This window comes from Callionymus lyra, chromosome 1 (genome assembly GCF_982586985.1).
Source record: "Callionymus lyra chromosome 1, fCalLyr1.hap1.1, whole genome shotgun sequence".
Taxonomy (NCBI): Eukaryota; Metazoa; Chordata; class Actinopteri; order Syngnathiformes; family Callionymidae; genus Callionymus; species Callionymus lyra.
The window spans coordinates 46,277,410-46,401,657 of record NC_141818.1 but is presented as its reverse complement, the minus strand read 5'-3'; the positions used below and the strand labels follow the sequence as shown (position 1 = coordinate 46,401,657).

General features: G+C 39.2%; 1 protein-coding gene across 5 annotated transcripts; it reads left to right on the top strand.

Annotated features, from left to right (window-relative positions):
- Window positions 1-2,606: 2,606 nt before the first annotated feature.
- cacna1ab (calcium channel, voltage-dependent, P/Q type, alpha 1A subunit, b) lies at window positions 2,607-117,569 on the top strand. Of its 5 annotated transcripts, XM_087810163.1 has the most exons (49): window positions 2,607-3,603; window positions 27,864-27,975; window positions 28,053-28,192; window positions 46,693-46,784; window positions 46,846-46,998; window positions 47,605-47,792; window positions 48,572-48,675; window positions 49,391-49,506; window positions 49,702-49,743; window positions 50,158-50,250; window positions 50,380-50,577; window positions 50,936-51,048; window positions 52,170-52,282; window positions 53,235-53,366; window positions 54,025-54,097; window positions 54,253-54,373; window positions 54,496-54,563; window positions 55,443-55,549; window positions 57,062-57,215; window positions 59,737-60,317; window positions 60,375-60,664; window positions 62,161-62,293; window positions 62,367-62,496; window positions 63,484-63,543; window positions 63,645-63,751; window positions 70,307-70,406; window positions 71,278-71,438; window positions 72,455-72,592; window positions 72,661-72,862; window positions 72,928-73,092; window positions 73,152-73,262; window positions 73,533-73,616; window positions 77,354-77,470; window positions 78,068-78,133; window positions 78,342-78,439; window positions 78,547-78,697; window positions 79,114-79,241; window positions 83,668-83,764; window positions 88,766-88,871; window positions 90,515-90,622; window positions 93,876-93,979; window positions 94,244-94,285; window positions 96,975-97,093; window positions 98,308-98,443; window positions 100,310-100,423; window positions 104,180-104,215; window positions 108,082-108,283; window positions 108,429-108,667; window positions 109,010-117,569. In XM_087810163.1, exons 1-49 carry the CDS (start codon window positions 3,308-3,310, stop codon window positions 109,733-109,735), a joined length of 7,266 nt encoding a protein of 2,421 aa, XP_087666289.1. In that variant the 5' UTR covers window positions 2,607-3,307; the 3' UTR covers window positions 109,736-117,569. The 5 variants fall into 5 exon arrangements, with proteins under 5 accessions (XP_087666289.1, XP_087666314.1, XP_087666323.1 ...); XM_087810188.1 differs by lacking the exons at window positions 83,668-83,764; window positions 94,244-94,285 and adding an exon at window positions 79,591-79,687 and having other exon boundaries at window positions 2,608-3,603; window positions 96,999-97,093; XM_087810197.1 differs by lacking the exons at window positions 83,668-83,764; window positions 94,244-94,285 and adding an exon at window positions 79,591-79,687 and having other exon boundaries at window positions 2,609-3,603; window positions 93,879-93,979; window positions 96,999-97,093.
- Window positions 117,570-124,248: the final 6,679 nt, after the last annotated feature.

Genomic DNA, 124,248 nt, shown 5'->3' with positions numbered 1-124,248 from the left:
TAAAATGTCCTCAGAAAACAACCAGAGCAAACTTAGCAAACTCTCCTGGTTTGAATCTGATACAAATATAGACACGTTTTCTTCACGGCTTACATAATAGATGGTAAGAAAGATGATACATTCATGGAAATAAAGATATTATTCTATAAAATGTTCAACGCTTATAACTAAGTCTCTAAATGCCTCCCATCTTCTCTGTCTTTCTCTCTCCTTTTTTAACTCCTTCCTTATTTTTAATTATAGAATATATATATTTTTTATTTTATATATTTAACTGTATATTTCGGAGGATTATGACCAACAAGCCCTTCTGAGTTTTTCTTGCTCTAGAGAGGTCGGAGTAGTTGTTTTTTTTGTTGTTTTATTTTCTCGTCCTTCATGAAAAAGCTGCTCATTCATCCGTGAGATATTTGAAGTAGCGTTGAGCTCCAGCCAAGTGTCACGTATCTGTTAAGACAAACGTTTTGAGTATTAGAAAGTTCAATTGATTGATGATTTTCTTAACTTATGTTTAAGTCTCACTTAAACAGAAAAGGTTGATGAATGTCAAAACCAATGATTCATCTAACGTCATAACTGTTTCTACGGCGATTTAATATACGGTAAAACTAAAATTACAGAAGCTTTGGTTATTTATTTAACAGACAGAAAAGAAAACATGGAACGTTTTTACAAATTTGATTCAAGAACTTTAGTGGTTAATATTATGTCTACATATTAGCTCTTAGATTAAACTCTTGTGGGCTATTTTTCTACTTATTTACACAAAGAAATTCACCAGGGTGTCCAAACTTTTTTTCTGAGGGCCACATTTGATGAATTGAAAACAAGCGGGGGCCAAATATGAACATCTAACGCTATTGTTATTTCAAAATAAAAGCTCCTTTGAACTTCACGGACAAAAATAAGTATCTAGGGATCAGCATTGACAGTCAGCATTGCTTTACTTTGCTTTTTTCCCCATTAGACTTGTGTTTATTACATTTTTAAAATGACTTATACAGTTTGTAACGCTAGTTGAACCAGGCATTCAAATCCTCCATAGATAACATTAAAATGTATAGTCCAAAGTAAGGAATGCTATTATTGAAAAAGAGATGGATAATAAGACGCAGAAGAAATGAAGCGGTAGAGATACAAAAAGAGCAATAGATGCAGATAAATGGTAATTAAAGGGATAGATCAAGATAAAATGCTGTTTTATTTGATCAATGTTTTAATCCTTTTATTTTGGTACTTTTAACGTGTGGTAAAATAGCAAACGAGGGTCTCCTTTGATCAAGTGATATCTAGATATGGTTAAGTTAAGTTAAGGACGAGTTCTAACCTCAATAGCTGTTTGTTTGTACGGCCAATAAAAGCACTTTAAGATATTCCATGTTTTATTTTATATCACGATACAACTTGAGATAGAGGTGATGGATCGTGATGATACATGTAGAGATGGAGAACCAAGAGAGATGGCTGGAGATACAGATGGACAATGATCGTGTTCACAAGAGATGGAGAAGATAAAGATGTAATATTGTTATGAATAGAAGGAGGAATTCAAGATTGAAGATCAGCACTATAATCTACAGTAATCTGTGATGTAGTCAAAGATAAAGTCCTGAACACGATAATAAAAAATAAGATGTTTAAAGTGTTCACTAGAGAAAAGGAAATCTTTTTAAAATAAAAGAAGATGGAGAAGATAAAGATGCAGGAGGTAATATTGTTATGAATAGAAGGAGGAATTCAAGATTGAAGATCAGCAGAATGATGATGATCTGGAATAATGTGTGATGTAGTCAAAGATAAAGTCCTGAACACGATAAAAATAAGAAGATGGAGAAAGTTAAGTGTTTTTTTTCTTCCTTCTACTTTCCAAGTCGCTCATAAATCTCGCGGTGCGGGGAGAGGGTGAGAGGGTGAGGAGTGGGGGAGGCGCCGTGCGTCGTGCGCTGCAAGGCTTGGCCACGGATTTGTGCGTCAAATTAGAAACCATTCGAACGCGGACTCGAACCCAAATACTGACTCGGGTCGGATTTGTTTCCTCGCGGATCTCTGTGGGAATACAGAACCAACGTTTGCGCTCGAGACCCCCCCCCCCCCCCCCGACCACCTCCTCCTCCCTCTTGGGGTCCACAGGAAAAAAAAAAAAAAAAAACTGAGGGAGGGATTGGAAGCGACGGAGGACTTTCTGAGGTTCTGCGGGTTTCTCTCTGGTTCCGGGAGCCTTCGGGGGGGTGATGCTGCTGGGTGGGGACAGTGTTCGGTTCGACCCCCGCGGCAGAGAAGACGATGCGAGCCGTCGCTCCATCGAAGCCTCGTTTTTTCCGAGCCAGAATTGATGATGATGATGGTGGTGATGATGCTGGTCTTCTTCTGCTCCTCCGGATCCTACACGTCCGGGATTCTTCTCCACACCTTGGATTATAGATGATTGTTGTGGACACATTTTATTTTATTTTGCTTTTTCATCCCATCAACTTTCAAGGGGGAGATTTAAATCCGTCTATTTCTGTGCGTTAGTGCGCGCGCTCACGCCCCAAAAAAATCCACCGAGCGACGCCTTGTTGAGGAGGAGGAGAGCAGAGGAGGAGGCAGGAGGAGGCAGGAGGAGGCAGGAGGAGGCAGGAGGAGGATGCCGCACCGTCCATCATCAAATATCAACAAATCACACCAGGCGCGGATTCTTTTGGGGGAACCCCCCCTCATCTGGCGGGGGCTCACCCAGTGATTGGTGGCTGTGGACACATCCAACTCCGCCAATATATGGCACACAAATAGATGAATTATTAAAGATTCACTCTTATCTTCCTTCTATTTTTAACTCGCTGGGAAAAAAATGGGTCTCTAGGAAGGAGAGAAGACAACTGCAGATGCTGTCAAGATGCTGTGTGGAGTGTTGAGAGGAGGAGGAAAGACGCAGTCTCCTTGTTTATTTATCTCTGGAAATTGATCGATCTGAAATCACTCCAGGAGAGCTTCTCCTTTTTCTTTTTTTTTCCTTTTTTCTTTTTTTTTTTTAACTTGACTCAGATGCTTCACCTTCTGTGGAGGCGACTGGAGAGGAGGCCTAGACAAACATCATTTGCCATTCCAAACATCAGATACACTGTGATCTCCCCCCTCCCTCCCTCCCTCTCTCTCGCGCCCCCTCCAAATGGAGGCATCCTCTAGTCGCTGAAGATCTGACAAGGAGGCTGTGAAGAAACCAGAGCCAGAGCCGGTCTGCATGTTGAGCCCGATGCTGATGGGCTGGTGGCATGTGGAGGTCCCGTTCTGAGCTCCCTCCTAACCTCTGGTGTTTGGTGTCTGCAGAATGGCGCGCTTTGGAGACGAGTTACCCAACAGGTACGGTGGAGGAGGAGGTGGCGGCGGCGGCGGCGGCGGTGGCGGGGGTGCCGGAGGACAGGGGGGGCCCGGACGCGGCGGAAGCCGGCAAGGGGGGCCCCCCGGGGCTCAGCGGATGTACAAGCAGTCGATGGCCCAGAGAGCCCGGACAATGGCCCTGTACAACCCCATCCCCGTCCGGCAGAGCTGCCTCACGGTCAACCGCTCCCTCTTCCTCTTCAGCGAGGACAACATCGTGAGAAAGTACGCCAAAAAGATCACAGAGTGGCCATATCCTTTCAACTTGGCGGTCAAGGTACTGGTGTGTGTGTGTGTGCTGAGGTGTGGTCGGTGTGTAAAGCATGACATTTGAATCACAAGTTTGAACTTTGACTGAGCAAAAGATTGACACGTTCAAAATGGTTGGAATCTTCATCATGTGACCGAGCGCGGACTTTTAAAAAACATATTTCATTCTTTAAGATGATTAAGGCATCACTTAATCATTAAGTCATTTTTTTTCCTTGTCCAAAGTACCTTACTACTGACTTGAATGTAGTATTAATATTTGTTTCATGGCTTGTGTCATTAAGCTTAATGACTCATTTTGATGTATAACTTCATTTATTTATCTTGACTATGATCCTTAGAGTTTCTTAAATGGTTATAAAGAGCATGTCCATCGTAAGTCAGTCATTATTTGTAAAGCGCTTTTATAGACCAGGGTCACAAAGCGCTCTAACAATCAAAAACTATACACAGTTAAATGACATACAGATTTAAAAACTCTTAATGGTCAAGGGAAAAGCACAAATAAAAAAGGTCTACAGATGTTTCTTGAAGGAGTCAGTAGATCTTCAAACACAGATGTTTCTTGAAGGAGTCAGTAGATCATCAAACACAGATGTTTCTTGAAGGAGTCAGTAGATCATCAAACACAGATGTTTCTTGAAGGAGTCAGTAGATCATCAAACACAGAGATGGTTCCAAAGCTTAGGAGCAACAGTCTGGAAGGATTTCTCTCCTCTGGTCCTGAACCGTGTTCAGGAACCATCAGTAGATTATGATCCACAGACCTCAGAGCCCGAGCTGGGGTGTAAGTCTGGATCAGATCACTGATGGAAGGTCTGACCATGAATAGATCTGAAAGAACCAGAATTTTAAAGTTGATCCTGAAAGAAACTGGCAGCCAGTGAAGCGTTTTAAGGATGGAGGAAATGTGAGTTCTTCTACTAGAGCGGCTCAGAATTCTCTCTTTTGTATTAACTGCAGGCGCGCCAGCTTACACTGTCGTTTTATCGTCCATTTTACATGTTTGTCTCTATTTGTGTTTAGTGCATTTGTGTGGGTTTTTGGATGTTAACGTGTAGTTACTAGAGAAGAAAAATGGATCCCATTTAAAGCAGGTAGTCTTAAGTTTTAAGTTTCTTTTGAGTATCGACTCAATCAACTATCATGACCCTATTGTGAATTTGTCACAAGTTAGATCAGTTAGATGAGGCCACATTCCAAACTAGAGGTATGTTCATATATAGACTTGAAACACCAGCCAAAGTTGCGAAACGAAAGCTTTAATTCACACGTCAGCACCGGCAGCCAATGATGACGCGAGTCGACGGGACGATGATGCCGCTGCAGATCTGATCGCCGTGGCAGCAGCATGACATCACGATGTCGCCGCTGAAGAACACCCGTGTCTAGCACGGTGACCCCCGGTTTGAGTCGGTGCGTGTTTTAAGCGGGGCCCGAGTTGTAGTCAAGGCTGAGTGCTGATGTCAGCATTTATACAAGCTTAAGCACCATCGTCCAGAGGGAGAGGAAATGACTCTCGTCCCGCGCTCGTTACTACTGACCATTTATGGCTCGTCCGGAGAGATGGCGGTGGGAAAACCTCTTGGTTTATTTCTTTATTTTTCCGTCGACGTCTCGCTCTATAATTAGGAAATGAGCGCAAACTGACACCCACACGTCTCGTACCTACGTGGACACGGACGTGAGTTTTTATGAAGCAGTTGTTGAAGAAGAGTCTGGTGTCATAAGGCGTCTTGTTGCAAAGTTTGTCCCTTAAAGTTAAAAAACTAAATTCTGCCGTGGCTGTACTTTTCCTGCCTGTCCTATATTTCTTCCTCTGTTTCCACTTGAGAATGAATGCTGACGTTAACTCCCGGAGATAAGTGAATCTTTATGCTAAAAACTTTAGGAAGAGTGATTTATAGCAGCGTCTTATGTGCTAACTCCTGGAATAGATTTAATTTTAGATTGGTGACAGGCTGCTGGTGGAGGAGGGAAGGAGAAGAAGAAGAAGAAGAAGAGATAGATGGACAATTACATGCTTAAATAAGTTCCTACAAGTCCAGGATTGTTGTGTTGTGTGATAAGAGTTAGTTACAGTTATCGTAAACATTCACTTGACTGTATTAGATAGTTCTTCCATGACTCTATATAATCTGTAATATTAACACTTTTGTTTTACTTTTAAATCTGTTGCTTTTAAATCGTTGTAACCGTATTAGCATAGAATTCCTTTTTTTCTAACCAATAAAATCATGACTTTGAAAACGTGCTGCATAATCCACATGATTTGATTCTTTTAAAAAGTGATGAATGTTTGGGTGGAGATAAATTGCCAGTGACTCAGCTTGGGTTTTTGGCAAGGACAAAGTAAAGGTCGTCCACACTCCCGCCAAAAGTCATCAAGCTTTTCTGCGGGCGTTTGAAAACATATTTTCAGAATTGCTTGATGAGCCGGCGATATAGTTTAAAGTGATTTGTTAACACGTGGGTTTGTTAGAAATACAGAAAAAAAACGATCTTTAATTTAAGAAAATGCTAAGCTTTTTGCTATTTTAAAGTTAATGTCTAATGGGAGTAAATCCTGTTTTTAAATGCAGGTTAAAATTCGATTGTAAAACTATTTTCCAGAAAGTAAAATCTTATTTTAATATAATGATACCATTTTACAAAATGGATTTAATGTATTTTAGAAAATCTCATTGCAGCCAAAAATAAGTGACCATGTTGTTTGAACAACGTGTTAACAAAATCAGTTTACAATTAAAAAATCCTGGCTTTTGTAGTCTACGTTTGATTTGTTCAACTACAACCAAATAAATACACCTTAATTCATAGTCTTAGAATGTTTTTTTCCCCACCATTTTTTCCCTGCTACCTTAATGTATGTAGCAGTACGTTAAACGGCCACTTGGGGAATTTAATTTCCCGCCCCTTCTCAATTTTTATACTTTTCATTTTCAGTATCACTAAAGTTTTAGGATCCATAGTCTAGACGTGATTTGTGAATGTTTGCTCTGACAACTCACAGGTATCATCAATATATAACACAAAGTTTTTAAGAAGAGCTGAATAAAAAATAGGCCGTTTGAAGGGAAAAGAGGTCAAATTTAAATCATAACGTTTCATGTCCACAACCAATAGCTGGTCACGACAAACAGACTCATTTTGAGAAGTTTTGTGTTTAAAGAAGTTCCTCTTTTTGCCTTTTTGAAAGCAAATCGAGCAGATCGCAGCGTCTCTCCATCTGGACCGAGCCAGGCGGCGCCGGTTGGCACTGACTGTAGCTCCGTCCACCAGAAACCCAGAGGACTTCATTATACCTCCCTCTCCAGCTCTCTCCTCGCCGTCCTTTCATCTTCTCCTCTTCTCCCTCTGTTCCGCTCTGTCCTTTTGCTTTTCCTTCTTCTACATGTTTAGAAATATCTTCACAGCTTCATCTTTGAGACATTTATTTGTGGAGAGAAATCCAATTCACTGTGGAAATATGTTTGTTTAATGGTCTTCATGTGCATTTTGAATCTAAAACATCCATTTCCTGCTGACGTTCTTCAAACCAAATCATCATCCTTTTAAATAGAACCTCTAAAATAAAAGTCTAATAGAGATTATATGCATCTTCGGTGTCGATGTCAGGCTGAAATGTTCTGTATTGCCCTGTAACGAGATCTTTATCCAGAATGTGGAGTATCTTTGGGTTTTGCTCATAGGTGAAGGGAGTGTGAGTGATCTGTGATACTCTGTGTAGTTACTCTACAAACTAAATGTTTCGGTTTGTTTATCTGATAACACGATAAAACTAAAACACAAGATCGAACTTCTAAAAAACACTTTAAAGTGATAAACACATACATGAATAGATAGATGAATCTACGGATGAATAAATGCAAGAATAGATAGATGAATAGATGGATATATAGATAGATGGATGAATAGATGGATAAATAGATGAATACATATGGATGAATAGATGGATGAATAGATAGATGAATAGATGGATTAACAGATGGATGAATAGGTGAATACATAGATGGATGAATAGATGGATGAACAGATGGATAAATAGATGAATACATAGATGGATGAATAGAAGGATGAATAGATGGATGAATAGATGGGTATATAGATATATAGATGGATGAATAGATGGATGAATAGATGGGTATATAGATATATAGATGGATGAATAGATGGATGAATAGATGGATGTATAGATGGATGAAGAGATGGAAGAATCGATGGATGAATAGATAGATATATAGATGATTACATAGATGGATGAATAGATGGATGAACAGATGGATGGATGAATAGATGGATGAATAGATAGATATATAGATGATTACATAGATGGATGAATAGATGGATGAACAGATGGATGGATGAATAGATGGATGAATAGATTAATACAGAGATGGATGAATAGATGGATGAATAGATAGATGAATAGATAGATGAATAGATGGATGAATAGATAGATGGATGGATGAATAGTGGATGGATGAAAACTAGTGCAAGTATTTTGAGACAATAAACTTTCGTTCGATCCTCAACCATGAGTCTTTTTCAACTGTGTGGCATCACAAACTGTAACCTATTGATTGGATCTAATGCTGATTTTTACACTGAAAATCATTGAAATTAGATCCTTGGGGGAGGTATGTGCTCTCTCAGTGTTTTCCTTGCCTAATAACTGTGTTTATATTTCCTAAACTGAAATGTAAACAAACAAAAGATGGTAGATTTATATCATTAAACATAGAAAACATGACAAAAATAAAAGAAAAACTACAATTAAATAATAATGAGTGTCGATCACTTAATAAGAGTAAAGCAAAGTGAAGATAACCATGTTTTATTTTAATTACACTCATTTAAGGAGGAGGCTGAGAATAAATATAATAATTTTAATGGTTATAAATATATTTACTGTAACATAGAGAAGGATATTCATGCACAAGCCTACGAGGAAAGGTCAGTCGGTGGCCTGGCTTCAGTAGTGTGTCATGGAAGCAGCCAAATCCGTTCATACTAGTCACGGCTCACACACTCTGTGTGAGTTGTGTGTGCGTGGGTGTGTGTTGGAGGCAGGTTATTCTCCAACACCTGTTCACCAGGATCCCTTACCTAAGGTTCCAAGTGTCCACACACACACACCCTCTCACACACAAACGGTCGTCGGCAGGAAGACCAAAAAAAAAAGTTCAACATTCAATATCTCTCCTTCTACATCCCGCCCTCGCTCGCGCATTAATCCAATTTGGTGACATAATGACACGTTTGATCGTGGCGTCGCTAAAGATACCACGTAATCATGCTAGTTTCAGATTCCCGCCCTTTTCTTAATTAATCTTCTAGTTCATGATTTGATTTCAATCCTAAATGACTGCGAATACAAACGCTTGGTTTTCAGTTTCAAGTCAAGGTTCTAACCCGCGATATATCCCCGTGTATGGTCTCAATGCATGTTGTTAAAAAATGAATAATACACCTGATTAAACATAGTCAGATCAGGAAAATGTTTTTAATGTAAATCCTTCATGGAGCGTGTATTTTTAAAAAACCCTTTGTAATCAGCATTTAGACTGGGGTTGTGTTCCAGTTCCAGTTTCTAGTATTTTGAGTACACAAGTGCGTCCTAATTAGCAGTGTACGAAAAAATGTAGTGTGTAATGAGCACTTAAATGGCCCCGAAAATTGAGTGTTGATCGATGGCGACTTTACCCCCATTTCATCTTAGTGACGTAGATGACGATTAACGGAAGCGTCTTCGGAGAAGATACCGACGTGAATGTCTCGAGAAAACACTCGTTATACCACAAAACAATGAAACACAACTTAAGAACTTGTTTTAATTGGCGAAAAGTACTAGTCAAGTGTCTATGATAGTGTTACAACTTCTGGTTGCAATCAGTGTTGCAAAAAGTAGTAGAAGAAGAAGCTGTCGGGTCATTTCCTGTAAGAATGTAGCGGCAGTGTTTGATTTGAGACAGTACTACATGTTGAAAATCTGCGTACTGGACAAGTACTCGCACTTCATCTAATGGCTGTTCATTTTTAAGTTTTGAAAAGTCAGATATAAACTTCTTAATTCAGGAGAGACTCAAAACAACAGCTACTCTTCTACATGGAGTGAGGCCAGTGGAGTGTCGCTGAGAACCATGGCCATAGACTTGGCTCATACGATGAGGTTCGGTTCCAGCTGACATGCATGTAAAAACAACCACATGTGTGGGTGATTTTCCCATCAATACTGTTGTAAACATGTAGCTCACGTTACTCTGAGCCAAACATGCTGATACATAAATGAGCAGTTGTTTTGACAGTTCACTACAGTTACATGATCCTGTGTGTGTGTGTGTGTGTGTGTGTGTGTGTGTGTATGTGTGTGTGTGTGTGCGTGTGTGTGTGCGTGTGCGCGTCATTATCTCACTGTAGTGTAATACGATGCCCTGTTGTCCTCCTCTCAACTCTCCGTTAGCATCTATCGCTTATCATGTATGCTGCGTCTCACGAGTAAATACAGTCAAACTTTTTCTTGTTACTCTCTATTATTGGATAATAATAATAAAAAAACGAATCTAAAACAACAAACCAACCGTTTTTTGCCAGTAAACACATTTTTAATTTCCATAAAACCAACAAATCAAAAGAATATGACAGCAGATTAGCTTTATTGGCTAGCTTGCTAAGCGCTACAGCTTATTGGCGTTTATGGACGTGTTTGTTGGTTGAAATTAGTTTTACTTTTTTAATTAAACACAGGGTTTAATTGCCAGAGTGACAACAATCCTGTTATTATTTCCTCGTGGGTTCTTCCAAATCACATGAAAAGCATGACTATCAATGTTTCTGCTGTTGACAAACTATTCATATTTTTCCGTGTTGAAAATCATTTAAAAAAAATCTAAAGTATGAGTCGCTCCCCGATGATTTTCTAAAGACTTTCCATAAACCGAATAAAACACAAGCAAAGATAATCCTGTTAATTTTCCTACGTGGATTTTGAATTTGATTTACATTCGTCTCGGGACTCAAACGCTTTTATATATAGTTTCAGGTAGAGAAGTTGCCCAGCAGTGCTATTGTGTAATCTCTTTTTTGTTGTCTTTTGTGCTTTGGGTGCTTGTCTTATTTTATCTTCGGCAGTTGAACAACTGGAGTATTTTTTAGTTTTTTCAAATAGACACATTTATTCATACGTGTCCATAATGTTTGACTGTAAATCTTCCTTAACTCTTCTGATTATTTATATAAACAACTCCAATACAATAGTGTTATTCGTTCAACATGAGCTTTAGGGATTTATACCTTGAGTGGGGAAATATTTAGAGCGATGCAAAATTGTTTTATAGAAGGATCCTTCTATGTTTTATTTCCCATTTCTGTAGTACTAATGGAAGTACATGCGCTGTCCCTTGGACAGTGTATCGTGGCTTGACGCAGGTAAATGATGGAATGAATGAATGAGAAGAGGAAAAGGGCAAAGCGAGTGAGGGGAACAACTCCAGTGTTTCCTCTCTGTGTTGAGTCATTGACCTGTGTATTGGATCGGCTCTATGTGACTCTATGTGAATTATTGATTGGCCTTTACTCGGCCCACGTGTGTCGCTTCTCAGATGCTTCTGATAAAGGCTCAGCGGTGGGTTTACCTCAGCGTTTGTTCCGTTCTATTGAGGTAGACGGAGGGGGGTGTCAGAGGAACTCGCCCTCAACTGAGTTCAACCCATGAGACTTCATTCATTGTGAAACTAAACAGTGTCATCTAAGAGGGGGTTTAGTGCCGGAATCTTTTTCATGTATCGACCCCAGATACAAATGTTTATAATAATGAGTTTATTTTAATAATTTTCACTAGTTTGTAATTGTATTTTTAGAGTAAACTTGACTGAAGAAAGCAACCTGACATGTCAAGAGTCACAGGCTCATGTAAAACTACCATCTTTTTTCCAAATAAAATAGCATCCAGACTGTAATACCCAATAGAACCGTAATTATATTCAATTTTTTTTTCTTTGCGGCCCAGTACAAATGCCTCACAATCCGTTATAAGTCCTGGAATTTCGGGATCTAAGGCACACTTTAAAAACTCTATACATGTATTTTTTATAGGTTAGCCATTGACATTCACATCTGATCTGATTTTCAAAAGCTTGTTCTTGGATTATTTCCCACCAAAGTAGAATTGTTGGGTAAATTTCACAACGTAATGAAAAATGTACAGATAATACAGTTAGGAATTGTTGCCGACACTCTGTACCGTAATGGCAACGGTTTTGTTGCAAACTGTAGTAACCAGACAAAAAAAAAAGAATCTTCTTTCCGTATCATATTCCAGTAGCTCATATTGGTTTTGATGCAATTTTAGCTGCTAAAGATTTTTTGTAAACTAAAAAACCTTCAATTAAAAGCCCCAAAATTCTACTGACAGAACGCAAGTCAGTCTTTTACAATTGACAAAATGATACTGACAAAATAAATCTCAGAAATTATGTATTAATAAGGAAAAACATCAAACATTTTTCTTCATTATTTAAAGTTTCAGACTGGTTACTTTTATACCTTTTTACCTTGTGCTCATTCATTAAGTACGGTTTAAGCACCGCCACCATTTCAAAAGTACCATTTTGGCGCTGGTATTCATTAATAAGTAAGCAAGTAAGTAAGTAATTTGTATTTATAGAGCACTTTTCCAGACCAGGGTCACAAAGCGCTTAAACAATCAAAACAAAATTCAATAAAGTATATACTTTAAAGGTCAAGATAAAACTGATAACAACACAGGAAATCAAGGAAAAGCTTCTAAGAAGACAATCTGGGCTGAAAACAGATTGAAAACATAATTTGAATCATTGGTAAGTAATACTAGAGTTGCTGTAGAAGTTAAACCTGGTCGAAAATCTGAGCAGTTCTTAACTCAGCCATAAGTAAGGGTGTCAGTTCCAGTCGTGCGACTCATACCTTCTCAAGGACTTCGATGATGCTTGTCACGTCCTGTAGAACACGACGAGTGCCTGAACGCTGACCCTGCCTCTTTGAAGTCCTCCGAGTTCACGGACACCTTTCCGTGGAATATACTGTAGGAGCTAATAAGACGAAATGAAGATGAACAGTGACATTCCTTCCACTTGGCTGCTTATTGTCGAAACATATCAGGAGATTAATCATAGTAATCATCTTAATTGTTGCCATTGAGGCACAATAGGATCTGGAACAAGAGTCTGGTGATCTAACAGGATGAGGGTGTTGTGTGAGCGACGTATGAACGGGTTATTTGAGGAGAGGGGTTGAAGATTTTTTTTTTCTCTCACTCCTCGCCTCCTTCATGTTCTTTTTAGAGCGTCCTTCTCTTCTTCAGCCCTCCTTCTCGCTCCTCCATTTTACTCTGTGGATGCCGTCGACGGCTGTGTGGAGTCGGAGCGAGGGAAGAGAAGAGATGTGCATAGAGAGAAAGAGGGAAGGAAGGGTTTGGATGAAGGAGAAGAAACAGGTTCCCGCCTCTTTTGCAGCCTGGAGGATACATCTGTGTGTACGCCGTGTGTGGGCAAGTGGAAGACGACGGCTTGTGTTTTCTGGGAATGTTCAGCTCCACATGTGTGATGTTTGTGCGAAGCTAAGTTGAAGTGGTATATCTGCAGTGAGCTGCCCCATGCTGCTGTTCCCCTCATTACCCATCATTCTTTGCTGTGGCTAAGTGGTATTGAGAAAGCTCCCATCTCAGCACATGCATCTCCCCTTCAAATCTTTTACGTGAATATATTCGACGTCTCTCAGCTCGATCATTCGCGGCGAGAAGAGTCTGGAAACTGTAGACAAAATAATCTCTTGTATCTGCAAACCAGACGTCTCCATTTAATTTAGACTTCGATACAATCATGGTATATTTTTCTATTTATTCGTCTGCTGCTCAATTTTGCAGACATGGTCTGTTTGTGACGTTACAGACAACTACGTAAAGGATTTAATCAGAAATACTCCTATCATGATTTAAAAGTATTTTTTTAAATAACAGTAATGTTAACCTTATCTGCTGGTATTAACATTATTACAAAATAATATTTTTTTGTAGCTGGAACCAGCGTTTGAAAGTTAAAACTTAGTTGGAGACTGAAAATATGAATATGATTCAATTCTTATGAAGTACTACGTGTATTAAAGGCAATGGATAGATGGATGGATGGATAGCTGGGTGGATGTATAAATAGATAAATGGTTGGATAGATAAATAGAAGGTTGGATGTATAGATGGATGAATGGTTGGATAGATAAATAGAAGGTTGGATGTATAGATGGATGGATAGCTGGGTGGATGTATAAATAGATAAATGGTTGGATAGATAAATAGAAGGTTGGATGTATAGATGGATGGATAGCTTGGTGGATGTATAGATAGATAAATGGTTGGATAGATAAATAGAAGGTTGGATGTATATATGGATGGATAGCTGGGTGGATGTATAGATACATAGAAGGTCGGATAGATAATTAGAAGGTTGGATGTATAGATGGATGAATGGTTGGATAGATAAATAGAAGGTCGGATGTTTAGATGGATGGATAGCTGGTTGGATGGATAGATGGATTGATGGATGAAGAGAAAGATGGATAAATGGATGGGTTGATGAATAGATGGATGTATAGATGGATAAATGTTTGGATAGATAAATAGAAGGTTGGATGTATAGATGGATAAATAGATGGATGGATGAATGAAACAATAGATGGAAGAGTAGATGGCTGAATAGATGGATGGAAAGATGAATAAATGAATTCATAGATGGATAAATAGATGAATATATGGATGGGTGGATAGATGGGTGAATCAATGGATAGATGGATGGGTTGATGAATAGATGGATGAATAGATGGATGGGTGTATGGATGGATAAATGGATGGATAGATGAATAGATTGGCGGATGTATAGATGGATGGATGAATGGAACAATAGATAGATAGATAGATGGATAGATGGATAGATGGATAGATGGATAGACGGATAGACAGATAGATAGATAGATAGATAGATAGATAGATAGATAGATAGATAGATAGATAGATAGATAGATAGATAGATAGATAGATAGATAGATAGATAGATAGATAGATAGATAGATAGATAGATAGATAGATAGATAGATAGATAGATAGATAGATAGATAGATAGATAGATAGATAGATAGATAGATAGATAGATAGATAGATAGATAGATAGATAGATAGATAGATAGATAGATAGATAGATAGATAGATAGATAGATAGATAGATAGATAGATAGATAGATAGATAGATAGATAGATAGATAGATAGATAGATAGATAGATAGATAGATAGATAGATAGATAGATAGATAGATAGATAGATAGATAGATAGATAGATAGATAGATAGATAGATAGATAGATAGATAGATAGATAGATAGATAGATAGATAGATAGATAGATAGATAGATAGATAGATAGATAGATAGATAGATAGATAGATAGATAGATAGATAGATAGATAGATAGATAAATGGATGGATAGAAAGATGGATAAATGGAAGGATAGATGAATAGATAGATGGATGTATAGATGAAAGATGGATAAATGTAACAAAAGATGGATGAGTTGATATAAGGATAGATAGATGATTAAATGGATAAATAAATGGATGGATGGATGGATGGATCGATAGATGGATAGATGGATGGATAGATGGATAGATGGATAGATGGATAGATGGATAGATAGATAGATGGATAGACATATAGATGGATAGATGGATAGATGGATAAATGGATGGATAGAAAGATAGATAAATAGATGGATAGATGGATGTATAGATGGATGTATAGATGGATGAATAGAAAGATGGATAAATGTAACAAAAGATGGATGAGTTGATATTAGGATAGATAGATGATTAAATGGATAAAAAAATGGATGGATGGATGGATAGATGGATAGATGGATGGAACTTTATTGATTCCTTAAGGGAAATTCCTTTGGGAAATCATGTTTCTGACAGTGATTTTGGGCGTAACAGGTGATGCGACTGGTATGTTAAACTAAGGCTGCAAACCATTTAGGTTTGATCCAATAAAGTTTAAAACGTGTGCTTTTTGAACTGCTGCTAGTGATTTAATGGAGCCTGAGACGTTTCTTAAGTAATCAAAGATATATGAGCCCGAAAACATTTAAACATTTATGTCTTATTAGTGTCTTTCATCGTGACAAAACTTGAACCATAAACACAGTCACTTCTACTGTCTCCGTCAAAACTTTTTTGTTCTCATAAAACTTTTAAATACTCGGTCAAAAAAATTCCTCTCTCTCTAAATCCCCCAACTGTGGAAGCGAGAGCACGTGAACCTCGTCTTCTCATTAACCTTTAATCCCCTCAACTTTGGCTTTTTTAGTCTGAAGCGGCTTTTTCATTAACGCTTCGAACACTAAGTCCTCGCTCGCCGCTACATCAGCAGACCCGACAAATCTGCAACCGCCGTGCCAGTGTGTCAGTCGGCCAAGTCCAGGATTGGTTCTGTCACTCCGAGAGGGTGGTCGTTCAGGTCAGTACAGCTGTCACTCAGAGGCCTGGGGGGCCCAGATGCAGGGGAGGATGAGTGGATAAGTGAGAGGAGGCGAGTGGAGCCGTCACAGAGGAGGATGAGTGACACGGCACTTTAATTAGTGGAAGGGTTTTGCGAGCGCCTTTTTTTTTTTTTTTTAACCGGCTACATTTTACGGTCAGACCGATACGAAGATTGCCTATGTTGCTGGGCAATTGAAGCTTTTAGTTAAATACAGGAATTGTTCAATGGTTAACAAAGTCATAAAATCTTTAATGGATTTTCGGCACAGAGATGAGGTCTGAGGATGAAACCAGCGAACCTCTGACACTGTTGTGCAAAAACATTATCCAAAAAAAACCCTTTGTTTGGCACTTCCTGTTTGAACAGTAAATTGATGACTTGATGTGAATAAAGGGAGTAAGCTGCAGGGATCTGAGTCTATCAAGCTGTCCAGCTCCATTAGCCGGTGTCATGGCATCGATACGGACCTCTGATCTCAGGGTCAGAGTTCGTCTGTGAGAAGCACAGCGAGTTAGATCCTGCTGTAGTCTTGTCGTACCCCTCTTCTTCAAGCTGGCATGGATTTTAAATCAGTGTTGGGCCATTTAACATCCCCAAAAAAAGTATTTTTATATACTTAAAATATTGAGAGGAGCCACAAGAAAACTTCTGTAACCTTTGTGTCATCTCTGGGTCAAGGGTACCCATTTGCTGAAAACAAATGTGTTTGTGGTATCCCCTGTGTTGTCTCCGGGTCAAGTTGAAATGATCCGCCACTGCATCTGTAGTTATGGAAGCCACGCCTCTCACCTTGATCCAGAGACAACACAAGGGATACCTCGAACACGTTTGTTTTAGGGCCTTCGGGTCACCTTGACCCCGAGATAACACAAGGTTTGAGATACATTTGATTGAATGTACTTACGGTAAACTTTTGTGAGCCAGGTTAAGAATCTGACTTAAAGCTGAGAACTTCACAAATAGACAAAATAAATCAGAATTGGTTTAAAGTAATAGTTCACCCAAAATTCAAAATTCACCCATTTTCTACTGACTATCATGTCGACTGAAGGTTGGGATTATTTTCAGAGTAATCTGTTTCTTTTTAGAGTTATAGACAAAAACGTTTGTTCATTTTAATGTAGCGACAGGAGCCCGGTTGTCTTCATCCTTCATCATCGTCCAAAAATCTTTATACTGCCCGTATATACTAGAAGTACTCGCATACAGTCTATTGTCTACACTGGAATTTCCGAGATATTACCTGTAGTACTTCCAGTTTATATTTCTTGCTACTGTTTAAACATCTGCCACAAACAAGCGTAAAATATAGACTTATTTATTTTTTTCCCTCAACTATCTTCTCGTCGAGGCTTCAATACGAGAGGGACGTTATAGACGTATGGAGGTATTTGGATGTTTTTAAGTGTCTTCTTCTATTAAGATGAAGACGAAGACAACGGAGCTCCAGTTGCTACATTAAAATGAACAAACATTTTTGTCTACAACTCTGTAAAGGGAACAGATTACTCTGAAGATAATCCCAAACCGTGGTCGTCATGAGGGTGAGAAGAAAATGAGGTTTGAATTTTCGGTGAACTATCACTTTAAAGTCTCAAACATTTTACTTGCAAAGAGAAATTAATACAGAACCTTCTCGTACAATGTCCGTTTTCACTCTGGAGCAAAAACTGTTCTGGTTGCATCTTTATACTCCATCGTAAGTTATGTATTATGCGAGAGACAAGAACCTAAATAGCAGAGTAGAATAAATTGCAGCTGGTCTTAAATAAAGCAAACAAATGCATTTTTAGACGTTCCCACACATTCTCAACGCAAACCAAGCATGGCTTCAAAACACAAGCAATGGTGAACATTAATACCTGTGGTTAAGCCAATTTGACAACACACTCAACACACTAGTTCAGTCATTTTCCATCAGTGTGGGTTTTAGGGAAGAGAAACGGAATCAGGTCAATGCAAGAATTTCACCTCCTTTCGCCAACTGTAAAGGGGCGCAAAAGCAGGCCAGACCAGATGTCCGCTTTCAATTAAATCTATATTTAATACACGATTTACATTTATTGACTTTCGTTGACTGTAAGGCCCATAATCAGTTCTCTTCTTTTTTTTGTTTCTATTAAAGTAAGATCTATTTTTTGCTAGTAAGATTTAAAAGTACTTTTACCCACTAAATGTATGATGAATTCATTTTTACAGGAAAATAAATGTGGGAGAAATGAAGATAAGGGGAACTAGGAATTAAAATGGTAGCTAATAATAATAATAATAATAATAATAATAATAAATAGTTTTTCAATGTGCTCAGTTTTACTCAGGCGACCATTTATGGTCAAAAGTGTCACGTCGGTCATGCATGATCTTCACAGGCGTCAAACTGGTCCAGAAAAGGGCCGAGACGGTGCACGTTTTTGTTCCAACCAGTCGAGCACAAATAAGTTAACGAATCAGGTGTCAGCTTAAACAAGCAACATCAACTGATTACTGTCTTCAGACGCCTGATTGGTTCAACTATATGTGCTTGACTGGCTGGATCCAAAACCTGCACCGTCTCGGCCCTTTCCTGGACCAGTTTGACACCTGTGGTTCTATATGATGGTAATCTTGACATTGCTGTTAGGAACCTTTCATTGTTTTATTATTCAATTGGCCTAAAAAACACGCATGAGTCCACATTAGCGCCATAGTCAGAAAGAAATCTGTGAGAGAATGCATTAAAAAGGTGGCAAAAGAAGTGGAAAGCCGAGGACACAGACATAATTACAGTCTTTAATCCCCAAAACGCATTTGTACACACAAGGCGTGAGATTTTAATTAACTTTTTTTTCTTCTTTTTTTTTGGCGACCAGGGACGCTGGTACTGTGCTAATTATGTAGAGCCTTCATCTTCCGTTGTGAGATGTTTCCAGAGACACGGTCCTTCCACTTTCAACTCACCTGCTAATTGAAAGAGAGATCAGCGTTTGAAGCGCAGTCGGAATAATCAGCCGGAGCGATGGAAGCCGAGCTCCTTTTTCTGCCGTCAACTTATCCACGCTAATGTGGATTTAGTCTTGAAGCCAAATAAGTAGGCGGAAATAACCAGCTGACAGCTTCTCTTTAAAGGTTTTTTTTCCCAAGATTTATTATTTTTGAAATCCTTGCAGCGGCTTTGTGTGCAGACGGTTCTTCCCTCGCTCTGGTCTTCTTATGCATCTGAGCCATTGTCAAGGAATCACTCAAGCGACTCGGGCTAATGAGTGGTCTGTGCAAGTTGACATGAGGATGATGGTATTCCGAGATAAGCACTCAAACACAGCATATGTCAGCCAAGGAGCTCATTTTAAATTGTTGGATTTTATGGATGTATTTGTTTGTTTTTTCGTCTTCATGGACGAAGAAGAAAACAACTGAGCTCCAGTCGCTGCATTAAAATGAACAAACATTTCTGCTAGTTTGAAATAATACATGGCGTGTAAGAAGTGGTTTGAAGATGATTCCATAGAAAATAACAAAATTGATTCTTATTAAAAAATTTCAAATACAATACATATTGTATTGTGCAAGGTAATTATAGATATCTTAGAGTAAATACATCCTCAGGTAACTCTTCCTAGTGGCAAATATAACTGAACCGAAAGTGTGTCTTAAATAGATGTTGGACTCATCAGTGTCTGTTTGTACAAAACTCTCTTTTCATTTAAATATTATCATCAGAAAATGATCTTAAGCCCCGCCCACTGAAAACACTTTGTTGTTCTGGAGATGAAAATCTTGCTAACCATAACCACACCCACTCTTCTGTCATTGGTCAAGCATCAATGTTTGTCACCGTACGTCATTAATCCCGGAAGTCTCCGAGGAACGCGTTGTATAAACAAAGCGGGGCGTGATTACAGTAGTGAAGCCAATATTACGTCATGATGGACTCAGCTCTCGTAACCTTTCGTTCGCCCAGATTTCAGACGAACTTTCAAAACATGGTCATGACGAGGGACTTACATGCATCTTGGGGAGGAAGACTTCAAGATTTGAAACATGTGAGTGAGTCAGGAGAGTTGGGTCCAACCATTAGTCTACCTTTAAATAGCCGGCTGATTAAGAAGCGTTCTCAAGGTCAATCCTTCATCCTTCAAATCCAGGTCCTCATAATGCGACTTCACCATTTTCTTTTTTTAAACAGCAACGATCCGCCTCAGTCATGCACTAGTGTGGGTGTCTTTTTTCACACGCTGGAAGTGTGTGTGCGTGTTTCCAGTAAAAGCATCAGTCAGGTCTTTTCTCTCTGCTTCTAAATCAGAAGTGTGTGATTCACCCGCTTGATGAGTCACGCAGCAACACGAAGCACAAACATCCTTCGGACGCACACATCCAAAGACAGTATCAATAATCACATCCAGTGACACCGCCACCTGCTTTATACGCTCCATGATGTGGTTTTTCGCTCCTTTTTCGCACAGTTGTTGACCACGAAGAAGCTGCTGACGTCACAAGCATTCACAGGCAGATTGGTATTTCTTAAAGAGCCGGTTGCTCCGGAGACAAAAACGATAACGCGAGAGGTGAAATACACACAATAAAAACTGAGCCGATGGAATAAAGACGCTGATTTAGAAGATGGTTTATAAGTGTTGAATTCCTTGAATTTATCACCGATATTGCTTTATTTATGGTTCACCGTAGATAACAGTAAACTCCTGATGTCACAGGATCTTTTCCGGTGTATCAGTGTTTGATTTTAGTGGATTTAAGAATATTATAAAGCATTAGAGCTTCAGAAACACTTCATAACAGAAGAAAACGCTTTGGTCTGAATAGCCAACATGGTGAGCAGATGCAAGTAAAACTCAACCTTTAGCTGGATTTTCTTGACACATTATCATTTGTACATCAGAAATGAGTGTATACTTCCTCGTAGGAACCTTTAGGATGTTTTTTTTTGTTCCAATTTCTAGCGTATTTGGTGTCAGTGAGGGATTTGTGGCTAAGGTTACTGTGTGTGTGTGTGTGTGTGTGTGTGTGTGTGTGTGTGTGTGTGTGTGTGTGTGTGTGTGTGTGTGCATGTGTGTGACTAGTTGTTCATCTGTTCTCTTGGCAGCTTTACGGCTGCTGAGCTAGCAGTGTCAGTTGCGACGCTGGTGAGCTCACCCACAAACCTGTGTTTGTTTGTGTGTGGTGAGGTGAGATAGAAAATCACTGTGACCCAGTTGTAGTTCTACTGTTCGGAATACATGATCCAGGGTGCCTGTGACTTTGAAATTTAAACAAATGACTTTCAATGTTTTGCTAATACTGTATGTTTATACGCCCATCAGGTGGGTAAACAAGTCGTTTCAAATGAGTATTAAATGGTGACTTTTAAGGTTTTATAGGTTGGAAAAGACCTGATTTAAAGTAAGTTTGGAGCTTGTACCAACCCAAGTTTGTAGAAGTTGTATATTCCTAGCTCAAAATCTGAGTTTATGTTAGCAGATGAAACTATCTTCCGACCACAAAATACTATAATCTGACTGTATTTTATCAGATAATACTATTGTCAGACCACAAAATACTATCATATAACCACAAAATACTATCATCTGACCACAGAATAATATCCTCTGACCTTATGTTAGCAGATAATACTATTGTCCGACCACAAAATACTATCATCTGACCACAAAATACTATCATCTGACCACAAAATACTATCATCTGACCACAGAATACTATCATCTGAGCTTACGTTAGCAGATAATACTATTGTCCGACCCCAAAATACTATCATCTGACCACAAAATACTATTATCTGATAACAGAATAATATCATCTGATCTTATGTTAGCAGATAATACTATTGTCTGACCCCAAAATACTATCATCTGACCCCAAAATACTATCATCTAACCACAAAATACTATCATCTGATCACAGAATAATATCCTCTGAGCTTATGTTAGCAGATAATACTATTGTCCTTCCCCAAAATACTATCATCTGATCACAGAATACTATCATCTGACCACAAAATACTATCATCTGACCACAGAATACTATCATCTGAGCTTACGTTAGCAGATAATACTATTGTCCGACCCCAAAATACTATCATCTGACCACAAAATACTATTATCTGATAACAGAATAATATCATCTGATCTTATGTTAGCAGATAATACTATTGTCTGACCCCAAAATACTATCATCTGACCCCAAAATACTATCATCTAACCACAAAATACTATCATCTGATCACAGAATAATATCCTCTGAGCTTATGTTAGCAGATAATACTATTGTCCGACCACAAAATACTATCATCTGACCACAAAATACTATCATCTGATCACAGAATAATATCATCTGAGTTTATGTTATCAGATAATTCTATTGATTGACCACTAAATACTGTAATCTGAGTTTATGTTAGCAGATAATACTATTGTCTGACCACAAAATACTATCTATTATATAATAAATAATAAAGTAATAAATACTTTAAATGTATCAAAGCTAAAAAAGAAGTTGCTTGCGTCAAAATGCGATAGAAATCCGATTCATCCACTACAGATTAGTTTTTGGCTCTGAGTGCTAGCATGCATTGAACTAATCATTGGGGTGAGTCATCATATGCTTTGCAATGGCAGGACGTCCAACTTGGCTTTCAGGAGCAAAACATTATTCAGAATGTTTCCATTCTAAAGCACAGACTTGTTTGAAGCCTCAGTTCACTGCTTTCCCTGCTCCTGTCACTCAAAAATCAAATCAGGACGAGCGTAACGTTGCACACAAGAGGCAGTGAAGGTGATGCTGGGCCATGAGACTTTTATGAAGGCAGAGCCTTAACAAGTTAGTCTGACAATCTAATAGACACTAGTTGTGTTCAGACGATAGTATTTTGTACTTGGGTAATGATAGTATTTCAGCTCAAATGACAGTATTTAAGTATTTTGGGTTCAGACAATAGTATTCTCTGCTCGAATGAGCTAAGATGATAGTATTTGTTGCTCAGATAATAGTAATTTGTGTTCAGACGATAGTATTTTCTGATCACATTTGCTCATATGATAGTATTTTCTATTTGGGTAATGATAGTATTTTGTGCTCAGATAATAGTAAATTGTGTTCAGACTATAGTATTTTATGCTCAGATGACAGTATTTAAGTATTTTGGGTTCAGACGATAGAATTCTCTGCTCGAATGAGTTCAGATGATAGTATTTGTTGCTCGGATAATAGTCATTTATGTTCAGATGATAATATATTCTGCTTAGACGATAGTATCTTGGGCTCAAATATATTTTTTAGACGATAGTATTTTGTCAGATGATTGTATATATAGGCTCATGTGATACTATTTTTTGCTGAGATGATATTAAGTGTACGCTCAGATTTTATTATCTTGTGCTCAAATAATAATTTTGTGCTCAAACAATAGTTTTTTTTTGTTCTCATATCTTATTATATTGTGCTCAGATAATTCAATTTTGTACTCGGATAATAATTTCTCTTCAGACGATAGAATTTTGTTCTGAAATAATATTTTTTTCTGCTCAGATAATAGTATTTTGTTTTCAGATGAGATTATTTTGTGGTCAGATGATGGTTTATTTTGCTCAGATTATATTATGTGCATGAGATGATATTATGTGTGGGCTCAGATAATAGTATTTTTTGATCACATCATAGTATTTTTTACTCATTTATTAGTATATTATGCTTAGATAATAGTATTTTGTGCTCATTTTATAGTATATTGTGCTCAGAGGATAGTATTTGGTCATCAGGCACTAGTATCTTTTCCTCATTTCATAGTATTTTTTTTGCTCGTTTATTAGTAAATTGTGCTCAGTTGATAGTTTTTTGTGGTCATATCTTAATATATTGTCTTCAGATGATAGTATTTTTGCCTATATCATAGCATATTGTGCAAATATATTAGTATTTTTTTGCTGATATGGTACTATCTTGTGCTCTTATATAGTATTTTGCGCTCTAATAATAGTATTTTTTCCTCATGTCATGGTATATTGTGCTCAGAGGACAGTATTATAAAACTGGCTAAAATTGAACATTTAATAGTTTAAATTGAACATTTGACTGACTTGTATTGGCTTTATTTCGTCTCTTATAAAGACTCACGGACAAGTGTAGCACTTTTGATGTTATTGTTTCAAAAGCAGCTCTGAACGAAACCTGTTTTCTGTCATTTTCGCTGAATGAATCTTCAGCGTTTGCAGAATAAGCAGCAACTTCTTTGCCGGCTGCTTCGTTTCTGATCAGCTTTTAAACCCGTCGAAGAGGAAAGTATGGTGTGTGTGTGACCTTGAGGCGTCCCCTAGTAAAGACAGGTTATAGTGATAGTTCACCCAAAATTAAAATTTCAATCATTTACTTCTCGCCCTCATGTCGACTACGAGTTGAGATTATTATAATAATCTGTTCCTTTTTAGACAAAAATGTTTGTCTATTTTAATGTAGCGTCTGGAGCTCAGTTGTCTTCGTCTTCATCAACGACAAAAATACATCCATACTTGTCGCAATTTTTCGGGGTAAATTATACATTTCTAGCCTCATTTTTGTCCATTATTGACAAAGTTAATTTTCTCGCAGAAGATAATAAATGTAATTTCCTTTATTAATTCCACATTACTTAATAATTATACCCTTGTATTTATAATCTGAGCTGACGAAGCAAAGGAACATATACGATATTTAGAAAATATTTGGCACAAGAAAAAACACACTCGTCAAAAAGAAAAGTGTAAAGCATCAAGAGAAGGGGTGAAATGAGGAAAGGGGAGGAAAGTGGAGCGAGAGAAATGGAGAGTGAAGGAGATCTCACATAAAGGAGGTCTTACCTCGTGCTTTCAGCAGGTTCTCTGGCCGTCAGAGTGTGTGTCTGCTAAATAATAGATGGAGTTGCAGGCTAGCATGTAGTCCACACACACACACACACACACACACACACACAACGCTCACACACTGCATCAGTGGTGTGAGAAAACATTTCTGGAAATTGGGTAAAAAAAAGAAAAATAAAGAACTTTGCTTTGTGACCCTGGTCTGGAAAAGCGCTATACAAATAAAAATGACTTACTTACAAATAGATTGAAAATACAGGATATTATTAAAATATATATGATTAAAATTAAATACAATAAATGTATTTCTTTATGATAGTCTTTAACTTTATAATTAGAAATCAGACTATTTTTGAGAAACGCAAATGTTAAATGGCATTTAAATATTTTCTTTAAATGGAACACGTGTTGTTTTAACTTTTTTTTTTCTTATTACTCTGCTGTTATAATCTATTGTTTGCTTTTATGTAAAGCACTTTGTAACCACTTTTTTTTTAAGTGCTATATAAAATAATAATAATAATAATCATTGTCATTATTATTATTATTATTATGAGTATTGTTATTATTATTATTATTATTATTATTATTATTATTATAAAAGCAAAATAACAAACCGAAGTATGTTCATAGTGACATCTTTAGCCGACTAGTCACAGCAGAGCTCGGCAGCAGAGTAACAACGGCAAGTATTGTGGATCAAAAAAACTTTTTAAGGCTTCACATTGAAATACACAGTTTGTATTTACTTTTAAAAGATCTTTGAAATACTACATTTTCATTGTGTTACCGAGTTAGCCAGAGCGCTAGCGACTATCATGCTAATTTAGCATTGATGCTAACGTTGCTACAGTAAATTACAAACAATGTAAGTAGATTTGTTGTTTTAACTCTCTGTGTAAATCCAACTTATTTCAGTGGCTCTTCGTGCATTTTTCATGGCAACAAACATCATATTTTAAAATTACTTTTAAACTTTATTTTATCTCTGAGTCAAGGTCGCCTGAAAAAAAAGAAGGTTTTTTTTGGTATCCCTTGTGTTGTTCAACTTGACCCAGAAATATAGTTTTCTGGCCTTTGGGTCAGTTTGACCCAGAGACAACACAAGGCAGAACACAAACAGTTTGTATTTATTTTTAAAATATCTTTTAAATACTAAAATGTCATTGTGTTATCGAGTTAGCCAGAGCGCTAGCGACTAGCATGCTAACGTTGCTAATAAGCTAAACGATTGTTGTTGACTCAGGGTTGTACGTGAAGCAAATATAGCTAATATTTAACTCTTTTTGTATTGTTTAAATGTAATGTACTGTCCTTTAAAGATGTTTTTCGCCACATTTTTGAATGAAACTATACTCATAATCTTTTTTTTTTTTTAAACGTGGCTCTCGGTGTTAGCGAGTGTGTAGCAGACATTGTTTGTGTGTGTGTGTGCATTATTTGTGGCAGAGTAGTCCGGCGCTGTCTTGTTAGTGTGTACCTGTCCGATCCTCTCACGTCAGATTCTAACCTCTCTCCGCCGGCGACACACGGACGCAGACCGAGCCCTCGAACCAGCGGCCATCGTCTCGATGTCGACTCGACATCTGGCAAAACACGACAACTCCCGCACACACACTCGCGCTCACACACACACACTCGCGCTCACGCACATGCCACGTTAACAGGATAACTACTGGCCAATTAGACACAGACTTGAACTGTCTGGACGTATCCAGTCATCGCACACCCTGCGGCAGTCGCGGACTCACACACAGACACACACACACAAACAGCAGGATTGAGGGATGCTGGCTGACATATCAGCCTTTTGTGTGACGAGGAATTTTAGTCTTGTGTCTTTTGTTGTATGTTGTCATGCTCTGTGATATACGTGTTAATTGATGCCAAGAATAATGGAATGAAGACAAAAACACCCTTTAAATGATGAGAGAAAATATATGTTTTTTGGATGTATATACAAAAGGACACTATAATAATAATCAAAAGTTGTAATGTAGGAAAATCTTACTTATTAAGCAAAAAAAAAAGACCAATAAATATAATGTACTGTTAATACGGTGGCTGAGAAGTGCAAAACATATAAAATAAATACAATTAAACAAATGACAAATTCACAAAACAACACAAAATAGCAGAAACAATTTAACCGATTCACAAAACAAAACACACAATCACTTAAACTAATTAAAAACAATCGATAAAACAAATACACCAACTTGCAAAAAAACAAACCCAAAACAATCAATACAACTAATTACCATTCCACAAAACACAACACAGGATCAATACAATTAAAAAAAAAAGAAAAAAAGACAAAATCCGAAACAAAACACACACTCGCTTAGAGTAATTACAAATTCACAGAACACACCATTATAAAAACAAAAACACAAATTCACAAAAACAGAAAACAATCAATACCACAAAATATAAAACAAAAAAAAACACAAAAAAAACAATCCCTGAAACAGATTATAAATCCACACAACCAATAAAACTAATTTCAAATTCACTAAACAAACCAACTTTGTATATAAAATCTTTCAAATATCTTTTATTTAATTTTTATAAAAAGATGACTAATACAATACAACGCAAAGAGGGTTAACAACTTACATTTCAAATTAGCAATTAATGTTTATAATATATATTTATTTGTCCGCTGTCAGAAACATATCTTCATTATTAATTTTATTGTTTTGCCTTATAAGCAAACACCTGAAGGGCCAACATGTGGCCCCCGGGCTGAACTTTTACATCTCATTACATAGTCAATTGTTGAAGGTCTTCCTTTTTTTTTTAATAAACACAACTGTCATGCTACAAATCAAGCCAATGTTGAGCCTTAACTCCAGCTGCACTCCATTCGAATGGATGATCCTCACCACCATCATTGCTAACTGCATAGTTCTGGCCCTGGAGCAGCATCTTCCCGATGGAGACAAGACCCCTCTGTCGGAACGACTGGTAACACTGCCGTCTGCAACAAGTCAAACGCTGTGTTCTACTTGGATTGTAACGCGTTCTTTTCCCCCGTCCTGCAGGAGGAAACAGAATCCTACTTCATAGCCATCTTCTGTTTTGAGTCTGGAATAAAGATCCTGGCTCTGGGTTTTGCATTACACAAAGGTTCCTATCTGAGGAACGGCTGGAACGTCATGGACTTCGTGGTCGTCCTCACCGGGTGAGTCAGGCATTTTTTAAAAATTCTAATCTGAGTGTATTACTTTTGACGCACGACGTGATTTTGTTTCCTGAAAGATTTTGGGAAAACACAGTATTGGTCATTCGTGCTTCCAGCCAAAAACTTTATTTTTAGTTTAATAATATTACCGCTTCACTGAAAAGGACAAATAACGATATTTAGGTGTCGGTAAATGATCTAAGAAATCAGCGATACTTTTGCAACTTGTGTGTTTCATTCAAAATCACAACTTTATACAGTATATTAAGCTGAGAATCTGTCTTCTAGTCTCTAAGCATAAGATGGAAACAAATGTAATTAGGAATATCAGGACGTTTGGTCTTCTGGTAATGTGTAGATATTTCTGAAGAAAACCTTTTTGTTCTTTGGCATTGGACCTTCATTTTCTTTTTGTTTCTGTAAGAAAACAGCTTGGATTTAAGATAAAACAAATCAGAGTGTATGGTATCGTATTGCATCACAGCGTATTGCTTCGTACTGTATTGCATCGCAAAGCTGTGTATCGTATCACATCGGAGTGTATCGTATCACATCGGAGTGTATCGTATCACATCGCTGTGTATCTTGCACATCGGAATGTATCGTATCACATCGGAGTGTATCGTATCACATCGGAGTGTATCGTATCACATCGGAGTGTATCGTATCACATCGGAGTGTATCGTATCACATCGCTGTGTATCGTATCACATCGGAGTGTATCGTATCACATCGCTGTGTATCTTGCACATCGGAATGTATCGTATCACATCGGAGTGTATCGTATCACATCGCTGTGTATCTTGCACATCGGAATGTATCGTATCAAATCGGAGTGTATCGTATCACATCGGAGTGTATCGTATCACATCGGAGTGTATCGTATCACATCGGAGTGTATCGTATCACATCGGAGTGTATCGTATCACATCGCTGTGTATCGTATCACATCGGAGTGTATCGTACCACATCGGAGTGTATCGTATTACATCGGAGTGTATCGTATCACATCGGAGTGTATCGTACCACATCGGAGTGTATCGTATCACATCGGATTGTATCGTATCACATCGGAGTGTATCGTATCACATCGGAGTGTATCGTATCACATCGGAGTGTATCGTACCACATCGGAGTGTATCGTATCACATCGGAGTGTATCGTATCACATCGGAGTGTATCGTATCACATTGGAGTGTACCGTATCACATCGCTGTGTATCGTATCACATCGGAGTGTATCGTACCACATCGGAGTGTATCGTATCACATCGGAGTGTATCGTATCACATTGGAGTGTATCGTATCACATCGGAGTGTATCGTACCACATTGGAGTGTATCGTATCACATCGGAGTGTATCGTACCACAGCGGAGTGTATCGTACCACATCGGAGTGTATCGTATCACATCGGAGTGTATCGTATCACATTGGAGTGTATCGTATCACATCGCTGTGTATCGTACCACATTGGAGTGTATCGTATCACATCGGAGTGTATCGTACCACAGCGGAGTGTATCGTACCACATCGGAGTGTATCGTACCACATTGGAGTGTATCGTATCACATCGGAGTGTATCGTACCACAGCGGAGTGTATCGTACCACATCGGAGTGTATCGTATCACATCGGAGTGTATCGTATCACATCGGAGTGTATCGTATCACATCGGAGTGTATCGTACCACATCGGAGTGTATCGTATCACATCGGAGTGTATCGTACCACATCGGAGTGTATCGTATCACATCGGAGTGTATCGTATCACATCGGAGTGTATCGTATCACATCGGAGTGTATCGTATCACATCGGAGTGTATCGTATCACATCACAGCAAATTGTTTCGTATTTTCATCGCAGCGTACCACATTGCACAAATGGCATTGGACCTTCATTTTCTTTTTGTTTCTGTAAGAGAACAGCTTGGAGTGAAAATTAAACAAAGCTAAACTTAAGATCTGTACCATGTCTCATGTAATTGTCTTTTGGTAAGAATTGATCTCATGAAATTGGTATCGTAAAAGTATCGTTCAGGAACTGGTATCCAAGGTATCGTATTGGCATGGAAAGTATAGTAATTGGTATTGTTATGGTATCGCATCGCAATGTATCGTATCGTATCGTATCGTATCGTATCGTATCGTATCGTATCGTATCGTATCGTATCGTATCGTATCGTATCGTATCGTATCGTATCGTATCGTATCGTATCGTATCGCAACGTATCGTATCGTAGTGTACTGTATCGCATCGGAGTGTATTGTATCGTATTGCATCACAGCGTATTGTTTCGTACTGTATCGCATCGCAGTGTATTGCAGCATATCGTTTCGCATTGCATCGCAGTATCGCTTTGTATCGTATCGCATCTGGGTGTATCGTATCATATTGTATCGTATCACATCACAGCATATTGTTTCGTATTTTCATCGCAGCGTATCATATTGCATCACAATGCAATGCATTGCGTCGTAGCGTATTGTATCGTATGGTATCGTGTCTTATTGTTATATTATACTTCTTCAATCACTACCCAGCCCTAGTCTTGATTAGGCATGTTTTTATGGCATCTTTAATCACGACTTTTAATCTTTTATTATGTAGAATTACTTTAATCATGACTCACTTATTTGCCATGTTATATATTTGGAGTTATACACAAGAACCACCATTTTTGTATTACTTAACAATAATGCCAGTATTTGTTTTCCGGCCACTGGGTCACCACAAGGGTAATCGCGAAAACTTGGCAACCAATCTTAAAAAAAATAAAAATAAATGATTAAATTAAAAAAAACAAATGTACTTACTTATATACGTTAAGATGATGTTTACCTAAGATCTAAAAAACATACTGTTTCAAACAGTTTCTGCTCCGACAGATGCATACATCGTATCACTGGTGCAAGAGTCGTTGCAGTCGCTTCATGCCAGGGTTGCGGTAGAAATATTGAGATTTATGGAACATCATTGCTTGTGGCCAAGTGGCGTCATGCGGCTTGTAAAGAGTTAACAGTACGCACACACTCTCCGCTGACCCCGAGTCCTATAAATTAAAAGAAGCTGACGACAAGCATGTAAATATCTAATGTCTTTTTCCGCCGATGCTACCGGAGAACCCTCCTCCTTCCTGCAGCCTCTCCCTCCATCACCCACAGCTCGACACAGCGGAGGTCTTGTCTTACACTGTGTACCCAGGTGATAAGGGCGGCTCCCACTCACTCACTGTTCCTCCTTTAATGAGGAGGCGCTCGCACGGGCGTGCACGCTCACACATGCAGAGGCTGGATGGGAGCAGCTCCGTAGGGAGCAGCAACCAGGGCAAAGGAAAATGTCACTTCTCTCAGAGAAAAAAGAAGGAGGGAGGGTCTGTTGTTATGGCGATTGTCGGAAGTGAAACGAAGCTCTTTCAAAACACTCAAAATGCCGTTCGTGCGAATCCTACTGCAACACAAATGACGATTTGAATGTGTTTTGGAACTTGAGACGTCAATTGCGCCCAATTAAAGATTGGGTTAAACCGATGGTAAAATGCTTTTATTTTTTTAGCCCTAAAAAAATACCATTTGGATAGTTTTTCTTATGAAAAATGTATTAAAATAACCCCGGTGTTGGCCAGTTATAAAATATTTTCAGGAGATGAAGAGAAAGTTTCGATAAATTGTGGGCTTTACAATAAAATCATGGGAATAATCATTATTTAATCTGTATTCATGAAATATGACTTGAGCTATGCACTATTTTTAATATTATGTATTTATCCTATTTATAACATATTAGCACTATTTTTTAACTTTTATATACATTAATTATAATTATTATATGCAATATTTAAAACTTTATTTATTTATTCTGTTATACTATATTGCACTGTTTTTAACTTAATATTTATATTTATACTTTTCATATATACATTCATTCTGCTGTGTTTTTAACGGTTGCCAAGCAACGACATTTCGTTGCCAGTTTCATTGCTGTGTTTTCTGTGCAATGACAATAAAATCAAGTCTAAAGTCTATTTAATAATTAATTGAAATTGGATTTATTTGAATTTGTACAACCCTTGATAATAGGAGAAGAAATTCTGCAAATATTTCTTATATATTATGTGTTAAACAATAAACATTTTCTATTCTATTCTATTATTTATGGTTAATACTTACAATTAAAATATAAAATAAAAATTTCATCAGGTACTTTTTTTAGATGGTCTTTAGATGATATTGTCCAGGTCGAAGTTTCCATGTTGCCTTGGACAGTCAATTATAGGGAATGTAAATAGGTTTGTTGTTTTAACTTTTTTTCGGCCCTGAAAAAAAAGGGGGTTGTGGTATCCCTTGTGTTGTTGAACTTGATCAACAAAACAAGACATAACACAAAGATGTTTGTTTTCTGGCCCCCGGGTCAGCTTGTCCTAGAGATAACACAAGGTAAAACACAAACATGTTTGTTTTCTGGCCTCCGGGTCAGCTTGACCCAGAGATAACACAAGGTAAAACACAAACACTTTTGTTTTCTGGCCTCCGGGTCAGCTTGACCCAGAGATAACACAAGGTAAAACACAAACATGTTTGTTTTCTGGTCTCCGGGTCAGCTTGACCCAGAGATTACACAAGGTAAAACACAAACACGTTTGTTTTCTGGTATCCGGGTCAGTTTGACCCAGAGATAACACAAGGTGTAACACAAACATGTTTGTTTTCTGGCCTCCGGGTCAGCTTGACCCAGAGATAACACAAGGTAAAACACAAACACTTTTGTTTTCTGCCCCACGGGTCAGCTTGACCCAGAGATAACACAAGGGTTAAGAGGTGAAAGCCTCCGATCGGGTACCAGTGCAGCTTCTTAACAGTACATCGGGGACAGAGGAGCATAAATAACGCGATGATTTTGGTCCCTGAGGTTCTAAATAACAGCAGAAGGGATAGTGAGCGTAACGAGGGAGCGGAGCGAGGGAGAAAGAGGAATGAGATGCGTATGTGAAGAAATACGGTGGAGCTTGGAGGAAGAGGATGCTGAGGAGCAACGACCACAGGAGGAAGGAGTGAAGAGGGATTGGTGAGCGAACAGGGGAGGTGAGAGTGATGTATGGGGGAGTCGAGCGAGAGAAGACATGAGGACGGATGGGAGGAGCGGTGGAAAGGGGGAGCTGAGGCAGAAAGAAGAGAGAAATGAGAAAGAGCACACGTCGAGCGTACTGTGTGTGTGTGTGTGTGTGTGCGTGTGTGTGCGTGTGTGTGTGTCAGTACTGCAGTAGCTTTCCCCTGCTACTCATGTCCAATCACTCAGCAGAGTTTATGTCACACTCTGCTAGCATCTACACATACACACACAAACTATGTTTCTGCATTTACATACTTCAAAGGTACAAACACAATTACTATGCATGCCCTATATTACCAATTTATAGCTGTTCGATTTGAAGTGCTTGTATTATTCATGCAAACACTTTCAAATGAAACACAAACTCCCGCACAAGCTGACTGTAGCTTTTTTTTTTCCCTTCAAGTCTTCATATAGATATATTCGTATAGAACCCTGTGAGGTTGTTGTGCTTTAAAAGTGTGTTCAGTATTTTTAAAGCAATTCTATGCAATTTTCAATACACCTCATTATTATTTAGGGAAACTATAATAAAAAAACTGAACGAAAACTATTGGTAAAAAATAGTTTTGAGAAGATTCTTATTTAAGGAATTAAGTCAATTAAAAAAGTAAAAGTTACTGGTTATATTGATTGGTTATTATTAGTTTCCAGGCCAGGAGGGAGCCAACTTGTGACCTTCCTGTGTGGAGTTTGTATTTTCTTCCAGTTTTGCGTGGATCCCAAAGTAAAAAAACATACAGAGGTCCATTGGGAACTTGGTATGAGAGTGTGTGTTTGGTTGTCTGTCTTTGTGTGCCCTGCGACAGGCTGGCATCCTGTCCAGGGTGTCCCCCGCCTCTCGCCTGAAGACACTGGGGTAGCCCCCCCCCCCGACTCCCATAGGGGAATAAGCGCGACAGAAAATGAATGAATAAATAACGCGATGGCAATTTATACGTATTACCCAGTTTTTGCTGAGCTAACGACAGGTTTTAGTTAGTGATAATCTGATGAAGCTTCATGAAGCAGTGTCATTATCTTTAGGGTCCACTAGATGGCAGTCTCTGAAATATTTTCGTTTGTTTTGAACAAATTTTCTAATGCAATTCATAATTTTTAAACTGATTGCGCCACCTACTGATCTCTGAACAACATGACACTGTTTCCTGAAGCGTCATCAGCACATCAATCACTACATCTTGTGGCCAATTTGCGATCGTATCAAAGTGAGATTTTTAAGCATAAATCTACCTTTACTAAATTTATACTTGACCTCATGTTGAAGTTATTCCGGAAAAATTCCTTGTGTCGAGGTGTCTCAACATGACGAATATTACAGAGGAGCAATAAGAAAAGTATTTGTATAGTTTATCACTGAGCATGATTTCACTACATTTATATGGATTTGAACAGATTTACATGTTAAATAATCCCAGCCCTTGGTCGACATAAGGCTGAGTAAAAAATAAGTGAAGTTTGAATTTTGAACTTTGAAATACACATTATATGTCGACAAATGGGTTCATTTTTTTAGACAGAAACCAAATATGAAACACTGACAGTGTTAACACATAAAGTGTTTTTTTATGAAAGGATGTGGCTCTGTCAACCCTCATAGTATGTGGAAAAAGGAAACGTGCCTGTGACAGGTGGCTACAGCATGATGTCCTGGCCCTCCTGTAGGGATGGGATATGAAGCTGGATCATGCATAAATAGTGAAAGTACAGTATTTTCTGCACTACACAGCTCACTGAATTATAAATTGCACTGTCAATGATTGAGAAAAGTAAGTTACAGTATTTTCCACACTACCGGATTATAAGGCGCACCTTCAATGAATGGCCTATTTTATAACTGTTTTCATAAATAGTTTGCACCGGATTACAAGGCGCATAGAATAAAAGATACAGTCAAATGTTTGACTGGGGTTGTGTTATGAATCCACTAGATAAAGCTGTGCTAAAGGGAATGTGAACAAAACAGTCAGATAAAGTCAAACTTTATTAAGCGTTCTGACAACTCCGTTCACTCCCATAGTAACGATGTTCAAATGATGTTTAAAAGGCTTCAAGCAGCAGCGCGCGAGACTGGTGTTGTGAGCAGACAAATGTTGCGCCAGCAGCAGTGAAGTTGAGCACGTGTATGACGGCTAGAGCGTATGACATGTTGAACGCACGTGTATAACTGGTTGAGCGCGCAGCAGAGTGATTCTGAGTGTACAACAACCAAGACGCACTCGCCCAAAACAGTGGCAGTAATCTTACTCCATAGATGTCCGCCATGATGTAACGTGCATCGTTAATCCCACCACGTGATGACGCAATGATGTAATCCCACCCATGGCGTGTCAGTCGGGGCAGAGTCATGAAAGTGTTTGTAAAAAAGTCACCCACCAGGTAATGTTTATACATAAGGCGCTCCAGATTATAAGGCGTTTTTTGAGAAATTTAAAGGCTTTTAAGTGCGCCTTATAGTGCGGAAAATACGGTAGTCAAACTAGTTACGGTTAAAACTCTTGGTAAGTAAATGAAACACGAATGAATGCATATATAAAGTGCTCCGGATTATCAGGCACACTGCTTTAGAAAGTTAAATATCTTAACTGCACCTTATAGTCCGGAAAATACGGTACCGACATAGTAGTGGTTTTCACAGTTGCTTCTTGGCTTTGGGATGTTGGTGTTCTCCAAAGGAGAGCTTTCACAACTTGATCTCAGGTGAACAAGGTAAATTGAAGTGACTCCGCCACCTGAAAAAAAAAATGACATTAGTGAACAAGTCCTAAGGAAATGAGTGGCTCCGCTGTAAACTAACTGATCATCTCTGAAAGCGTTAGCAGAGTTCAGGCCGAGGGAAGGTACCTGGCAAGAACTTGTCACGACGCCAACACTTCAATAATCATAATAGCTTAGCAGTCATTTACGGAATCATCAATCTCTCATACACTTTGCTTTACCCTTCAACCCTGAGCTGCTGTGCAACAACGCTCACAGACGAGGTGGTTGGGTTTTCTTTGCAGATCGATCATCGCTAGCAAATGCAAGACGCTTTATATACACAACGTCATAAGGTTAATAACTAACAATACACACGGGAAAAGACATGAACATATTTACTAGGATAGTTAACTTGCATTGAAAGTTATTTTGACATTATATAAGAATAAGAACAGACCCTGAGAAGGACACTTTAAGTGTCATAGTAGAATGTCATAGTATTTGTTTATGCCTGCTTAAAGAATTGGCTCAATATTGCTTTATATATTTTAAAAGGTTTTATTATTATTTATTATTATTATACAGTGATATATTGGCATCATTCGACACTACTGTATTGGAAATCAAAGAATACAAGTATATCGTTCTATACTTTTAGTTTTTCAATACATTTTCAATAAAATGTGTTTAAATCGAAATACTGCATCTTTTTTTTAATTTTTTTTTATGAAAAATGAGCATGCAAATTCACGGCGTTTCTTCATTTTTTGTGTCGCAATTACACTTCGGGGCGCTAGATGGCAGTAGTCAGCTGCCAAAAGAACAATTAAATGCTGCGAGATTCCGGCGATGACTGAGGACGAGAGGATACAGTGACTCTTAAAGCTGATGTTTGGACATGTTTTGGTTTTAAAAAACAATTAAAAGCAGTTACGACTTTGTCAAGAGTCATGTGGTCTGTAAATTCTGCAACACCAGAATCAAGTACTCGACAATACTATATCCTGTCACCTGTATCGGTATCGTGATATGTATTGGATATTCCTACCAATACACACCCCAATTGATTATTGTTATTTAATAAGGAACAATGAGGTTGAGTAAAAGAGGAGTCCATATATATTTATATATATATATATATATATACACACACACATCGAATAAATCATCAATAAGTCCCACTCGACGGTGAGAAAAAGTGAAATGAAGGACACGACAGGGTGTTGGTCGGAGGTTGAGTAAAAGAGGGAGTCCATCAGCTGAGTGTTGCCAATCTGCTGAGATCAGCAATAATGTAGAGTGAGAAAATGAAGAGAGTGGTAGAGGAAAGGAAGGAGGGATGAGGATAGAGCGAATGTGGTGAGAAAGAGAGTGCTCACATTCAGCCCTCGCTACTGGAAGCGTCATCCGAGGGAAGATGATGAACACAGATGTTCGGACAAATAAGAGAGGAAAAATTGTAATGAGAGGTGAGCGCCAGAGAGTTGGCTGAAAGCAAACGACTTTACTTCATCCTTGTAGCGTGGACCTGACCTCCTCTCTCCAGCCAATAATGGTACTTTTGCGATAGAGGATAGTGATCAGTGTGTTCAACCCCTGAGCCAGAGGTTAGGAGGTTTGAGGTCGTAAAGTGCTGCTTAATGTCCAGCTGTCGGCAGGACGCTGAGGAGCAGGGGCTGCTCAGGGGCTGCTCTTGTTTCGGCATTTAAGAATCCTGTATTTACTCTTTTGAACTGGGAGTTTAACGTTTGTTTTTGTAATGGACAGCACGATTAAAAAATAAATAATTAATTTGTTATTGTCTATATATAATAAAATTAATAACAGACCAAGAATATTTCCAAATACTCTTGACATGACTTGATTTTAAATTTTCATTTCGCAAAGGAAATATGAAATACCTCACGAATACTTTCCTTTGTCTTTGTTATTTTTCTTTGATCTATGTTCTTTATCTTTAGACTCAGATTGTATCATCTTGTTCTTTCTCTTTGTTTTTGTTCTTATTTTATTTTGATTTTTTAAATTTTTTTATGAAAAAACTGCTGTATTTGCTTTGGATAATTGGAAAAAACAATTTATCAATAAAGTTCTACCTTACCTTAATAACGAAGTAGAGTTGATAAACCCTTTAAAGGAAGACTAAATATAAATGACTTCAAGAATCGATAACAGACAGCGGTTCTATGCTATGTTCAAGTTCAAATTAGTTTTAAACAATATTTTAAGTCAGTACTACAATTTGTCAATTAATCTCCATCACAGTAGATTTACTTAATTGCATTAAAACATCCCAGAGTTCCGTGGACTCGCTCAGTATGGGTTCAACATGCATATGTGAAGACCATGTGGAAGAGCCAGAAATAGACAGGAGCAGCTATATTATATATATATTTTCCTGCTGCTGGTTAATCTCCTCGCCTGTGTTCAAGTCCTTGAGTGTGTGCGGCGTCACATTGTAAAGTTGTCCATCACGTGCGGCTCAGTGGGAGACGCTACAGGGACAGTAGCTCATGCTGGGATGACACATGGCCCTCCCACATTATTTCCAGACAACACACAAATCAACCCTGGGTACCGCCTCGCCTTCACACTGAGACACACTGGTTGGACGCTTTCCCAGTCTTTTCTACGTTCTTTGCAGTAAAACAAAAAACCCTGAATGACCCAGGGTTGAAGATGAAACCCCTCCCACATGTTTTTCCTTCTTAGCATAGTTCCTAAAATATATAATAAAATGTAATTGACTTGGACCTGGGACTATTGTACTCATAAGTATGTGTCTGTTTGCACAACTGTCTTTTATTTGAAATATTAACATTTTAAAATGATCTTAAGCCCCGCCCACCAAAATCTCCTAGTTTTTCTGGAGATTAAATCTTGTTTTCCTTAACCACACCCACTCTTCTGTGATTAGTCATGCATCTTGGTTTGTCACTGCACGTCACCAATCTGGGGAAGTCTCCACCTCCAAAGAAACCCGTTGTATAAACAAAGCGGGGTGTGATTACAGCTGGCTGGAGGAGGAGTGAAGCCATTATTACGTCATAATGGAATCCGCTCTCGTAACCTCTCGTTTGCCCCGATTTTAGACGGGGTAGAACTTTATAAAGTAATAAGTTAAAAAAATGGTCATGATGAGGGACCTACTGCATACCGTTTTTTATGTAATGACAATAGCTAAAACAAATTAACTTTTGTTTTCTGCCTGATGCATTTTTAAGTGTGCAACATATTTATTTGCCTGTCATCTACAAATACCTTTTTGTGATCGGAAGCCGCTGTAATGAAAATCAAATCCTTTTGAATCCATATTTCTCAGTTGGAAAGGTTTGGACTGTCTCGTCCTGGTTGGAGGAAAGATGCTTTCCTAAGGCGTGGTGTGATACAGTATCTTTGGGTCTCGGGTGAGGGAAGGATGAAGTGCGAGATCGACAGACGGATCAGTGCGTCCTCAGTCATCGGTTCTCTGCATTGATGTGTTGTTGTGTAGAAAGAGTTGAGCCAAAAGTAAGTAAATAATGGTTATTTCTAAAGTGCCTTTCTAGACCAGGGTCACAAAGCACTTTAAAAATGAAAAACAATACACTGTTAAAATACATACTTAAAAGACAAACGCAGGAGTTCCAGAAAATCAGGGAAAAGCACAAAAAAAAATCTTCAGATGTTTCTTGAAGGAGTCAGTAGATCATCAAACACAGATGTTTCTTGAAGGAGTCAGTAGATCATCAAACACAGATGTTTCTTGAAGGAGTCAGTAGATCATCAAACACAGAGATGTTTCTTGAAGGAGTCAGTAGATCATCAAACACAGATGTTTCTTGAAGGAGTCAGTAGATCATCAAACACACAGATGTTTCTTGAAGGAGTCAGTAGATCATCAAACACAGAGATGTTTCTTGAAGGAGTCAGTAGATCATCAAACACAGAGATGGTTCCAAAGCTTAGGAGCAACAGTCTGGAAGGATTTCTCTCCTCTGGTCCTGAAGCGTGTTCAGGAACCATCAGTAGATTCTGATCCAAAAGACCTCAGAGCCCGAGCTGGGGTGTAAGTCTGGATCAGATCACTGATGGAAGGTCTGACCATGAATAGCTCTGAAAGTAAGAACCAGAATTTTGTTTTGACATCCTTTTCCTAAGTTTAGAGATTTTTCCGAGTTGAAGGAAACAGTTTCAGGTCAGTTTTCTGCAGTGTTGAACTAGAGACATGTCTCTGTCAAATACAACACCCAGGTTTCTCAGGCTCCGTTTGACAGACTGGCCTAAGACACCCAAGTACTGACTCAACTCTTGAACCTTATCATCAGGCGCAATAACCAGAATTTCAGTTTTGTTCATATTTAGCAAAAACAAAAGCTCATGCTTTAATGCTCCGTCTATATTCCCACTTTTATTTATAGTCACCTAATCCGTGACCAAAAGATTGTGCAGACAATTGGCTAAAAAGAACTTTAGTCTGTCTTGAGTTGGAGACGAGGGGAGGAGTCATTCAGGAGAGACTCAAAAGTAGAACCTCTGCTCCTCTGAGGAGAGAAGCTAGTTGAGGTCGCAGACAGAGAGGAGACCTCGGGGCAGACCCAGGAAACGTGTTCTACTGAAAGAGGCTGAGCCCATTGCTTGGCTGCTTCCCCGACAACCAAACCTCAGATCATTTGTAGAAGATGGATGGATGGATGGATGGATGGATGGATGGATGGATGGATGGATGGATGGATGGATGGATGGATGGATGGATGGATGGATGGATGGATGGATGGATGGATGGATGGATGGATGGATGGATGGATGGATGATGGATGGATGGATGGATGGATGGATGGATGGATGGATGGATGGATGGATGGATCCATGGATGGATGGATGGATGGATGGATGGATGGATGGATGGATGGATGGATGGATGGATGGATGGATGGATGGATATTCTCCCCACCTCTGTGTGTTGATCAATGCCACTCATCTCTTTCCACGCGTCTGATTCGACGTGTGCATCAGGAATACGTTTGCTCTTCACTGCTGCAGCAGACAAACTGGGTCGTCCATACTACCTGCACCGCATTCATCACTGTCACGTATACGCTGATGCACGCTCGTGCTACACACACATTTGCACATCACTGATGACTCTATGTGACTAGATCACGTGGTTTGTGTTGTAGCAGTGAAAAATAATTGGCTCCGGAGCCGTTTCAGGGTCAGGGTGCGAGGGGGTGGGAAAGGATAGCGTCTGGCGGGTGATTGAGTGAACGACGAGGGAACGTTGGGGGTTAAAAATCAATAGCCAGGAGACCCACTCCCAGTTACTGCAGCAATACAGGGATTCCATCAATGAACAGGAGCTGCGTTGCCCCGGCAACGCTTACTGTATGAATGAGAGCATGTAACCGTGGAGACTCTGCAAAGAGAGGAACTGCTGGTTGCCGTGGCAATGTTATGTGAACGGACTAAGCAAGATGAAGATTGACCTCTTTGATCTTCATTGTCGAGGTTGTTGTCTTCACTTTGATGCCGGGTAAAAGCGAAGTACTTTACGTCCTCCGCTCCTCGAGTGTCCTTCCAAACATGCTCTCCAAACATCAAAATAGAGAAGAACAGCATGTTCAGGAACACCAGTATCAAGGCTGCCAATACATTTGGCAAAATGTATGTTTTGCGATTAAAAAAAAGTATAAATAAAATGTCACACTCTGTCTTTAACTGCAAATGTACACAACATAATGTGTAATTGTATCTAAGAGTTTCAAGCACTGATATCAGTGTAGCCGCGTAAAATAACTCCTGGCCTTTTCAAGTCATTTTACGTGGCCAACTGAATAATGAGCTGGAAATCAAATTAGCATATTTATTGGAGTACGTGGAGGAAATCTTCTGTTTATTAATTCTGTTTGTGCTTAAACCAATTTTACGTGGTACATGGCGAACAAAATTATGGAAGGAAAATGTTTGAGTACGATTTTAGTAAACTTCAAATCTGCCACACAAGGCTCACTAGTATTACTTTGTGAGGCTCCTTAGTACTACTTCAAGAGTCTCTGTAGTATTACTCTGTAAGCCACTTTTGTATTAATCTGCGAGGCTTTGTAGTATTACTCTGTAAGTCTTTGTTGCATTACGCTGTGAGGCTCTGCACGATTCTGGACAAAATGAGAATCACGTATTTTTTTGGTTTTCGAATTGAGATCACGATTGTCTCACGATTTCTTTTCAGCAATATAAATATTTATTGCACTTTATTGTTTAAAAAACAATGAATTCTCTTGTCTTTTCTACACAACCTTTGAATAATTTTAACAATAATAATTAACATAATAAATGTCTGGATGGTTGACCAGGAGAGATTTTCTCCCGACATTATCCTGGCTTTTACAGCTTCATCATATTGCACTTTATGTTGACGTTTAAGGTGGTTGTACAAGTTTGTGGTGTTACCCTGTGGTGCTGCTACTGAAGAATAACTCTGCTGCAAGTTACGTCTTTTTTGTTTTCATCGTCTCTTTCGAAACCAAAAAACTTTCGCACCGCTGAATGAGAATCTTTTTTTGGTAGTAATGTTACAGTGACTTTGTCCTCCTCACCGGCGACTGGGTTTTCCTCTGAGCTCATTTTCTTCTTTTCTCTCAACTCTTCACTAGGGCTGAACGATTATTGAAAAAATATATAATTGTGATTATTTTACGAAAGACTGGGATTGTATACGTGATCATTTTTTTAATGTCCTCTTTTTTATGCATTTTTTTTATCCAAAACAATAAATGATTCACTTAACAGTAAAATGTTTTTCTTTGTGATTGTTAAGATTTAGTTACCATTTTTAAGATAAAGGCAAATTAATCATAAATTGAAATAAAGGGAGAAGGTTAATTTAGTTACTTTAAATTTAAAGTTCTAAACAGACATACTATATTAAGTATATATCAGCAGAATTACTCCACGAGGCTCTGAAGTAACACTGTAGTATAAAGTAACTCTGCGAGGCTCAGTAGTATTACTCCACAAGGCTCTGAAGTAACACTCCGCAAGGCTCTGTAGTATACAGTAACTCTGTGAGGCTCAGGACGATTACTCTGCGAGGCTCTGTAGTATTACTCTGCGAGGCTCAGTAGTATTACTCCACAAGGCTCTGAAGTAACACTCCGCAAGGCTCTGTAGTATAAAGTAACTCTGTGAGGCTCAGGACGATTACTCTGCGAGGCTCAGTAGTATTACTCCACAAGGCTCTGAAGTAACACTCCGCAAGGCTCTGTAGTATAAAGTAACTCTGTGAGGCTCAGGAGGATTACTCCATGAGGCTCTGTAGTATACTATACATTAACTCTGTGAGGCTCAGTAGTATTACTCCACAAGGCTCTGAAGTAACACTCCGCAAGGCTCTGTAGTATAAAGTAACTCTGTGAGGCTCAGGACGATTACTCTGCGAGGCTCTGTAGTATTACTCTGCAAGGCTCAGTAGTATTACTCCACAAGGCTCAGTAGTATTACTCCACCAGGCTTAATAGTATTAACCCACAAGGCTCAGTTGTATTACTCTTCTGACTACTAGGCCGTACCGTCCTTACTGTGCCATATAATCCGGTGCACCTTATAGTAAAAAAAACAAATACGGTACATAAATGTAGTAACTAATGAAAAAATATTGGTGTTTAACTTAAACTAAGTAACAGATTAACAGTGTCAATATTTGTGAAGCAGGACACACACAAAGATCTCCAAGGTTGAAAATACAACACCACGATATATCTCAATAGATGAATATTGACTACACATTTGACTTTCGTGATTGACGTTAAGAGCGTCACTTTGTCAATAAGCTGCTTTTTATTCACCCGCTAATTCATCCCTCGATTAAAGTGTTGACAAGCCCATCTCGTGACCTAATGTGCTGCACATATTCTGGCGTAGCCGAAACTTGTGCGAGTGTCGAAAAGGTATATTGCGAGGTGTTTGGCTGTGGTGACAAACTGTCATCAGGGTCCAAACACTGTCCCTCTGGAGATAAAAATCCCCGCCTGTCGCTCCCCACTGACGTTTATAATTGAATCTCACACTTTTGACACATGCGACTATCAATCTCTTTCAATTGGCTCACACTTTTCCCACACTTTCCGTCTCCGGAGAGAAGTGTTTTTTCTTCTGCCTCCCACAGGTACCTCATGAGGGACTTCTTATCTTTGTTCGTTATCTATGAAGCAAGACGAGGCAGCTTTGTTTGTATAGCACATTCTCTTACATCATTAACACCTTCAGCTGTGCTAGAATGATCCGTGAGTGGATGATGTATAACAGTCTTGAGTTGTTGACTACGTTTTTCATTTGAAGTGGGAATTATCTATACTCTCAACGGCAACTCTCTGAATTAGAAACGCCTGGTGGAGAAATTATCTTTAATTGTTGTAATCAGTGTAATGAATGATTACAATTAATGTATTGCGAAAATATGTAGGACTGAAATAAAGTTAAATAAGTAAAGTAAAGTTTATTTGTAAAGCGCCTTTCTAGACCAGGGTCACAAAGTGCTTTAACAATCAAAAACAATACACAGTTAAAATATAGTATTAAAAAGGCCAAGACACATAAGACAGAGAAAATTTGGAAAATGCACAAATTAAAAAAGTTTTAAGATGTTTCTTGAAGGAGTCAGTAGATCATCAAACACAGAGATCGTTCCAAAGTTTAGGAACAACGCGTGTTCAGGAACCATCAGTAGATTCTGATCCACAGACCTCGAGCCCGAGCTGGGGTGTAAGTCTGGATCAGATCACTGATGGAAGGTCTGACCATGAATAAATCTGAAAGTAAGAACCAGAATTTAAAAATTGATCTTGAAAGAAACTAGCAGCCATTGAAGAGTTTTAAGGTTTGGATAAATGTGAGTTCTTCTACTAGAGCGGCTCAGAATTCTCGCTGCAGAGTTTTGTGTTTATTGCAGGCAACACAGCTCCTTCTTGTTTTTTCTTCTTTTGTTTAATGTTGTTCATCTGGTCATCGTTCTTCTTATTCATTCCACTTTTTCTGATACATTTTTTTTTATCTATTCTTATCTTTAATCTAGTGTTTTACTTGTAAACTTGTTGAAAAAAAACCCCACAGAACTACTAACACACCTGTCCGAAAAATTTCTGAAGCACGGAGCTTCATTGTCCCCTTTTCTGAAAACCTTCTAAGATTAGCAGCATGAGGTTGTGTGTCGTCAGTTACGACTGATCTTTACAATCGTTTGGTTGGATAAAATATTAAAGCATGTGGCCAAAACCCAAGAAATACTTTTATCTAGCTGATCCTGGGCTTAATTTTTAAGACTTCATTTTCTGGTTATTGCCCATTAAACTTCTGCCTTCAAATCAGAGTTAAGCTAAAATATGAAATAAGACAAAATAATCCGGCTGTTATTCATCGTAATCCATCGTATGTTCCAGTCTGTTAAATTCTAAATAACTTATCTTTATTATTAACTAAAATTTAACATTTGTGTTTACCCAAAATTCATTTTTCAACAAGCTTAGAATATAGACTTGTCTAATCTAATTAACAAATCTTATTGTCAAGGTTTCAATAAACGACAGACGTTTCATACGAGCAGGCTTGATTGAATTTGGATGCTTTTAACTCTTGTGTTAGCTCAGGGTCAAGGTGACCCGAAGGCCCGAAAACAACAACCTTCCACCACTGCATATGTATTTCTGGAAACCAGGGAGTTCGTTCATCTTGACCTAGAGACAACAAAAGTGATAACAAAAACGCATTTATTTTTTCGGTTCTTTGGGTCACCTTGACCCGGAAAAATAACTAAAGGGTTAAATATGTCTTTTTGGACGAAGAAAATAGAGCAGCACTGCGACCGTCAAAGTGAGTGAAGTTTGCACAGGTGACTTAAAGACCATCAGAAACGTACCACAGCGGCACGTCGACTGGACCTCGGTCCGCCCGCTTATTTTGCTGATGCCCGGTGTTTTCAAATTCGCAGTAGCACAGCCTTTAGCTGTGGCAGTTAAAAAGCCATTGAGGGAATGAGAGGCTTGGCTGCTGATACTGTCTGTTAATAAATGACCTCTTACTGGAATTAGCAACCGACCTAGAGGGATAGTGAAGGCATGGAGGGCTGAACAAATAGAACCTGTGAAAAAAGGAAGACGTAGGCAGGACATGTCTCATGTTGTCAGTACACAGTGGGTCCGAGTGCGCTTTCATCATCAACAGATACATGACAGCAAGGAATATGATGTAGAAGTGTCAGGTTTAGGATCTGACTTTTACCTAAACAAAGAGTAGAAGTCAGATCTGGATTTAAGTTGCACGTTTTACATGTGAGGAAGAAAGAAAACACAGAATTACTTACAGGCCTGTCCGAAATATGTCTGAAGCACAGAGCGGTTTCTGTTATATCTACATTTCAGTTTCAGAAGCATATACAAAGTGTACAGTCACCTCTAACGCAACAATTCTTTACTACATATTATATGTGGATACATTCATTTGAAGAACATACTTTAGCTCAGGACTTTCCCAACACGCCGACTCCAAAGAAGTGCTTGTGGTGGATCAGTCTGTGGCTCCAACGTTACACTTTGAGTCAAACCCTAAACTTCCAAATACAGTGTTGTCGTCGTTTATAGACTCTCGTTTAAGGCTGGTTTGTCCAGTTCTTAACTTAATGTGTCGCAGCTCCTCTTAACACCGACTGTCTCCATGTCTCTGCAGTATTCTGTCAGCACACGCGACTCAGTTTGACTTGAGGACACTGCGAGCGGTGCGAGTGCTTCGACCTCTGAAGTTGGTGTCCGGGATCCCCAGTAAGTAGATACATTCGATCTGTTGTGGGTAATAGTTACTAAAATGCTCTAATACCTCCAGGCCTGCAGGTGGTGCTCAAGTCCATCATGAAGGCGATGATCCCCTTGTTGCAAATCGGCCTTTTGTTGTTCGTGGCCATCCTCATGTTCGCCATCATCGGCCTGGAGTTCTACATGGGAAAGTTCCACACCACTTGCTATAACGACATCACAGGTGACAGTCCAGCATGTTTCCATGACGACCAATGTCCGCGTGGCCTCGCAAACCGAAGTCAACTGAGGCAATTGAAATGACATGCTTTAAAATCAGAACATCTGTAGTCAAAGTTTAGTTCTCAACAATGGCCAATCAGAGCCTTGATTTCATGGTGATATACTCTGCAAAGGAAAATTGAAATTGAAGGTTCATACAACCTCATAAGATAATGATATAAAAATGACTCTACAGTGACATTAGACGAGAACTAGGCAAAGATAATGTAGAAACTAACAATTCTGTTCTATTAATTTCATTACTAGTCTCTAAATATCACTATAGGTTTTCGTTTTAGGACATATTTATTTCAGATGCAAATGGATTCAAGTGAATATTGAAAAAAAAAAAAAAAAGTTTTTTTAAGTACAAAGTTGTCCGAAATTCAATAGTTTTCAAGCATATTTATCTTGACTTTAAACTCCTTGCTACTATATTTTTGCGCCTCAAAACACCCACTGTATATAATGTGGGCCCTCAGGAAACGTAACAGCTTCATTAGAGCTCTCCCAACAGATTGACCCACTTTTCTAACTAGTCTCCTTCTCTGCTTCCATATGTGATCAGGGGAGATCAACGACAAGGAGCCATGTGGTCACGCTTTGCCTTCAAGGTTATGTCCCAATGGCACGACTTGTAAAACAGGTTGGCTCGGACCCAATTATGGCATCACACAGTTCGACAACATCCTATTCGCTGTGCTCACCGTCTTTCAATGCATCACCATGGAGGGCTGGACGGACATGCTCTACTACGTAAGACCTTTGACCCTTCACACGACAACACGGACCAGGAATTCAAAAGTATTTGTGGAAGTCACATAAAATACCAACCAAGAAGTGGCTTTTTTAAAAACTCTTTTTTTCTTGGTTAAAATACTTTTTGTCTTAAGTGGATCTTTGCATTTCTGTGACTCTAGTTACACTTTAATGGAACTAGCAGCTGATGATTCTTTGCAGTGCTGCGTGCGTTCTTTCGTGCCGCAGCTCGTTCTCTATTAAACTTTCATTGGTTTGCTCCTGACTGCCTGCGTGAGCGTGGAAGTCATCAGCTTCCATCCATCAGACACTATGTTAAATATAGACAAGGCAGACCAGAATAGAGGGACGCAGAGCACAGGAGGATAACTATTTTAAAAAGAAATGCAGCTGTTTAGCTAAATCACAGTTCAGTGTTGGTGATAATGATAATTTCCTTCAGCTGATAGAGCTAGACTTACTTTAATCAAATGATTACATTACAGTATATCACTTAAAAAAGATAGATAGATAGATAGATAGATAGATAGATAGATAGATAGATAGATAGATAGATAGATAGATAGACAGACAGACAGACAGACAGACAGACAGACAGACAGATATGCTGATTTATTGTTTTTATTTAATCAAATTATTTATTTTACATTACATTACATAAAGCACATGTGAAAAGGAACCTCATCTAAAAGCTCATCTTTATTTATTATATTAAAGAAAACAAAAAATGATTGCTTCAAAATAAAAAAATAATATATTTGTCTTTATGTTTCCAGAGTAATGATGTGGAGGGAAGTGCCTGGAACTGGATGTACTACATCCCGCTCATCATCATCGGCTCCTTCTTCATGCTCAACCTGGTGCTGGGTGTCCTCTCAGGGTAAGAGCCCTCTGTCCACTTTTGTTTTTTTCATATTCAAGTCAATATTGTCTTTTGATTATACTCAATATATCAATGATTCTCATGTGTAAGACGACATTTTCTTTTTATTCTGAACCTATACCTTGATATTAATCATTGTTTCCCATGTTTAAGTCAACATTTTATTTTTATTCTCAACCTATACCTTGATATTAATCATTGTTTCTCATGTTAAGGTCAACATTTTATTTTTATTTTTAACCTATACCTTGATATTAATCATTGTTTCTCATGTTTAGGTCAACATTTTCTTTTTATTCTGAACCTATACCTTGATATTAATCATTGTTTGTTATGTTTAAGTCGACATTTTCTTTTTATTCTGAACCTATACCTTGATATTAATCATTATTTGTTATGTTTAAGTCGACATTTTCTTTTTATTCTGAACCTATACCTTGATGTTAATCATTGTTTCCAATGTTCAAGTCAACATTTTCTTATTATTCTGAACCTATACCTTGATTTTAATCATTGTTTCCAATGTTTAAGTCGATATTTTCTTATTATTCTGAACCTATACCTTGATATTAATCATTGTTTCCCATGTTTAAGTCGACATTTTCTTATTATTCTGAACCTATACCTTGATATTATTTATTGTTTCCATGTTTAATTCAATATTGTCTTTTTATTGTTGAGCAAAACCTCACTGATTCTCATTTCTCCGCAGGGAATTTGCTAAAGAGAGAGAACGAGTGGAAAACAGGAGCGAGTTCCTCAAACTGAGACGACAGCAGCAGATAGAGAGAGAACTCAATGGGTACTTGGAGTGGATCTGCAAAGCGGGTCAGTACCAGGCAACTCTTAAAAACGTAAAGCTATTATCTGGGACTGAATAACAGAACTCGAGTGGTGATAGCATCGACAAAACAAACATGCTCACATACTAGCACAGACGATTCTCTCGCCTGTTTCCATGGTTACTCAGCGAAAAGCACCAGCTCATACTATGTCAACTTGATAATGTTGATTTTTTTACAGAAGAAGTCATTCTGGCCGAGGACGGCACCGGGAACTTTGACGGTAAGGATTTATTTCATAGAGAAAATGATGATGTTACTTATGAGACGTTTATTTTATTACTTGCTCACCATGAAGTTTGTTTTCTAAATGTTACCATTTGCCTCAAAATATGTTTTATTAAATTATAATTCTTACTAATTTCTGCTATGTCCTATGTAATTCTATTTAAAAACTAATAATACAATACCCCTCCTTTAATGTAAAATTTACAAACACATTTAGTATATAAGTAGTAGTGTTTAGTATATACATTTTGTATATAATACCTAAATAAATATATATATATATAACTATAAGGCTCATTGTACATTTTCTTTCCAGCTACTAACAAACACATTAAAAATAAGTTAGACATTCTTTCTCTCTATATATATATTTCTGTTATTAATTTAATGTTTTTTAATAATCTATTAGGTACAAGAAGAAGGCCAACTATGAAGACAAAGAATAACAAAACAGAACTACTGAACACGGAGGACGGAGAAGACAACATGGGAGATGGAGTTGGTAAGTTAAAAAAAACGACACACGTGCTTTTAGGAATCATTGGATATGGGAACTGAGACCAGGAAGTGGAGTAAACATATACAAGTTCAACCCTCAATGTTTAACCTGAATGTTCTTGATTTTCCCCAGGCTTCGCTCGCTCAAGTATAAAAGGTGGTAAAGATAATGGCAACTACAACAAAAACGAGAGACGGATGCGATTCTTCATCCGAAAGATTGTCAAGACTCAGGCTTTCTACTGGACGGTGCTTTGCCTGGTCGGGCTCAACACCATGTGCGTGGCCGTGGTTCACTACGACCAGCCGGAGCTGCTCTCCGACTTCCTTTGTGAGTTCAAACTCTCTCACTGGCTTCTCAGCTGGTCTTTTATACCATTAAGTTTGGGATATGTTAGTTGAAGGAGATGTTATGTGTTACTTAAACTGAACACTCCGGTTCTCTGGCCAGAGTCCAGCTACATTAGCATATCAAGCTATAGCTGAGGAAGTCCATTCATCACAAGACCGTCACAGTCTGCTCCCCTCACCCTGCTGTTGACTCGTCTCAGTCTCTTTCTTTTCTTTCAACTCTAACCCTCCCGTTCGTTCCTTCTCTATGGATCTTCTCTGACATCCTTCGGATCCCTGTCTCCTTTCCAGCCTTTTTTTCTCCTCCTTCATCCTCTGCTTTTTTTTTTCTCCTCCAGTTTATGCCGAGTTCATCTTCTTGGGTTTGTTCATGTCGGAAATGCTGATCAAGATGTACGGTCTGGGCATCCAGCCCTACTTCCACTCCTCATTTAACTGCTTCGACTGTGTGGTGAGTGCACACAACAACACACATTCAGACGCACACACACACACACTGAAGTCACCTACTGTATTTTTCGGACTATATAGGCAAAATCCTTTCATTTTCTCAAGACTTTACAGTGCGCCTTATAATACGTGGTAACATTTACTGTATTAATTCTGATTGTGTTTACTGAACTCAAACAGACTTTATGCTACAAAGCTAGATCCATAGTAAGTAAGTAAGTAATTTATATTTATAGAGCGCTTTTCCAGACCAGGGTCACAAAGCACTTAAACAATCAAAACAAAACTCAATAAAATATATACTTAAAAGATCAAGATAACACAGAGAATAACACAGGTGTTCCAGAAAATCCAGGAAAAGCCTGCACGAATAAAAATACTCTTTAGTATTACTACACAAGGCTTTGTTGAACAAATCTGTGAGGCTTTGTCGTACGATTACACCAGAAACCAAAGTGTTACTCCACTGCCATAGAATTACTTTGCAAGTCGTAGTATTACTCCGTGAGGCTTTGTAGAATTACTGTTGGAGGCTCCGTAGAAGTACTTGCGAGGCTTCGTAGAATAAGTTTGCATGGCTTTGTAAATTAACTCTGCGAGTCTTTGTAATATTATTTTACGATAATCTGAAGTTTCACTCAGCGTGGTTTTAAGGACTTAGGTTTTGTTGAACTAATCTGTGAGGCTTTGTCCTATTATTACACCAGAAACCGAAGTGTTACTCCACTGCCATAGAATTACTTTGCAAGTCCTAGTATTACTCCGCGAGGCTCCGTAGAATTACTGTTGGAGGCTCCGTAGAAATACTATGCGGGTCTTCGTAGAATTATTCTGCAGGGCTTCATAGAATAACCCTGCAAGGAACCGAGAGGCTTCGTAGTCAGGAGTATTCCAGAGTAATACTACGATGCCCTATCATGGCTATCAGTCAAGGATGTCACGTCAGTCATGGTTACACACAAAAGTATTCAAACAACACACATTAGTTACACATAAACACAGTTTATACTTTTATGTAACACACTCATGAACTTCTGCAAACACAAACACAGAACAATACCAAACCTTATAATTACCAAGCTGACAAAATGGCAATGAATGAAAGTGTGTTTTCTTCTGCAGGTCATTGTCGGCAGTATCTTTGAGGTCGTGTGGGCCACCATCAAACCCGGCACCTCCTTTGGCATCAGCGTCCTTCGAGCGCTGCGTCTGCTCCGCATCTTTAAAGTCACCAAGTACGTGTCACTCACCGATCACGTGTTCTATTTAAAAAACAATCGTGACCAAAAGCAGCGCCGATATCTTCCGCCGCTGAAAGAACAAATGCGGTTTCTATGTGGCAACGCTTGTCCGACACTGGCTTCGGGAGAGATTTTTTAATTGGTCTCGGCTTCCTTTCATCGTTCTTGAATGAGATGCCTGCTGGTCACGACGCAGCTAGTTTGGACAGTCATTTTCCCCAGCGGGCTTACCTGATGTAGTCACGTGACCGATTTGAGCTGCTGCCAGTGTAAAGACTTCATAGAAAAAGGGACGAAGGGAAAAACTTAAATATCTTCAGGGTTGTGTTATTAACTATCTTCAAGACATGACTAGAGTAAGTTAGTAAGTAAGTAATTTATATTTGTAGAGCGCTTTTCCAGACCAGGGTCACAAAGCGCTTAAACAGTCAAACAATACTCAGTAAAATATATACTTTAAAGGTCAAGATAAAACTGAGAACAACACAGGAGTTCCAGAAAATCAAGGAAAAGCCTGAACAAAAAAAATGTATTAAGATGTTTCTTGAAGGAGTCCTTTGATGGCCATCTCCGTAAGCCTTTGTTATATACAATAAGTGGATTCACACACAAAAACAAAATCAAATAAGAAATGCGTTTTTTTGTTTGCCTTTAAGGTCTCCAGGTTCTGTTGGACAGAAATATTTAATATTTTGTCGTCAACTATATTTAAAATATATTTATTGTTCATTATCTATTCATTTTAATGAAGCCAAGAAACCTCCTTGTGTCTCTGTGTTCTTTATTACTTTATTCCCCTTTACCTCATTTTCCACATTTTTTAATCTTTAAGTTATAAAAAATACAAAATTTAAACGTTTTTTTTTCCCCAGAAAAGAATCTTTTTGTCATTGAAATGACATGTCAATATGAAACCAAAGCTCTGAGCTTCTCGTCTTGTGTGCAGATACTGGGCTCCTCTTCGGAACCTGGTGGTGTCTCTCCTCAACTCCATGAAGTCCATCGTCAGTTTGCTCTTCCTCCTCTTCCTCTTCATTGTAGTCTTCGCACTGCTGGGGATGCAGCTGTTTGGTGGACAGTGAGTATTGTTACGCTGCGTGAGATGTTTAAGTTCTACCTCTCCAGGCAACTCAGGCTCTGTTTGTACATGAGCATAAATATATGAACAACCTTTTAAAAGGGGAAAAAAAATTCAAACCCCCCCAAAAAAAGATTCTTACAAACTCAAAAACACTTTGTTTTTTTATTAATTGTTCATTATCGTTAATTAAACATGCTTATTTCTTTCTTTCCATTCATATAATAGACCACGTTTAGGCATCGTTTTTATTCATTACCACCATTTTGTCAACAGAAAGTTTTCTTTCTAGGTTTCTTTGACAACCAACATAGTTAAGAGAATTAGAATAAAGTGGGCCACAATGTACTCATCAATGTACACAAGACTTTTCAAAACTGCAGCCAAAGGGGCCTTTTGCTGCCCACAGTCTTTTTTAATAAAAAAACAAAAAAAATGAAATGTATAAATTAAGTTTGAATCTGATTAAAGATATAGGAGCTTTTATTTGGAAGTTCTTAATTTATAGTCGAGCATTAAATCATCCATTCAGAATAATTCATAGTACTTTGTATCTTGAGTTCCTTTCCAAACTCTCCATAAACCAGATCATAACCGCCATTTTAGAGAGATTTCACGTGTCTTCTGTGATTGACACGTTTCTTTTTCTGTATTCCAGATTTAACTTTGAAGAAGGAACACCGCCAACCAATTTCGACACGTTCGCAGCAGCGATCATGACGGTGTTCCAGGTGACGACTGTTGCAGAAAGACTCTCACACTGAAAGACGCCAAAAACATTCACGACTTAGATCTAAAGTTTAGGATATTATACAGATATTCTTTATCTTGGTGATCATCGTACTTTAACTTCCTAGACAATGACGTGTGGTCTCTCCATGTGTAGATCCTCACGGGAGAGGACTGGAACGCGGTGATGTACGACGGCATTAAATCTCAGGGAGGAGTCAACGACAAAGGAATGATCTTCTCCATTTTCTTCATAGTCCTCACCCTCTTTGGCAACTGTATCCTAACAGACGTGATGTCACAAGTGATATGATAGACTTCGGTCAATTTCAATCCTCGGTTTTGAGTCGCCCACTTGTTTTTAAGTCCAGATTTTTTTCGTTAACCGCCGTCATCTCAGACACCCTGCTGAACGTCTTCTTGGCCATCGCTGTCGACAATCTCGCAAACGCACAGGAGCTAACAAAGGTATACATTTGTTGTTGAAGCTTTAAGATATCTAGTCATGTAATGGATGGTCCGACTTTGGTGGTATCAGGAACGTATATTAACGATTAATAAGATGCTCATATCTGCGTATTAACCATCGTAAAGTACTAACTCCGACCTTGTTTACTGTGACTATATTCTACCTTTAATAGAATGTTATTAAGGAGTTCACACAGAACTGCACCTCATTTAATGATTAATCACAGGAAAATCTATAGATGTAAACCATATTGGGTGAAAGTAATTCAGTATTCATAATACTTGATTATGTCAAAGTGAAAAAAACACAAATCTACAAGTATTAACATCATCCTTATTAGTAATTAGGATGATATTAATACTTGTAGTTTTGTGTTTTCCACAAGAAGAAAGACTGTAAAGTGTGAATGTTTTTGAGAAATAACAGCTAAATACTGCTTGTAATAAGTTATAACTCAAAGTATTTATCAGTTATTTCTCGAAAACATTCACACTTTACACTCTTTCTTCCTGTGGAAAACACAAAACTACAAGTATTAACAGCATCCTCATTACCTGACATATTCACAATGAAAAATACTTGTTCTTTAAGTAATTAAAATTATAATAATAATGAATTACTTTTCCCAAAGTTAATCTTTAATTACTTATGTATTTCCTGTTATTAATTAAGGTTTTGTTCACTTTGAACACCTTATTATTATGTTATTAAGGGTAGAATATAGTCACAATAAACAAGATATAAGTAAGTGTAATGCTGAATAAGTGGCGTATTATTTGTAAATTACCAATAAATGAGTAGCTTATTAATAGTTTGTGTTCAAAGAAAAGCTTCTATTACTAACTGAAAAACTGGAACTACTTGTATTTCCTCTGCAGGACGAGGAGGAACAAGAGGAAGCGGCCAATCAAAAGACGGCTCTGCAGAAAGCTAAGGAGGTTGCTGATGTCAGCCCAATCTCCGCTGCCAACCTTTCTATTGCTGCGTGAGTACAAGCGCATACTTTCACAATCTATAAACTTTCAACATCTTAACATCCAATCGAGAAAAAGGCTGATACAAAAAGGAGCCGTAAACGATTGTGCCTCTTGATCAGAGAACATCAAATAACTCCAAATATTTCTTCAATGCTCAATGGCTGCCGTTGTCATTGTCAAACACAATGCGCCATCACGCTCGCTGTCACACTTTTCCACTCGTCCTCTGATTAAGCGATTGTTCCGAGATTGAAAAGAACAGATTCTGGGCTTTTTGGAAGTGGAGGCGAGTTAGAGGGGCGAGCGAGTGAAGATTCTGCTGCTGGCAACAAGAAACACGAACAATGGAACAGATCTAAAATGACTTTCCAAAATGCCTCCTGTCATTTCTGGCTTATCGGACGGTAACAGTTACTGTTGAGTCACTGAAAGTCAGTTATTAAAAAATGTGTTCTTAAAAAATGTTCTTGTGATCTATAGACAAACCGCTCAGTCTGATATCGTATGTTCATGCAAGTCTTTGATTGTTACAATTTAATTATTTCTACTTACTCTGAATGCAATGCCCTGAGAAAGAGTTTGTAACATGAATTAGAAATGACGCCAAGGAACGCAAAATGATTGGCGATTTGAATTACCGTATTTTCCGGACTATAAGTCGCTCCAGCCATAAAATGCATAATAAAGAAGGAAAAAACATATATAAGTCGCACTGGAGTATAAGTCGCATTTTTGGGGGAAATTTATTTGATAAAATCCAACACCAAGAACAGACATGTCATCTTGAAAGGCAATTTAAAATAAAAATAGAATAGAGGCAACAACAGGCTGAATAATTGTACGTTACGTTACATGAACTGAGAACCTGGTATGTTAACATATTAAGAGTTATTCAGAGAACTATAGCATAAATAACTAACAAGTTTACCAAACCATCCGTGTAACTCCAAATAACTCAAATGAAATCTTCATCCTCGTGTCACTTTTAAACAACTAACTAACTCCGGAGGTAGAAGATGCTTCCTCTTCTACGTCGAAATTATCAACACAGGCCTAGAGCGCCCTCTTGCGGTTTAGTGTGAAAATAACATGTGAAATGATAAACCGGTAATACCACCCCCGGCCAAACTATATAAGAAAAAAACTGCGACTTATAGGCCGGAAAATACGGAAAACATAATCACGACTCAAATGTACCTTTCTTGCTTTTATTGAAAAAATAAACGTGGTCTGGTGTGAGGAAGATTTTGTTCCATATCAAAAGATGAATGATTAAACAAAAGGGTTTAAAGAGATAGTGATGTGCTGGTGAAGCTTCGTGAAACCGTGTCATGTTGTTTAGAGGTCAGTAGGTGGCGCCATCAGTTTAAAAATGATTTTTCATTAGAACAGTTGTTCAAAACAATGGTCAATAGTGCCGCCATCTAGTGGAATCTGAACATAATAACGCTGCTTCATGAAGCTTCATCGGACCATTACTACTCTAACGTTCCTTCTACATCACTTCTTTCTCTTAACAGGAAAGAGCAGCAGAAGAACCATGTGAAAGGCAACAAATCTGTCTGGGAGCAAAGAACCAACGAGATCCGCCGACAGAACCTGATGACCAGTCGAGAAGCTCTCTACAATGAGATGGAGCAGGAGGACTGGAAGGTGGGAGAAGAGGGCGAGGAGGTGAGGATCCCCACCCGCTGATAAGTCACACATATACACATATATATGCAGTCTACTCCTGATATATATGAAACCTTTTGCTGTGAGTAGTTTCTTTAAAAGTGTCATTATCGCATCCATCATCAGATGTCTTACTGCCAAGGACATTGTTTGGTTGTCAAGCATTTGTCTGTGTCTACTTATCCATTTGCAAAATGACTTTAAAGCATATTTTTTAAAAAACAACAAGTTTTCTGGATTACCATCTGGATCCTAAACCTGAAAGATACGTCAATCTATAAAGAGAGCTGCAGCACAACGTTTAGTTTGATGAGTGAAAACCACAAAATAAAATAAAGTAATTGATACAGTTAGATGGATTTATTTCTTCAAAAAATAAACCTGTAAACTAGTGGAAAAATATTTTTATATGAAGGTCAGTCCGTGACTATAATGCCTACATTGAACCAGTTCGTGGTCCGAACAAGCCTTGGGACTCCTGCTCTCAAGGATCTCAAGAACAATCATTTTTAAATTGGACAGAATGTGAAATCACAGCTTACTACACTGACACCACATCTTGTCATAGGGATTCCCATCTTTACCGACCACCCTGCATGACTCTCTAATCATGTTTTATGTTCAATGTTTTGTTTACGTCGACTCTATGTTTACTTCTGTGTCTGCACCTCGCATTATGAAATCCATAGTGTTCTGTAAAGAAAAGTGTATTTCAAACATGCTCGCTGCTGTTAGGTGGGACTGCTTCGTGCTGCATGGCCTGCTGCGATGCATTATTAAAGTGGGGCGTCTGGTTTAAATCAAGAGCTGAACCCAAAGAGAAAACTGGAGTGGGGACAGTGTCCTAGAGAGGATCAGGAGTCGACTGCATAAGGCTCGGCAAACTGCGTTTTCTTAAGGGTTTTTGGCCTTAAAACAGTCGCTTTGCCGAACTGTGTATATCTGTGGCTCGGGGGGGAAAGGGAGGGATGTAGAATTGACTTCTTTGGTCACTCTTTTATCTGCTTCGCTTAAGCTTAGCAAAGCATTTAGCTTTGCTTGTTTTGATTCTGTTTTTTTGTTTTAGTCGTCATAGTTGATTCCAGGTTGTCCTTAATTCCATGAAAGGGAAATTGTTGACCGTCCAAGACTCTATGATCCCCCCTCAACATTTTTATTTGAATTAATATTTGGAAAATACACTTAACCCTTCTATAATCTCAGGGTCAAGGTGACCTCCACCACTGCATATACGTACTTCTGGAAGCCAGGGAGGTCGTTTATCTTAAACCAAAAGCAACACAAGGGATAAAACAATTACCATTGTTTTTGGTAATGATGGGCTGATGAAGCTTCATGAAGCAGTGTCATGTTGTTCAGAGGTCAGTAGGTGGCCATCAGTTTAAAAATTATTTTTCATTAGAATAGTTGATAAAAAAAAGGAAAATAGTGCAGAGAACGCCATCTAGTGGACTCTGAAAATAATGACACTGCTTCACGAAGCTTTATCAGACCATCACTAGTTTTCCGGGCCTTTGGGTCACCTTGACCCTGAGGCACTTGGGTGGGTTCAGACTTGCATATAAGGGGTTAAGTATTTTAAAGTATTTATTAAATACTTGGTATCATTCATTAGAACAGAAATATAAAATTCAGTTTCTGATTTCGATTTGAAATACACAAATTATTAAATAACACACCGGCAGCAACTTTCGTGAGCAAATAATATGGTGGGAGTAAAGTAAACTTCTTTTCAGAAACAGAAACAGTGACTTTTGGTGAATTTACTTATAGAAAAAAGAATCAATTTCAAATGCAAACGTGACCAAATCATCTGATGTTAACTGACTTTTTTGACACACAACATTATCGGTACCAAGACTTAGACTCAGGTCAGTGCCACAAAAGAACCCAAAAAGGTTTGATCCCCAGCTCTAGATATTAGAAATACAAACTAACCTTCTACCTTAAAACCAACTATCACTTTCTGACTCACTTTCTAAGTTAACCCTTGCATAATCTCAGGGTCAAGGTGACCCGAACGCCCGGAAAATGGGATATGTCTTTTCTGGAAGCCAGGGTGGTCGTTCACCCTGACCTTTTAGATGACACAAGGCTTAATAAAGCCTCACAATTTACGCTCCTGTACAACTTTTTGTCTCACTCCCTCTCAGTGAACGCATAGCTGCAGCTGTGTGCATTAACGTGCCTGATAGGCTCTTTTATTTAAAAAAAAGGCTCTTATTAGTTTAATACCATTCGATTGTTAAGAATTTAATTTACAGCAAAACCTATTTCACTCTGGATGTGAAAGAATCTGGTTATTTTTTGTGTTAATTGCTAAAGTACTCACTGCTTTTAAATGTAGTGAAAGTCATTTAAAATTCTCTCGACAATCCTGTTGCACAATCACAACATCGTAAAGTAAAGAAGAACTTTGGTTAGTGCACTTTAATTTTTGTTGTACTCTTCTTAGGGAAAGGCGCTCACTATGGCAACAGGTGTTCATGGTTCTAAGTCCTTCTTTATTTCTGTGACTCAGGTGTCGTACCCGAGGAAACCTCGTGGCGATACAAAAACACATCTAGATCGACCCCTGGTGGTCAACCCACAGGACAACCGTAACAACAATACCAACAAAACCCACCCGGGGGAACTCCCGCTCGACCAAGAGTACAGGCGTCAGGACCTGGACCATGTCCGCCGTGCTGCCCACTCCCACCACCACTGCCACCACCACCACCATCAGAAAACCGTCGCTCCCGACGGCCAGCAGGGGGCCACGCAGCTGGAGCGCGGCTTAAGCTGCACGTCCCTGGGAAACCTGGAGTCGCAGCATGGCGAGGAGAGACCCGGCCACAGGAGCCACAGGGGCCACCGACATAGGAACAGGGAAGGAAGAGCTGCTCGGAGCATGTCCCCTCGACAGACTGGAGCAGGAGACAATGAACACAGAAGGTCCAAACAGCGCCGCAAAGCTGCGAGGGAGGGCGAGCAGGGCAGCAGGCACAGGTCCAAGGGAGCGGAGGGTGAGGGCGAGAAGACGGAAGACGGCGAGGGACGGAAGGCGAGGCGACATTGTCATGGCAACAAAGAAAGAAGCAGAGGGCATCGCTCGAGAAGGTACCGGGTATTTTCGATAGTTTGAAAGTCCATTACATAAACTCCTCCTCTGCACAGGGAGCACCACGCCGCCGTTCCCAGTCTGTCCACCACGCGGCCGGTTCTGCAGTACAACGAGGACCTGGACAACATCCGTAACAACAGCAAGCTGGCGAGCGCTCACGAGCGCCCGTACGCCTTCCCGCCCGACCACGTCAACAACCTGCTGAACTACTGCGACGCGGACACACACACTCTGCTCCACAGCATGGACAGCCTTATATTCAGCAGCATGGCCAAGCCCGACTACACCAGCATAGACATGCCGCCCATCTACCCGTACCCCTCCACCAACGCCATCCTGCAGGGTGAGTGTGAGACCCTGCATGACTGATGTGTTCAGATTTGACGCAAACTCCATAATTAGTCTAGGATCTCGACTCTGTGTGCCGCTAAACATAACTTAACTCCCCAAAATACAAAGATAGATGATAAAAGAAACACTCTTTTACACAGTAATGTACCAAACTTCGTCTAAAAAACAGTTGTTGCGATCGCAAATATTGAGATTTTAAGATGTCACACACTTTTCAGGAAGGATTTGATGGAATCATCATTTGCTTCTTTTCATAGATGCTCACACCTTCTGTTAGTTTAAAGGTTCCCACAGATTTAAAACAAAGTTTAAGTCTATAAACAAGGGGCCTCACGTACTAAGAGGTATGTACAAAAAAATGTGTTGACCTCCAAATGTATCAATGAGTAACAAGCATTAGAAAGTTTAAAGGTGGAGTACATCCTTATTTACTGCTCAGATGCATGTCAGCCTCACTAGTCGTGTTGACATCCGAGTTACATTAACGATCAATATTGATCATAAATAAACACACACACAAGTGTTTGTAGTTACACGAGTGGATATTAAATTATTCACAAACTTATAAATAGGTTCTCATTCACCGAACTGATGATCTGTATTTATTGAGACAACATTGATCGTTTTATACTGAATATTTTAATCTGCTATTTCAAGCAATTTCAGAAAAAATGTTAAAGAAATGATGTGCTTTTTTTTTTATTATAAAAAAGGAAGAAAAAGTGATCAGCGTCTGAATCTAGAAGATAGTAGAACGTGTTTGTACATGAGGCCCCAAGTATATACTTTAAAGATCAAGATAACTCTGACAACAACACAGGAGTTCCAGCAAATCAAGGAAAAGCCTGAACAAATAAAAACATATAAAAGTGTCTCTTAAATAGATATAGGACTCCATGTTTACCGTAACCACGCCCACTCTGCTGTGATTCATGGTCAAACATCGATGATCGTTACTCAGCTTCATCAATCTCAGAAGTCTCCAGCTCCAAGGGACTCGTTGTATAAACAAAGCGGGGTGTGATTACAGCTGGTTGGAGGAGGAGTGAAGCAATTATTACGTCATTATGCTCTCGTAGGGCCCATGTTATAGTAGAGTAGAATATATATTTATTATCAGACAAAAACACTGTACACTAAAATAACACCAGGCTGTTAAATTGAAGTTTTGCTCTGTTACTCTTAATTGGACGTCATTTTCTGGTGTCATTTGTTGCCTGTTTTTTTTTCCAAATCGTACTATTTAATCAGCTATGACTTTACCAAACAGTAATACGGCCGTTGAGTCAGTACTGGCAACAGCCAGAGAAACGATTGGTCCATATTCACCGCTTTCCTCCGTGAGATGTGATTCAAACTTCGGGCACTTCCAGGATGTTTGCGTCACACTATCTTGTCAAACATGCCGGTGGATGTTTGTGTGTTGAGCCACGCTTGAATGAGTCTGACCTATTTCTGTCTACCTGCCTCTCTCCTCGACTCATTCAGTGAACAAGAACGCCAACACCGACCAGAAAAAGAGCGAGGAAAAGAAGGAGGAGGACGACGACGGAGGAGACGAGGACGGCCCCAAACCCATGCCTCCGTTCAGTTCCTGTTTCATCATGTCGACCACCAACCCGTGAGGATACGTCGTTTGAGTTCTCTGGTGGAATTCTCGACGGCCGCTTTAATCGCCCGCCACCTGTCACCAGGTTTCGAAAGTGCTGTCACTACATCCTGACTCTGAAGTATTTCGAGTTCAGCATCCTGTCCATCATCGCCATGAGCAGCATCGCGCTCGCGGCGGAGGACCCGGTCTGGCCCGATTCCCCCCGGAACAATGTGAGATATGTCCCCGGATCAGAGGATCTTGATGTTTTCAAGCTAGTCTGGTCACGCTGGTACATTCGGTTCTCGTCATTTTTTAACACCATATTCAAGGTTAATAACAGCCTTTGCTTACTTTCCAGTGAGAAATTATCCTCTTAGCTTACTAAGACCCTTTTATTAAGATTTCAGATTTTAATTTAGACTAGTTTTTTAGTCATTACTGTTTTCTGAGGTTTTCTTTTCCATGTTTATTTGCCTTTCTTTACAACTAAACATGGAAATTGTGTAGTATTTTCGTAAAATAAGAGTAAAAATAACGCTGCTTAAAAAATATGTATTAGATTAAATAAAAATAAATATAATTCTACTAATAAAAGTAATGAACAAATATATGTTTTAATGTTATTATTATTTTAGTTATAGTGATGGTTTGATGAAGCTTCATGAAGCAGTGTCATTATTGTCAGAGTCCACTAGATGGCGGTCTCTGCACTATATTCCTTTGTTTTGAACTGTTCTGATAAAAAACATCATTTTTAAGCTCATGGCGCCACCTACCGACTCCTAAACAACATGACACTGTTTCATGAAGCCTCATTAGCCTGTCACTATTCCAAGTTTTTTTTTTTAACATTTCACAATCCTTGTATTGTATTATAAAAAAAATAATTTAACAAGCAATTCTCTCTTGATTTAGGTGTTAAATGTAAACGCTACAAAAAAACAGTGTCAGGACGTTCAGAATAATGATACTTTAGACAAACTTTTTCCCGACAAAACACATTTCAGTCAGTTATATTAAATACAACAGAAATATATTCATGACATAATTATTTCTGTTTGTGCAACAAAATGCCTCAGTGTGACTTTATATAGTTCAATCGTCGGTTATCGATCGGAAACATCTGTCATCTTCACTTTAGTTCACTCCATTCTTCTTTTCTGCCTGAATTGCAAAAATTTTGTTAAACTGACCCGTTTCTGCGTGTCCCTCCGCAGGTGCTGCGTTATTTCGACTACGTTTTCACAGGCGTCTTCACTTTTGAAATGTTGATCAAGGTAACGAGTATCACTGCGTGTGTGGTGGCGTTTCCCTCGTCCTTGTGTGGCTCGTTTATCGACGTTTAATGTGAGTACTGAGCACCCTTGCTTTCTTTCAGATGGTCGTGCTGGGATTGTTTCTCCACCAGGGCTCCTACTTTCGCGACCTGTGGAATATTCTGGACTTTATAGTGGTTAGTGGTGCTCTGGTGGCCTTCGCCTTCACGTAAGTCTGCCCTACCCCTTCACCTTATCACCCTCCTTTACATCATATCACCACAGAGAGACCGTGGTCAGTGTCCACTATGCCATGTAGTTTCCCCTTTTCAATGCACTCCACCACCACTCCACCGTCTGTTCCCCTGTTCGTTTCCATCACACTCGGGTCCTTCTGTGGCGCCGCCATACACGGGTTCATAGACCGGCTCCTGGCGACTCGGAAGATTTCGCAGGGCACTCACCATTCAATTGCTTCCCTCTTGATTGATGCTCATTGGAATTGATATCCTGACAACAAATGTTTCTAATCAGGGCAAAGCACAGCTCGGTTGGTTGAGTGGTTATTATCAGAAGCACTCGGATGGACTACGATTTTTGATTGTGTATCCGATAGTTCCCTGAGTGGAGCTTTAAATTCTAGGGGGTTTTTTTAAGCTTAACATACAAGATACCAAATCTGAGCAGAGACAATGTTTGCATTGTTTTCAAGGTGCGTCTTTTAATGTGTGGTTGATAAAAAAAAACAATTTAGAATCAGTTGAAGTCATATGGTGTGTCCCAAATCACACACTTCTGCACTTACACTTAATATTTTTGAGTACACAAGTGCGTTCACACTGAGCAGTGTGCGAAAATGTAGTGCGCTATGAGCACTCGAACGGCTAGAGAATTGAGTGTGGATCGGTGGACACTTTCCACCCTTAACGGCCGCCATCTTAGTGACGCAGATGAAGCCGCGCCGCTAAACGAAAGATACCGGCGTAGATTACTCGAGAAAACACTGATTTTATAACGAAAAACAATAATAACACAATGAAACATAACTTAATAACTTGTTTTAATTGGCGAAAAGTGCTAATCAAGTGTCGGTGATAGTGTTTCAACGACTGGTTGCAATCAGTGTTAAAAAGTAGTAGAAGAAGAAGCTGTCGAGTCATTTCCTGTAAGTTTGTAGCGACAGTGTTTGACTTGAGACAGTTCTAAGCTGTCGAGATTTGTGTACTGAGCAAGTATGTGAACTGTCTGACAGTGTACTGTTAAGCAGTGCACTTAGCGTCGAGACAAATTCAATCCTGTGTCACTCATGTAGGTCATGAACGTTGATCTTCTTTGATTTGGGGTCAACCAGCCGGCGGACCACTTTAAATGGCTCGGTTTCCAGATTCAGTCCCCGGGCCTTGAGTTTTTTGTGCCAGGAGCAGTTTTCCCTGTGGACCTGCTCACAGTGGTCGATGTGTGCGTCGAACAGACTGAAGGTGGAGAAATTTAGTGGCAGTTTTATTCCACGAGACTCATCAGAGAAAAAGTTCATCTCTGTCCATCCATTCACCTTCCACACGCCTCCCAGATCATTTCTTTTAAATGTTTAACCTCTCAAGTCATCACTTGTTTGTTCTCAATTTTGCGTCCCCCCCCCCCCCACCGACCCCCTCTTCTGCGGCCACTGACGATATATTCCAGGCCGTGAGTCATCCCTCCCTCTGTACTTGCATCAGACGTCCATCCTGTCGTAACCCCTCAGCTTCCAACACCATTCAACTCATCCCGTCCTCCGGTCCTAACCTGCAGCAAACACCTGGTTATCAACGCTACGGTTACAAGTTGCTGCAGGTTAGGATCGACCAACAACCACTCACCGTCCCCATCTGTGGGGGTGCGGGCACCCCAGGCACCTTTAACCTTTTAAATGACCCAGCCAGAGGTTCACCACGAGAAAGAGCACCTACAGGAGGCTTCTTTTTTTCTTTGAGTTTCACACACACACACACACACACACACACAATCTCACTCAGTTGACCAACAAGAAGACGCAGGTATTTCACTCTTGCTTCTCTGCACGAGCCTGAGGTACCGCGTTGGGGGGGCGGTCGGGGCATGCCGGAGCAGGATTTTAAAGGTTGAGTCTGCATGAGGGCGTCAACAAATCGTGATTTTGCCCTCTGTACGGTTTACTGGATGCTTATTGGTCAGTTCTACCAAAACCAGGAAGACACAGAAATACATTTTTTATAGTTACCCAGGTGTCATTTTTTTTGTAGACACCCTGAGAAAATACATATATTTGTTTGAAAAAAACTTGTATAAGGAGTTTGTTGTGATGCCGTTACATAATAAATAATGAGATTAATTAAATAAAATACAATAAATTCAAATAAACATTATAAAATGGCATATGACACACAAAAGAACAATATTCATAATGTTTCCTGTAATAAAATAGTCCTGATATTGATATTGGTAATCGATTATTTAATGGGACAATTATATTATTTATGATTCATTATTTTAAAGATTCTGATCTTTAAAATCATTTAAAAAAAAATCAAATGATTGATATTCATTGTCGTCGAAAATAAAATAAATCTGAAACTGCTTTTTTAAATGTCACTTAAAGAAAACAATGTCTAAGTAATGTCCGAAATAAGTACTTTTATTATGAAAAAACATACTTTTATTGATGAAATCAGTTAAATATTAGTTTATAAATTAGATATTGACAATTCCTTTGAATAACTTTAACCCCTAAAACCAAGGGTTCCCTAATGTTTTTTGTACCACAGACCAGTATTACGTCGGCATTATATTCACGGCCAGACCTTCAGATAAAAACAGTAAAAATAACTTGTATAGAGTTTGTGTTTTACTCATTTTCACTAGTTTACAGGTTAATTTTTAAAATAAACTTCACTTAAACAAGCGTGACCAGTACTTTAAAGTGTAGTTTTATTATGAGAGTTTCCACATTTTCTTTCACATCACAGAATGTTACGACCGTTAATACATTTGTGTTACATTGAAAATCAGTTTTAAACTGACTTCCACAGAAATAATTTGGATTTATTCAATTGTTTAATGTTTCTTTCTTCCCTGCTCCATCTCTCTTTTTTTCAAATGATGGTTTATTCCACTCCTGTCCTCAGTGTGTAGTCGTGTCTCCTCCAGTGACCTCCCAAAAATCCCCCTTTCAAGTTGGCGACCCCCCCCCCCTAAATACTCCCCCCTTCTATTTACATTCCACTTCCATCGCAGTTCTTGTAGTGCTCAAAGTGCTGACGTGCGACGTGGTTTTAAACTGACACCTGTCACATTGGAGTGTTTGTACCAGCATGCTCAGTAGGCGGGTACATCCCTGAAACCATTGTGGAGAACCAGCATGGTCAACCGCACAATGGCTTCAATCTCTGGGTTTAAAACATCTTCCAGCAGAGAGAGAGAAAATGCTACTGTGACGACTTGTGCATGCAGTTGCAGGTGAATGCCTTGAAGGTATTTGTGTTGGACACGGCACACAAATTCTGGTTTCTTGATTCCACCGTCATGATAGTGACTTTCAAGAGAACCTGAAGCGAGCGATGCGAGCTGCAGACGAGCATGTTATCTTTAACTATCATCCCTTTACAAACACTTTAGTTCGGAAGCTTTTCACTCACGAGAAACTAACAACAAATAGAACAAATTGAAGTGAAACAGCAAACGGTTAAATTATTCTTTAATCCCCTGAATAAAAGAAAACTTTAAAATATACTAAGAAACATGTAGTTTAGCAAATAACATACACTTCTACCTCTTTAAATAAAGATATCAAACTAACTGAACCATGATGAACAAAGGTTTGTTCATGGAATGTCATCATGGTTTTTTTATTAAGAAAATAGAATATAGAATATATAAATATATTTACATAATCTCTCTGTCAAACCTAGGAACCAATGTTTCCGATGGTTATCTTTTTTACTTGCTCTACATGTAAATTGTTAAAATCGTAGTGATTAATTTTCTATTCTTTTTATTTGGTAATGTTTTTAATTTTCAGAAGATAAAGAGTTTTTCTATCACATTTATATTATATTAAATATTACAAAACTTATTAATGGCAAAATGTGGTTGATATACTTTATCTTTTATTATTTTTAAATAATCAAATGTAATGTTGTATTAGTATTAATCCTTAAATACAATTCATATTAAAATTAAATGATATACATTAAGATGCATATCGATGAGCTCATTTAATAATTATTTATTCTTTTTTTCTTTCTTTTCTTTTTGCTTGACGGCTCCTTATAACAGTCACAGTATGCGACGTGACGCCTGAGGACATTTATTTGCTCGCCACTCGACTATTGAAAAAAATCTAACTTAAAAAACTCAAACGCAAAAAAACAAATATGTTTTGGAAGAAAAAACAACTGTGTCAAACTTAATGCTTATTCAATGTTCGATGTTTGGCTGGTAATAAATGTATATTAATGAAGAAATAAAGAAAAGAAATCAGACTTCCAGTTCAGAATGCTTTTAGAAAAGATGATGGAATCTTCAAACGCCAGTATTTGGAAGATTCTCAGCTGCTGATGATCATCTTACTGTCCTTCCTTCTTTGTCTGTCATTCATATAGATGTAATTTTCTTGTTTCTGCCTACCCCCTCTCTCGTCCTGTGTCTTGTCTTTGTGCTTGTCTTTCTGTCAATGTGTGTCCGTTTATCTGTGTTTTCCCTCCTCCTCCTCCTTCTTCTCCTCTGTCTTCTCTCTTTGTCGCATTCACTGACTTTCGCTGTCCACCCTTCGGTGAATCTCAACAGGAGCAGCACCCGGTAAAGTTCTCAATCTGTCCACTGCTCTCTTCACCCGGATTTTTTTTTTTTTTTTTTTTTTTAAAAGGCTTTTCGCTCTTTCTTTCTTTGTTCCTGATTGTTTCATTCGTTGGCATCTTTGACTCATTCATTCAAGAGAAGTGCTTTTGTTTGTACACTTGCATTCCTGGTCCGACTGGACAGCGGCGAGTTGTGAGTGTATTTATGTTGGATGCTAATTTAAAGCACCTTTGGCCTCGCTGGCTTTTCTCTAATGCCATCAAAGCGCAGAGATCAAGCGACTCCGTCCTCACGTTGTCTCTCGATGATAGAAGCTCTTATTGATTAACACCTACTAATATACAGTAAGAACCAATGAGGCCACTTAGCTAGATTGATTCTTCTACCTGCAGTACCTCATCTTACAAAAAGATAGTAAGATAGTACTACTTAAACTTCTGAATAGAGGCCGTTAACAATATATCTAATTCTTGATTAAAACTGTAATGCTTTAATTTGGTTTTACCCTTATGAGGAAAAAAAAACTAGTGTTGAAGCTTCATGAAGCAGTGTCATTATTTTCAGAGTCCACTAGATGGCGGTCTCTGCACTATTTAACATTGTTTTGAACTATTTTAATGAAACATCATTTTTAAACTGATGGCGCCACCTACTGACTTCTAAATAACATGACACTGTTTCATGAAGCTTCATCAGAGCATCAGTAAAAAAAAACTGTCATTATTGATTCCGGAAATAAGTTTCCTATTATGATTACGGCTATCAGTAGTGATGGTCTGATGAAGCTTCATGAAGCAGTGTCATTATTTTTCAAAGTCCACTAGATGGCAGTCTCTGCACTATTTCCCCTTGTTTTGAACAACTGTTCTAATGAAACATCTTTTTTTTTTAACTGACGGCGCCACCTACTGACCTCTAAACAACATGACACTGTGTCATGAAGCTTCATCAAGTCCAGCCACTAGCTATCAGGGTGAGAAGCGTAGTCATCATTTATAGACTCAGAGTAATGTTTCTACAACCAATGAGATTCATGGACACGAGACGTAAAGATAGGTTGATAATGGCGGATCATTATAAAAGTAAATGTGAAGTTGTAATTCAGGTTATTGAAGAAAGTGTGTGGTCCGTAGGTTAAGGTGTATAGTATGCTAAAATGTTACTTGTTCCACGTAGTATTACACACCTAAATCAAAACACAATGCTGTGTCGTTCTAGTAGCAGAGTAACACAACTCCAGTCAACCGCTGGCGCAACTCGTTTGTCGTGTTCTGACCTGTGACTTCCCATAACGGGGTCACATGACTTGAGAGTCTCACATAGCCTCATTGACGTCTAAGGTTCGGTCTCTGATTGAAGCTTAAGATCGTTCCGTTGTCCCGGGTGCAGATCCAAGGGGAGCCATGTGAGACGGAGTCATGTCTGTGAATAATTCCGAGGGTTCCTCGTAAGGTTCTTGAGTTTCTGTAAAAGGTTATGTCAGTTCTGAATAACTGGTGGACATTTAATACTCGTAACAACAATGGCTTTTATTGGAAATAAAACGACAAAATTGTAATGTTTTTAGCGATAGACATGTCCCCTGTTGTTCTGAACTGGCCATGTTTTATTTGTGGAGTTGGAAACTCTTAGTTTCAAGTCCAGGCGCGTTCACTCAACCCTCAAAACCAACTCATGTTTCTCCAGAAAAAGAAAGAAAGAGGTTTGGCCGGGCACTCTACCGGCAGATGCCTGATGACTGCTTTAACGTGTGAATGGTGTTTCAATGAAGGAGACTATCTCACAGTCCATGAAACCAATCATTTCTCTCACACTGGTTTCATGTCAGACACTTTCAAAAATGTCGTATTTGGTTTTAATCCTCTAGATAAATACTCTCGGTGGCGTGTCCGGTTTCTCATATTCCTACAATTAACTTGCCCGTTCTGTTTCTCCCCCGTGATGCCGCCGTTTCCCGGGCGACCACCAGAGGAAGCAGCAAAGGCAAAGACATCAGTACCATCAAGTCTCTCCGAGTGCTGAGGGTTTTGCGTCCTCTCAAGACCATCAAGCGTCTCCCAAAGCTCAAGGTAGGACTTCAAATCTGCATCATTCAGACATCGAGGGAGTTCAACTCAATCACAGAAGGGGGCAAAATATTCAAGCCCCAACAAAATGTATATTTACAGGCAGAACAAGACTTATATTTATATCTATCTTTATTATGTCTGTGTTTGTTTTATTTCACCACAAACAACAAAGTCATTTTCTCAAACATTACTTTAACCCTTTAAAAGTCTCTGTGTAATCGATCATCTCCCTCCCTGATCTTATATTATAACTTATTTAACAATAATATTTGATTTGATTTGACACAAATTGACTTGGCCTCAAGTTTAACACTTGTGATCTACTTTGTATTAAAACCATGGGTTGATTCATGACTATAAATAAACTCAGTTTAAGATCGACTTAAGAGGAATGTTGGTGGCACTCAGTATAACCTTCAACCTCCTACAGGGCCGGGTCTAGGCAGGGGCAAGAGGGGGCTTGGCCCCCTCAAATAAATGTTGTGCCCCCTCAAACTTACATGTAAGTAAGTAAGTAACAGCACAATGCCCCCTCAAGATTTGTGGCTGCCCCCTCATACATGCCTGTCTAGACCCGGCCCTGACCTCCTATAGTCGCTCCTCGATTAATAGGAAAAAACAAACTTTTTTTTCTCTTATTCTTTTGTTATATTTTGTACTTACTCACTTATAATGTTCTGCGTAAAGTTTCTTCTTCATAAATCTCAAGTTAATGTTTAAAAAAAACCTTGTCACATAATCATCATTTCCTTTGAATCTTAATTTGACTAATTTTGTCTTAATTTTTTTATATACCTGTATGTGACAGTAAACAAGACATATAATAACTCGCCGTCCAGTCGTCCCTCTAAAGATCTTCTCGTCCCTGCAGGCCGTGTTCGACTGCGTGGTCAACTCGCTGAAGAACGTGCTGAACATCCTGATCGTCTACATGCTCTTCATGTTCATCTTCGCCGTGGTGGCTGTTCAGCTCTTCAAGGGACGATTTTTTTACTGCACCGACGAATCCAAAGAATTTGAGCGCGACTGCAGGTTTGACGGATGATTAAATATTCTTTTTTTTTTTGGTTTTAACAAATATCTTTTTCACTGGCTTTTCTCTAATACAATAGCATCTTCCTCCTCACGTTCGCTCGATGATAGAAGCTCCTATTGATTGACACGCCCCTGAAAACAAATACTGTAGATGCATATACTATATGTTAGAACAAGAATGATCATGTATAAATGGTTCTTATGCATTAACAAATGTATTTTGTATTTATTATTAATTTACATTTTCACATAACACTTCCCTCCTTTTTGTGTGTAATTTTGTGTGTATATATTAATCCCTCAAAACATTTTTTTTAAGTAAATTGAATAAATGTTTTGAAAATCTACACAATCTATACAAGAATAAAATTGCAGCTTATTTAGCTTAATAAATGTCACGGCCTAATGACGCATGTCCTTTTTTTTTTTTAAGGGATTTTAAGGTCTTTCCTTTTGCTTGACGGCCCCTAACTACATTCACAGAATTTAATGTGGCCCTTGAATAATGTTAATGGGCCACCCCTGTGTTAGAACCAATGAGGCCACATAGCTAGATTGATTCGTCTACCTGCAGTACCTCATCTTCCCAAAAGGTGTTCTCCCTTTACGATAGAACTACTTAATCTTCTGACTGGAGGCCATTTACAATCTTTCTAATGTTTGATTCAAACTGTAATGCTTTGATTTGGTTTTACCTTTATGATAAAAACAAAAATGAAGCTCCATGAAGCAGTGTCATTATATTCAGAGTCCACTAGATGGCGGTCCCTGCACTATTTTCCAACTGTTCTAATGAAACATAATTTTTAAACTGATGGCGCCACCTACTGACCTCTGAACAACATGACAGTTCTTCACGAAGCTTCACCGGCCCGTCGCTAAGTGCGGACTGAATTGCCAGAAGACTTTGTGTGGATCTAGACTTGTATTTGTATCAATTGCAACTGAAATTCTTCTTCTAGGAATGCTTCGTCAATGCTTAACCGTTTCTTCTCATCTCCTCCTGTTCTTAGGGGCGAGTTTTTAGATTATGATAGGGATGAAGTTAAGGCGCAAAAGAGGGAGTGGAAGAAGTACGATTTCCACTACGACAATGTGGCTTGGGCCCTGCTTACGCTTTTCACTGTCTCCACTGGCGAGGGGTGGCCACTGTGAGTGCGACACATGCTCTCTTTTCATCCTCCTGTGCTTTACACTCCTTCTTTTCGTCTCTCCGCAGGGTGCTCAAGCACTCGGTGGACTCCACCTACGAAAACCAGGGTCCCAGCCCAGGATACAGGATGGAAATGTCCATCTTTTACGTGGTGTATTTCATTGTCTTCCCCTTCTTCTTTGTCAACATATTCGTGGCTCTCATCATCATCACCTTCCAGGAACAGGGAGATAAGATGATGGAGGATTACAGCTTAGAAAAGAACGAGGTAATTATCGTGTTATTGTGTCAAACGTACCAGTACGTGACTGGTCTCTCTCTCTCTGTGCGCAGAGAGCCTGTATAGATTTTGCCATTAACGCGAGGCCTCTGACGCGCCACATGCCCAAGAACAAACTCAGCTTCCAGTATCGCATGTGGCAGTTTGTGGTCTCGCCGCCGTTTGAGTACAGCATCATGGCTCTGATCGCACTCAACACCATCGTGCTCATGATGAAGGTATGGAGTCTGGGATGTTTCTGTCATGGAGGCTCTGCTCACTCCTCTCCGCTCTGCAGTTCGACGGCGCATCGAAAACGTACGACGACGTCCTGAAGAATCTCAACATCGTGTTCACAACTTTTTTCTTCCTGGAGTCGATTCTGAAGATCATCGCATTCGGCCCTCTGGTGAGACACGCCGGATCTCGGTCCGCCCGGTGCTTTCGTTTTCAATTCTATTATTCATTCATGGAGCAGGTTATTTTGGTAGACAGATCTAGAGCAAGGTTGTTTTGTTTTTTTTCTCTCCTCCTTGTCCTATCATCACGTTAGCAGAACTCCTTCCTCTCTGTTTCCACGGTAACAGGCCTGACATTGGCTTGGAGAGCTTGTCCACAAGCACACGTTGCCTATTTTTATTTATTATTAACGCCTCTTTTCCTTCTTTTTACTCATCAGAACTACTTCAGAGATGCCTGGAATATATTCGATTTCGTCTCCGTCCTTGGAAGCATCACAGATATTCTATTCACAGAACTTGGGGTACGTACTTTGAAAGATAGTTCATTCACTTTGAGGACGGATGCCTTTATTCAAATTTGCTAATGAATTTTAAATATATATTTGCTCCTAAGGTTTTTAAAATTACTTTAATAGGTGCAAAAACAGGTATCAAATTATTAAATGGCATTTTAAAAACAGCCATAATTTTTCAATTTTAATTTAGACAACCTTATTTTAATTTTCACTTATAATAGTAACTTGCAGACTTGAAAATACATCAAAAAGTTAAATATACAAGGTGGTAAGAAGTGTAAAAACCTCATATAACAACAGAACTGAGCAGATAAATCACACAAATTGTGTGCTCAGCTCTTTTGGAAAAAAAATGTTTTTAAATCTTCTTAATGGGCATCTTTATAAAAAAATACTACTTTTATGAATGGGCTTTAAAATAAAATATTTTTTTAAATATAACGTTATTTGTGGAGAACTTCATCTAAAACTTAGTAATGGTCTGAAGAAGCTTCATGAAGCAGTGTCATTATTTTCAGAGTCCACTAGATGGTGGTTTCTCATAATGTATAAACTGATGGCGCCACCTACTGACCTCTAAACAACATGACACTGTTTCATGAAGCTTCATCTGCACATCTATACTAAAAATGCCTAAAAAAATGTACACTTACAATGACGCACTAAGACAAGCATCTACTCTCATTGTTTTTCTCAGTCTGTGTGTCTTTTTATGTGTGTCAGTGTTTTATTGAACTGTGCATTTCTATATACTTGTGAAACGGATGCTGGTAGAGTTCAGTCCCTCTTTGGTATACTTATCTTTGCACCATAAACCAACCTTTGATTTGAATTACATTTTTATTAAAAGAAAGTTGCTTAACTCTTAAAGTCAACTCTCTTTTTAAATCTGATGAACCTCAATTGATGTTGTGTTACTCTGTTTGAAACCAGCTTTAGAAAAACTGCAGGTGCTGGTTATTCTCAAAATGTGTTTCTTCTTCGCCACCAAGCAGTAGTATTAGGAAGTAGCACATGATTCAAAGTAACAAGATGGTAGGAGGAGAGTGTGAGTAGATTTGGCTCCTCCTACTTTTTAAATGTCATATCCTGGACTAGTGGTTAAGAAAGGTTATGTTGCTAGCTAAGATTGATGTGATGTAAATGCTTCTTAAACGTTCCTCAGTCCACATGTATCATTTCAAACCCGACATCCTCTTGTTGTGTTTGAATAAAAATGTGGGCGACTCTAAAATGGACGCTTTATTCTACAAAAGTACACATTCATTAACTTTTTAAATACTAAAGAGGGACTGAATGAAATCACAAACTGTAATAAACCTGTAATGATTTTGTCTTCCTCTTCTATCTCTTTACATGCTTTCTTTAAAAAAAAAAAAAAAAACTCTCTACGTTGTTGGCTCCCTAAACCCCCCCCCCCTCCTCCCCTTCCTCTTTCTTAAAATGAAATCCATCCAATCAAAATGCACTATGAAATCCTTCATCGTGTTTTCCATCCGTGCTGCGCCATGACATGTGGTGTTGGTGCTTAAATCATAATAATGATGATGATGATGATGGTGTGTTCCGCCCTCCCCATGACTCCCCCCCCGACCCCCCGATAAAACACACCGACACCTACTCACAATATTCTACGACAAACCTCAAATATAATGAATAACACCTTCCCTTCCTACTCATCCTTCTACATCCTCGCACATGTAGAATCTGGTTGGTTTGTAATTTATCTCCTCGAGCTTTCTACTGCATCCTCCATCTGCCATGCTCCAGTTCATCCCAGTGTTCCCTCTTCGAGCCTTGACCGGTGCATGATGACCTCCCCGTCCAACCATTGAGGAGATTTTACACTTTCACATTAGTTTGCTTCGAGAAATCCTCGTCCAAATATTCAGAGGAATAATTTACTGTATACTGTATACTGATATATCATACATACATTTGTCGAAAATTCTACTTTGGGGAAAAAACATTAAAATATAATGGTAAAATTGCAATAATAAATAATAAAATAATGATATTAAATGGGAAAATAAAGAGAAATCATCTTTTAAGTAAAGTATACTGAAGGTTTATACGTTTTATACTTATAATAATTGCTTGAAGCGTCTTATAGAAATATAAAATATAAATCATTATTATTATCAAATGATAAATGAATGTTAAAGGTGATAAAAGAGAAGTCTTGTTATCGTCAAACAACAATTATTAATAGATAATAACTACTGTACGTATCATGTGAGTAACGGACCAAAGAAATCATCACATTTTTAAAAGCTCTGTTTTTTCTCAGTACAATTTCAGAGCAATTGATGTGAGGACTTAAGTTGTTATTATCAAGAAAACATGTCTATATATATGAGCTCCTGGAACTTTTAGTTTTGCTGGACTTTAAAATCACGAGAAATGTACGAAAACATAATGCTTTTGTACAGAATTAGTAGATTTTTAGAAACATTTGTACCTTCTTTAAATGAGTGAAAGCTGTTTATTTTGTTTGCATGTTGGCAAAAGTTTGTTGCCAAAACCATGCCTGTTTTGAGGATGCTTGACGTCTGCCCCCCAATATCCCTTGGCTTTTTCTTGAAGCTCTGATTTGCCTGTATACCACAGTAGCCCCATTATATTTGTCAAAATATAATGAAGCAGAATAAATTGTTGATTTTTCATCATTCATGTCAAACACAATGAGGTTATAGCTCAACATGTTTTTACGACAGCGTGCAGGTTAATGGAGTATTTTCATGGAGTATTTTGTGAGCACCATAATGAAGTTAAATTATCCAGCCTACAAAAATGACTTGGTTTAGACAAAGAGAGTCTAGAACCGCGGCCTCAAACTTTCTGCCCCTTGGGCCATTTGCGGCCTTTAAGATAGTATTCCTGTGGCCCTCAAGTATAGGATGTAAAATGTTGGATGGTAAAGGAATAAATCAAATGTTATCATTCCTATAGTCTTGGTTCTATGGTTAAGAATGTACATCTAGTACATGCCCCCCAGTAAGGATGAGACCCCTGGTGTTGAATTAATTGTGAAAAGGCATTAATAATAATCCTTTAATTTTCAGACGTTTTATTAGACAGAATTATACATTTGTTACTGATTATATATATTTATATATATATATATAATATATATATTATGTTATAGATATATATACATATATCTATATATAAATGAACAAAATTAAAACACCATTAAAAGGGCTTTAACCAGCATAATAAATACATTAAAAAAATGTTTTAAAGACAGAAAAATGTAATCGAGCACACTTAAGGGAATGTACATGTTTTATATGTTAAGAGGAGAGCCTATAGATTCATACTCTACAGTGTGAAATGTTCCTGTATGTCACCCATGTGTGCAGTGATATTCAAAGCCATCTTGAGCACAAGAATCACCCTCCATGCTCTTGTGTTCACGTGTGTGTGGTAGACAGGCAAAGTCCACTGTGCTCCATTTTGTGTGGCCTGCATGCTCCTCAGAAATCAGTGCATTTGGTTCTCCTCGACACGAAGTGTTCCGCTGTACCAGATTGGATGACGTACCCTCTGAACTATGATTTACCCCCTTCTCCTCTTTCTACTTTTTTTTCCTCCTTCTCATGAATCCTTTGTGTTCTTGCGTGTGTTAGAGTTGAGATCCCTTTCTTTTCCTTCAGTTTTGCAGTCTCATGATCATGAAGGCATTTGTAAAAAAAAAAAAAAAAAAAAAAAAACCTGTCATGTTTTTTCCGGCGCTATAGAATAATATCATCAATTTGAGCTTCCTGAGGCTGTTCAGAGCTGCTCGCCTCATCAAACTGCTGAGACAAGGAGGAACCATCCGGATCCTGCTCTGGACCTTCGTCCAGTCCTTCAAGGTAAAGATGGAGAACATCTGAAAAAATCTAGTCGTTTACATGTTATGTGCCGGAGAGAGTTGTGTCCAGATCCAAGTAGATTGCTGATGAAAAACTTGATGTTGTTGATGTTGATATGGAGATAATACGTTGAAGTAAAGGAATTTATTTGGTGAAGGAAAAACAAACTCAGATATAATTAAGACAAATTGAGCCTCAAAGAAAAATAAAAGAAAACATGACTAATTTTTCCTGTTAAGTAAGATAGACTTGATAGAGTCTATCAAACTCATCTGGAGATCTCCTTGAACCCTTGTACTCCTTCTTTGGATAACAAAGATTTTTCTTAGGCGTTCTTCTCTTCAGTTTATCCCCCAATAATAGGCGTCACCCCTTGAAGTAAAAACATTTGATTTATATGTATTTATGGTCCAAATAGTCCACATTATTAACAAAATAACCTGGATAAACATAAATACAACCCCTGGTTCTATGAGTTGGAGCTCTGCACTATAACAGGTTTTGCTATTTGAAATAGTCAAAAATATGCCACTGGAATAATATAATCATCAAAGTATTATTATGTGTGATTAATGTGTTTGTTGTTTTTGAACGCAGGCTCTGCCGTACGTGTGCCTGCTCATCGCGATGCTCTTCTTTATCTACGCCATCATCGGCATGCAGGTGAGTAAGAAACCTCAGCTGGACAGAGTATTTCATCATTTGGTAGCCTAAAAAATTCAACTTTAAATTTGACTTACATTTCATTTTAAGAATTTAAGATGAACTTTAAGATGAACTTAAAGATTGGATGTTCAAATCATTTTTTACATACCTTTCAGTTCAAAGCTATGCCTCTGTGTGTGCGTTAACTCGTGTGTTTTGTCTGTAGCTGTTCGGTAACCTGGCGCTGGACGAGGAAGGCGACAGCTCCATCAACGAACACAACAACTTCAGAACCTTCATCATGGCCTTAATGCTGCTGTTCAGGCGAGTCCTCCGTCCTTCCCGATCCACTCTCTCGCGGCGCCCCGATGTTTGTCGATGGACCGGCGGGTTTGGTTCTTTCGATTTTGACGCCGTCGTCGTGTCTGCAGGAGCGCGACGGGCGAGGCGTGGCACGACATCATGCTGTCTTGTCTGGGTGGTAAAGAATGTGATCCGGACTCAGGGAACACGGAGCCCGAGTGTGGCAGCACCTTCGCCTACACCTACTTCGTGTCCTTCATCTTCCTCTGTTCATTCTTGGTGAGCATGAAATATCTTGTTTGTGACCAGCAGTGTTTTCTATATGAGATACTTAGACTCTATATGAGTTTGCGGAAAATAAATCCAGAAACTGACAGTTTGTAAAAAAAAGGTCACTCTGTGTTTGGCAATGGAGGTTCCACGACATTGCAGTTACGCTGACCTGACACTAAGGGGAGCCAGAAACTATATTTTGAATCTTACGTACTGCCGTGACTGTTAGTGATGGTCTGATGAAGCTTGAGCAAGCGGTGTTATTATTTTCAGAGTCCACTAGGTGGCGATCTCTGCACTATTTTCCTTTTTTCCTAACGAAACATCATTTTTAAACTGATGGCGCCACCTACTGACCTCTAAACAACATGACACGGCTTCACGAAGCTTCTTCACTGGTGACTGTCGCTCTCTCGTTGCAGATGTTGAATCTGTTCGTGGCCGTCATCATGGACAACTTTGAGTACCTGACCAGGGACTCGTCTATCCTGGGACCGCATCACCTGGACGAGTATGTAAGGATATGGGCCGAGTATGACCCGGCAGCATGGTGAGTCCGACATCCCTCTGACGAGATGAAGATTGTTTTTTAAAAACCCATGAGGTTTGTTTGTCACTCTTTCTGACGCGCTGAATGTAAAATAACACTTTGAAGTGTCCCTCCGGGTCGGACCACGATGTGGGACGGTTTATAAAAGCAGATGCGTGTTAGCTGAATGTAACTCCTGCTCCTCTTCGTCCTCCTCGTACCTGTGAGCATGCGAGGAAGGCATCTTAAACTCCTTCTTTAAATGCTTCTTCTTCTCCCTGATCTAGCCTGTGTTCTGCCACTACTGACTCTCTTCTCTCCTGCTGTGCGTTTCTTCACCTAACCTTCCTTCCTTGTATTTTTCTTGCAGCGGGCGCATACATTATAAGGATATGTACAGTTTATTGCGAGTTATCTCCCCTCCTCTGGGTCTTGGCAAGAAATGCCCTCATAGGGTGGCCTGCAAGGTTTGGACTAACCCCCTATAGCACAAACTCAAACGCAACCTGCTCGCCTTTAAGAGACTGGAATGAATGTCGCTCTCTGAGCACGTTTTTTTTAAGAAACAACTTATTCCTTCATTTCTGGTTGCATTTTATTTCTTTTACAAAACTTCATTTCATCATTGAATCATATTTTTTTTTTTTATCCATAGGGTTTTTTCCGTTGTATTTGCATTCTGACAATGACAATGAGAATGTTTGGGACAATGCGGAAATGCGCTTACACACACACACACACACACACTCACTTATACTCACACTGGTGTGTGAAGCATGAGATGGTGCACTGCACTCGCTGTTGTCTTCTGACTGAACGTTGGGGAAGATACACTGGTGTATGTTTTTATTGTACTAGTAGCATCTAGAGCGTCTTGTCAGTCTTTATTTTAGTTCTGCTTTGGTGTTTACTTTTGTGTGGGCAGAAACTGAATGAGCAATGTGGTGGAGATGGGGTTGCAAGTCTGCGGGGTGGACGGCGGGGATCGGTACACAACGGGTTTGGTCCGGTTATTAACGTTACACACACTTTTCTTGTTACAATTGAAACCATTTCACTTAGAAAAGCAAACCATTGACTGTAGCAGATTTTTTTGTAGTTCTTTAAAGGTCAACTAAAGTGAAACTCTCTTGACTCACTCACATGTTTCAAATGCTGAAGTCTTCCTCTCCAAGATGCAGTAAGTCTCTCATCTTGACTATGTTTTCAACATATTAGTATTCGTAGTATTTGTAAAGTTCTCCCCTGTCTAAAATCTCGGAGACGATAGGATACAAGAGCAAAGTCCATTATGACATAATGACGGCTTAACTCCTCCTTCAACCAGCTGTAATCACGCCCGCTTTGATTATACAACGAGTCCCTCAAAGGTGGAGACTTCCAGGATTGATGACACACGGTGACAAACCTTACAAACCAATCACAGCCGAGTGGGCGTAGCTTTGGTAAACAAGATCTTATCTCCAGAAAAGTGTTTTCAGTGGGCGGGGCTTAATATAGTTTTCAAATGTCAATATTTCAATGAAAAGAGAGTTTTCTACAAACAGACACTGATTATACAATTGAGTCCAAGATCTATTTAAGACGCACTTAAATCCGCATTAGTTTCCCTTTAAATAAACAAATTGAATGTCTGAGTAAAGGGACACAGCGGTCGATTGAAATGCTTAAGGTTTTGACTATTTCAAAAGAAAAAAAACGAATGAAAAGCAGCAATTTTGAGCAACCCACTCAAAGCTTTCTTACCCAGCAGAGGAAGTCAAGATCAGCTACTGAACTATTATCATGCGCATGTTTTACCACTTAAGATTTTTTATTCCAAGATGGATTCAGCGAGTGAGACTCAGGGAATACTTTTATTTGTGTAATGAGGTCACAAGTAGCTGGCTTGAGGTGTTGACACATCCTGAAATGAAAACTTTTAGTAAGTAAGTAAGTAATTTATATTTATAGAGCGCTTTTCCAGACCAGGGTCACAAAGCGCTTAAACAATCAAAACATTACTCAATAAAATATATACTTTAAAGATCAAGATAACACCGAGAACAACACAGGAGTTCCAGAAAATCAAGGAAATGGAACTGGATTGATATTATTTGCCACTGAGAACATGGTGGATATGCAAGTTTGATTCCAGGAAACATCTCAGGCTAACATGCTTTTCCCTTTGAATAAAATACTCATAAAGTCCATACGATAGTTTTACAATAGTTTACCTCTATATCCTTTCTTACAGTAAGAGTGACCTATAGGTGATCAATTGTTAAGAGGCTTCCTCGAGAAGCCGTTGAATCGTAGCCAAACCCGGTGTGTGCTGAGCTCCAGCTGATCCGAGGGGTTCAAACAGAAGTAGCGGGGGGTGTTTTCAGATCATCGGGCACGGGATTATCAAAGTGTCCGACATGCGTCTCCACAAACCTCGAACCTGTGCCAGTCAGACGTGAGTTGTTAAAGGACTCATGTTCAAGCGATCAACTCAACGACAGGTTGTTTTTAAGAAGTGCAGGATGTGATCTCCAGCCCTCGCTTCCGGAGACTTTATATCAAGCCTAGTTTCAGAACCGTTTCTTCGTGAACCCTTGGTCTGCATGTAGCGTACAAGCTACCTTAGCAAATGTTGATCTGTCGCACTTGTGTACCAGGATGTGATTTGCGTGAAGTCACATTTTTTACTCCTTTCCCCCGGAGAGTCTGGCAGTGCAGGACTCGGTGAGGACCACTGGTGGACACACAGCCCTGACTTACACACTGCATTGACTCGTGACTCACTGGAGTCTCTGCAGCCGTGCTTTTGTCGGCCTGTTGGAAACACAAGTAGCTCCATCACTGGCTTCTCACCTCGCATACAAGGGTTTTCTAACACTCGGTACATGATCCAGGAACACATGCGCAGTGCTATATTTCGATCCTTCAAAGTTTTTACGGCGACAGGATTCAGAAAGAAATATAGCGTGGAACACCAAAATGGGAAATCGGAGATCCATGTGCACATGTGCGTTCAAAATATACAACTTTATTTATATAGTCGGTGACATAATGTCTGTTCGAGTCTCAAAACATCGATTTTATGAAAGATAAGAGAAAAAAGAATTCCTTGTGTCCATAACTTCTTCTATCTAAAATCAAGAGACGTTCCAGGGAAAGTTTTTGTTGGCCAACATGTCCGTGTAAGTTTAGACTTTAGACTTTCTTTTATTGTCATTGCACAGAAAGCACAGCAGTGAAACTGGCAATGACATTTTTGTTGCTTTGCAAATTTAGAGGACAACATGACGTGAGCTCCGCAGTTGTTTGTTTGAGTCGATGATGGTATTAAAAAAAAGTTTGTCCTGCAAAACGGTGGTTAATTTTGGAAACTCCCAGTTTATCACAGGCTTAATAATTGTGTCATGTTTCAACTGATTGTACACGTCGTATGAAACGTCCGGATGTTTTAAAGTAAATGTAAAAAACAATAAAAACTTAATTTTATTAATACAGCCAAGAAAGTATTGTCCCGTTGAGTCTCAAAACATCGAATTTATGAAAGATTAGTAGGAAAACAAATAATGGAGTCTGTTTACTCTCAGACATCAGGACCTCATGCACTATTTGCACTACTTGAACTTTTGTTGCTCTGCTTTTTTTTTAGATTTTTTATTCTTTCAAACGTATATATAGTTATTTATATATGTATATGTATATAGTTACATATATATATAGATATATATATGTTTATTTTTACTGTGCTCTTTTGTTGGGGGTACAAAATAAGAATTTCATGGTACATAATACCTATGACAATAAACGCTTTGAATCTTGAAGATTGTTTTCTACGACGTGTACAATCAGTTAAAACATGACACGATTATTTAGCCTGTGATTAATAGTTATCTTCATTTGAACCAGTAGAACGTAAAGACAAAATTAATTATTTTCCTTTATCTTTCATAAAATAGGTGCTTTGACACTCGAAAAGACGCTTCGTCACCGACTACATGAATAAAGTCGTGCGCACAAGGATCGCTGATTTCGTCCGAATCTAGTTGCCGTAAAAAAAAACATGGAGGATCGAAACGTGTCACTGTTCATGCGTCCTCGGATCACGCAGATTTCCCCGGATCGTGTACATGACACTAACCCACCGACTAAACCGATTCCTCTACATCTCTCCTCGTAAGTCAGGGAACGACACCAAACCTTCTCTCATCCTTCTCTCACCACAGCAACCACATGTCCACGGCGATCCAACAAAGTAACCTCTGTGTATTTGTTTCCCCCTCCCTTCCTTTTCCTTTTGTTGTTTTTTCTTTAACTCCCCATGTCATCACCTCCCGACTCACCTCCTCCTTGCGTCCTCGTCCTCCCTCCTCCTCCCGTGTCCCGTTTCCTCACCCTCTCCCTCCCATCACGTTGTCTGTTTCTTGTCCGTCGGGCGACTGTGTTTGTGTTTTTGTGGCCACGCCAGCGGCCGGATCAGTTACACAGACATGTATCAGATGCTAAGACACATGTGTCCGCCGCTAGGCCTTGGGAAGAGGTGTCCCGCCCGGGTCGCCTATAAGGTAGACCCCGACCCCCCCACCTTACCGCTCCACCCTCTCAACCACCAACCGCCCACCCACCCCTCCGACCCCTCTCTCTCTCGCTCTCTCTCTCACTTTCTCTCTCGCTCAACTCCGACCTCACGCCTCCCCATCGCCGGGGAGCGACCCCCCCACGACCTCCCTCACCCCCTACCTCCTACCTCCTCCTCTACTCCCCCCTCCCAGCGGTGTGTTCTCCTCATTGTCTGTTAGTGGTGGTTGTGGTGGTGGTCAGCGCTGGTGTCCTCTCTTCTCTCTCGACCGCAAGGGATGGAGGGATGGGCTTTTGTCGTACAGTGAAGTGAAGTGATAGTGGATCCCTTTATTTTATTTCCTTGGTCACGCCACAGGAGTCAAAGAACAGAGCTTTGCCTGTCCCTCTGCAACCTGCACGGACGCACAACTCACTGACACACACTCTCGTGCAGCGACACACATTAGGTCCCAGTGCAGCGTGCATCATCTGAATATGAAGAAATCTGAAGCACATATTTGAAAAAATATATATATATTTTTGTCTTAATTTGTCCAAAGCCATGTTCATTGAGACGTCACGACACACAATTGCTTACGATGCGGGTACAGAAGGACCGGCAAGGACGTCTGTCTTCAGTCCTCTGCGTCTCTTATTCCTGTGGATGACTTCAGTTGCTTTTGCAAATGCTACACACACACACACACACACACACACACACGTATACTCCATGTGGGTCCTGATGTAAGATCTTAGAGAGAGTCCGTGGTTCTCTCCCGTGTCCCGGGTCACCTCACTTCAGATCGGACTCGAGCATTTCAGCAGTCGTTGTCTCTGTCATGTTGTCAACTGTCTCCCACTCTTTCTCTCCTCATTGCTGATCTAACAGTTCACACAAAGGGGTTTTGCACACTGTGATTATATATATAAATATATACACATATATACTGTATATATACATAATCATTTTTTTAAAGGACATAAAGTGTAAAAGGGACAGATATTGGGGAAATATAAATAAATATTCAGATTAAAATGATGCTAATATAAGTTTCATTTGTGACATTGATGATCATTTAGCGAAACTGTAACAGGTCACAAATACTGAAAATAAAAAAAAAATAAAAGAAAATAAATTAAATTAAAATAAACAAAATGCATCTGGATTATAACACAAAATTAGATTTTTCTGGAGGATTTTTCTTTCTATCTTCCGGACTCAAATATAAGTAAGTAAGTAAGTAATAAAGTAAAGGTTATTTGTAAAGCATCTTTCTAGACCAGGGTCACAAAGCGCTTTAACAAAACAATACACAGTTCAAATATATACTTTAAAAGGCCAAGACACTTAAGACAAACACAGGAGTCCCAGAAAATCAGGGAAAAGCCAGCTCGAGAAATAATGTCTTGAGATGTTTCTTGAAGGAGTCAGTAGATCATCAAACACAGATGTTTCTTGAAGGAGTCAGTAGATCATCAAACACAGATGTTTCTTGAAGGAGTCAGTAGATCATCAAACACAGATGTTTCTTGAAGGAGTCAGTAGATCATCAAACACACAGATGTTTCTTGAAGGAGTCAGTAGATCATCAAACACACAGATGTTTCTTGAAGGAGTCAGTAGATCATCAAACACAGATGTTTCTTGAAGGAGTCAGTAGATCATCAAACACAGATGTTTCTTGAAGGAGTCAGTAGATCATCAAACACAGTCAGATGTTTCCTGAAGGAGTCAGTAGATCATCAAACACTGATGTTTCTTGAAGGAGTCAGTAGATCATCAAACACAGATGTTTCCTGAATGAGTCAGTAGATCATCAAACACAGATGTTTCTTGAAGGAGTCAGTAGATCATCAAACACAGATGTTTCTTGAAGGAGTCAGTAGATCATCAAACACAGATGTTTCTTGAAGGAGTCAGTAGATCATCAAACACAGATGTTTCTTGAAGGAGTCAGTAGATCATCAAACACAGATGTTTCTTGAAGGAGTCAGTAGATCATCAAACACAGAGATGGTTCCAAAGCTTAGGAGCAACAGTCTGGAAGGATTTCTCTCCTCTGGTCCTGGAGTTCAGGAACCATCATTAGATTCTGATCCACAGACCTCAGAGCCCGAGCTGGGGTGTAAGTCTGGATCAGATCACTGATGGAAGGTCTGACCATGAATAGATCTGAAAGTAAGAACCAGAATTTTAAAGTTGATCCTGAAAGAAACTGGCAGCCAGTGAAGAGTTTTAAGGATCGGAGAAATGTGAGTTCTTCTACTAGAGCGGCTCAGAATACTTGTTCAGACAAGTTTCAACAATAGCTATCCTGCAAATGTAGCACAATGGCCTAAAACATGATGTTATGAGATGACGATTTGTTATGTACTTTACTACGAAAATACACTGCAAATATTGAACATTTGATATACTGTAGGTTTTTAAAATTTATTGTGTACCGAATGATGATCAGGATAGCAAGTCAAGTCCAAAAGTAAGTGAAAGCAGTGAGACACTGAATGGGAAATTGATGCTAATTTTCAAACGAAAAAGGCAGACGGAATAAGATGGGACGCGCCAAAGCAAATGCCTGGAAGCTCTGAAAGATGAATCAAAAAGACACATGGGGATGAAAACATTTAGCTACAAGTATAGATGAAAAAGTTCCACAGTGCCTGATGTTTAAAGCAGAGTCCACAAATAATAAATGTTGTGAAATAATTAATAATAAATCGTTTATTTTGACTTAATAACTTACATTTAAAGATAATATTAATAAGTGAGCAATCTTTCCATCACCTATTTTGCTTAAGCATTTACAGTTGTTTCAAAAATAGCCTTTAGCTTCATATAGTGTTTACACTTAAATAAGTCCCTAATACGTCTCAAACTCAGTAAATCACTTTTGTAAAGTTACTTATTTTAAAGTCTTTCTGCTGCGTCTTGTTAAAAAGAAAAGTGACACGTACTTCCAAACCACCTCACATCTGAATCTTCATTCCAGCCTCCATCCTTTCTTTGTCTGGGTGAAGGTCCTTCATCTTACATACCTCCAATAATCCTCAGTATAGTAACAACCCTGGATCTTATTGTTTCTTCAACAGTAGAAAACCTCTCTCTTCTCCACACACAGCTCCTCCCGCCTCTCTCTAAACTTCTCTAACCATATCTGTGTTTGCCATCCCTCTCGTAGCCCATCCTCACGCTTCCCTTTTTATCTGTAACTTCAACTCATGACCAGATAGTTCCAGTGAGATACTGCTGTCCACGCCACGCCGTCCCTTTTCCCTATTAATCCACACAGAGAAAACACACAGGAAACATCTCATTCTGCGCCTCCAAAGCTTTTTTTTTTTCTTTTTTTTTTTAATCTTCTTTCAGGGAATAACAAACTTCTAATCCTCTAACTCTGACACCCGCTCAAGACACTGCAGCTGTTAAGCACTGAGAGAGATCTTTATTTGACGTTAATTTGGCTTTAATTAAAGGCTTAAAAAATCTTTATCGATAAAGGATACTCTCTTGGGGCGGATGCTGCCTGTACTGTGAAAGTGGGTTTTTCTTTTTTTTGTTATTTACGGCGGGGTGGGCGGGTGGGTTCTTAAAATAAGTTAAGTGGAATGCTGCATGCTTTGTGTGTCCAGTGTTGATGGATGCCCTCGTGTTACGTCGCATGTCGCCCTCGCATGGCCACGTGCTTCGGAAGTTCGGCTCTATTGACGGCGCATGCCGTTACACGCTCACGCATGAACCCACCGAGATTGATCTTCTGCCATGCCTGCCATCGTGAGTGCCCAACGCTCATGTTCTGGGGTAAATCTGATGGACTTCCAACTGGATATGAATCTGTGGGATTCTATCCGTCGGGTTCCTTCCATCGGCTTTACTTGGACCTGGTATAGACATGTGAAGACAGGGACCCTCCCTAAATGGTAGGGGAAGCTCTTTAGACGATGCCTATAGTTGGGTTAAGAAACAGCTTTTTCCTGAAAATAGCAGGATTACACCAGTGATACTGTTATTATTCTCCAGTCGCCCCTACTTTGTCTTATCAGGACTTCAATTAAGATCATTTAATTGCAGTCTGTTCCAATAATTGTGTGCAGGCGGCGGGTGGGGGTGGGTTGATCAACTGATGGGAGAGGGCTTTTGTGTATTCGTACCTCTATATGTGTGTAACCACAGAGATGTGTGAATGTGGCAGTGCATTCACACATTTAGGGAACATGGGCACAGGTTGGGTCGGAGGTCGTCACTGACTCCGATGGTTCCTCCGTGTCGTTCTCGGCTTAGCGTCAGTTTGCCCCCTTTTTTTGGAAAGCTGTGCTGTTTCGAAGAGTATCACTGGGACTCTAGTTCAAATGTCCTTGTGACCCTAAATCTAAATGAGATGATCAACATGACATTGTTTTCTTCCACACTTCAGTCTAATATAACTTCAGGATTCAGGTCATAGTCATCGAGATAAAACCAAAATCTAGAGAATCTGAATTAGTTACTATTCAGTACTTTTATCAATAAGTGTAAACAGATTAATAATAATATTTAATTGGCACATATGCATTCTTTTGTCTTATAATTATTAATATTGTTCCAGTATAGAAAGCAATAAAGTAACAGACTCACTATCTTTTTTGATCGTACTAGTTAAGGTGACTTGCTAACAAGCTATCATTGTGAAGTTACTCTTGTGTCTTGGCTCCCGAACCATCTTTATTTTTCACTTAACAACAAAATAATCCTGGCATTGCATTGATTTTGCTGCAGTACACTAAAAAGCATAGAGAAGAGGATAAAATATTATTCAATAAATGTGCGGAAGAAAACGTTCTAATTCAAAGTTCACAATTCAACACGGTTGTTAAACACCACGATTGCTAATACTTACGTGGCTGATATCTATGGAGCTTTTTCTACCCAGTCCCAGACCCTTTACCCTCTTCCCTCTCCCAGAGACTCAGGTTTACAAAACTTCAACGACCTTTTTTCTCAACTTCTCATCCCGGCTGGTTCTTCACAGAGGCTGCTGCGCATGGATCTGCCTGTTGCTGACAACAACACGGTGCATTTCAACTCCACTCTGATGGCCTTGATCAGGACGGCGTTAGACATAAAGATCGCCAAGGGTATGACTGGATTCTTTTTTGTTTTTTAAACTTCTAATTCGGATCCATCCGATTTGACTGTCATCCTGCCGGTCAGCAAAGAAAGTATCTGAGGGTATTTTAACGGCTTTAAGAATTGGATTATTTCTCATAATTATTATTTATCACACAATTTAACACACTTTAGTAAAGACACTATGTTTAACACATAATCATAATCTTGAAGAATCGACACAAAAGGGCGACATCAGATTGAAAAAGCGAAGCCAATGTGAAAGTTACGAAAGCAGAAATTCATCCAGTGTCCAGTTAGGTCTGGTTGCAGAAAGACCAAGAGTATTGCACAAGAGGAATTGCACAATCATAATCCATCCGACCCGAACTCTGCCGAGTCTGGATAACCCAAAAGACTCATTCTCGAGACGGTCGCGACCAAAGATAAGCTTAAAAAACCCACGTCAGTCTATTGTTGACATGTATTCATAGTATTCAACAAAGTTACATCCAGAAATCTACAAATTTGATTGTCAAACTGGCCACTTAACGTTGATATTGTGAGTCAGATGGAATCCAAGATAATGGCATCACAAATGCTAAGAGATATTCTTACAACAATAATTCAATTATATAATCTTAACTTTTCTTCTGTTTTTTACCACTATTTTTTCTCCAATTACTTTTTCTCCCCAAACTATTTAAACATTTTCCATGTTATGAAATCAATTACTTCAGCTCTAGGCTGTGTCTCAAATCACACACTTCTCCAAGTGCACTGGTTTACAGTACACTTTAAGACACTTTAACACACAAACACTGTTGCTACACAGTTACCGGAAATGACTCGACAGCTTCTTCTTCTACTACTTTTTAACTCAAGACGCAACCAGCTATTAAATCGCCGTTGTGTTTCAACGTGTTACTACTGTTGTTGTGTTGTTTTGGGGTACAATTTGTGTTTTCTTGAGACATTTAGGCCGGTATCTGCTCCGAAGTTAGCCGTCAGGTGACGTAGCTTCTGTTTAAAGTCCTCTACATCACTAAGATGGCGGCCGTTAAGGGTGGAAAGTGTGCATCGATCCACACTCAATTTTCTGGGCATTTGAGTGCTCATTGCGCACTAGATTTTCGCACACTGCTGATTGGGATGTACTTCTGTTTTTCAAAATATTAAGTGCAGAATTGCGCGATTTGGGACACAGGCCTAGTTTAAGTAAAATATTCTGATAATATTAAAGATTTAAAATCTAAAACAAATGTTATATTTGTTGCCTTTTTGGGCCACATTTATCCTGATACTCTCTAAGTGGGAAACAAACCAAATAAGTACTGTGGTCGGCCATTTGTTATTGGATGTATCTTAGATAAACCATGTGTGTATGTATTGTTATTATTATGCACATAAACAGTAAAAATAACATTGTGAATATCATTGTACTTAAACCGCTGATGGGTTTTATCTCTTGTCCTGCGACTATAGTTGGTTCCTCCAGTGTTTGTCTACTAACGATTGTTTTTGTCTTTTGTGTGAATGTGCGAATGGCTGTGTGTTTTTTTTAAAAACCTGTACCGTTCGTGCCTATATGTGTTTTTTTCTGTTATTTTTCTTCATGGATGATGTTATGTTTGGATCTTTGTGGATGTGTGGACGATCCGGCACCGCCCAGGTGGTGCAGACAAGCACCAGATGGATGCGGAGCTGAGGAAAGAGATGATGGCAATTTGGCCAAATTTGTCTCAAAAGACTCTCGATCTGCTGGTCACTCCTCACAAGGGTGAGTTACAGGTCAAGGCGGTGTAGCGTCGCGTGTCCAATCACCAACTCACCAAGGGGACGGCTTCTACCAGTCAGTGTCATTCACTGCTATGCACCTCCTGAACAGGCTGGTTTCACATCAAACATCTCACACCAATATTGTTCATGATCCAATAAACGCAATTTCAACTTGTATTGCTTAGATGATATTAAACCAAATAAAACAGTTTTCTTATTTAGTAATGTATTTTACCTTTTGCCAAAATTTAGTTGGAGCATGTCCCAGCTACTTAGGGACATGGACAAATTAGAGTATTCAATTAAACCCTGTTTTGCTTTATTCACTGTGGGAGGAAACCAGAGTTCCTGGATTCAATCCATCGGAGAAGCAAACCTGCGACCTCTTATTCTGTGGCAGTTGTGCTAACCTTTACTACACTTTTCGTCATTTTGTCGTAATTCTGTTTTACGCATTACATTGATGTCATTAAATATAGAAAGTACAAAAATACACCTGAAGAAGAACATTTAGTCAGTTTTGTCTATATTTCACAACAACAACATCAAATTCAATTCATCACCATGTTCCAGTCCGTATATCAGGGGGTGCCCACTATAGAAGATCCTCTATAGAAGTCTTTTCACTACAGGAACGATTTCTATCCATTAGACAAATGTGATGTGAATGGGAATCAAAAGTAAATTGTCCAAATTTAGAAGTCGAGAACCGTAGCATGTAGAGGCACTTTAGCATGTTGAGTAATGACCACTTGGCTGTTTAATGCATGGCAAGAATGCCCTTACACAAGTTATACCACTTGTTAGATAATGCTAAAGTTAGGTAATGCTAAACAAGTACACAGTGTGAAAAAGATCATACTTTTTAATCCCCCCCATAGGATTTGTTGCACGTAGCCATGTCACTCTGAGAAAGGCATCAGATATTATGTCAGAAAACAAAGCTCAATGTTTTTTTCTGATTATAAATGTGTTCATCCAAACTCTAGGGATACCTGTCTGGAGTTTTTAGAAAAAGATTTGAGCTCCTGTTTCACGTAGATTATCAATCGAGAGCTGATGCCCCTTTCATTGTGACCTTGCTATCATGTTTTCAAGAGTGAAGAAAAGGCATTAAGTGGTAGATTATGTTTTTTTTAAATCAGTTAAATAAAGTCTGCTACGTCACGAGTACAGCATCTGCCTGTGAAAAGACTATTTGCCTTGTTGTTCGATGATTGTACAGTTCTTGTTGCACCAGAAAATTGAGGCAACTTTTACCAATAGTAAACATGGGTCATGACCCAAAGGTTAAGTCAGTACAAGGCTCATGTATCAACACTTACTTCACTATATGGGCCATAATGCAACATTTATTTAAATGTTGTACATGGTTCAGGACAACATTTATGTCAATACTTGGCTCTTAATGCAACACTTACCTCGATACATTGGTCATGATACAACACTTACCTTAAAAATAAGGTCATGATATAACACTTATCTTGATACTTGGGTCATGATATAACACTTATCTTGATACTTGGGTCATGATACAACACTTACCTTAAAAATAAGGTCATGATATAACACTTATCTTGATACTTGGGTCATGATATAACACTTATCTTGATACTTGGGTCATGATACAACACTTACCTTAACAATAAGGTCATGATATAACACTTATCTTGATACTTGGGTCATGATACAACACTTACCTTGATACATGGATCATGATACAACACTTACCATGATACTTGGGTCATGATACAACACTTACCTCGATACATGGATAATGATACAACACTTACCTTGATACTTGGGTCATGATACAACACTTACCTCGATACATGGATCATGATACAACACTTACCTTGATACATGGATCATGATACAACACTTACCTTGATACATGGATCATGATACAACACTTACCTTTATACATGGATCATGATACAACACTTACCTTGATACATGGATCATGATACAACACTTACCTTGATACATGGATCATGATATAACAATTACCTTTATACATGGATCATGATACAACACTTACCTTGATACATGGATCATGATACAACACTTACCTTGATACATGGATCATGATACAACACTTACCTCGATACATGGATCATGATACAACACTTACCTCGATACATGGATCATGATACAACACTTACCTTGATACATGGATCATGATACAACACTTATCTTGATACATGGATCATGATACAACACTTACCTTGATACATGGGTCATGATACAACACTTACCTTGATACATGGATCATGATACAACACTTACCTTGATACATGGATCATGATACAACACTTACCTCGATACATGGATCATGATACAACACTTACCTCGATACATGGGTCATGATACAACACTTACCTCGATACATGGATCATGATACAACACTTACCTTGATACATGGATCATGATACAACACTTACCTCGATACATGGATCATGATACAACACTTACCTCGATACATGGATCATGATACAACACTTACCTTGATACATGGATCATGATACAACACTTACCTTGATACATATATCATGATACAACACTTACCTTGATACATGGATCATGATACAACACTTACCTCGATACATGGATCATGATACAACGCTTACATCGATACATGGATCATGATACAAAACTTACTTCGATACATGGATCATGATACAAAACTTACTTCGATACATGGATCATGATACAACACTTACCTCGATACATGGATCATGATACAACAGTTACCTCGATACATGGATCATGATACAACACTTACCTCGATACATGGATCATGATACAACACTTACCTCGATACATGGATCATGATACAACACTTACCTCGATACATGGATCATGATACAACACTTACCTCGATACATGGATCATGATACAACACTTACCTCGATACATGGATCATGATACAACACTTACCTCGATACATGGATCATGATACAACACTTACCTCGATACATGGATCATGATACAACACTTACCTCGATACATGGATCATGATACAACACTTACCTCGATACATGGATCATGATACAACACTTACCTCGATACGTAAGTCATACTTTATTAACGATGCAGAAACAAATTTGATCAATTTTCTGGTGTAATCTGCACGTTCTTGTGAATATGTGGTGGTTGTGTCCGTCTCGTCTCCCACTCCCATGTTCCCTTCGCGGCTCAGGGTCCCATCACGCTCGGGTCTAATCTTGCAGGGTAACTTGTCATTTTTTCAGCAGCCACAGACTTGACAGTGGGAAAAATCTACGCCGCCATGATGATCATGGAATACTACCGGCAGAGCAAGACCAAAAAGATGCAGGCTTTAAGAGAAGAGCAGGTAGAGATGATTCCAAAGACTTTTGTCAAAAGTTCTGACCTCTTTTGGTTCCTCTCTCTTTTCCGAGAAACCACTCCATGCAATGTTTTGGGTTTTTTTCTGAGGATGTAATGCATGATAACATGTTAAATGCACCAGCATGAGTTTTCGTGACTACAACTTTCTTCCAGCACCATTTCTTTTCACAATGCACTGATGACATGTTCAAGTTTTTAATGAGTTTACCAAATCCAGGCTGTTCTGTTTGTTAATGATGTTCTGAAGAATGCTGCTGATGATACAACATGGCCTCACCTTAAACTCCCTGTCAGTTCCCTTTATTTGGTGAATGCCTTTGAGATGCACTCGCTCAGTTTTTTTTTGTATTTGCAGCCCACGTTCTCTCTGATAAAAGCCTCTCAGTTTACGACAAAATTCATTTTTCCATATCATTAAAACTGCAATTTGGAGACTTATTTGTTCTACTTCAGTATTAAGCGTCACTGACTGCACTAGTTCTTACCTGGAGGTGAAGGATTGGAAAGAATGCTGGTCTGCGTTGTCAACTTTTTCAAAAGGCATTGTGTTGTCGTACATTTCCAACCGCAGGTGTGAACCAAAGCATATACTTAAAATAATATAAATTATAAATAAACTCACTCATCATGAACCTTTCATTTAAGGGATAGGAAAGCCAGTGGCGGCTGGTCAAAAATATTCTGATCTTTTTAAGGACATTTTCCTGATATAATCAGATGAAAATAGTCTTATATTAAACTTGGACAATATTAATAAGATGTGGAAATCAACAATTTGAAAACTAATGATGAATAAAACATGTATATTATGCTCCTTGTTCAGAAACAAATGACAACAAATTTTAATTATACAATAACAAAAATCATACAGAATAAACCAAATGATTAAATAATCAAAGTAAAACTATTATCAACTTTTCCTCGGCACCTGGACCTCAGAGATATTTTCCACACACTCATCACAAACAGACACTGAAAATAAATAATATTTATCTTCAAAAAACGAATCTCCGCATCCTCGAACTTCAAAAAACGGTGCACGTTACCAAGTGAACCAACCAAGTTAGTAACACAGTATGAACCGTTATGTATTGCAACTATCAGGGTCGCTTTTTCCGGCGCCCCGAAATAATATTCAGAGACGACGCTTCTCTGTTACTACTGCGGCGTGTTTGATTCTCTGAGTTACAGAAACGTGACGATACTCTAGGGCTCTAGATATACAGGATATGAAGAATGACACAAACTTTAAGACTTTAATCAGAACATCGATGCTAATTTCATCAGTGGCAAGAATTCGACACAATACATACAAAAAACCATTACTGTTGATGATTATTTTTAAACAAAAAAATAATAAATAATAATGTAAAAAGTGAAATAATAGAAGGTGAAGAAACAAAAAGATACAGACCAAAATCGGTGGGAGGCCGGCGCCCCAGCGCCCTCTACGGGCGAGCTGCCACTGAGAAAAGCACTCCAAGAGTGCATACCTCCGGCATTTGACGTGAGGTACAGCATGCAATGGAACCAGTGAACTCCTTAATGATTCTGAAGATTCAGAAATTGATGTAAACCAGGTTAATGAGCACTAGAGCATTTGCTGGCACTGCCTTTACCTCACGACAGCATGACGTACTCACCATAAATCACTATATTAACAGCCGTTATTAATCAATCAATTAAGTTGTTAGTGTAGTTTCACTCTCTGCCTTTATACTTCTCTCCTCTTTAAATATTCATGGTTGTAATTGTTCTAGTCACCTGCTCGATCTGTCTTGTTGTGTAATGTCTTTGTCACCTCTGTTTTATCTTGTTTCCTTCTTTTTATAGAGCGTCTGTGTCGTCCATGTTGTCTTTGTCTGGTGTTCTGCCGCTCAGGAAGTAAAGGGATCTTGATCTTGTCAAGATCTCCCAAACTGGTCAATCCCGGTTGACCACGACTACTTTATGACGCTGTGTATTTGTCCAAATTGTCGAGTAAAAATGTAGTTTCACAAGGGTTTTTATTTGGGTCTTAGTGTTTCTGACACAAGTTTATATTAATAAAAGGATATTTAAATTGATAAGAGCATTTCTTATCAAGAACCTTTGATGTTTATAAGATAATCAATCTGCTCTTGTCGTCTCTTGACATCAGACTTATTTGTATCATTAAATAACGAGATCTTGTGGGAAAAAAAGTAGAATCTGGGACATGTTTAAGGCATAAATTCAACATTTTTCATAGAGCAGTAAATTTATACTTTACCGTCCCAAAAACTGCACTCAATTGGAGACAAAATGAGTCAATTAATTTTTTTAAATTCCATGTTATTCTTTCATGAAAATCTCCTAAATTTGTTATTATAAATCATAGGTTTGGTCTTTATTTGGAGATTCACAAACATGTTACGGGTAAATTTAATATTTATTTATTTTATTTTACATAATAATTCATCAGAAGGCTTAAGTTAAATCATTTCACTAACTAGTATTAATATGTTACAAGGTGGTAAAATGAAGTTTATAAGAAAAAGGAAAATTGTCTTTGTTATAAAAACGATGACAACATTTTTATTTCGTTCATTTACATGTATTAATTTATATTACGTGTATTTATTTTAAATACTTTTAACATGAAAGACACACGTTTCTTAGAATTGCCCAAAAAGTTACAGCTGCAAATGCGAAATAGAAACATTTTTCTGAAGGTTTTGTGGTTGTTGTAATGTGTTTTTTAAGACTTGTGGTTTTATGACTACTTCTTTATAAGCCAAGGTAGACGTTCCAGACATAGATCTGAGATCAGTTCTCCCGGTGAAGGTGGGATTCAGCAGATCTCAGATCTGTCGTCTGACGACTTGGCGAGAGCCACAGCCATGTGCTTGCTGTTGGCGCCCCCAGGCGGGTGCATGCCGCGAGTGCATCCTGTGTGGGTGTGTTCTCCCCCCTGAGTGTGCCTGATGCCTGTAGGCCATGTCATGTATCTCACACAGAACCGAACGCCATTAATGTTTCAGCGCATGGAGCCAGCCCCGGAGGAAGGGGGCACGGATGAGCAGGGGGGTCAGGGACCCAACGGCCTCCCCAACACCCCCGCCAACATCAACAGCATGTGAGTACACTCGGGGGTTCTTTTTATTTATTTTATATATATATATATAAGGTCATAGAGGCTGCTGCCCAGAATCCTCATCCATCATGAGAAACATCTTTTAACAGCCACTTGTTTTATTCCCAGAGGTCATGACCCCTAAACTTTACCTGATGTGAAAACTCTCCTGAATTATTGTTTTAAATGTTGAAGTCTTCAAAATGCAGGAGTTCATTCATCGTGACGTTGCTCCGTTTTGAAATTATTACTTAATAAAGTTCTCGTCTGAAATCTCGACAAACGATACTACGGTTTAAATTATACATTCTGACATCACTCTGGTGCAGGTGTCCTCCCCTAGAAGATCTAAATCAGTTAATAAACAAAATAAATATTTATTTAAACATGGTGAGAGTTACTTCTGCCTATAAGTGTTTTTGTAATGTGTACATTAAGCAGCAAACCTTATTTTTATTATTCGTTTTTATTGTACAAAACGGGAGTTTTAGGGGTGAGTTTGAAATTTACGTGAGTCCTTGAATGCAACTCAGAGCAGAGTGGGCGTGGCTGCTTGGACGAGACTTCTTTTCAGCCTAAACAGCGCATTTTAAGTGGGCGGGGCTAAAGCGTATTTTCTAATGTAAATATCTTTATTAAATGAGAGTTTTGTGCAAAAAGAAACTGATGAGTATAATAGAGTATAATAAACTTAAATACACTTAAATCAGCACATTAGGTGCCCTTTTAATAAAACCTACTTCATATTCCAACAGTACAAAAGACAATTGAGAACTTTTTCACACGAAAACATTTTCTATATTTAGGACTTTATCTCAGCCTCTCAATCGAAGTCCTAGAACAATTTAAGACACACTTAAATCATTAGGTGTACTTTAAATTCAAATCTCATTTTCTACCCATGTCAACTGAAGGTTGGGATTTTTTTTCAGAGCAATCTCTTCCTTTTTTAGAGTTATAGGCAAAAATGTTTGTTCATTTTAATGTAGCGACTGGACTTTGTCCGAAAAGACACTTAAAAACCTCCAAAAACCTCCGTACTGCTCGTCTATAACATCCCTCTTATAATGAAGCCTCGACATTAGGAATTGTCCAGATTTACTCTGAAAACAATCCCAACTTTTAGAAAACGAGTACAATTTTGGGTGAACTTTAAGGGAAACACTCACTGAAACTATGGGTATAAATCTGTTTGTGTCCGGCTCCATGACTTTCAGACCCCAGGACGGCAGCATGACTGAAAGTCAGTCGTGGGTGACGGCAAAAGCGCAGGAAATGTTTCAAAAAAAGGGGAACTGGAGCCCCGACAGGCCGTACCCCGACGACCAGCAGGAGAACCGGCACAACCCGCAGGTACGACGAGCGACAAAGAGTGGTTGATTCTCGATTTATGTCAGGATTTTCTTTTAGTGTCGTTAGTTCCTTAGTATCAATCTGACGATGACGTCAACGGCAGGTTCGTTTTCGGAACTAGCTTTTACAGATAGTTACATTTAATATTTCAAATGTTGTAACATTGAATTAATTCTTAAATATATATATATATATATATATATATATATATATATATATATATATATATATATATAATTGAATTTAAACGTTTGAATATTGAAAGGTTGAAAAGATAGATGAACTGTGTAGAATATAGGATATGATATAATCTATAATAATACAGATAAAATATGTGTTTATTGAATAATTAAATTAAAAAATTGGAAGATTTTCTAAATAAATTGCATAATAATTTTTTTTACACATTTAGTTTGATATTTTCATTTCAGTAATACATTTATACAAATAAATAAATATATTATACTACATTGTCTAGATTCAATTATTTATTGTTTGAATATGCAGCCTTTCAAATATATAATATATATGTGTAACAGTGATACCAGACAAAAGCAAACGAGTATAAAGGCTACGAATTAAATATATATATATATTGAATATAGAAAATTAATTTTCTAATTACTGAAATTAAAGTATTTAATAACTGAATGTGTGGAAAATTATGTAATTAATTTATCAAATATTACTTTTTTATGATTTGACTTCCTAGTGGTTTTAACATGACTTGCCTTCAAGAAAACAATACATTGAACCTTTGAGTGTCTTGTTAACAATTATGTTGGACATTTTTTTTAAATTCTAAAGTACAAAACTTGTTTGATGAGGAAGTTTATGAAGATTTTTTGACAATAATTCACCCTTATTTTTTTTTAAAGAAGTAAAAATACTTCCTTGGACATATTCTTCCGCATGCATCTTATATAACATGCGTTTAAGATAATGTGAACTACTAACAAATAAATATGAATTGATTTATTTTTACTATTAAAATATCAGATAAATATTTCTTTTAAGTGAGAAATACATTTGTAATCCAAACATCAGCCTTAAAAGCTGCTGGACTCTGGTGTATCCTTTATTTTTCACTCATCGCTGCCATTTCACTGGTTTTGTTGTTACTTTAACCAGGAGGAAATGACGTATGTCGCCAACTAGTGGCCGGAGGTTTAATTGCAGCACACAAATGAAAAAACGTTGTGAATATTTAATTGTAAAAAAAAACATTGAATTATTATCTTTTATACACAGGCTATTGAAATATAAACCATAAAATAACTTTGAATTAAAATAAAATGGTATTTCAAATGTAAAAAGAACAAAAATAAATGGATATATATACAGTATATTTGTTTCTTATTTTATATGTCATTTTCTTACCCCCCTACTAAATAATACCATGATGTTTGGGGGGTTGGACGTCATGATTGTTCCACAGCTTCTACCTAACTTATCACAAAGTCATACTAGTCCCGTCCAACTACCACCTTTGGATCTTTGAAGATCCGCTTCGCTCTGTTTTGCTAAAATAGTACTGTTTAGTTTACGGTTTGAAAATCCCCTCACACTTGTCTTGTCTTTCTGGTCTGTTTTATGTTACGCTGAGTAACGTAGTATTGTGCTCCTCTGGGTTCTGGACTGGACCCTAATGTGGGACCCTGTCTTTTACTAACACAAAATCCGAGAGACTATTTGAAGTTGCTTGTTGTACACAAACACACATACGTTACGTGTCAGAGGTTTTTGAGACATGGCAGTTACTCTGTTTCAAACTGGCGTTCATGATGCAGGACGGAGATGTCAACAAGAGACGCTCATACCTGTTCAATTGCACCTTCGATAAACCGGATCGTTGTCTTCTTCCAGACTGTAGAGATGAGGGAGATGGGGCGGGACGGGTACTCGGACACAGAGCCCTACCACCCAATGGATGGGCACGGGCGGACTGTCTCTATGCCCCGCCTCACTGCAGACAACCAAGTGAGCACCTTCATCCCACTCCCTTCACCACCTTCGTCACCTTCATCACCTTCATCACCTTCATCACCTTCACCACCTTCATCACCTTCACCACCTTCATCACCTTCATCACCTTCATCACCTTCATCACCTTCATCACCTTCATCACCGTCATCACCTTCATCATCTCCATCACCTTCACCACCTTCATCACCTTCATCACCTTCATCACCTTCATCACCGTCATCACCTTCATCATCTCCATCACCTTCACCACCTTCGTCACCTTCATCACCTTCATCACCTTCATCACCTTCATCACCGTCATCACCTTCATCATCTCCATCACCTTCACCACCTTCATCACCTTCACCACCTTCACCACCTTCATCACCTTCATCACCTTCATCATCTCATCACCTTCACCACCTTCGTCACCTTCATCACCTTCATCACCTTCACCACCTTCACCACCTTCACCACCTTCATCACCTTCATCACCTTCATCACCTTCATAACCTTCATCACCTTCATCACCTTCATCACCTTCACCACCTTCACCACCTTCACCACCTTCATCACCTTCATCACCTTCATCACCTTCATCACCTTCATCACCTTCATAACCTTCATCACCTTCATCACCTTCACCACCTTCACCACCTTCATCACCTTCATCACCTTCATCACCTTCATCACCTTCATCACCTTCATCACCTTCATCACCTTCATTACCTTCACCACCTTCATTACCTTCATCATCTCCATCACCTTCATCACCTTCATCACCTTCATTACCTTCTTCACCTTCTTCACCTTCATCACCTTCATTACCTTCTTCACCTTCTTCACCTTCATCACCTTCGACACCTTCTTCACCTTCATCACCTTCATCACCTTCATCATCTTCATCACCTTTTTCACCTTTTTCACCTTCATCACCTTCATCATCTTCATCACCTTTTTCACCTTTTTCACCTTCATCATCTTCATCACCTTTTTCACCTTCTTCACCTTCATCACCTTCATCACCTTCATCATCTTCATCACCTTTTTCACCTTTTACACCTTCATCACCTTCATCATCTTCATCACCTTTTTCGCCTTTTTCACCTTCATCACCTTCATCACCTTCATCATCTTCATCGCCTTCTTCGCCTTCTTCACCTTCATCACCTTCTTCACCTTCTTCACCTTCTTCCCCTTCATAACCTTCTTCACCTTCATCACCTTCGACACCTTCTTCACCTTCATCACCTTCATCAACTTCATCATCTTCATCACCTTTTTCACCTTTTTCACCTTCATCACCTTCATCATCTTCATCACCTTTTTCACCTTTTTCACCTTCATCATCTTCATCACCTTTTTCACCTTCTTCACCTTCATCACCTTCATCACCTTCATCATCTTCATCACCTTTTTCACCTTTTACACCTTCATCACCTTCATCATCTTCATCACCTTTTTCACCTTCATCACCTTCATCACCTTCATCATCTTCATCGCCTTCTTCACCTTCTTCACCTTCATCACCTTCTTCACCTTCTTCACCTTCTTCCCCTTCATCACCTTCATCACCTTCATCACCTTCTTCACCTTCTTCACCTTCATCACCTTCATCATCTCCATCACCTTCATCATCTTCATCACCTTCATCATCTTCATCGTCTTTTTCGCCTTCTTCCCCTTCATCACCTTCATCATCTCCATCACCTTCATCATCTTCATCACCTTCATCATCTTCATCGTCTTTTTCGCCTTCTTCCCCTTCATAACCTTCATCATCTGCATCACCTTCATCATCTTCATCACCTTCATCACCTTCATCACCTTCTTCACCTTCTTCACCTTCTTCACCTTCTTCACCTTCATCACCTTCATCACCTTCATCACCTTCATCACCTTCATCATCTTCATCGCCTTCTTCGCCTTCTTCACCTTCATCACCTTCATCACCTTCTTCACCTTCTTCCCCTTCATCACCTTCTTCACCTTCATCACCTTCTTCACCTTCTTCACCTTCTTCACCTTCTTCACCTTCATCACCTTCATCACCTTCATCACCTTCATCACCTTCACCCCCCTCAACTGTCCACTGCACAGCCAGGACAGTTGAGGGGGATTTGAGAAGATTGTCATGAATCTGACCTGAAAATTCAAAAGAAGGTCAGATAAAGTGATAATCTCCAAAAGAACAAAAGTGTAAAAAACAAACATCTGCATGATTAAACAACCAATCTGAATCATTGGTTGTTTTTAACTAAACACGATCCAAAGACTGGATCTTTAAATTCAACTTCATCTGTCTGGCTCCTCTGTTTCGTCACTACATCTCAAAAGATTTCCCTGCATGGACTCATCCACGTCTGACAAACAAAACAAATCCTGTTCATCTTTTTAATTGAATGATTTATTTCACGTTCATTCAAACCTTGGTGTGTCTGTGTGAACTGTGGCCGATTTTCAAGCTCCTCGTCTGATAAAAGTGAAAGCAGTCATTTCAATGTCACTCGTCGTCTATACTTTCAATTAAGCTCCTTTTAAGCATCGAGTGCTGTGGTTCTTAATGCTACTTTTAACTCATCCACACTTTTTTTGGTCTTATTTTTCTACTTAAAAGTCATTTGGGACTTTTTGGTTTGAACCGGAATCATAAAATGCTTGAAAAAGTGGGATATTTAAATGAGAAGTTACTTACTATTGATGATAAGTTACTTTATATTATATATATATAGATATATCTATATATATAGATATATAGATATATCTATATATATTATAACGGAAGGTTTCCAAGTGTAATTCACTTCTATATTAACTAAGATGAACATTTTTCTTTATTTTTCTTTAAAGATGAATCATTTCAACGTTAAGACTTTCAATGACTTTCTTCGTTAACAACCACTAATCTCAATGAATCTCGACGAAGGAGCATTTTTCCAGCCCGTCATCTCGTCCTAAGAATCATAGATCCATGTTGTGTTGTGTCGAGCTTCTGGCTGCAGTCGCACAATTTCACCTCCAACATGTCATTCTACTCTCACTCTGGTATGTTGGGTTTTAGGGTTCAATTCCAGGGCAGGTTTTTTTTTAAATATATATATAATTCAATGTATTAGCCAGAGGATATTCACCATGTTGAATATGAATTAATTCATTTTAAATGATTCATACTTGCGTGAAAGTTTTGACCGTTCAAAGGCTAAACTACGACACATGATCATTCCTGTGACATGAATGGATTGTTTTTGAAAAGTTAACCTGAAAATTCTACCAAAAAAATGAGGTCACTTGAGTGTTTTTTACATCAACTACCGAATATATTTTTCGATTGATTTCATACATTCTCTTTATTTCTGTTTTCGTTTTGTGAGTTCAATTCTCTGTGTGCGTCTGTGTGTTTTGACACTGCTCTGCCTTTCAGAGAGCTCACACTGCTTGGGTAAGGAGTGTGTGTGTGTGTGTGTGTGTGTGTGTGTGTGTGTGTGTGTGTGTGTGTGTGTGTGTGTGTGTGTGTGTGTGTGTGTGTGTGTGTGTGTGTGTGTGTGCTTGGCTAAACACGCTTTCATACACATTTTGGTTAGAACTGAACTACCTTTCTTCTTCATTTGTTTATTTTCCCATCATGTTTCTCCACCTTCTCTGTGTACCTTTAATCTCTTCGGCTTCATTGCAATATTTGGCTCCGACAGCAACTTAATATCCGACTCTCAGTGTGCGCGGTTGTGTGTACAACTCCTGTGCGTATCATCTTTATGTTTGCCTGCTCTGCAGCGGAGAAGACACAGACCCAGAGGAAATAACCTCAGTGTATGTACCTTCTGTTTTCTTGTGCTTTTCTCCACCTCTGTCTCTTTGCCTCTCACCTCTTCTCCCGAGTGATTTGACTGAAAGTAGTTTAACGACGAGAGCAAAGTCTTTATCTTTCCTTCAAGAATAGTTTGTTCTCAGTTATAGGTATTTGGACTTCATTCGTTTTACCCGTGAAACTATCAAAATAAGTAAAAAATAATACATAACAATGTTTTATTTAGCTTTTAAATGCACCATTTTAGTGATATTTGTGCCTTTCTTTAAGTTTACTTGAACTTTTAGCTTTGAAGGGCAACTAATGTGTTGATTTAAGTGTTTCTTAAATAGGTGTGTAACTCTATTGTATCATCAGTGTTTGTACAAAACTGTCTTTTCATTGAAATATTGACATTAGAAAATGTGCCCACTAAAAACACTGTTTTTCTGGAGATTAAATCTTGTTTTAAATGTGCTTAAAGGGCAACTAAGTTGGGTTCTGACATAAGTTTAAGTAAACTTATAGGTTTAAGTTTACCTTAAGGTCAAAAACCCAACGCTTCTGACTCACATGTTTCAAATGTTAAATCTTCCTCATCATGACCATGTTTTAAAGTCATTACTTTATGGAGTCCGTCTGAAATCTGGGCGAACGAGAGGTTACGAGAGCGGACTCCATTATGACGTAATAATGGCTTCGCTCCTCCTCCAGCCAGCTGTAATCACGCCCCGCTTTGATTATATAACGAGTCCCTTGGAGGTGGAGACTTTCCGGGATTAAAGATGCGCGGTGACAAACCTTAATGTTGGACCAATCACAGCGGAGTGGGTGTGGTTATGGTTAACATGATTTTTTTATCTTTCATTTTTACATTACATTCACATTTTCTAATGTAAATATCTTTATTAAATCAGAGTTTTGTACAAACAGACACACACACTGGTGATACAATAGAGTCCAACATCTATTTAAGATTCACTTATATCAACATATTAGTTGAAACTTAAAACATTCAGCTTTAAGAGTGAGGGAATCAGCATCCTTAGTCTTTTATGATAAATGTGGTGCAGAACTGGCGTCAGTTAGCTTAGAGAAACTCACACAAACGATAAATGATGTGAGAGCGATGTTGGCTGCGTCTACACAATTTAGATGGTCACTCTTAAGAGTTATTAGAAAATAAAAAACTCTACTAACTCTGCAGTCTTACCTTGATGTCGTCGATCTTTTGCATCGTTCGTGTTGTTTTTGATCATCTGTGGCTTTTAACACATGCTAGCCTTCATGTGCATTCAACGTTTTTCGTCGGGCATTTCTATGAACACGACAGGGAGCCGAGGCACGAGGCAGAGTAATGGTCAGGTGTTGTGTAAGAGCGACCATAAGAAGACGTAACACACCGATGCAGGCTGAGGATAAAAGGATCTTTTCTCTCCTACTGTCCTTCTTTCTCTTCTCTCTCTCTTTCGTGCAGTCTTGCCGATCCTCTCCATTTTGTTGTTGTTTTCGTGGGTGTGGCGGGAGATCTGCCCTGTGTTGTTACATCTATGTTGCATCGCTTCGGACCCCCCCCCCCCGAGACCAACGCATGGAGCTAGTCGTGGGCCTGTGCGTGGTTTATGAAGCATGTCATCAGTCGTGCATGACGAGGCCTCGAGGGTCTAGCTTTTGCCGTTCGATATAAAGATGTCGTCTGGTTTATCAGGGAAGAATCTCATCAAGAAACTCTTTACATTCTCGTCACTGCTGAGAAACGAGATCGTCCTTGTGGCGAACAGGCGATGGTCGACCAACACTTACGTCTGTACATACCGTATATTCCGGACTATAAGTCGCTCCGGAGTACAAGTCGCTCCAGCCATAAAATGCATGATAAAGAAGGAAAAAACATATATAAGTCGCACTGGAGTATAAGTCGCATTTTTGGGGGAAATTTATTTGATAAAATCCAACACCAAGAACAGACATGTCATCTTGAAAGACAATTTAAAATAAAAATAGAGGCAACAACAGGCTGAATAATTGTATGTTACGTTACATGACACAACTGAGAACCTGGTATGTTAACATAACATATTAAGAGTTATTCAGAGAACTATAGCATAAATAACTAAGAAGTTTACCAAACCATCCGTACAACTCAAAATAACTCAAATCCAATGAAATCTTCATCCTCTGAGTCACTTTTAAACGACTAACTAACTCCAGAGGTAGAAGATGCGGCGCTTCCTCTTCTACGTCGAAATTATCAACACAGGCCTAGAGCGCCCTCTTGCGGTTTAGTGTGAAAATAACATGTGAAATGATATACCGGTAATAATGTTTTAATAATTTCACACATAAGTCGCTCCAGAGTATAAGTCACACCCCCGGACAAACTATGAAAAAAACTGCGACTTTTAGTCCGGAAATAGGTAGTTATGTTATTGTAAATACATCCGCCTTAAGTCATTCATTCAGTAACCCGGCGATGATTCAATCTCGCCCCTCGCGATACCCCTCAAGAACCCACTTTCTTTAGGACCCCATCTTTTACTACAGGAGCAAGTGTTAAACCAATAAGACTCAGGCCTGAAATAAAATGGAATGAAACTCAATGAGTGGATTAAAGATTATCTAATAAGTAATGGTGTTGTCCAATTTCTCTTATGTTTTTTAAATGTGCTTTCACAGAAGATATAGGAACAATTTGGGTTTTATGTTCACCCCGATGAATATCCACTAACTTAAGACTAAAAAGTTTAATGCCAGAAACTAACTACTCGGATGCTAGTAGTTGAAATCTCGTAACTTGTTTTTCGATTGTCGCTATATAACATTGGCTAACAGGGCTCACTTGTCTTTGTCAGAAAAGACACATTTTAAAACATCACAATACCGTCTCGTCTATAATGTCCATCTAGTCTGAAACCTCAACATGTGAAATTGTCAATAAGTCACAGCCATGATCTGAGACACTGGGAGCTTGAGTGAGATTTACTCTGACTGAACTGAACTTCTGCTACCAAAAATAATAAACTATACATGAGTAGAAAACTAGTGAAATTAGAATTTTCTTTTCTTTAACCCAAGACTCTACTAACATAATGCTTGTCATGCTTGTGAAATATTATCTTGCAACCATTTTTCAATAGTTTTATGTCAGTTTAACCGAATATAAAAATATATGTGATGGAACTCTGCATTACACCGGTTGTTTCGAATGTAGGCATTAGCATGGATATGATATCTACCGTCGGTGAACAGCTGCTTAAGCCAAGTGGGCCCATATGTTGCAACCTTGGCGCTTCCACACGTGACTAGACGGAACAAAAATCGCAGGTTTCATCTTGAAATGTCACTTGTTCATTGTAGTGCCGTCAATGAAAACCCTTTATTGAGATGTTCAGTGTGTCTCTTTGCTTCTGTTAGTGTTTTTCTGTTTTCTGTTTATCGTTGGTCGAATCCTTTGGCAAACATGCGTCTGTGTTTGGAAATTTTAAAATTAAAATCCTGAATGTGTTGATCGAGATGATTTAATCATAGATCTAAATGAATGTGGATGGCATGGATTGGCCTATTTAAGCATGAGGACAAAAAAGAAAAGCTTGGTTGAAAAGTGTTTATAGCTTCCCGGGCTTGTGCATGTGAGGCATGGTTCATGGTTCTCTGCTGTTTATCAATCACTGTCTGCTCCTGGTGAGATATCTCGACAGTTCATCCTTCAGCATGTTTCTGTGGAGAGTTTTTAAAAAAAAAATGGACTATCGGTCCATGTAAATGCTTAGTGGGATCCACATGTACAAGAGGCAACACAACTGTTATTGAGGAAATCATTTCCCGCCGCTCTAGAAACCAGACCAATGACAAGCTTCTAAACCTTCTCTCTTAACCTTCATGCACATAGACCATAACGGACACCAGCCCGATGCGCCGGTCCACCTCCAGCCTGGTGCATGGACGCAGTGGTCGAAGTGTCAGGCTGGACGACTACTCGCTGGAGAGGGTGGTGTCAGAGGAAGGACGACATGGAGGCGGCCGTCGCCACAGAGACCGCAGTCATCGAACTTCTCAAAGATCCCTGACGAGATACACGGATGCAGATACTGGTGAGATGTTGTCAAATTTGTAAAGGACCCCGACCTCAATTGCATTGTGAATGCAGACATTAAACTTGTATAGTATGTTTGTCCAAAAGTTTCTCTGAAACAGCGAGAGTCCTCTGCAATATGATTTCCTATATTTCTTTGCCAGGACTGGGCACAGATCTCAGCACGACCACGCAGTCCGGTGACCTTCCCCCGAAGGAAAGGGAGCGGGATCGTGGAAGGACAAAGGATCGTCGCCACCACCATCATCACCACCATCACCACAGCTCCATGGACAAGGAGCGCTTTGGCCTTGATCGTCACGACCACCCCCACAGGCATCCTCACGAACGCCACTGGTCCCGTTCACCAAGTGAAGGACCTGATGGCCGTGGTCATAGACAGGTGGGCCGTCTTGATTTTAACTTCTCTATTGGACACCAAAGGTTATTTTGGTGTGTTTTTTTTTTTACTCTGGGTATTTAGGATTAGTGTCAAAGTATCATTACAAGAATAAGAATATAGAATAAGTAAAAGCATAAGTATTACCGAGCTGACAATGTCCTTGTATAAGGACATCATGTTATTTTAACTTTGCTAGAACTCTTGAGCAAGCAAGAGCAAGCTTGATTATTCCAGCTGTATGATGTAGGTTTTTCTTAATGCTGATGATCATTTAATGACTGTTTTTGTTTATTCATTTAGAATGAACACCCGCTGATGGTCTGTCTTTCTCTTTTGGTTTAGGGCAGTAGCTCAGTCAGCGGCAGCCCGGTTCCTTCTACTTCTGGGACCAGCACTCCAAGGAGAGGCAGACGACAGTTGCCACAGACTCCCGCCGTCCCCCGTCCACACGTCACCTACTCCCCTACGGTCCGAAAGCCAAACTACGGACCGACGGGCACGGGCCGCCTGCGCTCGCCTTCCCCCCGACACTTCTCGCCACCGGACCACGACCGGAGTTTCCACCACAGACCGCCGTCACGACACGATTCTCCGCACCAACAAGGCTCCGGGTCCAGACATGGCTCGCCGCGTTCGCCGAGGCACCAGTCTCCACGCTCCCCGCTTCACGGCTCACCACGATCCCCTCACAGAGGTCGCTGGAGCGGCCCTCCGCCAGGGGGTAGTCTCGAGGGAGACGTTCCCTATTACGAGCGAGACTATGAGTACGAACGACACCACGAGCCCCCCGCATATGAGCAAAGCATCTCTCACGGAAATCCGCACCCACATGCAGGAAATCCTCACCCCCGCTCCCCGAGGACTGCCAGACACGGGCCACCACCGCCGCCCCTTCATCCGCAACCGCGTAGAGTGCCCAATGGCTACCGCTCATCGTCACCTTCTCCGCATCGACGGGGGCCCCCTGGTGCACCGCCGCATCCACAGCATAGGGCGCCACATGCCCGGGGGCCTCGCAAGGGGCTGCATGAACCTTACAGTGAGACAGATGAAGATGACTGGTGCTAGCAATTGCTAGTGAGCGAGAGATGTCTGCAAAAAGGACAACAGCAGCCGCCAAAGCCCGGGCCTTTAAAAATGTACATTAACAAAGTAGATGATTGGGGAGGTAGCTGCCCTCTCAACCCCAAAACCTTCGTCCGTCGGCAATCTGGGGGAAGGTCTTTGTGGGATGGGGGTCGTTGGTGCTTAAAATAGCCGTTATAATGATTTTCTGTCAGACTCAGATCAGTGATGAGGCAGCACACAGAAAATAACCTGACATAAGAAAGCCCAGATTTCTGGGCAAGGCCCGGGCGTGGATAACTTCTCTAAAGTGGAACTCAAGTTCCTAGCCTACCCAGCCAGGGAAGCCGGGTCCCCCTAGAGGGGAGAACGTTGGGAAAAGAAAAAGGGAAGAGCATGTCTTTCTTGCAATGTAGCCTTGGAGCTTAGTTTACAAATGATTTGCCAAGTACCTACAGTTGAGTGCTGCCAGTCACTGGTCACCTGGCTGTCTGAGACCCAGTCTGCTGCTTTGACTCCTAAAATGATGCGTTTAAAAGGTTAACAAATAAAAGCCAGAACCCCTATCCCCAACATGCCAAGCTATGCCTCCAGAAAATCTAACTTGAACTATGAAGAACAAACTGACAAAACTCTGCCTGTCACACAAGAAAAAGGGAGAACAACCACTTTATCTTTGAGCTTTTACTTTACACGGGACAGACCCAGGAGGCTCCGCCTATACTGCAAAAACCAGCCGATCCCGGCTGATATTTGATGAGTTTTATCATCCCTGTTTACTGTTTGAGACACTCGATAGGGTCAAAACTGATGTGGCATCACTTCTGTCCAGTGAAGGTCAAATGGGAATATTAATTTACTTCCCTGGGCAATTAGTAGTCGGCCATTACCCAGAGGAAGGAGCCCATTGCTTTTTAAGCCTCTCCTTCCTAAAATATACCAATGGATAACTTGACAGGGAATGACATCATGCAGTTTATTATGGCGAAATAGAAGAACATAGCGATGGGTAAAAGACTATTTTCGTCAACACCTCTACTATCGATTACTTCTCCTTGTTCTTCTTCAGACATTGAGGCTTGGGTTCTTCTGTTGCATTCACCCAGCTTCGGTTAATCTTTTCCAGTGTCCGAAAATCCAATGAAAACCTGCGCGGTTGACTAAACTCATACCGGAGAGGAAATCAAACTGTTGGACTGCGGGATGGGTGGGTTTGGGGGGTGCTAGGAAATCTTTTCTGTAGGTTTACAAAAAGAAGTTTGCTTCTCATTGACTTTTTCTTCTTTCACAACTTGAATTTTGGATTTCATGTTGCTGTAGCGGTAACAGTCGGCGGCCTTGTTTGTCTCTTATCTACGCCGACTAAGGTTTCCCAAAATGTTAAGAGGAAAAACGCAGAAGGAAGAGACGGGAGACGCGGACTTCTTTTACACTTGATTTATTTGTTACTAATGATAGTCTAATAAGTGTCAATGTCAATGCAAATTTCAGTGATGATGATGATGATGATGATGATGATGGTGATGAACCGATTGAACTAGCTATTGCTGTAGATTTATTGTCATGTTGTTTGGAGTTCAAGTATGCGATGTATGTCCATCTGGTTTACATTTGTTGATTCTCTCTCACATTTCCCATCAAGCTCCTGATGCCTTCTTCAACATTTCAGGGCGAAGAATGGAAATGCGTATTCTGTTGCGTGTTGTAACGCAACCCGGTCAGTGTACTTTTGAGAGCAGTCAAGAGGGTAATTTGGGGGGTTCTGACTTTGGTTTAATTCAGGGGGTCTGTATTATTATCAAGCAAACCCAAAGATCCAGACTTTTTCTTCACATCGACTGGTTTTCACTTTAGTCGATCACCTGCGTTGCAGTCTTGTGAGTCCATCGTCGGCATATTATGGGTGCGGTTTTAGTCTTTGTTGGTGCGTTGGCTGGCCCACCTTACCTGTCCCTTATAAATGATCACTGGCCAGGCTGCCGTGTTTTTACATTTAAACACATGTAAATATAAAACGTCATGATCAGCCCCACGCACTACTTGCATTTACACAGTATTCCATACAAACATACCCGAGAGCTATTTCCATTCGGCAGCTCTTAAATGTTGCTGAAACCAGTTGATCACAACCCTTTGTTGTTTGGTACAATATGTGGGAAAAAATGTAAGCGGGGAATCTAGTCGCAAGTTGCTTTTATAGAAAGCCGTTTGAAAACCTTTACTTTTGTGGGATTCTGGCTGTTATGATTGCGCTGAAAAAGAGCATGGAAGGGTCAGGGTGTACACGGGCCATGTTTTACTCTCAAACCTCAGTTTAAAAAAAACAAAAACAAACGTAGCAGTATAGCCAAACCTTCAAGTGTAACCTGGTCAGTGTGCTGTTTGCTCAGTGGATCTTTTCATGTGTAGTTTCTTCATGTGTCTGGCTCCACTATCTGCCTGTCTGTGCCAATTCTACCCTCCCACCCCCTTCAACCTCAGGTCTGGATAACCAGAGTACAGTAACTGTAACCCCCCCGTATCACATGAGGTCGTAGCTGAGATCAAACCTCCTCTGCCAAACCAGTATCCAGCAACCTCTCGCTCCTCTTCTATAGAGTTACGTTCCTGTGTGCCAGAGAGCAACAGCTATAACAGAAGTATATAAGGACAGAAATATGTGAATTATTTTTTTGAAGTAAAAGATGTTTAACTATTGATATAGAAAAGGGTAAAATATCATACGGTAGATGTAGTTATAGATCATCTATTTGACACGACGTTCATGCTAAAGACTGTCGATGAGCAAAGGGATGCAGAACCTAAAGGCCACGTCCTTGACTCTATGCAGACCTCATAGACGTACTCTTCTCATCGTGCAGGCAAAAACCAGATCAGAAAATCTCAGATCAAAATCTCAGATCAAGGGAATTGTTTGGTGTTTCTGGTTCTTTTGCAAATCCGTTCCTTTCCCCCTCAGGACCTCTGTTGCTGTCTAGTCCCTCTCCACTGTTCCAACATCCCTCCGCTGTTCGGACCACGTCAATGTTGAGGCGTTTTTCATCACCTGGATTTTGGGTTTTAGTAATGCGGGTACTAAAGTTGGGATGGGTGGTCTCGAGGTGTGCTACCACATCTGAGCGTTGACCTCATCAATTCTCTCCCAAGTTTCAAAAAATCAACAACTTTTGTTTGTTACACCCGGATAGTAGAAGATACAACCCAGTGTGATCGTTCTGGTGACACCTTCTTTAACTTCTCCGACACGGTAGCATAAGAGATGCAAGATTACTCCACTATGGACGCTATATGAACGGAGACATCAGGATGTGGACCTAGCCATAGAGCACAGGCGACGTTTTTTGCTGTACTCGATTGTTGAACTCATAGGACGGCAAAACCTAAACATCTCTGCCTCGAAACCAGACCTTGCAGGAGTTTACATCAAGTGGGTTACCTACCTAATCCCCCCCTAAAGCGCCACAGTGCCTTCTGCGTCATAGTCGTGAAGCCCCCGCGTCTTCCTTTTTCCAAGCCGTCAATTATCTGACCCTCTGTAGTGGAGAACACGCACCGCCCTGCGCCTTAAACATCCCAATTGCTCACTCGACAGCGATCTAAGAAATGGGAGCAGCAGGTTTAAGACGGGCGACGGCGGCGGAGCGAGGCAAACGACTATCCTCGAACATCTGTGTGAAATGCTATGTGATGGTTACTGTCGGGTCTTACCTAAATTGCACAATAATGCCAACCATGAGTATAAAGAGTTTTAGTTATAGATAGATAAGTGCAAAATATTTGGTCAATTCTCAGGGCTTTGGAGTTAAGTAGCTTAATAGGAACACACTGCTAGGATCTAAAAGAGTTAGCTTTAGGCTAAACAGTGAAAAAAAACACATCGTCCTCTGTGCGTACTCTTGGAGTTTACTACCAGTATAAGGATTGATCGAAGACCAGTTCGAAAGAATATCGGACACTTATGCAAACATCTCTTGAGTTCCGAGGTGGAAAGAAGGGAATATTGATCGGAAGGGAGTAACTAGAAACCATTACTCTTAAGATGTGCAGGTTTTTTTTTTAAACTTGCCGTGAATGTTTTTTTCCTGCGGGATGTTTTTGTTGTTAGCTACATAGGAAGCGATGACAGACTTATTTGGCAACCCTGTCTCAGGAAGCCTGTTAGAAAGTTAAAAAACTAAAAAAAAATGGCAAGCCCTGTTGTTAGCAGGTTAGCACGGTGGACTTTTAGTCGTAACCACACGTCAGCGACACGGACGCTGGCCTCGGAGGAAGCCGTACAACATACCTTTGCATGGTGTCAGATGAAGTTAGCCCCATCCACTCGACCCCGACCGCTCCTCACACCCAGAGTCCCGGTCGCCCGCCGACAACCCTCAACCATTTTGGCTCGCCTGTCCATAATTGTAACAGAAAAATCCAAAATGGCAAACACACAACTCTGCCTGTGTGTGTGTGTGTTCAAGCATGTCGTGCGTGTGTATGTGGTTTTAAAAAAACATTCAAACCCGGGGGTTCCGCCCCGGTTTGACCCATGTCTGGTTCCTTAGGTTCACCCGCATCCCCTTTTTTCCGAACCGATCGTTTTGTATGTTTTTTGTTCTGTCGTGAGGGGGAACGCCTCCCTTTCTAATCAGTCGGCTGTGAAATTGTGTCTGCGGGTCAGTCGTGAGGCAACGTGTTGACAAAACACCAATAAGGGCTCTCTTTACGAAACAGTTGGGTTTTAATGTACAGTCGTGCTGCCAACAGTTGTGCTTATGTAGCTGAAGCCACGCCGTGGTCTCCCCCCTTTGTACAGCACTAGATGTGTGCATGCATGTGTGTACGTGTCAAGAGTTTATGGCGGGAGGGAAAGGGCGGGAGCAGCAGCAGAGGTCGAAGGTTAACACAATTTCACAATGGCACTGGATCATCTTCATCCTCAAACGCCATCCGTCACCTTCAGCGTGAGACATGAGCTCCGTATGTGTTTGTCCTAAAACCAAGATTTCTAACTCGGCGCGAATGAGCAAGTGTGTGACTCGAGTGTGTGCGAGTTGTGTGTTCTTCTTCTACCATCAGCTGCAGTAGGTAACCCCACAGTGCCTTACACTGTACTGGACATATCTCGGCGCACACACTCCCTCGAAAAAACCTTCAAAAACATCTGTCACCTCTGTGTCTCGTGCTGTGTGATTCCTGCTCTGTACCTGTTGTGTATATAACGTATAAACTTTGTTTGTGCAAAAAAAAAACATCATCCACAAAAAAACAAAAATCTTCATTCTGTCCATGGGCCTGCAGTCCCGCTGTCCGCCGGCAGATGGCGGCGAGAGAGTGAGCTTGCAGGGGCCGTCACGTGACTCATCTGAACATTCTGTTCTGAGAGAATGTTTGTCTGGGTGAGTTGATGCGAGTCACCCTCACATCTATTACTGCTTTATTATCGTGTGACGTAAAGCTTCAGAACGTTTCTTTTATTCACTACTTATAAAAACATTTGCCGCTCAATTCTACTTTTTTTAAATGGTTACTTTCAGGAACTCTTTCGATTTAAATGGAAAAAAGTGTTGATTTAAATCAAGATTATTATATTTGAAAAGTGAAAAGTGTGAGGAGTGTTAAGTTTAAAACCAATATCCTCGACTGGACATTAAAACTAATCTTTTATTTGTTTTTATCAAATCTCCCTTATTTCTTAAGGGATACTTTAAGTTTACCTTAACGGTCAAAATTCATTCACCGAAAGAACAAATAAATCACATGGTTTGTTTGATGTCTTTGTAGTAGAATTCACAATAACCAGAAGTTTTTTTTGGTAAAACTATTAGTGTTAATAATAAATCACACATTTTTTTTATACTTTTTAGAAATTATATAAGTAAGTAAGTAAGTAAATTATATTTATAAAGCGCTTTTCCAGACCAGGGTCACAAAGCGCTTAAACAATCAAAACAATATTCAATAAAATATATACTTAAAAAGGTCACGATAACACAGAGAATAACATAATATATTGTATATATTATTAATTTTAAAAAAGGTCGATAACAACAACAGCGAGTCGGTCTGAAGAAGATGACGAGTGAGTGATGTGAGCATGTGATCCGTACAGACACACACAGGAGTGATATGTCTCGTCCTGTCGCCATAGAAACCGTCAAGGCTCCCTCACTCTCCACACCTCCATCCTCCATCGCTTCTCCATCGTTCATTCTCCACGAGTGTTGTTACCGCTGGATCCTCCTCCTCCGCTGAGTATTATTTCTTAAATATATATTTACTTTTACACCGATTCAGTGTGAATCAAAAACACCATAAAAACACTATAAACGTTTTTTTATGTCACTACCTTTTTTTTTTTTTAAGGGATTTAAATAAGGACTATTTTAAGTTGCTAAGATGTTATAAATGCTACGTTCAGATTTTGGCGGCAAAATTCAATTTTCATTTGTTTTTCAATTCAACAATTCAAGATTTTCACACATTCTAATGTTTAATCTGACATTTGAAATCTAACGTAGTTTATCTCTGTCGCAGAAATATAAAAGTAGACAAAATTTGAATCTTAATGTCCGAAATCTGTAATCTCTGCGATCAAAGTTAGCTTAGCGCTAACTTGTTTTTTTTTGGCTAATGAATAAGATTTGTGTGACGACTTAATGTTGTCAAATGTTCCACAAGTTTGTTGTTTCAGTTCAAAAGTAAGTAAGTAAGTAAGTAAGTAAGTAATATTTATTTATATAGCGCTTTTCCAGACCAGGGTCACAAAGCGCTTAAACAATCAAAACAATACTCAAAAAAGTATATACTTTAAAGATCAAGATAATACTGAGAACAACACAGGAGTTCCAGAAAATCAAGGAAAAGCCTGAAAAGCTGAACACTTTCTAATGTTTAAATAATACTCTGTGCCAAAAAATGTAATTACTTTCAGTAGCTATTCTGCTTCAGTTAGCATTTAGCATTTAGCGCTTAGCTCTCCATTGGTTTAGAAAACAAAACAACTGAAACCTATAAATAGAAAATACCGATAAAATGAAGTTTTGTTGTAGATAATGTTTTATACTTTTTTCTTTTTGCTAATTAAAAAAAACAAAAAAAACAGTATTTTGGAGGAAACTTTAAAGCAACAACACATCAATCATCCCTGTCACCATGGAAACCATCTGACCCAGTAGAAAACGAACCAGTGCTACAGTAGAAAAAACGAAACATTTAATTATCAAGTTGGGATAAAATAAAAAATATATATATAACAAAAACCTAGATGGTGATTTTAAGATAAAAGAGAATAATTTAATTACAGATTTGCATGTGCATTGTGCATGCAACTATATGGGGAAACGACTTCAGGAATAAAAAAAATAAAATAAGTATATATGTATAATATAAATAGATATTTGTTTTAAGAGCAATGTGTTTTTTCTTCTATTTTTAAAAACAAAAAATACGAAAAAAAAAAAAAAATACGAAAAAAAAAACCTGACCCCTAAATGATAAAAAGTTGTAAAAAAAAGAAAATTCGCTGATGAACTCGAAGAATGTTTGTTATATTTGCCCGTTATTTAATGGGGAACCAAGCTGGGAGGCAACTAAAAAAAAGAAGAAGAAACAAACGTAGAAAAAAGAAACAAAAAAGAGTCGTTCAAACAAGAGTAAGGAGCTGCCTGAACCTGATTCTGGTGATGCTATTCCCCTTTGATGCCAGCTACGAAAATCTTTCCCTGTCTCTGGCCATCTTTCTCTCCCTCCGTTTCGTTCTCTCTCTTTCTCTGCTGTTTCTACCAGTGCATTTTGTAATTTCAAACAGAACTCTTCCTAAAGAACCTGAATAAACCAGAGAGAATGCATTCTACGCTTCCTGAGCCTCTGTCTCTTTTATCCTGGACTTTCATCCATAAAAATAAGTACATTTTTCACCGTAATGTTACTTTCATCTGTGGCTTCACTCGCTTCTTCTAGTCGTGGTGTTAGAAAACATGGATGTGTATATATATATATACATATAACACCATCCTTCTCTCCTACTGTATCAATATTCAACACTGTTTGTATTGCTTTTTGTTTTGGCTCAAAATTCTATATGTTGACAGAGTTTATTTCATGTTTAAATTTCAATTAAGTGAAAGTAAAATCAAACAATTATGTTTTTTTTAATCTATAATTAACATGCTATTATTTACGCCATGTTCATTTTTGTGATGAAATTCAACTTCCAACCACTAGATGGCAGCAGTCATTAAGTCCTCTGGTGCAATAGGAACAATGAAATTCTGCGAGATCCCGGTGAGGACTGAGGACGAGAGGATACAGTGACTCCAGCAGCTTCTAAAGCTGATGTTTGGACATATTTTGGTTTGAAAACAAATGAAAGCAGTTACGACTGAGGATGAGAGTCATGTGGTCTGTAAATACTACAACACCAGAGTCAAGTACTGGACAATACTACACATATATACTTGTTACTACACTATCACAACACCAGAGTCAAGTACTGGACAATACTACACATATATCCTTGTTACTACACTATCACAACACCAGAGTCAAGTACTGGACAATACTACACATATATCCTTGTTACTACACTATCACAACACCAGAGTCAAGTACTGGACAATACTACACATATATTCTTGTTACTACACTATCACAACACCAGAGTCAAGTACTGGACAATACTACACATATATCCTTGTTACTACACTATCACAACACCAGAGTCAAGTACTGGACAATACTACACATATATACTTGTTACTACACTATCACAACACCAGAGTCAAGTACTGGACAATACTACACATATATACTTGTTACTACACTATCACAACACCAGAGTCAAGTACTGGACAATACTACACATATATCCTTGTTACTACACTATCACAACACCAGAGTCAAGTACTGGACAATACTACACATATATTCTTGTTACTACACTATCACAACACCAGAGTCAAGTACTGGACAATACTACACATATATCCTTGTTACTACACTATCACAACACCAGAGTCAAGTACTGGACAATACTACACATATATTCTTGTTACTACACTATCACAACACCAGAGTCAAGTACTGGACAATACTACACATATATCCTTGTTACTACACTATCACAACACCAGAGTCAAGTACTGGACAATACTACACATATATCCTTGTTACTACACTATCACAACACCAGAGTCAAGTACTGGACAATACTACACATATATACTTGTTACTACACTATCACAACACCAGAGTCAAGTACTGGACAATACTACAAATATATACTTGTTACTACACTATCACAACACCAGAGTCAAGTACTGGACAATACTACACGTATATACTTGTTACTACACTATCACAACACCAGAGTCAAGTACTGGACAATACTACAGATATATCGTCGTTCCTACAGTATCACAATATATCGCAATACATGGTATCATTGACACTACCATGATACATATCGTATCAACAGATTCTTGACAAAACACAACCATAACTTATTTTTTATTATGCGTTTTTTATACGTAAAATGTTCGATATAAATTGAGTTTAAAATGATGGTGATGATGGCAGCAGTCATTACATCCTACACTGCTAAAGGAAATCCTGCGAAATAAATCAATGACTGAGGACAAGAGGATACAGTGACTCCAGCAGCTTCTAAAGCTGATGTTTGGACATATTTTGGTTTTAAAAAAAAGAACAAAAGAAGATACGACTTCATCAAGAGTCATGTGGTCTGTAAATTCTGCATCACCAGAGTCAAATACTTGACAATACTACAATAAATATTCTTGTTCCTACAGTATCACAATATATCGTATTGTTGCCCCAGTATCGTGATATGTATCGTATCATCCTATTCTTGTCAAAACACATCCATTATATCTAGGCTCCCTTGAAGAAAAAAATCGAAATATCTATTTTTAAATCATGAACAAAATTGTGGATTTCCATCACTTTATCGAGAAATACTTCAAAGAAGATACAACTAATAGTAACAGTTAAAAAAAAAAAGTCCTAAAACAAACTACTTACATACTAAAACAAAATATTGTGAATAAATAAATAAAATGAAATAAAACCATGTGAAACTTCATCGTTTTTAATCTGACGTTACACCTAAAAACAGTCAATGGGTTCTTCTCTAACTTCCATCTGTTGTTTCATGAATGCTCTGCAGCGCCACACGCTGGCCCGGAATATGTTAACATCCCTGTTTTTTTATATCTTGACTATTGAACAAAAAAACAAACTGTGACTCCCGTTACTATAAATAGATTCTTTCAAATCCAATCTTCACACTCCTTCCTCGCCTCCATCTGACCCCCTCCTCAGAGTGTGTCCGAGTCCACCTGTGCGTCATAGATGTGGACCCACACACACAATAACACACACACAATAACACACACACACACCTGCGTTTCTGTTCCGCTTCACACTTTATGTCCCAAATATGTTTAGATTCAGTTCCTCAAAACTCATCGGAAACTTAACATGAATCCGATTCCAGGCATTGATCTTCCTTCTGATTACACACACACACACACACACACACACACACACACACACACACACACACACACACACACACACACACACACACACACACACACACACACACACACACACCTTTGTGCAGATGTTCCCAACAGCTTTGTTTCCTCCCTGAAGCCTAAAATAGAATCCTCCCACATGTTCTGTTTCGGTAAAAAGGCTCGACTTCCTGTCTCCCTGAACACAAACACACACACACACACACACACACACACACACACACACACACACACACACACACACACACACACACACACACACACACACACACACACACACACACACACACACACACACACACACACACCTACACACAATTGCAGTCATGTGTTAATTGCCATGTGATCGACACACAAAGACACACACAACTACTTCTTTAAAAAAAAATTTAAAAAACATTTTGATTATTTATTTATTTATTTATGGGGTTTTTTAAGAATATAATAAATAAAGTGGTTATCAGGAAGCTCCGCCCACTTCCTGCTGGCCTGAGGCTGAAGGTCACGAGTCGTTCTAGTATCATCAAGCAACGTGTACTTCCTGATAGTATACAAGTAATATTTCATTTTCGACTGAGAGTTGGGATTATTTTCAGAGTAATCTGTTCCTTAGAGTTGTAGACAAAACATTTGTTCATTTTAATGTAGCGACTGGAGCTCAGTTGTTTTCATGTTGTTCCGAAAAGACACTGAAAAACACCCAAATACCATAATACTGCTCGTATGTAACGTCCATCTTGGATTGAAAACAGTCTTAAAAAATACTGAACTCTTTTTTCAGAATACTTGTATATTCCATTCCAAGTGTCTTTTCGGGACGAAGATGAAGACGACGACACAGATAAGGATCAATAAACAAACTCAATTAAAAATAAATATATAAATAAACGTTGCAAACTATAGCTACGATCAGACGATATCATATAACCTTTTGCTGCTTCTCTATCTACACGTTATCTTTGTTTGTTACTTGTGTATTTTTTTTATCTTGTTTATGTTTTTAACTCTTCTTTTATATCGTTTAACTTCAAATATGTGTCGGGATTTGCAGCGTCTGGTTGAGGAAAGTTGAATTTCGTCGTACAATGTGCGATAAAGAGATTCTGAGCAAAAGTCGCTACATTAAAATGAACTTTTTTGTCGATAATAAGCAACTGAATAAAAAAATATTCTATGACTTTAAGGTTTTTTCGATGTGTTGTTTAAATATCTTTTTATTTTCAGGCTCGACAAGCTCGAAACAACAAGTATACGTGTTAGCATAAGTTAGCAACGTTGCTAATCGTTCTAGCGACACTTGGAAACCGAACTCTTTCGCTACTTCGATTCTCAAGTTGAAAAAAAGTCCATCATCCGACTTCCACACAAGGGATACCACAAACATGTTTGTTTTTTTCGGGTCAACTTGACCCTGAGATGAAGGTTAAAACCATTGTGTTGCTTCTGGCTCACCTCGACCCAGAGGTAACACAAGGGATACCACAAACACCTTTGTTTTTTTCGGGTCAACTTGACCCTGAGATGAGGGTTAAAACCATTGTGTTGCTTCTGGCTCACCTCGACCCAGAAGTAACACAAGGGATACCACAATCACCTTCGTTTTTTTCGGGTCAACTTGACCCTGGGATGAGGTTTAAAACCATTGTATTGCTTCTGGCTCACCTCGACCCAGAGGTAACACAAGGGATACCACAAACACCTTTTTTTTTTCGGGTCAACTTGACCCTGAGATGAAGGTTAAAACCATTGTGTTGCTTCTGGCTCACCTCGACCCAGAGGTAACACAAGGGATACCACAAACACCTTTGTTTTTTTCGGGTCAACTTGACCCTGAGATGAAGGTTAAAACCATTGTGTTGCTTCTGGCTCACCTCGACCCAGAGGTAACACAAGGGATACCACAAACACCTTTGTTTTTTTCGGGTCAACTTGACCCTGAGATAAGGGTTAAAACCATTGTGTTACTTCTGGCCCACCTCGACCCAGAGGTAACACAAGGGATACCACAAACACCTTTGTTTTTTTCGGGTCAACTTGACCCTGAGATGAAGGTTAAAACCATTGTGTTGCTTCTGGCTCACCTCGACCCAGAGGTAACACAAGGGATACCACAAACACCTTTGTTTTTTTCGGGTCAACTTGACCCTGAGATAAGGGTTAAAACCATTGTGTTACTTCTGGCTCACCTCGACCCAGAGGTAACACAAGGGATACCACAAACACCTTTGTTTTTTTCGGGTCAACTTGACCCTGAGATGAAGGTTAAAACCATTGTGTTGCTTCTGGCTCACCTCGACCCAGAGGTAACACAAAGGATACCACAAACACCTTTGTTTTTTTCGGGTCAACTTGACCCTGAGATGAAGGTTAAAACCATTGTGTTGCTTCTGGCTCACCTCGACCCAGAGGTAACACAAGGGATACCACAAACACCTTTGTTTTTTTCGGGTCAACTTGACCCTGAGATAAGGGTTAAAACCATTGTGTTACTTCTGGCTCACCTCGACCCAGAGGTAACACAAGGGATACCACAAACACCTTTGTTTTTTTCGGGTCAACTTGACCCTGACATGAAGGTTAAAATCATTGTGTTGCTTCTGGCTCACCTCGACCCAGAATCAACACAAGGGATACCACAAACACCTTTGTTTTTTTCGGGTCAACTTGACCCTGAGATAAGGGTTAAAACCATTGTGTTACTTCTGGCTCACCTCGACCCAGAGGTAACACAAGGGATACCACAAACACCTTTGTTTTTTCGGGTCAACTTGACCCTGAGATAAGGGTTAAAACCATTGTGTTACTTCTGGCTCACCTCGACCCAGAGGTAACACAAGGGATACCACAAACACCTTTGTTTTTTTCGGGTCAACTTGACCCTGAGATGAAGGTTAAAACCATTGTGTTGCTTCTGGCTCACCTCGACCCAGAGGTAACACAAGGGATACCACAAACACCTTTGTTTTTTTCGGGTCAACTTGACCCTGAGATGAAGGTTAAAACCATTGTGTTGCTTCTGGCTCACCTCGACCCAGAGGTAACACAAGGGATACCACAAACAACTTAGTTTTTTTTCGGGTCAACTTGACCCTGAGATGAAGGTTAAAACCATTGTGTTGCTTCTGGCTCACCTCGACCCAGAGGTAACACAAGGGATACCACAAACAACTTAGTTTTTTTTCGGGTCAACTTGACCCTGAGATGAAGGTTAAAACCATTGTGTTGCTTCTGGCTCACCTCGACCCAGAGGTAACACAAGGGATACCACAAACACCTTTGTTTTTTTCGGGTCAACTTGACCCTGAGATGAAGGTTAAAACCATTGTGTTGCTTCTGGCTCACCTCGACCCAGAGGTAACACAAGGGATACCACAAACACTTTTTTTTTGGCTCAACTTGACCCTGAGATGAAGGTTGAAACCACAGTCTCTCAGGCGACCAGGGATCACTTCTGTACTCAGATGTTCAGAAGGATGTTTGGACTTAAAGCCTTATATGGTGTCGGAAGATCTTCCCTTCCAGCGTCTCCAGGGTCAGGTGTTCTTCTCGTCTCCTGCCGACACGTCTGCGTCCACGAGGCGCTTCTCCATCACCGTCAGACCCCGAGCCGTGATTGGTCGACGTCTGGGCTGCGCCGCCATGGCAACAGCCGCCCGCGGACCCCGAGCGTCGGCGTCACTCGTGTCCGTCTGGATGTGAAGGATCGGAAGATGAAGACGATCGTGGATCAATCTTCTTCCACTCGTGATGTAATCCACTTCCTGTTGGCTCCACCAGTTCCCAGCCGACAGGAAGTGGACGGCGAGTCGGCGGCGAAGAGAGTCACGTGTCAGACGTCGTGCTGTAACTGTTGAGACACGAGTCATCGCCGGAACAGATGCTCTCGACTGAACGTGAGAATGAATTCATCAGGAATAGATGCAGCAGCTGCTGCTCGAGGTATTTTTGGTGAAAGATTTCAATCCATAATTA

Coding starts and splice junctions, on each gene's coding strand:
- cacna1ab (XM_087810163.1), top strand. CDS start 3,308: ATGGCGCGCTTTGGAGACGAGTTACCCAACAGGTACGGTGGAGGAGGA. Junction 98,444..100,309: donor AGAACCGGCACAACCCGCAG/GTACGACGAGCG, acceptor GTCTTCTTCCAG/ACTGTAGAGATGAGGGAGAT. Junction 108,668..109,009: donor ATGGCCGTGGTCATAGACAG/GTGGGCCGTCTT, acceptor CTTTTGGTTTAG/GGCAGTAGCTCAGTCAGCGG.